This window comes from Chlorocebus sabaeus, chromosome 13 (assembly GCF_047675955.1).
Source record: "Chlorocebus sabaeus isolate Y175 chromosome 13, mChlSab1.0.hap1, whole genome shotgun sequence".
NCBI classification, from domain to species: domain Eukaryota; kingdom Metazoa; phylum Chordata; class Mammalia; order Primates; family Cercopithecidae; genus Chlorocebus; species Chlorocebus sabaeus.
The window spans coordinates 35,727,313-35,838,470 of record NC_132916.1 but is presented as its reverse complement, the minus strand read 5'-3'; the positions used below and the strand labels follow the sequence as shown (position 1 = coordinate 35,838,470).

General features: G+C 44.4%; 1 protein-coding gene, 1 long non-coding RNA gene and 1 other non-coding gene across 5 annotated transcripts; 2 read left to right on the top strand and 1 right to left on the bottom strand.

Moving 5' to 3' along the window:
- Window positions 1-8,750: 8,750 nt before the first annotated feature.
- LOC119625555 (small nucleolar RNA U13) lies at window positions 8,751-8,851 on the top strand. Its single transcript, XR_005241745.2, has one exon. It is a non-coding gene; the product is annotated as a small nucleolar RNA U13 (small nucleolar RNA).
- Window positions 8,852-26,284: 17,433 nt separating this feature from the next.
- On the bottom strand, window positions 26,285-46,158 carry LOC119625210 (uncharacterized). Of its 2 annotated transcripts, none has more exons than XR_005241310.2 (4): window positions 46,048-46,158; window positions 34,765-34,977; window positions 28,129-28,295; window positions 26,285-27,678 (listed from the first exon to the last, which is right to left on the bottom strand). It is a non-coding gene; the product is annotated as an uncharacterized lncRNA (long non-coding RNA). The 2 variants fall into 2 exon arrangements; XR_005241311.2 differs by having other exon boundaries at window positions 34,811-34,977.
- TRAF3IP2 (TRAF3 interacting protein 2) lies at window positions 46,055-93,566 on the top strand. Of its 2 annotated transcripts, XM_008007331.3 has the most exons (9): window positions 46,055-46,163; window positions 58,811-59,641; window positions 71,701-71,893; window positions 76,289-76,467; window positions 78,859-78,947; window positions 84,414-84,482; window positions 85,578-85,694; window positions 89,124-89,198; window positions 92,955-93,566. In XM_008007331.3, the coding sequence occupies exons 2-9, from the start codon at window positions 58,819-58,821 to the stop codon at window positions 93,099-93,101; spliced, it is 1,692 nt and encodes a 563-aa protein (XP_008005522.1). In that variant the 5' UTR covers window positions 46,055-46,163; window positions 58,811-58,818; the 3' UTR covers window positions 93,102-93,566. The 2 variants fall into 2 exon arrangements, with proteins under 2 accessions (XP_008005522.1, XP_008005523.2); XM_008007332.3 differs by lacking the exons at window positions 46,055-46,163; window positions 58,811-59,641; window positions 71,701-71,893; window positions 76,289-76,467 and adding an exon at window positions 77,384-78,282.
- The last annotated feature ends 17,592 nt before the right edge of the window (window positions 93,567-111,158 follow it).

Here is a 111,158-nt window from a genome sequence, read left to right as displayed (position 1 = left end):
CCCCAGAAATTCAAAAAGAGACAATATCCATTGTCTAGTAATCCACTTACTAGACAATATCCACAGTCTAGTAAGTGAAGACCCATAAAAATAGTTGCAATAAGCTCTCTTAGAAGCACAGTTGTTAGCAAAGTAGTAACATCTAGCTCAGAATGGGGGCGTGCAGGGGAGGCTTCCTGGAAGAGGTGCTGCCTGACTCTCTTAAAGACAAATGAAAGTAGATTACATAGTGCTTAGTAAGGGCCTGCCGCTCCTTGCCTTTGGATTTGTTTCCTTCTGATTTCTAGCCCCTGTTGGGGTTACCTCATGCTTTCAATACAGAAGACATAAACAAATGGGTCTCAATGAAGAAAAACCAAGAGTACACACACAAGAATCTCAGTCGCTCTCTGTCTCTCTGTTTCTCTCCTCTCTCTCTCTCCCTCTCTCTCCTCTCCCCCGACCCCATTAACAGTGTATATAGGTACACCATTTATTCTGATTAGTGGCCACTAAATAGAGGAGATGGTAGATAATAGCATTCAGGGACGGAGGAGGGTTTCAGCAGGTTGTTGGCTCCAGTGTCTCGATTAGGATATGGTCTGAAATATATTCATATTCATATTCTCATAAAGTATGAGAATAAAAGAATTGCTAGGAAGAAGCTTGGAATAACAATAACTCCTTACTACCTCTCAGTAACAGCTAGTGGGAGGTTTTCTCCTATTTACAAATCCATTGTCATTTTTCCACTTACTAGCCAGGCTGTTTCGCTTGAATCATCATGCAATACGTACATTCATGATGGAAGGTATATACTAGCAGTTGCCTGGTGTTCTGGTTGTTTTGTTCTGGATAGTTTTCCTTTAGTTAATTATCAAATGCTTACTATGTAATAATCAATGAGTAGCTAATTGGAAGCGAGAGAGAATGAAGTGGGTATTATTCAGATAGTGTTTTTAATGAAAAGCATAGACATAGTCCTGTGGGGAAATATCACTAAATAGCAAGAGATTTCATCTTTTTTTTTTCTTTGGTGTGTGTTTACAAAGGATTCATTTAAGCCACTCATAAACTAAATCCAGGTATGTGAATCCTTTCATTTTTTTTTAGACTCCTCCCAAGGGGTAAACATTGGAAGACACCAGGAGGGAAGCCAAGCCTCTAGAGATTGCTCAGGAACCCCAACCACCCCAATGGAGCCGGAAGGTCTGTCAATTCCCAGAGAGGGAGGAAATGGTAAGCAAATGGCAGCAGTTGCCTAGAGAATTCGGGAATGAATAACAATGCTTTCTGGTAAATTAACCATATTACATTGTGCAGAGGAAAGTGATAGGAAAACCCTGTTAAAAATCGAATAATAATTTGCCCACCTCATTTATGCAAAATGCATAATTTTCCTACTTCAGTGGACTTTAGTTTGATTTAAAAGATGAGCAGCTCTAGGACTATTCACCAAAGCATAATTTGTAAGATAATTGGGAAGGGGAAGAGAAATCAGACAGTAATCAGCACAATCTTTCCTAAGCCACTTCACCTTCCTCCTCTCACCTGCAAATTTGGGAAAATATTTGTTTACCCTTTCCTGAAGTTCTCTAAATGAAAGTGCAAAGCATTAATCATTGTCATTGCTACCACTAAACCATGACCTCACCATGAGAGGGGGGAAAGCAATGCTTCATTCTATTCAGTATTTTTCTGCTCTGATTCAAGTAAGTACTTGTTTTGAATAGTGGGGGAAAAAATGGAAATGTAGCAAAGCTATAGTTAAAACAGCAAGCCGAGAACAAAAGCAACACGCATGCAGGCAAAGGAGACCTTGGAAGACACACAGATAAAACAAAAAGCTGTGCTTGGCTGGGATTCTGTTTCAGAATCAAATGCAAAATGGAGAATATTGTTCCAATTGTAAAGGTTTTGCAATCTACAATCAGTCGGAATGAAAAGATATCACGTAATCCACCTTGACAGTCAGAAGCTGCTCTGTTGCTGTGAATTGTGATATTTGTTCATGACTAATGTAGATTTTCAGACCCAGAATGGTTGAAGGTGGGCAGGAATTTGTAGGTGTACCAGATACCCTTCATTTCAACAGGGCACAGCCATGTCAGCTGAGGTTCATATCTCTTCCTCTCCTCCTTTTCCCTACTCCTCTCCCCTTGCTCCCCAATCTCATTAGAAGCATGACATTTTTACTTATATATTCATTAATTCTCTTCATCCCCATCTCTCCACAAAAGATCATTATCTACTTATTAAACTCAGCCCTTACACAGTGTCTCGTGCCTGTAATCTCAGCTATTTGGAAGGCTGAGGCGGGAGGATGGCTTGAGGTCAGGGGTTCGAGAACAGCCTGGGTGACATAGCCAGATGTCTCTAAAAAAAATTAAAATCAAAAATGTAGTAGGGCATGTTGGCACACAACTATAGTTCCAGCTGCTCAGGAGACTGAGGTGAGAGGGGATCACTTGAGCCCTGGAGGTCAAGGCTGCTGCAGCAGTGAGCTGTGATTATGCCACTGCACTCCAGCCTGGGCAAGAAAGCAAGATGCTGTCTCTGGAAAAAAAAAAAAAAAATTTTTTTAAAATAAATTCAGCCCTTAGAGTTCTACCTTTCAGGACAAACCTGTTTCCTTTGTTGGACTAATTCCTGTCTCTTCTACAAACTTGCTGGTCCCACGACACTGAACTTTGAACCCCACAAATCTCAACACTTCTTATCTGTTGGTTGCCCATTCTGGTTAAGCAAAAGGACCTTCCCTAATCCTAATACTCCTCCCCACTCCTTCCATCTCTACCCCCAACCACTGCTACTGGCTGAAGATTTATTAGATACTAGTTTTGTACCTATGCCTCCTGCCACTTGCTATAAATCGCCTTTATGCAAATCGAAAGGCTACCCTGCCTCAAGACACTTTGCTGCCATCTGCCAGGAAATTGTTGTAATAAATATGCAAAAGGATAATGACTAGAATGTGAATGTTGCCCCCTAGAATTGTGCAGTACGCAACTGGCACAACCAAATGTGACAACCCTGTTTGAAATCACCTGAACTCTCCTGGAACCCTGTGTAAAAATCACAACCACCATAGGTCAGTCTTGCCTTTTCATGACAGTTTGCCATTTCAAAATCTAAATCTTCCACCACGGTCAGAAATTGCTGAGGGGCAGTTTCCAGGAGAGACAGAGTCCCCACACAGCAGCCAGTACCTATGAGATTATAGGGCTCTTCCAGCATTCCGCCCAAGCTTTGACCTGCTACCTGGCAGATACAACCCACACCACACTTGGTTGATTTTCAGGAAGCATCCAAGTTAGAAAGCTGGTAAGGCTGAATGTTGGGGTGCAGGGGGAGGTGGACCTAGCTTACATTCAGGTCAGCCATTACCCCTCTCTGGCTTTGGCGGCTTCATTTCTTGTTGATTGCCCCATCTGTTCCCCTCCCTCCTTCCCATTCAGCACAACCTGCATGTACTGGTGATCCCTCACTACATAACAAACCACTCCAAAACTTAGTAGCAGAAATAGAAACAGTCATTTATTTTGATCACGAATCTGCAATCTGAGCAGGACTCATTGAGGCCAGCCCACCCCTGTTCCATGCGGCCTCAGCTAGGGCAGCTGGGGTGTGGCTGGAGGAGCTGCTGTCACGATGGCTCTCGCATTTCACAATGGCTCTTCATCAACACGCTGCTACGCTGATGCCCGCTGTTGACCTCAGGAGTTCAGCTGCGGCTACGGATAGGGGCTTTGGTTCCTCTCCACTTGGGCTCCCATGTGTGCGTGGACTTGCTCACACGGTGGTGCCTATGTTGAACTACCCCAGCTGACTCATCATTAAGTAGAGACAAGCTGGACCCACCCAGCTCTGCCCAAATTTCAAATTTCTGAACAAAACAGATGACTGTGGCTTTAAGCCATTAAGGCTTAGGATAGTTTACTTTGTAGCAATCAATCACTAGAATGTATACTCCATGCTAAATGTTGCATGAATCCATTCCCACATCTTTCTAGGGTGCCTCCTGGTGCTGCAGAGTCTAGGAAGCTAAAAACTACACTGCCCAGAGTCTCTTTTCATTAGGATCATGATTGTGAGTTAAGCTACACCAATTAGACATATTTGCCCAAAGCTTGGAAGGCAGAGGCCAATGTCTTGCAGCTTTTGGCTACTTTCTGCCGCAAAGCAAGATCATGGAGCTACTGGTAGCCACTCTCCAGCTTCATGGGCATCAAGAATCTTGTGGACGTGGCAGTGGCTAGGTTCTTCTGCCTAGCAAATGCGGTGGTGGCAGTAATTCATGCTGTTCCTGGCTTTCTGACCACTTTCTGGCCTTGTCTTGCAGCCATGATGTTCTTGCAGTCAACAGTCCCAATGGCAGCTTCCTGAGTCCTCCTTCTTGATTGTGGCAGAGGTGACAGCTCCCCTGGCAGATTGATTTTACCACATTATGGGAGCCATCCTTGGAGGCCCAGCCTAGAGCCCTCTCTTCCAGCCCTTCCAACAAGTTTGCAATTCTTCATGTTATATTCTTTTTTGCTTAAAACCCCTAGCGTGGTTTCTATTTTCCTACACAGAACCCTGTAACAGATATCCACGTGATCCCAAAGTTTTGTCTCTTCTCAGTCTTTCTTTTGTTCTTGCTTGTTTGTTTTCTCTCATTTAATCATTCCTTTAATAAATATTTATGGAATGTCTACTATGTGCCAGGCACTGCACTGGACCCTGGAGAAAAATCGATGAACTAAACAGACATGGCCTCGCTCTCATAAGACGAGGCAGGGCAAAGACCATGAGGTAGCAAAAGACAACCCCTGGGTCCAGTCGGCCCCTGCTTGTTTTTGTATATAACGTTTCCTTGGAACACAGCACACTCATTCATTTATGTCTTTCCATGGCTGGTTTTGCCCAACAATGGTAAAGTTGAGTAGTTGCAACAGAGACTGTGTGACCTACAACGCCGAAAATACTTACTGGCCCTTTTCAGAAAAAGGTTGCCAGCCCCTGTATTAGATAAATAAAACGCCAAGTCATACTCCTGGAGTTCCCCACAGCCAATCAATTGCTCTTTCTGTCAATTCTGCAGACACCAGGGGTCCCCAACCCTTGGGCCATGGACTGGTACCAGTCCGTGTCCTGTTAGGAACCGGGCTGCACAGCAGGAGGTGAGCAGCGGGTGGGTGAGCATTACCACCTGAACTCCACCTCCTGTCAGATCAGCAGTGACATTAGATTCTCACAGGAGCCCGAACCCTATTGTGAACTGTGCATGTGAGGGATCTAGGTTGCGGACTCCTTATGAGAATCTAATGCCTGATGATCTGAGGTGGAATGGTTTCATCCTGAAACCCTCCCTCCACCCCCATGCCCACCCCCAGGCCATGGAAAAATTGTCTTCCATGAAACTGGTGCTGGTGCCAAAAAGGTTGGGGACAGCTGGCAACACCATAGCACCATGCACGGTGCTAAGCACTTCATGAGAATCCTCTAAGTTAATTCTCACAACAACCTTTGTGATTCATTATTATTATCTCTGTTCTACAGACAAAGAGACTGAGATTTAGAGAGATTTGGGCTTAGGTGACTAAGAGGATGATGATACGGAAGAGGAATAGAAAAGAGGCAGAAGATGACAAGCTCAGTCCGAACTCACACCTCCTGCAGACAGGCACACGGGGCCATCCCGGCAGATTTCCTGCTTGGTGTGGATTTCAAGTCTGGACAGCTTCTAAGTTCAAATCACAATTCTACCATTGACTAACTAGCTGTGTGACTTTGGGCAAGTTATTTCACTTGCCCTCCTGGCCTCTTTTATTTTTAATTTATTATTATTATTATTATTTTGAGATGGAGTTTCGCTCTTGTTGCCCAGGCTGGAGTGCAATGGCGTGTTCTCAGCTCACTGCAACCTCTGTCTCCCCGGTTCGAGTGATTCTCCTGCCTCAGCCTCCTGAGTAGCTGGGATTACAGGCACACACCACCACACCAGGCTAATTTTTTGTATTTTTAGTAAAGATGGTGTTTCACTTATGTTGGCCAGGTTGGTCTCGAACTCCTGACCTCAGGCGATCCACCCACCTCGGCCTCTCAAAGTGCTGGGATTACAGGCTTGAGCCACCACACCTGGGCTATTTATTAATTTTTTAAAGAGACAGGGTTGCTATGTCACCCAGGGTGGAATAAAGTGGTACAATCATAGCTCATCACTGTAACCTCTAACTCCTGGGCTCAAGCCGCCCTTCAACCTCAGCCTCTCTGGGGCTAGAACTACAGGCAGGCACCATCACACCCAGTGAACTCTGTGTGTGTGTGTCTGTGTGTGTGTGTGTGTGTTTTCTTTGGTCCAGGCAGGTCTGAAACTTCTGGACTCAAGTAATCCTCCCACCCGAACCTCCCAAAGCACTGAGATTACAGTTTTCTCATAAATCAAATGGCCTTTTGTGAAAACTAGGAAAAATAATATGCAAACAGTATCTAGCATCATAGGGGCTAGGTATACAGTAGATACATGTGCCAAGTATATGGTACATGGTAGATGTTTTGATACGTGTTGGCAACTTCCCCTTCCCCTTCAGTCTTATCCTTCACATGGTAGAAAGTAATCTTCCAGAATTATAGCCTTAATTATGTTATTTTCCTCCTCAAAAAAAATGATAGTTCCCACTGACTATCTGTAGTGGAAGGAGACCTGTTTGGAGGACCTGCCCAGCCATGCCTCTTTCTTTCAACTTCCACACACACTATCCCTTCTATTGAAGGGTGAGCCCAGTAGGTTATGTTTTCACTGTATAACACCCCTACCCTGCCCCCCAGCCAGAACAGCTGATATTCGAGGGGTAGACACCTGACCAGGGGACAGACAGCCCATTGGCCACTGGCTAATCAAATTGTCTCTGTCGAGTTGGAACCAAGAATCAAGAGACTGTGGTGACAGATAATTGGCCTACAGGTTGGCTTGAGTCAGAGCCAGAGTTGTCCTATGGGGGATCAGAGGACACAGCGTGCAGAGAGAAGCAGTGGCAAGAAACCGTGGGGCACCAGAGAGAGTGACTGGGAATAGCTACTGTCCACGTTCTAGCATCTGGAGGTCCAATCACACTGCCCCGCACTACTTCTGTGAGATTCCTCTGAAGCATTGTGTACATCAGCTCTTTACTTGAGCAAATCCGAGGGAGTCTGGCCCACTACAGTCTGGCTCCCACTGTCTGGCCAGGCTCATCTGTCCCATCACCTCTACCATCACCCGTGCCTTATCTCCTGGCTACGCTGAGTTACCCGCAACTCTGCAAGCATGCTCTGCACTACTCCATTGTTTCCTCCTGCGTAGATTGTTCTTTTTCCCTCTCTCCTCTTAAAAGCTTATCCACTCTTTGAGACCCAACTCATACATCTAGTGATGGCCACCCTCGGAGAACTCCCCGCTCCTGGCTCTGGTCTTTTGAAGGCGGTCCCTGCACAGCACTGCTGGCTGTGGCTGTTAGTATATATACGTCCTTGAGTTTTGCTTCTTGCCACTAAGCTCACTGAGGGTAGGAACCTGGCACACATTAGGGCCGATATATGACACTGAATTTAATCCAAGGATTGGAATCCTGAAACACAAGCTGAGTTTCTTCCATAAAGAGTATTGTGCCAGTAGAAGGCAGTGCTCGTTAAAATGGAAATGCATTTAGAGAATACTTCAGATTAAAGGGATGAGATCAAAGGGCACATTTTTGGCCAGGAGTTCTGAGTCTTAGAGACCCAAATAAATTGTAGACTTTTTATTTCCTGAATTGACTGGAACCATAACACTGGATTTGGTGCTGTAATATAAAACTTTCTGGAACTTTTAGCCTGATGGGAAGGCTCTTTGCTGTGAGTGTTAGGATTGCTCCTGTCTCAAATTAAAGCACTCACGCCTATTGCTGAAACTGGCTAGTGCACCCAGAAGGCCTGATTTAGACTTCCACGGTTGATCAGGGAACCGGCAGAGCCCTACCTTAGCTGGAGTTACAGACATACCCTGCTTCAGACTTATCAGGAGAGGGAGTGTCTGTATTACATGTGGACACAGGTCCACTCCAGTTCGAGATCCTATGGCCCACGTCAAGAATAGAAAGCAGCTGCTCATGCAGACCATGCGTGAAATATTAGCTGCGTTTTGCAAACATGTAAGAATTTCCCAGTAAGAATCTTGACTGCAGATGTGGGCCTGGCAGCCCCTCCTGGGCCTCATGCCTGGGGCTCAGCCCTGGGGATGCTGTTCAAGCTGCACTTCCAGCCTGGCTCTGTACCAGGGGCTGGTTTCGAGGTTCTAGGTCACAAGGTGAATCAAGCCCTTGCCCCTTATCCCAGGGAGGGCAACTCCTAACAGCTGAAACAAAGTCTGCTTTGTCACACTGACCTCTGACCCTTCTCAAGCTTTCTGAACAAACCCCAACCAGGTTAACCTAAAATCACCATTCTCAAATCTGCCTGTGCATGATCTAAGAGAATCTTTCAGCCCAGGCTGGACTGCAATGGCATGATCTCAGCTCACTGCAACCTCCGCCTCCCATGTTCAAGCGATTCTCCTGCTTTAGCCTCCCGACTAGCTGGGATTACAGGCAAATGCCACCATGCCCAGCTAATTTTTGTATTTTTAGTAGAGATGGGGTTTTGCCATGTTGGCCAGGCTGGTCTCGAACTTCTGACCTCAGGTGATCCTCCCGTCTCAGCCTCCCAAAGTGCTGGGATTACAGGCACGAGCCACCACACCTGGACTAAGATAATCTTTTAAAATGCAGGTTTTGATCCTTCAGTTCTTAAACATGACAATTGGATGTTTATGCATATGTGTGAGATGTGTCACCCTTGAACCTTGTTACCATGTCTGCACATTACCTGTCTGACATGAAAAAAAACAGAAGAAAAATGCAGGTTTCTCAGCCCCTCCCAGACTTACTGAATAAGCTTTCTCAGGCAGAAGGTCATGAATTTGTCATTGAACATGTCTTAGTCCATTTGGCTGCTATAACAAAAATACCATAGACTGGGTGGCTTATAAACAACAGAATTTTTTGTTGTTGTTTTTTTTTAAACTTTTTTTTTTTTTTTTTTTTTTTTTTTTTTTTTTTTTTTTGAGACGGAGTCTTGCTCTGTAGCCCGGGCTGGACTGCAGTGGCCGGATCTCAGCTCACTGCAAGCTCCGCCTCCCGGGTTTACGCCATTCTCCTGCCTCAGCCTCCCAAGTAGCTGGGACTACAGGCGCCCGCCACCTCGCCCGGCTAGTTTTTTGTATTTTTAGTAGAGACGGGGTTTCACCGTGTTAGCCAGGATGGTCTCGATCTCCTGACCTCGTGATCCGCCCGTCTCGGCCTCCCAAAGTGCTGGGATTACAGGCTTGAGCCACCGCGCCCGGCCTGTTGTTGTTTTTATCTTTGTTTTGTTTTGTTTTTTTGAAGCAGAGTCTCACTTTGTCGCCCAGGCTAGAGTGCAGTGGAGCAATCTCAGCTCACTGCAACCTCCGTCTCCCAGGTTCAAGCAATTCTCCTGCCTCAGCCTCCCCAGTAGCTGGGATTACAGGCATGTGCCACCACACCTGGCTAATTTTTTGTATTTTTAGTAGAGACGGGGTTTCACCATATTGGCCTGGCTGGTCTTGAACTGCTAACCTCAGATGATCCACCCACCTCAGCCTCCCAAAGTGCTGGGATTACAGGTGTGAGCCATCACGCCTGGCCTGTTTTTACCTTTTTAGAGATGGGGTCTCTCCGTGTTGCCCAGGCTGGTCTCAAACTCCTGGCTTAAAGTGATCCCCCTGCCTCAGCCTCACAAGTAGCTGGGATTATAGGTGTGAGCCATCATACCCAGCTAGAAATTTATTTCTTACAGCTCTGGAGGCTGGGCAGTCCAAGATCAAGGCACCAGCAGGTTTGGTGTCTGGTGTGGGCCTGCTTCCTGGTTCAGAGATGGTGGCTTCTTTCTGTGTCCTCACTTGGTGGAGGGGAACAGGGAGCTCTCTGGGGTCTCTTTCATAGGGGCTCTGCTCCCATTCGCAAGGGCTCTGCTCTCATGACCTAATCACCTCCCAAAGTCCCCACCTCCTAATACCGTCACATGGGGGGTTAGGATTCCAACTATGAATTTGGGGGAATAGAGCATTCAGTCATGTATGCCCTTTTCTCCTCTCCTTTGCCTCCTGCTGGAAACTTCTGGCCACAGAACAATTGCATGGCATACTTCGGGTTCCTTTTCTGTCCCTCTTGCCCCAGCCCCAGCAGCCCAGCCATAGAAGGCTCCTGCCCTCAACTCTGATCTGGACATCCCTGTCAACCGTCTCATAGTCTGCCCCTGCTGGCGAGGAGGGACACAGAAGGGGGCTGGTGAGCAGACACTCCAGGGCACAGCTGCAGATCCTCCCCTCTAGGCAGGGCAGCAGGGCAGCCTCGGCATGGGGCCTTCAGCTGCTGGAGAAGCAACCAGGCAGGTCAGGCGGACTTGGCATGACTCAATTGTTGTGAAAGCCAAGTCCCTGATCCAACAGGGACTTGTGATCTGTGAGGAGTGTCCTGGGAACAGCCATGAAGCTGGGCTGGGGATCTGGGGACCTGACTTCCATCACACTGGGTGAGTGTGCCCAGCTCACAGCTCTTCTCCTACTTGATTTGAGGCTGCAGGGCCTGGGCCTTCACACCAGCGTTTCAAGGAGGTGCCACGCTGTTGGGTTTGATGAGCCTGGCCTCCAGCAGAGAGTCTCAGCAGATCACAGACTTACAGGGCACAAGGGACTGTTTTTCAGGGCAAGCCCCTGGTTTTATAGATGAAGCTGTTCAGAAAATATACTGAAAACTTCCACTAGCTTTATTCCTGTCCCCTACCTCATCCTTGTCAGAATGTCTCCACGTGGAATGGTGGCCAGTGCCCTCTCCCTGGGCTGGCCACACTTCAGGATGCCCCACCTCGATTCTCATGCCCTCTTTTGATAAATGCAACTATCTCAAGTACCTCCTCTTACCCTTCCAAGATTCAGATAAACTCCCCCAGGGGTGGGATCGGACCAGGGTGAGATGGCGATGCCCTGTAGAAGGCATCCTAGACATTAACAGGAACTTTCTCCAGCCGCTGAATGGAGTCTTGCTCTGTCACCCAGGCTGGAGTGCAGTGGTACGATCTCAGCTCACTGCAACCTCCGCCTCCTGGATTCAAGCAATTCTCCTGCCTCAGCCTCCCAAGTAGCTGGGACCACAGGCACCCGCCACCATGCCCAGCTAATTTTTTGTATTTTTAGTAAAGTTGGGGTTTCACCCTGTCAGCCAGGATGGTCTCCATCCCCTGACTTCGTGATCTGCCTGCCTCGGCCTCCCAAAGTGCTGGGATTACAGGCATGAGCCACCGCGCCCGGCCTTGTTTGGCTTTCTTAAAACCGAAAACCCTCAGGCAGAATTCTCCACTGCCTCCCCCACACAGGGGAATTCCTGCAGTGTGCCTTTTGCCCAGGCCACATCATGTTTCCAGCTCTTCCCCTGGCTGGCTGCTTCCTCCTGAGCTTGCTGCTGACTCAGGCAACTGAGAGGACAGGGACTGAAAATTTAGTTAAATGTCGATTCCTAGACTCTCCTGATTTGGGGTGAAACCTAAAAATCTACATTTAAATTTTTAAAAAAAATTTTTTAGAGACAGGGTCTCGCTCTGTCACCTAGGTTGGAGTGCAGTGGCACAATCACAGTTCACTGCAGCCTCAATCACCCGGGCTCAAGTGATCCTCCCACCTCAGCCTCCCTAGTAGCCGAGAATACAGGCGCACACAACCATGCCTGGCTAATTTTAATTTTTTCAATTTTTTGTAGAGACAGGGTCTCACTATGTTGCCCAGGTTCGTCAAGCAATCTTCCCACCTCAGCCTCCCAAAGTGCTGGGATTACAGGCATGAGCCACCATGTTCAGCTGCATTTAAAAATACATAATATTTTTCTTCTTAATGGCACAAATAATATATGTGTACAGCCTAGTCAGTGTAAAAACAATAAACACTACAGATAAAGCAATGACGCCCTAACACACTTCTCAACATCATACCTTCCCAAAGGTAATCACTTCTCAACTTGGTTTGTATCATTACAATCTTTTTTTAATACATTCACGTAGACATGTTTTTTCTTTACATAAATGAAATCTTACTGCACATATTGTTCTGCACCTTGACTTTTCACCAAAGAGTATGACCCAGAGAATTTTTCTCGCTTCTTTTTAACAAATAATATTTAGTAGTATGCCATAAGGCGGAAATGGCATCATTGAACGATTCTTCTGTTGATGGATATTTAGGTTATTTCCAGATTTTCAGTGTTACAAACGAAGTTACATCCTTGCCCTTTTTATGGACATCTGTAAGGATTTCCCTTGGATAAATATCTAGAAGTGGGATTGCTTCAATATTAATTTTAATATATTCTTAAATTTAGTATCTCCTGCTAACTTGTTCCATTAAACTCCTTAGTGTAAATAAGTAATCATCTTCCTATAATCTTCATTTTTAATAAGTGCCAGATGATTTTGATACCAGTGTCCAAGAACCACATTTTGAATATGTCAAGTAGTGGTATACCAGTTGACTACTGCTACAATAATGCTAGGCTTACAGAAATTATTCCAAAACTTAATGGCTTAAAATGACAAGTTGGATTTTTTTTTTTTTTTTTCTCATGGGTCTGCAGGTAGAACAGGACCCTGCTATACTTGACTGGACTCTAGGTTCAGAGTTCTAATTTGCCCACTGCAGAACTTGGCTGTAGGCTTCAGGTCAAGTTCAGATCTGTTTCACAGTGTTTATTCTGGGCCCAGGCTGAAGGGGGCAGTGGCTTCCTGGGAAATTCGTGTCTTACGACTATCACAGAAGCCCTCAGAGCTAAGTCAAGACTTTCAAACTTTTAAGACCTCAGAGTGTATCGTGATGTCTTAAATTCCACTGGCCAGTCAAATCATGTGGCCAAGCACACATCAATAGGTCAGGACATATTCCCTGTACTTGAAGGGTGGGCTCTGCAATGTTATGACGAAGGGGACTGAAGAGTCACAACCAAGTCTTTCAGTCCCATCTACTGTAGTGGTGAAGGGCACAGGGTTTGGTGCCAGAAAGAAGAGTTGGTTTGAACCCCTGCTTCTTTGACATTGGGGAAATTACCAAATACAGAGTTACTCTTCCTCAGTGTTGTGTTGAGATGATCCTCACCAAAAATGATTTTTAGGAGTCAACTTTCATATTTGATTTAGAGGAAACCAATAGAAGTCAAATGTCTTTTTTTTTGGGGGGGGGGGGCACAGTTTCTCACTCTGTCACCCAAGCTGGAGTGTGGCAGTATGATCTCAACTCACTGCAACCTCCGCCTACTGAGTACAAGGGATTCTCCTGCCTCAGCCTCCTGAGTAGCTGGGATTACAGGCAAGCACCACCATGCCCAGCTAATTTTTGTATTTTTAGTAGAGATGGAGTTTCTCCATGTTGGCCAGGCTGGTCTCAAACTCCTGACCTCAAGTAATCCTCCCGCCTTGGCCTCCCAAAGTGCTGGGATTACAGGCGTGGGTCACTGTGCTCCACCAGAAATCAAATGTCTATTTATAATATGGAGTTTATTAAGCAGATTTCAAAACTGCTTTGCAGCAGCACAGCTCTTCATTTTTCCTGTGAAACACATTACCCTAAGTTAGAAAACCAAGTCATGACTTCCTCACATGCTCTTGTTAATATGCCATTCACACCTTCCTTTGTGTTCATTCATAATTGGAATTTAAAGAGATTCACTTCTTTCTCAGTGTTTTATTCCAAAAGAAAAAAAAATACAGTAATTACCATAGTTCCTTAAAAGATTCAGATTTTTAAAAGTACAACCTAAAAATAGATTCATGGTGTCTTCCAGTAATTTTTATCTATTTTAATGTTATTTTTCAACTTTGTATTAAACTATAAAGCATTAATATACATAGAAACATGTTTTTTAATTAAACATAATCAAAGATTTTTATCATAATTACTTTATGAGATTTAGCTTGATAATTTTTATCTTGAGAATTACTGACAATATTGAGTATTTAAATCTTTTATTTTCTCAGTAATTATCCTTAACACCACCCCCACCCCCACCCCCACCAAATTTAGAGAATCTCATTTGTCTAGAATTTTTTTAAAGAAAAAGAGAAACAACCTCAGGAATTCCGAAGTGCTGCTTACCATCAAAATGTTTTCAAAAAAGACGACTAGGCCAGGTACGGTGGCTCACGTCTGTAATCTCAGCACTTTGGGAGGCCGAGCCAGGCAGATCACCTGACGTCAGGAGTTCGAGACCAGCCTGACCAATATGATGAAACCCCGTCTCTACTAAAAATACAAAAATTAACTAGGCGTAGTGGCATGCACCTGTAATCCCAGCTACTTGGAAGGCTGAGAGAGGAGAATCACTTGAACCCTGGAGGCGGAGGTTGCGGTTAGCCAAGATCATGCTATTGCACTCCAGCATGGGCAACAAGAGCAAAACTCCATCTCAAAAGAAAGAAAAAAAAAAGACAACTCTTCATGTGCTGAAATGACAACTCTTCATAGCGTGGTCAGACTTCTCTGTAGACATGGGAAGTTTCTATACTGTTAGAGTTTTAGACTAAATGTGGCATTGAAGAATATAAAAATCAACATAAATGTATTAGTTTGCTGGGACTGCCATAACAAAGTACCACAGACTGGGTGGCTTAAACAACAGAAATTTCTCACAGTTCTGGAGGCTACAGGTCCAAGGTCAAAGTATCAGGTCTGGTTTCTCCTAAGGCCTCTCCTCCAGATTTGAAGATTCACCATAAAACTATAAGACAAAGTACTATTGGCCAGGCGCAGTGGCTCATGCCTTATAATCCCAGCACTTTGGGAGGTCAAGGCGGATGGATCACCTGAGGTCAGGAGTTTGATACCAGCCTGGCCAATATGGCGAAACCCCATCTCTACTAAAAATACAAAAAATTAGCCCGGTGTGGTGATGCATGCCTGTAATCCCAGCTACTGGGGAGGCTGAGGCAGGGAGAATTGCTTGAACTGGGAGGCCGAGGTTGCAGTGAGTTGAGATTGTGCCACTGCGCTTCAGCCTGGGTGACAGAGCGAGACTCCATTAAAAAAAAAGAAAGAAAGAAAGAAAAAGAATTATTGAGACAAGGATAAACACATAGACCAATGGAACAGAATAAAGGCTCCAGAAATAGACCCACACATATATATAGTCGTTTGATTTACAACAAAGGGACCACGGCACTCCAACAGAAAAACAGTCTTTTCAATATATAGTGTCAAGTCATTTACATACCATGTTGAACAAAAATCTTTCACACTTATTTTACACCATACACAAAAATTAATTTGAGCTTAAGTCATATTTTTAAATGCAAAAGGTAAAACAATTGGCCTCTAGCGAAAAACAGTGGAATATCTTCATGTCCTTGGAGTAGGCAGAGATTTATTTAAAATATTTCACAATAAAAGTAAAACATGGTAAATTGGACCTTTTAAAAAATAAGAATGTATGTTAATCATTTTTTTTTTTTTTTTTGTCATGTCTCTGCCAGGCTTTGCTATCAGGATGATGCTGGCCTCATATAGGGAGGATTCCCTCTTTTTCTATTGATTGGAATAGTTTCCGAAGGAATGGTACCAGCTCCTCTTTGTACCTCTGGTAGAATTCCACTGTGAATCCATCTGGTCCTGGACTTCTTTTGGTTGGTAGGCTATTAATTACTGCCTCAATTTCAGAGCCTGTTATTGGTCTATTCAGGGATTCAACTTCTTCCTGGTTTACTCCTGGGAGGGTATATGTGTCCAGGAATTTATCCATTTCTTCTAGATTTTCTAGTTTACTTGGGTAGAGGTGCTTATAGTATTCTCTGATGGTAGTTTGTATTTCTGTGGGATCGGTAGTGATATCCCCTTTATCATTTTTTATTGCGTCTAATTTGATTTTTCTCTTTTCTTCTTTATTAATCTTGCTAGCAGTCAATCAATTTTGTTGATCTTTTCAAAAACCCAGCTCCTGGATTCATTGATTTTTTGAAGGGTTTTTTTGTGTCTCTGTCTCCTTCAGTTCTGCTCTGATCTTAGTTATTTCTTGCCTTCTCCTAGATTTTGAATGTATTTGCTCTTGCTTCTCTAGTTCTTTTAATTGTGATGTTAGGGTGTCAATTTTAGATCTTTCTTGCTTTCTCTTGTGGGCATTTAGTGCTATAAATTTCCCACTACACACTGCTTTAAATGTGTTCCAGAGATTCTGATATGTTGTGTCTTTGTTCTCATTGGTTTCAAAGAACATCTTTATTTCTGCCTTCTTTTCGTTATGTACCCAGTAGTCATTCAGGAGCAGGTTTGTTCAGTTTCCATGTAGTCGAGCAGTTTTGAATGAGTTTCTTAATCCTGAGTTCTAGTTTGATTACACTGTGGTCTGAGAGACAGTTATAATTTCTGTTCTTTTACATTTGCTGAGGAGTGCTTCACTTACATAGAGAATTTTAGACCAATATCCCTGATGAACATCAATGCAAAAATCCTCAATATAATACTGGCAAACCGAGTCCAGCAGCACATCGAAAAGCTTATCCACCGCGATCAAGTTGGCTTCATCCCTGGGATGCAAGGCTGGTTCAACATATGCAAATCAATAAATGTAGTCCATCACATAAACACAACCAAAGACAAAAACCACATGATTATCTCAATAGATGCAGAAAAGGCCTTTGACAAAATTCAACAGCCCTTCATGCTAAAAACTCTCAATAAATTAGGTATTGATGGGACGTACCTCAAAATAGTAAGAGCTATTTATGACAAACCCACAGCAAATATCATACTGAAAGGGGCAAAAACTGGAAGCATTCCCTTTGAAAACTGGCACAAGATAGGGATGCCCTCTCTTACCACTCCTATTCAACACAGTGTTGGAAATTCTGGCCAGGGCAATCAGCCATGAGAAAGAAATAAAGGGTATTCAGTTAGGGAAAGGGGAAGTCAAATTGTCCCTGTTTGCAGATGACATGATTGTATATTTAGAAAACCCCATCGTCTCAGCCCAAAACCTCCTTAAGCTGATAAGCAACTTCAGCAAAATCTCAGGATACAAAATCAATGTGCAAAAATCACAAGCATTCTTATACACCAATAACAGACAGAAAGCCAAATCATGAGTGAACTCCCATTCACAATTGCTTCAAAGAGAATAAAATAGCTAGGAATCCAACTTACAAGGGATGTGACGGAACTCTTCAAGGAGAACTACAAACCACTGCTCAATGAAATAAAGAGGACACAAACAAATGGAAGAACATTCCATGCTCATGGATAGGAAGAATCAATATCATGAAAATGGTCATACTGCCCAAGATAATTTATAGATTCAATGCCATCCCCATCAAGCTACCAATGAGTTTCTTCACAGAATTGGAAAAAACTACTTTAAAGTTCATATGGAACCAAAAAAGAGCCCACATTGCTAAGTCAAAAGAACAAAGCTGGAGGCATCACGCTACCTCACTTCAAACTATACTACAAGGCTACAGTAACCAAAACAGCATGGTACTGGTACCAAAACAGAGATATAGACCAATGGAACAGAACAGAGCCCTCAGAAATAATACCACACATCTACAACCATCTGATATTTGACAAACCTGACAAAAACAAGAAATGGGGAAAGGATTCCCTATTTAATAAATGGTGCTGGGAAAACTGGCTAGCCATAAGTAGAAAGCTGAAACTGGATCCCTTCCTTACACCTTATACAAACATTAATTCAAGATGGATTAAAGACTTACATGTTAGACCTAAAACCATAAAAACCCCAGAAGAAAACCTAGGCAATATCATTCAGGACATAGGCATGGGCAAGGACTTCATGATTAAAACACCAAAAGCAATGGCAACAAAAGCCAAAATTGACAAATGGTATCTAATTAAACTAAAGAGCTTCTGCACAGCAAAAGAAACTACCATCAGAGTGAACAGGCAACCTACAGAATGGGAGAAAATTTTTACAATCTACCCATCTGACAAAGGGCTAATATCCAGAATCTACAAAGAACTTAAACAAATTTACAAGAAAAAGTCAAACCCCATCAAACCCCATCAAAAAGTAAGTAAAGGATATGAACAGACACTTCTCTAAAGAAGACATTTATGCAGCCAAGAGACACATGAAAAAATGCTCATCATCACTGGCCATCAGAGAAAAGCAAATCAAAACCACAATGAGATACCATCTCACACCAGTTAGAATGGCAGTCATTAAAAAGTCAGGAAACAACAGGTACTGGAGAGGATGTGGAGAAATAAGAACACCTTTACACCGTTGGTGGGGCTGTAAACTAGTTCAACCATTGTGGAAGACAGTGTGGCGATTCCTCAAGTATCTAGAACTGAAAATACCATTTTACCCAGCCATCCCATTACTGGGTATACACCCAAAGATTATAAATCATGCTGCTATAAAGACACATGCATATGTAACAAACATGCACATTGTGCACATGTACCCTAGAACTTAAAGTATAATTTAAAAAAAGAAGAAGAATATATGTTAATCAAAAATATCATTAAGCAAGTGAATAGGTAAGTCACAGGCTTGGCAAGATATTTGCAATATATATTTCTTACAAAATACTCCTACCCAGAGTATATTAAGAGCTATAAATCTATAAGAAAAGGACAATTCATTTAAAAATTGGCAAAAGATGGGCTGGGCACGGTGGCTCATGCCTGTAATCACAGTACTTTGGGAGGCTGAGGCGGGTGGATCACGATGTCAGGAGATTAAGACCATCCTGGCTAACACGGTGAAACCCCGTCTCTACTAAAAATACAAAAAAATTAGCCGGGTATGGTGGCAGGCACCTGTAGTCCCAGCTACTGGGGAGGCTGAGGCAGGAGAATGGTGTGAACTTGGGAGGTGGAGCTTGCAGTGAGCCGAGATCACACCACTGCACTCCAGCCTGGGCAGCAGAGTGAGACTCCGTCTCAAACAAACAAACAAAAAACTTTGGCAAAAGACTTGAAGAGACCCTTCACAAAAGAGGATCTCTTCATGGCCAATAAACATAGAAAAAGATGCTCAACAACGTTACTCACAGGGAAATGCAAATTAAAATTACATCGGGATAGCACTGAACGGCTCAGCAAAAGGAATGACCTTGCTTGGACAAGGATGTGGAGCAACTAAAAGGTCATTCATTTTCAATGACAGTACAAATTTCTCTCACCACTTTGGAAAACTGGCAGTAAAGTTAAGCATATACTTACTACCCTATATCCCATCAACTCCACTCCTAGGTATATATCCAAGAGAAAATAGTACATATGCTTACAAAAAGACTTGTACGTGAATATTCAGAACAAGTATATTCATTACAGTCAAAAACTGGAAACAATCCAAATGTTCGTCAACAGAAGAATGAGTCAATGAATTGCGCATAAATTCATACTGTGGAATATATTACACAGCAATAAAAAGGAACAAACTATTGATACAAGTCATAACATGGATGAAATCTCAGAATTATAATTTGAGACACAGAAAGAAGGAGACACAGAAGAGTACATTCCGTCTGATTCCATTTGTATGAAGTCCAAAAACAAACAATGTCACAATGGTGACAGAAGTCAAGCTAGTGATTATCTTAGGTAGGCACTGGGAGGGGACACAGGGGAACTTTCTAGAGTGAAGAAAATGTTCTAAATCTTGATCAGATTAGTGGTCACATTGGTACATATGTAAGTGAAATTCCACTGAGCTATACATCTAAGACTAGTGTATAACTGGCCGGGCGAGGTGGCTCATGCCTGTAATCCCAGCACTGTGGGAGGCCGAGGCGGGCAGATCATGAGGCAGGAGTTTGAGACCAGCCTGGCCAACATAGTGGAACCCTGTCTCTACTAAAAATACAAAAAATTAGCTGGGGGTGGTGGCGGGTGCCTGTAGTCCCAGCTACTCGGGAGGCTGAGGCAGGAGAATCGCTTGCAGCCGGGAGGCAGGGGTTGCAGTGAGCCAAGACGGTGCCACTGCACTCTAGCTTGGGTGACACTGCGAGACTCCATCTCAAAAAAAAAAAAGAAAAAAAGACTAGTGCACAATATTGATTATAAATTATTTCTCAACAAAAAATAAAATAGAGACTACTCATATTAACAGAAAATGTATACAAACTTAAATGTAAGTCTCCTCCCTCTTTAAGGGTCTGGTAGAATGTTTAACTTCTCTGAGCCTCAGTTTTTCATCTGTAAATCAAAATACCTGTCTCATGTGTACTAATTTGATGAGATAATGTGTATAAAATTTGGCATTTAACTTCTCTCTTCCTCAGTTTTCCCATCTGTAAAATGGCTGTAAGAGTACTAACTCATATCAGAAGGTAACATTGAGCCACTTCTCATAAGGCACTTATAACACAGGTCTAGTGTCTGACACAAGAAACTCTTAATCAATGCTGACACAGCAGTTGTTACTGCTATTATCCACATAATGAATATGCACTAGATTATCTTCAAGATCTCACTCCGCTGCTGCAGGAGTCTATGCATAAATGGAAAGCTGGAAGATTGGGTGTGTGTGGTCTGTGGTCCCTGTGACAGGGCTGAGATAAAAGGCAAGTCCTTTGACTCCCTGCCCAGAGTTCTTCCCAGCATGAAAGGGAGGAATCCAGGGAAGTCTGGATTCTGCATTTCTGTCTATGTGCCTGGCCCTTGTGCCTGGCCTTAGCGTTTCTCTGTTTAGGAAGCATCAGGTAGCCACAAGCATGGGGGAGCAGAGGGACTTTCATCTGTTTTGTCCTCCTCTGTGTAGTGCTTAGACTACTAAGTTCCCCTGTATATGCCAGGTTCTGTTCTAACCAGTTACTCCCATTAAGGCCTATTATCTTCATTTCATAGTTGGGAGAACTGGGACAGGTGTCTGAGTGAGTTGCCTAAGGTCACACAGCTAATAAGTGGAGAAGCCAGAAATTAAGCACAGCCAGCCCAGTGGCAGAACCCACCTTCCTCACCTCTGCCCTGTGCTGCCTCCACTAACAGGGTGCGGTTTCTGCAGAAACCTTTCTTGGCCATAAATCACTCCTCGAAGCACTTTGCCCGCTCTGTTCTCAAGATTGAAGGAGCCAAAGCAACATTAGTATTCCAGGGCTTCACAAGAGCAGGGGGTCATTGCCCCGGTGGCCCTTGGCTTTCTCTGAGGCCGCATTGGGTCCACAGCACTCCCTTTATTGTGCTGGCTTCCCTGGGAACCCCTGCTGCCCTGGCTTTTTGAGAGATGTTCCAGGTCGAACCCAGAAGTATCACTTTACGTTTCTTCGAGATGACACTCCCTTCCTCCACACTCCACCCACCACCACCCCCACGCAGCCTCACCTTCAGGCTTCCAAGGCCAACATCCACTCTTTCCTGGAAAGGAATGATTTTTAACATGGTCAGCCTGGCAGGTGCCACAAGGAAACCTGTCAAGGCTCCTGTGGTTTGGGACTTCAGTGTGTGAGAAGTCCTTAACCCTGTAGGCTTCAGGGTCCCTTTCGTGCGCACACATCAGTATGTGCAATCTCACTAAGACAAAGACGAAGCTGTAGGTGTGGAGCCTGTGGTACATCCTGGGGCACATAGAGAGTGGGGGCGCTGATATTGATTTCACTGTAAAAAGCCCCTAAAAACGTTTGATTTAGTGAGCTATTTTGGAGATTCTCCATCCCAAAACAGAATTTTAAAGTAGAACCATGTACTCATGTGTCAATAGACAGGAGAATAAAATTCTCTCTCTTTCTCTCTCTTGCTTCCCCCTCCAGCCTCCTTCTTTCTAACCCTGGTTTCTCTGAAATTCACTAAAACCTCCAAAAAGGTGTCTGCTTGGAGTTAGAGGGTGCTGCCTTCAGTGTAATAGATTTCCTATGCTGAGCATAGTAGGAAAAGCAGCTCCAAGTTTGGATTTGGGATGCTAGGTGCTAGCATGGGACTGGCTCTCTCTCTCTCAGATCCTTGTTTTGTGTGTTCTGTTAGGGGCTAGTAAGGCCTCCAGCTGATATCATTTGTGATCTAATAAAGGGGGTGTTTGAGCACACCACCCCAGCTGCCTGTCACCACAGGGAACCGTGCTTTTTCCAGGCCCAAATTTACGTCCATCCTCCATAAACTTTATACTGTGCCACGCTGCTGTTAAAAGTGATTTACTCACGAGGTGTTGGATCACAGGATGCAGACCTTCAGGAGATCCATGCTAACTCCATGGGTGTCACATAAAGAAACCATCTGAGGGTCAGGGCAGTTCTCCAGAGGGTCTTGAATCTCAGAGGTCAGGGGAGAGCTTCTCCCCAGCTGAGGTCTCAGAGGCATTCTCCAGCTGGCTTTATAGCCTGACAGCCATGAAATTAGAGGAGGCCACAGAAGTATCTCACTTGGTTTGACCTGGAATGATACCTACTACGTGCAATCTCTTTCCTTTTTCATCCATACATACCCCAAAAAAGTCCATATATACTGGGGGGTTATCTGAAGGGGAAAATGGAGGGAAATGTGTGTATATAGTCATTTAATATACATATTTAATATAAATATACATTTAATATAATTTAAATATGAAAAATAAGGCACTTTAAAAATATTTGTGCATTATATGTGACCAAGGCTATTTCTGCTCATCAGTGAACAACAGAGAGAAGAGTTGAGCCCAGACCTTGAAAGCTCCTCCAGTGGGCAAACGGTGTGCACCGGGGTGGAGCTACCTGAAAGAGCAGGGGCTGGGCTTTGGCAGGGAAAGTGGTCCCTTCTGTCACTTATGCATTCTATTCTGTGCCTCCATGTCAATCCTCTTTATACAAATAACTAATTCCCAGAAGCGAGAGAAGAACATGTCCTGATGTTTTATTTTCATAGCATCTTTGTCTATTCAGTGCAGTGACTGGTTTGCCATACTTTGCCCTCCACACTGGACCATGGTAAATTACTTTGGGACTCAGACATCCCACACTTAAGAGACATAGAACCAAAGAGAACATATGATCTAGCTTCCTCATTCTGACAAGCTCAAACTAAAGGAATAATGAGTCCTATCTCTCTGCTATGTAAGCTTAAGAATGAGACTGTCCTAGCACTCTTAATTTGCACAGTGTATCAGTCAGGGTAATTAACACTAGCTGCAGTAACAAAAATTCCAGTAGTATCAGAGGCTTAACAATTCAGTCAGACTCCAGTGCAGTGTGGTTTGGCAGCTCTCCAGAGCATCTCTCCTCTAAGCTATCACTTGGGCTTTTTTCACCTTAGGGCACCACCATCCCCGAGAGCTCCTTTGGAGCCTTCTGCTGGATCCCCTACCTTCATCTGGCCATCAGTGAACTGATGGTCTAATGGGATGTTTTAGGGGCCAGATCTGGAAATGACATTTATTACTTCTGCTCCAATTCAATTGACCAGAACTTGTTGCATGCCCCACCTAGAAGCAAGTCTGGGGAATATTTTCTCTTCATGTGCTTGAAAGCGGAAATGGAATTGGTGGCAAGTAGTCAGTCCTAGACACACCTAGGAATGGAAGTGAACTTGAACTAAGAGCTCAAGGCCTGACAGCATCCCTTTCCTGCCTTGAAGCAGCATTTAATAATCCCATCAGTTGTGATATACATTTATGTCATCTACATAGTGTGATTTGTGGACCATTAGAAAGCTGTTCTTCTCCAAAATACCTTCACTAGCCTGCTTATTCTGGAACTTTACCATTAGAAATTCATCCCATTGGGTTCAGCATTGCCTTGATCTTTTCTTTCTCTTTTACAGTGTGTGCTGGTTATAAATTTGTAGCCTCTTGACTTTAAATTCACCATTCATTGCATGATCTTCAATTCACCATTCATTGCATGATCTTCAAAAATGGAGCTGTGCCCTTCAAACATTTTTCTCTTGCAGTTGGCACAATGTTAAGCTGTGTGTATATATGTTTAGTCATTTAAATATATACTGTGGTTTGGGGCTTCAGTAGAGGGGTCTGGGCAGACACTGCAGGAGGAAGGGGTTTCTGTCCTGGCTCCCTTATGCTTGCTTGACAGATACCTGAAGCTTAGAAGACTCCTGTGGCACAAGCAACTTCTCCTATGTCTGGCTCCTATAATGCATAGTGACCAGAGGCACCCAGTGGCCAGCAGCTTCCTGGGCACTTCCCTCACTTTGGGTGGTTTTGTAGCAGAATGCATCTGGTACAATATCTTCCTGTGATCAGCTTTTCCTGACACCCTAGAGGATGGATTTCCAGGAAGTTTCACCTCTCTGTCCTCTCTGTCATCCCCTGTGCCACAGCTGAGCCTTCTTCAACAAAGTCTGGATCTCAGCCCTAGGGGGCCTCTTCCTTGGCCTGTATCTCAGCTCTAAAGGTAGTGGGTGCTCCTTATAGCTGCCATTCTGATATTCTTTAGAGTTCTTTTTACATCTTACCAATCAGTTCTTTGTTACTTTAGTCTCCTGTTATAATGAGTAATTCTTTAAGTTATATTTTCCCTGTTCAAACTACTGTATAGTTTCTCTCTCTTGATTGCATACAGACTGATATGGAACACAAATGTCCTTGGGGTAGAACTCACACGGAGTCGATGACACTTTACTGTAAAATAGTTTGTTTTGTTTTCCTGGCACCTAGAGAGCAATAGTTGTCCTAGAGCTGAGTGAGGAGAAACACCCAGCCAGGGATGATGGGAAAATCCTAGTAAAAAAACTTTGCCTATTTCACAATTTTGTCATGAGCCTGACTATAGCTGTTAAGTGTTATTCTTTATTTCAGTGCAAAATGTCTTTGGTTCCCTAGGGTTAGCCTAACAGCGCTAGAAATAGAATGAAAGCACTAGTTTTTCTGGTGAAGCAGCAACTATTGTACTTTGATAAGCTTATTACGTTCCTTACTTTGTTGTTTTGTTTTTTAATCACACATAAAAATGTGTTGCCATATAAAACACAAAGAGGACAGCTCTGGACGTTTCATTTCATGGAACACAGCTGGGCTACTCCTGGGTGTACATGATCACCTTCAGGCTGCAAGGAAAATGTGAATCAAAACCATGAGGATCATCAGACAGTGAAACAGCTCAGTCCAGGAGAGAATTGTGTTGCCTTTCTCTGGGGGTTGTTAAAAATAGGACCTCAGATCATCTCTTTAGAATGGTGGAAATGTGGTCTTAATTAAAAGCTGGAGGAGGAAGAAGACAACAAAGGTCCCTTCCCACTTAAAAATCTTTTATATCAAAGTGATATATCTACATGATTAAACAAACCAATGGTACAGGAGGACTTATTTGGAAAATCAACTGTCCTCTCTCTTATCTTCCTTCTCTCACAGTCTACTGATTCCTGTTCCTCAATTCTCTTCACATTATAGGGCTATACCCTTTTAAAATGCGTTTATTATCATTTTAATGGGTCCTTGGGAGGGAGTGGCAGAAACCCATGTGCCCAGTCCACCATCTTGAAAAATAAGCTTTCCTATTAAAATTGATTTTTTTTCTTAGGCAAGAACATAAGAAACAGAACCCAGTATTCTGAAAATACCCTGCTTACTAAGTCAAATGCACATATCTGTGCCATTTAAGCCTGTAAAGGAAACATTCTTCTTCTAGCTAGTCCAGTCCTTTTTTTCTGAGACAGAGTCTCACTCTGTCGCCCAGGCTGGAGTGCAGTGGCACAATCTCGGCTCACTGCAGCCTCTGCCTCCTGGGTTCAAGTGATTCTCCTGCCTCAGCCTCCCAAGTAGCTGGGATTGCAGGCGCCCACCACCATGCCTGGCTAATTTTTGTATCTTTAGTAGAGATGGGATTTTACCATGTTGGCCAGGCTGGTCTCAAACTCCTGACCTCAGGTGATCCACCTACCTCGGCCTCCCAAAGTGCTAGGATTATAGGCATGAGCCACTGTGCTCAGCCAGTCCATTCCTTTTGACCTTTTGGATAAGTTTCTCTGTCCTACTGGCCACTTGGTGTTCTTCTCCTCACCCATCTGGTACTCTTTGGACAAACATTACCTTGAACATCTACATTTTTCTTTTTCTTTTTTTGAGACAGAGTCTCCCTCTGTGACTCAGGCTGGAGTGCAGTGCCATGATCTCGGCTCACTGCAACCTCCGCCTCCCAGGTCCAAGTGATTCTCCGGCTTCAGCTCCCAAGTAGCTGGGATTACAGGCATGCACCACCACACCCAGCTGAGTTTTGTATTTTTAGTAAAGACGAGGTTTTGCCATGTTGTCCAGGCTGGTCTCGAACTCCTGGCCTTTAAGTGATCCACCTGCTTCAGCCTCTCAAAGTGTTGAGACTACAAGCATGAACACTTGCACCCTGTTGAACATCTACATTTTAATTAAAACGTTCAATAGAAGTCAACCATTATAATAAGCAGCTTGTATTATTATTACCAAAATTAAAATAGCAATATTGCAGATAGTGTAATAGCTACAACCCCAAAGTGCTATGTCCTACAAAAAGAGTCACAGCAACAAAGCAGCTAGGGCCCAAGGGGAGTAAGTGTGGAGTCGTCACACTGTGTCTTCCCACCCTCTTGAGTGAGGGTGGTTATCACGTTTCACAATCACTGACTTTTCTACTAGGACGGCTTGTTGTAATCCCCCTACCTCTGCCCTTTGTGACAAAAAAAAATGGAGGGCTGCGTGGTACATAAAAGAGAGAAATGAGGCTAAATTGTTCTTCAATCTACTGCTGGTTAATCCATCTACACTTCATCCCAATTTCTACTTTTCTCCCCAACTGCTGCAACACCACAGAAGGCCCTGCCCAGCAGCCCTGAATGAGCCAAAGCTGTGCTTTAATTAGCCGGCAGCACTTCACTTAAGCTCATGTAATCTCACGGCCATTATTCTATCATGTTTGTTATTAAGAATTGTTTTCAAGAAGGCCACGTAGAAAACACTCATAGAATGAACGTTTTTCTGGGCTGAAGCGCTGGTGTTAGTGACAGGGAAAGCGCGGGGACATCTACTTCTCCAAAAAATACCATCAAAGCTCCTTAGCACATAATACATTTTAGCAATCAGAGCCAGAATCCAAAAGCATAATTAAAAAAAGGCAAGTGAAAATGCTTATAATCGTCATATTTTAAATGCCTTATTTCCTGCCAATCTTAGATCCGTTCCCAGAGAAGCGTAAGTTACCCGCTCTGCCAGCGCCTTTGTCAGCTGCCAGCTGTTACTTCCCTGGAAAAAGGGTCAGAAGGCTGCTGGTAGCTAATAGCCAGTCAGAAGCTGCAAGTCAGAGCCGTCCCTCGTGGGTTTTAGCTACTGGCTGATTGTCAGCCGAGAGCTACAAGTTCTGATTTGATAAAAGCCAGCTATAGATTTCAAACCTCCTTTTTTTTCTTTTTCCATTTGTGCTCTGAAATTGTTGTGCACTCCAAATGGAACTCCATGAGCACGCGGGCCTTTGTTCTGCCTTGTTAGACGCCAACAGTTGGAGTCCTCACTAAACAGTCCCTTTGCAGGGCGGGGGAGCAGGGCGGGGTGGAGCGAGGTGAGGTAGGAGGAGAGGGTTTGGGGTGGGATGAGCCGCACAATGCCCGGTAGCACACGTGCAACCCCGAATGTGGCTGAACGCAGCTGAGAGTGTTTCATGCTCAATCTGAGAGACGCTCAGCCTCTCTGGTTGTTTCCGTGGCAGGCGGCGAGTGGGGGTGGATGTGCTTGTAAGTTCCAGTCAGGTTTCATTGACTGAAGCCCCCTGAAATGAAATGAGTCATCAGTTCCATGAGTCAGGCATGAAACCAAAATCTTAAACTGGCTCTTGGATCCCAACTGTTCCTAGAGACTAGCAGTCAAGAATTGGTTTTTCTGAGTGAGACATGGTGTGGAACTTAGAGAGCTCTCTAGATTTCAGGGGGTCAGGTAAGAGGAACAGGAGGTCGGAGCAGGACCTCTGTAGCATGGTGTGCTTTCGACTCAGATGCTTAGGGGCTGTCATCTGCAATGCATCAACAGTGAAAAATAAACACCCAGCAGAATTGGGCTTTGAGTTAAGGCGAAGGCACAATACATTTCAACTGGTTAAATTAATCGCTTGCTGCTTGTTGTGAATATTAATCCCAGGGAGGGAACTGGCTTCTACTCCATCAAAAGACAGGTGAAAACTGAAAACAGCAAAACATTTGGGATCTTCAGAGGGAGGGCTTACCTGTGAGCCAAGTGTTGATGCTGAATCCCAAAGAGAAGCAGAATCTTCAAAACAACCTCTCCTGCTTTATAGGCACAGCTGCGCTGCAGTCATCAGCTCTCCCTGCCCTCAGCCCTCACCTGTCCCCTCTAGGTCTCTCCAGGGACATGTACATGGAAGGGTGTTGCCTGGGGGTACAGAAGATGAAAGAGCCAAGGCTCCTAATTTGTGGAATTTTTTTCATTGTGATAAAATGCACGTAACATAAAATTTACCATTTTAACCATTTCTAAATGTACAATTCAGTGGCATTAAGTACATTCACATTGTTATGCAACCTTCACTACTACCCATCTCCAGAGCATTTTCATCCAGAACAGTGCTGCATATGCATTAAACAAAGAACTCCCCATTTCTCTTCTCCCAGCCCCTGGTAGCCTCTATTCTACTTTCTGTCTCTAGGAGTTTGACTACTCCTGGTATTGCCTATAACTGGAATCATGCAATATCAGCCCTTTTGTGTCTGGCTTATTTACTTAGCATAGTGTCTGCAAGGTTCATCCTTGTTGCAGCATGTGTCAAGACTAACTTCCTTTTTAAGGCTGAGTGACGGTCCACTGTATGTATAGATCACATTCTGTTTAGCCACCCATCCTCTGATGGATATTTGGGTATTGCAAACAATGCTGCTATAAATACACTGCAAAAATATCTGTTCAAGTCCCTGCTTTTAATTCTTTGGGGGACATACCCAGAGGTTGAATTGCTGAATCATGCTGTAATCCTATGTTTAACTTTCTGAGAAACTACCAAACTGTTTCCTAATTGTTTAATATTCCTGAAATGTATGCTGTAACAAAGAAAAATATCACTACAAAAACATAAAATGATGGCTTATTTTGGCATTTAGGGAATAGTATTGATCTCAGTGGTAGATGGCTGCTTATGGAATTACCTTGATGGAACATGATCAGTTGAGATCACCAGCAATGGTCAGGAAGGAGAGAATTGCTACCAAGGAAAGGAATTCGGTGGTACTGTCTGATAAAGCTGCAAGAATCTTGTCTCCTCTGGGTGGTACTAAGACATGGTCTAGAGCTATGAAAGGAGGGAGAGAAGTTTCTGGACAGAGGTGGCATCCAGGGACCCTAAGATGACTGTGAGATATTTGCCATGGCAAGGATGGTCAATGAAGCTTTGAACATCTCATAGTCCATTTAATATTTTTAGTAGAGATGGGTTTTCACCATGTTGGCTAGGCTGGTCTCGAACTCCTGACCTCAGGTGATCCATCTGCCTCAGCCTCCCAAAGTGCTGGGATTACAGGCGTGAGCCACGTGCCCGGCCTCATAGTCCTTTTTAAATATTTACTTGGTGTGCCCGGAACTGTAATTCCCCTCCATTGTTCCTGTTATGTGGAACAGAATTGTGATGGTGACCCTTTGGGCAAATAGGAAGAATGGGAGCAACAGGGAGGTGGGGGAGGGGCTCTCCAAATGGCGGGGAGGGAAGCAGCACCCATATTCAGTGAGAGCAGTAGTCAGAATGTGCGGTGGCTGTGAGGCACTTCAAAAATCCTGCCAGAAATGAGGCGGGACTTGGAGTGGCTGTGAAAGGAAAAGGCAATTCCAGACAGTGGGAGGACTCGGGGCTTTCCAGATTATCCTGAGAGTACTGTGCCTCTGCACAGGAACACGGGAGCCACTGGCTGACTTGAAGTGAAGCCCCAGGACCATGTGCCAGGCAGGAAATCCCTGCTGAGTAAATGTTCCAACAGGTCCATAACCAAAACTCACCCCCTCACCCCTCTGAGACAAGTTCTAGCAAAACACATGGCCCGTGAAATAGAAGGCTGTGAGTTGCAGGGAGCTGGGAGACACCGGGACGGCTTAGATTAGATCTAACTTCCCATCACTATGAGCAACACCCCAAACGAGTCTCTCCTGAGGCAGGTCAGCCCTGAGCCACGCAGAGCAGAGACTGGGCTTGGAGTATGGCCTTAAGACACAACTACCCCTCACTGCAACAGCAGCATGCCAATGGGCTGCCAGCCTCCGTAAGGCCATGTGGGCATCAGAACCTTGATTCGGAGAGCAGGTAGGGTCACCTCTATCCAGGTATCCATCTGTATCAACAGAGGAGGTTTCTTTAACTCAAGACTTTGAGCAACAAAAGATTTGTTAGCCAGGTGTGGTGGCTCATGCCTATAATCCCAGCAGTTTGGGAGGCCAAGGCGGGAGAATTGCTTGAACCCAAGAGTTCCAGGCTAGCCTGGGCAACACAGCAAGACCCTGCCTCTAAAAAATAGAAAATGAATAAATAAAAACCAAAAGATTTGTTGATGGTGACTGATCCCAATACTCTGTAGGAAGAATTGGGTATGATTTTATTAGTCTCTAGTTAGGCTTTTACACAACAATGAGAGGTTCACTATTGTTTTAGTTCTGAGGTGTCTTCTGCTTCTTTTGCCAACAGTCTGGTGGTAACTCTCAGCCTGTGTGACTGAGGGATTCACCACTAGGCTGCTTGGGTCTGGCGCCTCATTGCAGGTCCTCCCTCCTTGTCCCCACCCCACAGGGGCCACTCTATGGAGCTGCAGGTCATTCACACTCGCCTCAGGGCCCTCAGCACTAAGCCCCAGTCTTTACCAATGTAAGAGGAAACGAAAACAATCAACACAAAAAAGAAATTATTGTAGTTGTGCATCTAAATTCTAGAGGCGTAGGATGGATGGGCAGAGGGAGTAGAAGGAAAGGGGCTTGATTGTTGAAGAAAACACCTGTTTGGTTATGAAAGCTGAGCCTCCTTTCCACCCTACCCACAGCCTGGCATTGTCTGGAAGGAGAATGGATCTACACAATGAGATGGCAAGAATTTGGGAATTTTCTTCAGGCTTCAAAGGAGACTGGTTTGCCATGACCTAGAATAGGGTAAAAGGGGCCAGACTCTGCTCCAAAAAAATTGCTGAGGCCAGGGTTTAAGAAAAAAGATAACTCTGGCCAGGTGCCGCGGCTCATGCCTGTAATCCCAACACTTTGGGAGGCTGAGGTGGGCAGATCACTTGAGGTCAGGAGTTCAAGACCAGCCTGACCAACATGGTGAAACCCCATCTCTACTAAAATACAGTAAAGCCAGGCATGGTGGCACATGCCTGTAATCCCTGCTACTCGTGAGGCTGAAGCAGGAGAGAGAATCCCTTGAGCCCTGGAGGCGGATGTTGGAGTGAGCCGAGATTTTGTCACTGCACTCCAGCCCGGGTGACAAAGCGAGATTCTGTCTCAAAAAAAAAAAGAAGAAAGATAACTCCAGAAATTCCCCATAAGCTGCAAAGCTGAGGTTCCTCAGAATAGCAGTACCACCCTTAGGCCCTGTGCTTTAGACCCTTGTTACTCAGATTATGACCCAGAGACCAGCAGCATCAGTAGCATATGAGAGCTTGTTAGCAATGCAGACTCGCAGGCCCCACCCAGACTTACAGAACTAGAACCTGTCATTTAAAAGACCCCCTGGAAATTTATATGTATGCTAAATTTTTTGTTTGTTTGTTTGTTTTGTTTAAGATGGAGTCTCACTCTGTTCCCCAGGCTGGAGTGCAGTGGTGCAATCTCGGCTCACTGCAACCTCCGCCTTTAGGATTCAAGCGATTCTCCTGCCTCAGCCTTCAGAGTAGCTGGCATTATAGGCACCTACCACAATGCCTGGCTAATTTTTGTATTCTAGTAGAGATGGGGTTTCACCATGTTGGCCAGGCTGGTCTCAAACTCCTGACCTCAAGCAATCCATCTGCCTCGGCCTCCTAAAGTGCTGGGATTACAGGCGTGCGCCACCACACCCGGCCTTTATGCTAAATTTTGCTAAGAAATGTTTTAGAGCATTGGTCTGCAATTTGGCTGTGCATTGTGATTTCCTGGGAAGCTCGTTACAACACTGATTTCTCAACTGCCAGAACTCTCAGGTGATTCTATTATGCAGCAAAATCTGAGAACCACTGCCTTGGAGAACTTTGAACTGGCCTTTCTCGGGCTGTGCCCGTGTGCATGGGGTGAGGCATCCATGACACAGTGGTGTGCTGGCAAAATAGCTCCCCAGGAAAACAAAAATCTGATTTACAGTGTTTGTTAATTTCCATAATCTAAATATTCCCACCATCACTGATTTCAAGCTACCACCATGATGTGACTGAAAGTGAAGTTAGAAGATGTGCAGAGTTGGTTCCCAAGGGCCTGTCCTAGCCAACACCACTGTGTGGGGCCAATGAGGTACGTCCACTGGAGCCTCTCCCACTCCATGAGGACCAGGGAATGACCTGATCCCAAAGTGGGCAGTAGAGAGTTCACATGTGAGGTCCCTCGTGTGCAGGGTGGAGCTGTTGTTGGGAAGAGAATGGGGGAGAAGGTGAGGGTTGAGGTCTCCTTTTGTGCTCCTGTCCATCCCTGTGGATGTAGGGGTGGGCCTGCCGGACAGTGAGACCTCATTTGGAATTTTCAGCCCTTTCCTGATCACTGCTATGAATAGTGACCCTCTATTATTACGAAACCTCCTCAGTCCTTAAGAACACGTTTCCAGGGATTGGCTTGGTTGAGGTATGCTTGGGGGAATGAAGGAAGATGGAGAATGCTCATGCCTTGGGTGAGGGAAGGGGAGAGAGGACAGCAGATGCTGGCAGCAACAAGACTTGAAGGGATGAAGAATTCGGACAGCAGTAACCAGGAGAATATAACCAACCCCCACCTCGAGCATGCCTTAGAAAGGCTGCTGACTTCCCACAGGATGCAGGAGATGGACTTGAGACATTTTATCTGTTTGTGAAAGGAAGGGTGAGCCCTGAAGGCTGGAGGATTCAGGCCAAAGAGCCCAGACGCTGGAGTCAGGCTGCCTGGGTTAAAGTCCCAGCTCCCCGCCTGTAGCCTTGTGGCCTTAAGTAAGTCACATAAGCTTCCATTTCCTACTCTGTATCTACCTCCTGAGCCTGGGGAGGGTGTGGGGCACCCAGTGTGCACTTGGAAGGCAGAGAGTTGGCCAGATCTGGGGCAGGAAAGGGCAAGAAGGGCAAAGGGCCTGGTGGCAGAGGCCTGGAGGAGGCTGGACAGAGCAGGAAGCCCCTCTGCAAGAGTGTGTCTTGGGAGGATGGTGTCCTACAGGAAGGGAGCCTGGAACTGCTAAAGGGAATCGATGAATGAAAAGGAGCCTGCCCAGGCGCATTGGCTCACACCTGTAATCCCAGTGTTTTGGGAGGTTGAGGTGGGTGGTCATCAGAGGTCAGGAGTTCAAGACCAGCCTGGCCAACATGGTGAAACCCTGTCTCTACTAAAAATGCAAAATAATTAGCCAGGTGTGGTGGTGGGTGCCTATAATCCCAGCTACTCAGGAGGCTGAGGCAGGAGAATCACTTGAACCCAGGAGGTGGAGGTTGCAGTGAGCTGAGATTGCGCCATTGCACTCCAGCCTGGGTTACAGAGCAAGACTCTGTCTCCACACAAAAAAAAAAAGAAAAAAAAGAAAGAAAGAAAAGAAAAGGAGCCTGAGACAAACACCACGTACTTCCCAGGGGTTAGTAACACAGCTTTGCCTCCCATCCAAATGCCAGGTAGTATTTCCTGTAAAATATTCAAAGTGTATTAGCTGGGCGTGGTGGTGGGTGTTGTAATCCCAGCTACTCAGGAGGCTAAGGCAGGAGAATCACTTGAACCCGGGAGGTGGAGGTTGCAGTAAGTCGAGATCGTGCTACTGCACTTCAACCTGGGCAACGGAGCGAGACTCTACCTCAAAAAAAAAAAAATATATATATATATATTCAGAGTGTGAGGGCTTGAGCTGCACCAATGATTGTCAGAAATTAAGCATTCTCAAAGGGCCTGAGAGCTCCCCAGATACTGACATTTTCCACTATTTGTGCATGTGTGCGTGTGTGTGTGTGTGTGTGTGAGAGAGAGAGAGAGAGAGAGTTCCATGGCATCAGGGTCTCGGCCTCAGTTTCCTCATCAGCCCCGGATGCCAGTCGGAAGCAGGCTCCCCTGGGTCTGTCTACTCCCGAATTAGAAACAGCCCATCTTCAGGGAGTCCCAGTCTGTGACTTCCTTTACTCTCCCATTCTGGTCCAAAGCCTGTTTTTTGTCTTCAAATCTTTTCTGTAGTTAAGCTCTTCCCAAAATTACTAATAAGAAAAATGCCCACAATCTTCAAGAAAAACCTATTTCCCACCTATAGTGGGAGGTAGTGGAGGCGGATGAGATGTCGTCTTAGTGGGAAAATCCCAATAAGACAAGCAAGTCAGAGTCAAATAGGAGTTTTGTGTGATATTATATACCTAGGATGTGGGTTTTGGTGTTTTCAGGGACCCAGGCTTCTATCCTGTTGCTCCATCATTTCTGGGGTATAACAGTATTATTTGCAATAACCAAGAGGTAGAAAAAATCCAAGTGTTTATCAACAGATGAATAGATACACAAAATGTGGTCCATACATACAATGGAATATTATTCCCAAACACGTGATCCTGACAGCTCACCAGCACCATTATGTCTACATTGGCGCCAACAAGAAAGGGGAAGGAGAAGAGGAAGGCATGCCCCTTTGCTTGAAGGGCATGACTTGAAAGTTGCACACATCACTTCTCATGTCTCATTGATCAGAACTTGGCCACGTGGCCATACTTACCCTACAGGGAAGGCTGGGTCATGGAGCCTTCATTCTAGGTAGCCACTTAACTAAAAATGCTATTAGTATGGCAGGAGAGAATAAATATGAAGGTTCAACTCTCAGCCTCTGCTATAGATACCCACAACCGCAACTGGGCTGAACTGCAACAAACTCGGTCCGGTTCCTTGAGATTCTCTGGGGAAGGTGAAGAACCTTACCCTGCCAGGACAGCTAAAGAGAAAAGGTAGAATTGTTATGGAAAAGAGGGTCGTGGGGTTTGGGAGTTTTTTGTTTTAGTTTTTGTGTTGCGTAATCTACAAGTAAAATCAATCTCTCTCCTCTCTTTCTCACACACACACACACACACACACACGCGCGCACACGAGTAAACTTCCTGGCTTTATTGTTGTTGTTGTTATTTTTTGAGACAGAGTCTCACTCTGTCACCCAGGCTGGAGTGCAGCGGCATGATCTTGGCTCACTACAACCGCTACCTCCTGGGCTCAAGTGATTCTTATGCCTCAGCCTCCTGAGTAGCTGGGATTACAAACACGCGCCACCACGCCTGGCTAATTTTTGTATTTTTTTGTGGGGTTTCACCACGTTGGCCAGGCTGGTCTCAAACTCCTGGGCTCAAGTGATCCACCTGTCTCAGCCTCCCAAAGTGTTAGGATTACAGGCATGAGCCACCGTGCCCAGTCTGCTGTTGTTTTGAGACAGGGTCTCACTCTGTTACCCAGGCTGAAGTGCAGTGTGCACTCATGGCTCACTGTAACCCCAAACTCCCAGACTCAGGTGATCCTCCCACCTCAGCCTGTTGAGTAGCTGGGACTACAGGCGTGTGTCACCACACCCAGCTAATTTTTTGTATTTTTTGTATTTTTTTTTTTTTTTTGAGATGGAGTCTTGCTCTGTTGCCCAGGCTGGAGTGCAGTGGTGTGATCTCGGCTCACTGCAAGCTCTACTTCCTGGGTTCACACCATTCTTCTGCCTCAGCCTCCCGAGTAGCTGGGACTACAGGCACTTGCCACCACGCGTGGCTAATTTTTTTGTATTTTTAATAGAGACGGGGTTTCACCGTATTAACCAGGATGGTCTTGATCTCCTGACCTCATGATTCACCCGCCTCGGCCTCCCAAAGTGCTGGGATTACAGGCGTGAGCCACCGTGCCCGGCTGATTTTTTGTAGACAAGAGGTTTTGCCATGTTGGCCAGGCTGGTCTTGAACTCCTGGGCTCAAGCAATCCACCTGCCTCAGCTCCCAAAGTGCTGGGATTACAGGTGCAAGCCACCTCACCCGGCCAACTTGTTTTTAAGATGCAATTCTAAGAACATATTTTCTATAGACAGAATTGCTATCCCCGTTTACTCTTACTTCTATATGCATTCTGCCAACCAGGCAGAGCTGAAAGGGAAAATATTTTAAATTAATAGAATACATAATTTTTGCCAGGAAGGTGTGCGTATCCAGGCAGCAGGCTTCGAGAACAAGGACAGCTCTACTTATCCTGGAGCTTTCATGTGGTGGGAGAGGCGCAGTGCTGTGTCTGTCCCAGAGCAGAGCACAGAGCAGGGCAGGCAGCCCCTCTGGAGGTACGTGCTGCTGCCTTTGTTTTCTTCTCAACTGGATCCTCGTGTGTGATTGGGGTCTCTGATTTGTAGTACACTCTCTACCGTACAACAATACTCCCTTATTTGATTGTCAGCATAAAAATTCATCTCATTACTACATATGAGTCTCTCTCTCTCTCTCTCTCTCTCTCTCTCTTTCTTTCTTTCTTTTTGACAGAATCTTCCTCTGTCACCCAGGCTGGAGTGCAGTGGTGTGATATGGGCTCACTGTAACCACCACCTCCTGGGTTCAAGCGATTCTCCTACCTCAGCCTCCTGAGTAGCTGGGATTACAGGCACCCATCACCTCACATGGCTAATTTTTGTATTTTTAGTAGAGACGGGGTTTCACCATGTTGGCCAGGCTGGTCTCAAACTACTGACCTCAGGTGATCCGCCTGCCTTGGCCTCCCAAAGCACTGGGATTACAGGCGTGAGCCACCATGCCCGGCCCACACGAGTATTTTCATATTCTCTACTATTTTGTTGAGGTTTTTTCCCCTACAGTATTGACTGATAACTGATTCTTGGTATACTAATTGAGTTATGCATTTATTTAATATTGATTATAATAATAGCTGGTATTTATTGAGCCAAATGCTGGACGGAGCACGGAGGTCATTTTATCTAATCTTCATGACTATCCCACAGGCTGCTGTGTACAGCTGTGCAGTTTGTGCCTGGCTGAGGGAGGTACAGGAGACTTGGTGGGGCTAAAATCTACTCTGGTCCCCACTCACGATGCTGTGTGCTGGGGGAGAGGATACACCGCCCTGGTGGGAAGGAGACGTTTTCTTCTCATAAAGGAGGCATCCAGAAGTGGTCCATTCGGAGCCTTGGTTACCCATGAAATAGACATATTACTATCCCCATTAGGCAGATTAAGAAACTGAGATACAAAGAAATTAAGAAACTTCCCTGGGTCACACAGCTGGCAGTAGATAGAAGGAGGAACTCAGACCAGGAAGCCTGATTCAGATACAGGCGCTTAGCCTCAATGCTGTTGGGATGGTGTCTTTTCTACTCCCTGGGAACATTCAGTCTTATTCTGTAAGCACCTGGAAGACTGGCATCAACATCCACAGGATTCGCCTTAGGTTCTGTATAGCACAATCTGCCAGTGAGTGTGTGGAATGCATTCTTGACGCTAAAGGAATCATTGTTCAGATTCTATGGACAGAGAGCTCCAGCTACCACACCCAGCTGCTTGGGACTGGGATTTCACAGCGCAGAGAGGTGGCATTGAGAACGGTCAGAGAAGTGATCCGCTGAAAAAATCAAGCCCTGGATTCTCTTTTCTAGGATGCACATGGTTCTGGAGTCTGGAAATCAGGCAGCTACGCTTGCTCAGAGGAAGGATTTGAGCATCAACTGTCCATCCTCCCATCTCCCACACACCCACCCCTCACATCTTTGTGGAGCTCTGAAAGATCAGCATGTCCATAAAATCTATCTCCCTTCTAAATGTGTGACCAAAGTTTCACCATTTAATGCCTTTCCTTGGGTTATCATTGCCCCACCTGCCACCATCACCCTCCCATTTCTCCCCACTTTTTCCTTGATGCCTGAAATTCCTTTAATATGAAACAAAGCCTTTCATTTCATAAAGGGTGATGAGGCTTAACATGGAAGCACCCCTCAGAAAGGCAGTGCATTGATTTAAATTCACACCATGTAACTTAGGTATAAATGAGTGATCAGGTTTTTCTCTGAGAATGTTTTGATGGGGAAAGGCAGAGAAGGGAATAAGGACACTAGAAAATGCAGGGTTGGAGGAAGTGCAGTCTAGAGAGAGAAATGCGCAGAAAGGACAGGCTAGGCCCGCCCAAGATGAATCTCTGTGGCATCAGCTGACACCTAGCACCTCTGTCTCCACTGCTCCCTGAGTGGCTCCTGTGACGCTCCTGTGGTGCGGGAGAGAGGCGTGGCCTTCACAGGGAGTCAGATCCTGATTTGATGCCCAGCTGTGTAGCCCTAGCAAGGCACCTAACTTCTCTGTGCCTGGATTTCCTCACCTGGGGAATAAGAGTAATTAAATGTATCTTGCACAGCTGCTTTGGGATTGTTTTTTAAATGTGATAAAATACATAGAAAATTTACCATCTTAACCATTTTAAGTTGTACAATTCAGTGGGATTAAGCACATTCCCATTGTTGCATAACTATCACCACAATCCATCTCTAGAACTCTTTTTGTCTTGCAAACTGAAACTCCATACCTGCTGAACAATAACTCCCCATTTTCCTCCTCCCTAGCCCCTGGCAACCACCGTTGACTTTCTGTCTGTGAATGTGACTACTCTAGGTACCTTATATAAGCAGATCATGCAGTATTTGTCCCTCGTCACTTATTTCACTTAGCATAATGTCAAGGTTCATCTGTGTTGTAGCATGCATCAGAACTTCCTTCCTTTTTAAGGCTGAATAATATTCCATTGTATGTTGGGACCACATTTTGTGTATCCATTCATCTGATGATAAACACTGGATTGTTTCTACCTCTTGGTTGTTACAAATAATGCTTTATGAACATAGGTGTACAGAGAGCTGTTTGAGCCTCTGCTTTCATTTCTTTGGGGTGCATATATACATGTATATTCAGAAGCAAAATTGTTGGATCCTATGGTAATTCTGGTTTTAATTTCTGAGGAACTGTCATTGTGTTTTCCATAGCAGCTGGAGCATTTTCCATTCCCACCAACGGTGCACAAGTGTGCCAGTTTCTCCATATCCTTTCCAACACTTGATATTTTCTGGGATTTTTTATACTAAACATCCTAATTTTAAAATGAGAGCTAAATAAAGCTGTCCATGGACACATCCAAAAGTCATACTGGGTAAATCCAACTAGCGAAAACTTGGAAGAAGAATGTCGAACTTTATGATAGATTGTCCTGAAGGGCACAAGGATTAATGTAACGGGTCACATAGCAAACATGTTAAAGTTCCTCCCTGTCCTTTCTACTGTTGCTGCCACCCTGTTCCACAAAGTCTGTCACCGCCACACTGCTGTGTCTCCTCCCCCTCCTCTGCTGGCCCCATGCTACGCTGTCATTGCCCCTGTATCCCTTTCCAAACACCCCCTCTCATCTGACCCGCCTATTCACCTGATTTTTGAAGAGAAATTCTGGAATTCTGGTGAGCAAATTTCTCCACTTCATTATACAGATGGTGAAAATCACCTTGCACATATTAGATGCTCAGTGAAAGGTAGCTGATCTCATAGTACCTGCTTCATGGAGGTGTTGTCAACAGTAAACGAGTGACTGCATGCAAAGTGCTCAGAACCCTGTGGGCGCTCACTAAGTGCTCTCTCGAGCTTAACTACTTCTACTGTGGTGGAAGTCACAGGGAGCCTAGTGAAGAGAACCTAATCACTTTTTAACAAGAAAAGTTGCCAAAACCTTTGAGTCCAGGTGACCACGGAGAGTCAGTCGTCTCAGAACAGATCATCTTGAACTTTTCCCGAAACTTGAGAGTGCTCCCCGAGTAAGTATGCAAGTGTCAGGTGAACAGGCATCCATTGCTTAACAGGACCTTTTGTGAGTTGACAAAGCCTGTTGTCCTCAGTATTCCCCTTAGTAGGGGAAGGAGGTTAATAAATTTGTACTGGGGGCTGGGCACAGTGGCTCACATCTGTACTCCCAGCACTTTGGGAGGCTAAGGCAGGTGAATCACCTGAGGTCAGGAGTTCAAGACCAGCCATGGCAAAACACCATCTCTACTAAAAATACAAAAATTAGCCAGGCATGGTAGCGGGTGCCTGTATCTCAGCTACTCGGGAGGCTGAGGCAGGAGAATCTCTTGAACCCGGGAGGTGGTGGTTGCAGTGGGCCAAGATCATGCCACTGCACTCCAGCCTCGGCTACAGAGCGAGACTCTGTCTCAAAATAGATAGATAGATAGATAGATAGATAGATAGATAGATAGATAGATAAATTTGTACTGGAGTCAAGGAACCTCTCGGACAGAAAAAACAAATTGAGAGCTAACTCTTCCATTTTGAGACTCCATGCTATCAGGACTTCTATTCAGAAAGTCCCCTGACTGAATCTGATGACAGAACAAGACCCCGTTCCAGAGAGGAGCTCACCCAAAGGGAAGGGTCACTAGGAAAGCAGAGCAGGGTCCAGGGGTTCAGCAGGCGATGAAGGAGGAGGGTGGCGGTCAGTTCTGGTATCTTCCAGGGCCCTGCAGGGCAGCCTCTCCAGACTGGAAGCAGCCCACAAAAGCAGTGGAACAGAAGCAACTGGTGGATTCTCTAGCTTTGTCTAGCAGCCAGTTTGGAACTGCTCGCATCACCAGTTTTTGCTTCTGAAAGAGACATGTTGAGAATCTTTCCATTTACATGCCTAACACTAAGCACATGCTTGGAATAAGGCAGGTATTCACTGCAGTCTGTGGGACAAGAGTGGGTCTGGTGTGGAGGACCTGACACTGGGAGCCTGAGCATTTCTTCTCTTCCTGTCTCTGCCCTAGCAGCAACTCCTTTGTGGCTATCTGAGTCTGTTCTGGTTGCTATAACAAAATACTTTATAAACAAGTAATTTATAAACAAAAGAAATGTAGTGCTCACTGTTCTGGAGGTTGGGAAGTCCAAGATCAAGGTGCTAGCAGATCTGGTGTCTGGTGAGGGCCTGTTCCTTACAAATGGTGCCTTCTATATGTCCTCACATGGTAGAAAAGGCCAGGAGGCTCCCTTGGGACTATTTTAAAGGGCACTAATCCCATGCCTGAGGACTCCACCCTCATGACCTAATCACCTCCTACAGGCCCCATGTCTTAATACCATCATATTGCAGATAGGATTTTCAACATAGATTTTGGGGGGTCACAGACATTTGGACCCTAGCAGTGACTGTCCACTGAAGGGCTGTGGGGAGAGTTAGCCTGTTGGTATTTGAGCACACCGGACCCTTTGGACAAGGGCCCTTCTCAGGGAAGAACATGATGGTAATTGTCTTCTCTTCCACATGAAATATCATAGTTTCACTCTGCCTTTTTAGTGCTTGAAATCATAGTTTTTAAAAATGTAAAATCAAGGTTTGTCCAAGGAATGAATCCTTTCCCTTTTCATTTCTTTCCATATATGAATGCTATAGAATAGAGAGTTTCTAAGCATTAGATCCAAATGGTTTGGTCGGTTTTGTTTATGGGAGTGGGATAAGATATTCTCTATCTTCTTATGCCTTTTTAAAAAATACTAAGTGATATGGTTTGGCTGTGTCCCCACTCAAATCTCATCTTGAATTTTCACGTGTTGTGGAAGGGACCTGGTGGGAGATTATTGAATCATGGAGGCAGGTTTTTCCCATGCCGTTCTCATGACAGTGAATAAGTCTCATGAGATCTGATGGTTTTAAAAAGGGGAGTTTCCTTGCACAAGCCCTCTCTTTGCCAGTTGCCATCCATGTAAGATGTGATTTGCTCCTCGCCTTCTGCCATGATTGTGAGGCCTCCCCAGCCTCACGGAACTATAAGTTCATTAAACCCTTTTCACTCTATAAATTACCCGATGCTGGGTATATCTTTATCAGCAGTGTGAAAATGGACTAATACACTAAGTATTATAGACTGAATGTTTTATCCCCCCAAAATTCATATATTGAAAACCCAACCCCCAATATAATGGTATCAGGAGGTAGGGCTTTTGGGAGGTAATTAAGTCATGAGGTGGAGACCTCATGAATGAGATCAGTGTCCTTGTAAAAGAGACCTCAGAGAACTCTTCAGCCTCTTTTCTACCATGTGAGGACACAATGAGAAGATGGCCACTATGAACCAGGAGGTGACACTTCACCAGACACCAGATTTTCCAGTGCCTTGATCTTAGACTTTCCAGCCTCCTGAACTATGAGAAATAAATGTGCGCTGTTTAAGCCACCCAGTCTATGTTCTGTTACAGCAGCTGGAATGGACAATGACACTGAGTGTGATGGTTAGGTATTAACTTGGCTGGATTAAGGAATGTTTGGAAACCTGGTAAAGCATTCATTTTGGGTGTGCCTGTGAGGGTATTTCCAGAGGAGATTAGCATGCGAGTCTGAGTGGACTAAGTGGGGAAGAGCCACACTGAATGTGAGTGGGTACTATTCAATCTGCTGGGGGTCCAGAGAGAACAAAATCAGAGAAAAGGTGAATGGGTCAATCTGTCTGCTGGAACTGAGTTATACTCTTCCTCTCCTGTTATTGGACAAGGACTCCAGGCTCTCAAGCCTTTGGACTCCAGCATTTACACCAGTGGCCTCTGGGTTTTCAGGCCTTTGGCCTTGCCTGAGAGTTACACCATCAACTCCCCTGGTCCTGAGGCCTTCAGACTGGGAATAAGCCACGCTACCAGCATCCTGGGGTATCTGGCTCACAGACAGCCTGTCACAGTACTTCTCGGCCTCCATAATCACGGAGGTAATCCTATTGATTCTGTGCAGAACCCTGACGAATTCACTGAGCAAACTCTAGGACCTGCCAAACACACATGCTCCCCTTCTAGATTTCTAACAGCATGGAGAAGGCTGACCCACATCTTGACTATTCTATTTATGATCTGTACAGCAACCCTTACCATATAAACACAGCACCAGGCTGTGGCACAGTCACAACCCCATCCTTTTATTGTCTACACCTTTTTTTCCCTTCTTGAGAGTTGTCAAGAGTTGTGCAAAGAAAGCAAGTTACCTGTGTTCCACCCAAGCATGTAAGAAGAACAGACGGCAACAGGGCAAAGGAGGGTAGGGGTTGGGGGGCTGTGGCGGGGCGCAGGGAGGGGGCAGTAGTAACATCCACCTAGAAGGGAGACTGCTCTGGGCTTGACTCGTCCACAGATGAGCTGTGTGAGCTTGCAGAAGTTACTCAGTATCTCTGAGCTTCAGAGTCCTCAAAGGTAAAGTGGGAATGACAGAAACACACTTCACAGGACTGTTTGGAGGATGAGATGTGCTCAGAGGGAGTGTAGGGTAGGTCCTTAGTGAAGAGTTGCTCTCCTGTGACGGCAACTCAAAAGCTGTATGCGTTCACCCGGGCCACCTGTATTTCACCGTAACTGCCTCAGGCAGGTTCAGAGGAGGTTTCTCCTGTCCAGGACACCTTCTCTAAACAGTGTCCATCCTCAGGCTGCTTTTCAGCCTGGGGCCCCAGCAGAGGCTTCTAGGAGGGAGCCATGAACTCATTCCCTGAAGTGCCTGCCTTTCTGCTCATGATAAATTTAGACAGGAGGCGAGTGGATCACCTGAGGTCAGGAGTTAGAGATCAGCCTGGCTAACATGGTGAAACCCTGTCTCTACTTAAAATACAGAAAATTAGTTGGGTGTGGTGGCGGGTACCTGTAATCCCAGCTATTTGGGAGGCTGAGGTGGGACAATTGCTTGAACCTAGGAGGCAGAGGTTGCAGTGATCGTGCCACTGCACTCCAGCCTGGGTGACAAAGTAAGACTGTCTCAAAAAAAAAAAAAAGGTAGACAAGAGGAAGGCCCAGCCAACAGCAATGAAAAGCAGCACTTCGGCACCTGGTGTTCTTCCTACAGGGCCCTCAGGTCGCACACCCAGGAAAATAGTTGGTGGAGAACTGGAGACAAGTTTCCCTTCGTTCTCCCTGGCAGGCTGTATTTCAGAGGTGGTACTCGGCAGAGCATCTTCAGGCCTTTCCCAATCCATTTAAGGACAACAAAGAGAAATGAAAAATATTTCCGCTCCCGCTCCCCTTGCTCTCCCTCCTAGCTCCTCCCCTTGCCATTCTTCTTTGTTTTTCTGTTCCCATTTCCTAACTCCAGTAGCTCTTTCAAAGTATCCTGGTACCAACTAGACCACAGAAAATGTTATTTTTTCCTATTCTCCAAAAGATGACTCTAATAATAATTTTGAAGCAGAAACTTCAAAGCCAAGGTAATACATTTTTTAAAAAAGCTTCATTCTTTTAAATGAAAAAGTCCTATATGTTATTGTGAAAAAAGGAATCAAATAGTCCATATGTATATATCATAAAGCCCTCCATCCTCACTTATTTTCCTCAATTGCATTCCCTTGAAGTGAGCACCACTAAACAGTTTGGCGTACATCTTTCCAGATATTTCTAACTTGGTCACTGAACAGATACACAGTGATTGCCTACAATGTTCTAGGCAGGGCAGTGTGCTAGGTCCCCTGGGGCCCAGTGGTGAGCAAACACAAATCTATATGTTGGGCTGGGTGCAATGATGCACACCTGTAATCCCAGCACTTTGGGAGGCTGAGGTGGGAGGATCCCTTGAGACCAGGAGTTCAAGACCAACCTCAGCAACACAGGGAGATCCTGTCTCTAGAAAAAATAAAAAAATTAGCCAGGTGTGGTGGTGTGCACCTGTAGTCCCAGCTACCCAGGAGACTGAGGCAAGAGGATTGTTTGGGCTCAGGAGGTCAAGGCTGCAGTGAACTATAATTGCACCACTGCAGTCCAGCCTGGGCAACAGACTGAGACCCTGTCTCTTAAAAAAATCGATATACATATCTATGTGTGTGTGTGTATGTCACATATATTAGCAAAAAATAAGATAATACTTTTCATTAAATAATATATCTGAGTCACTTTTTCATGTTAGTGGCTCAGATAATACATATTGATGATTTTTAATAGCTGCATCATATTCTGTTGTAAGGATACACCAAAATGCAAACCTGTGTATACCGTGTTAACAACGAGCTGCATTTTCTCCGCTTGTGGAATGTTGAGCAACCTGCTTCCTGTATCCTGTTTGAGCAGAACCTGGTACAGTCTGAACAGGGATGCTCTGGGGCCTGTCCCCAGAGTAGAGAGATAGCCGGCTGAGTGGACTGACATTTGGACCCCTTCAACAGGCAGACAAGTCCAGCACCAGGAGCATGGTGTGCCTGCCCAGGGCGCCCAGTGGCCAGTGACATGGCTGAGTTCGTACCCAGGTCCTCCTGACTCCAAAGCTCCAGCTAACACCGCTCCCATCACCCTCTGCTGCCCGGAAAGGCAGTTATGTCTTCTCTCTCTCTTTCTCTCTCTCTGTCTCTTCACATCACTGGGTATCATCCTGCCTGCAGCGCTCCTTCATGCAATACATTCTGCAGGCTACTGATTAAACAATGGCAAGGGAAGGGGAGAAAATAAACTGGAGGTCAGGAAAATGCAGCCAGAGGTTAGAGTGCATGTGTGCATGTGTATGTATGTGTGTGTGTGTTCTTAAAATTAACCACATTTTTTGTGCCTGACAATAGGGTGGCCTGTGCACACACGTGTGTCCAGGGGCATGGTCAGTGAGCCCCCCCGCTCAGTGGTTATAGGCAGCAAATACTGATGTTTTAAGCAGTTAGAGAAGATGCAAGAAGCTCCGCTCCCTCTTCCTCCCCATTATCTGCCCCCAATCCCCTCTTTGATGCTGCTAATGATTAGTCATTCTTAACCCTCAAGTTCAATATCCTCCCGGAGATACCCTCCCAGGCGAGGGCACTGCGACTACACTGAGGTTCGGCCCACTCCTGGGCAGCTTCTTAGCTGGGTGGCGAAAAAAAAATGCCGCCTAATTGGTCACTGGCCCTTTCTCATGAATGAAGGAGGTTTCTGTTTTAAGAAATAGTGACTCCTCAGCCGTTGATTCACTGCCCACAGGGAGATTTTGAGCAGAGCTTCCTAGGCTCCGTAGAAATTTGCATACAGCTTCCACTTCCTGCTTCAGAGCCTGTTCTTCTACTTACCTGGGCCGGGAGAGGGGGGAGGAAGGCCCAGGGCGACCCAAGGTGGAGAGAGACGAGAAGCCGCCGAGAGCCGACCACTCTCCGGGACCGGTCTGTCTGTCCGTGGTGGTTCTAAGGTAAGTTACTCGGAGTTACCACTTGCCTGGTCTTATTTCGTCACCTCTGACCTACTTTCCAAAGCACGCTGTTTCTCCTTTACTGAAACGTTCTGCCTCTACTTTCCTCTGTCTTCCTCTCCCCTCCTTTAACTTGTTCGCACAGAGACCATCTTAGCTGAGAAAATGACAGTGGAGTTTGTGCTGCAAGGATGCGTTGCTGGTATAGTATTTCAGGCCGGCGAGCCCCGCCGAGTTAACCCTTTGAGGAGAGGAGGCTCGCACACGGGGACAGCTCGGAGCTGCCTGGGAACCATTCGTTTGGGTACTTTGTGTCCCCACACGTTTCTATCAAGAATTCAAGCCCCACTTCCCAAGGAGAGAGCCAGGGATGGCAAAGATTAAGTAACTGGCTTTCAGCCCCAGAACACGTCAGTGGCAGAGTTTTCTCGAGCCCTGTTTCGTGCAGGGGAAAAAAAAAATCAACAGCACATTCTTGGGCCAGGAAGTTCTGCTGAGCTCTGTGCTGGCTCTGAGCCGCCTCCCGGCCCCTCTCCGCAGCCGCCCTCCAGTCCTCCCAGGCTGGCGCTGGACGGAGCCTTTGGGAAAAGGGGAAGAAATGCCAGAACTTGATCTTAGAAGCTAATCAAGCTTCTTGTGAATTTCAAGTTCAAGATGCTATCTTAGAATAGGGGCCTTTTTTTTTTTTTTTTTTTTTTTTAAGGAACAGGAGAACAAGAGGCCAATTTTTTTTTTTAAAAGGACAAGAAACTTGGTTTCAAGTTCTTCACTTCTTGTGGTTCCATGACTTAGGCAACTCACTCTGACTCCACTAAGCCTGGATTTCTTCATCAGTAAATTGATGGGGGGTGGTGATCTAACACGAGTGTGTCAAATTCCCTCATAAAACAAAGCCAGGAGAGTCCCAGAGGGGTAGTGGTAATGGGTGGTCTTCAAGACTTGTTTTGTTTACCGATTATTCACATATTTTAATTTTACCTCCCACTACCAGTTGGTTACCCCCTTGAGGAAAGGACTTTTGTTTCCTGATATTTTTCTACCCCCCAGAATTCAGCATGCTACCAAATGCCTAGTAGCACCCCGCTTCCATGTCAACTGCTTTGATTTCTGTTTCACTCGTCTGCTCTCAAGGCAAAAGGTAAAGCAGCAGTCAGGGTGAAAGTCCGGGAGAGGCTGGGGGACACGTGTCTCTGCCAGAGGGCTGCCTGGAATTGAGGCCTTATTATTGGCTCTAGCCAAATAGGAGAAAACAGGGAGTTTCTCGAATTAGTTCATGTCCCATTTGGGCTACCCAGGAAGGATAGTCCGTGCTATTCCCAACAGAGTCAAGGCAGGCCAGAGAACTGGCAGACAAGCCCAGCTCCAGAAGCCAGAGTTACTGCTGTAGCTGGACCTGGAAACCACTCCTCAGTTGGACCAGTCACTGTGTGTGGGGCCTTTAATGGGAGGGGAAGGGAAACTGTGAAACACATCCTAATACCATGTAAGGGTGATGACTGTGATTAGAGACATTATTAGATGGCGGATACACAGAATCCTTAACTTTTTCCAGACCGTGACTTAAAAAAAAAAGTTATTGTTTCTTTTTGGCAATTACTTGCCATCAATACAGTTCAAATAGGCCCTAGCTGACCGGGATGGGCTGGTGCAGAGCTTTTGGTATTGCTAATCTGTTTTTGTGGGATGTCCTGGTGTAGTCCATGTCATGTTTTTAGGCATTTCTCTCTATTCCCCTGGGATGAAAGGACAGGAATTTCAAGATAGTTCACCTGCAATGAGTTCCTGATTTTATTTTCAAACAATGATGCACCATTATCTGAAAGCAGGCTAACTGTTGTGCACTTGCCAGCCTTGCTCTCATGCTTAAAGGCCACACACCACAGTCATTCTTAATCTGCTGCTGCAGCTACCAGTCACTCCATGACGGAGCATCAAAAGATGGATAATGTAGTTACTCTGCTCTGTTCTTTGCGTGGGGTGGGCTAAACAGGAGTGAGGTCTGGGTAATGTACCAACATGTCGGATAGAAAGATTCTTAACTCAGGGTTACTCATTTTTGGAGGGTGTAGAGACAGGAAATGTTAAAGCCTGCTTCTCCCGGGATTAAGGAGTTAGTGACTTTCAAATGCTCTGAAAATAAAAAGAAGAGGAGAAGACAGTCATATTTGCAGGCATTCTTCCAACAGGCATTCAGAAAGATTATGGTGGGGTAGTTTGTCTAAATTAAATCTATGTTTTACACATTGCAGAATGGAAATCTCAGGAATATCCTGAATTCAAATCATTTTTCTGCTGCAGGCAATTTTAGATTAGCTTCTAAAAACATATATGAATTGCAGGCAACTGCTGCAGGAAAAAAAGAGAACACAGATGAGGCACATTCAACTTTACATTCCTTTCAGATCCAATGAAATGACCCCTAATGTTTGATCACATTTCCTTATCAAAACAATCCTGCAGTCTGAAGGATTTTTCCGTGAGAAAGTGTCTGAGGATTGGAATCAAGAAGCTGCCCCCTGGGCCTCTCCTGTTTCTTCCGAATGCGTTGTCACCAAGATATTTTTAGTTCATGAAACCCAGGCTGTCCTTTCTCCCACTGACAGTCTTTGCCGCCCGTGTCCAGCAGGCCTCCTAGGAGCACACACGTGCTTGGCCGTGACTAAGCTCACTCTGTAGCTGTGTGCGCGCACCTTGTGTGTGCACAGACTTTCCCGGATACCAGAAGTTGTAGACTGGCTGAAGAAGGGTGGGCTTCCATCCATGGGGTGATCCTTAGGTCTGTGCTGGTTTGGCTTGGCTCCCTGATAAGGCATCTGAACTCAAGTGGAGGGCCAGGACTGACCGAAGTTCCCAGCCTGTGCCCCTCTCCTCGCACCCCTCAGACCGAGGCTGCCTGGGTCTTGGCAGCTCCCTCAGCAATGAGGGATACTTGTCTCCGCTGCCTCATTGTTTCCCTGCAGTCAGGATGCCAATGTTTTTTCCCTTTCCCCTTCCCAGAGCCAACAGGTCTCCCTCCCAGCTCTGAACTCTCTTCCTACTCTGAGCTGTCTGTCCAAACTCTTCCTGGCCTCCCAGCTTACCCTATGAGCCTCTTGCCTTTTACCTATATTCATGCTTTCCCTTCCAACTGCCCCTTCTCATACCCAGCACTACATACAAATTACAAGTTCATTAAGTGTCTCTCCTACACCAATAAAAGGCAAATACAAAAAAATCCTTCAGCATTTCCCCACTTTCCTTACTTCTCTTCCATTCTCCTTCCTTCCTTTCTCTCCCTTCCTCTTCCTCTCTTGATTCTTCCTTTCTGCCCCTTCCTCTCCTTCACTCCGTGGCTGGGGCTGAATTTGGATCACACGTGTGCTTAGAGAAACCATCTTATCTGAAGAAACAAAAACACAAAAACCAAAACAATGACAATGACAAAACAAAACAAAGAACAAACAAAAAACATGGACTGGTTTGAGGTTGTTCTGTAAATGTTTATTATAACTTCTGATGTGATGGAGTCAGTGTGTTCCCATTAGTCCTTCTCCTCCTCATTTAGTAACTCAGAGGAGTCCCAGAGCAAACTTCCTCAAATCAGGTCGGTTCACACTGCACTGCCTTCAGCCTGATGTGAGTCTTACTGTGCTGGGTTATGTCCAAGGGCCAGTAAATGTTCCCTTCCTTCCAGGGCTCACCACTGTTTCAAGTCCTCCGGCAAGCCCAGTGGAAGAACTTCTCTGTCTGGGAAATTCTGCAAGTAAACTTGGAAGTATTTGTTCATTTGAGTTTGAATCTGAGCCAAACAGTTCACTCAAAACCAACCTTCCACTCAACAAAACAGTGTTATGAAAGTTTGCATGCATTTGGGCAGTAAACAAAGGACATTAATGAGTTTAAATATATATTTTTTTAAATCCATGACTTTTGGACATTTATTAAAAAGATTACTCTCTGGGGAATGAAGTAAGGCCTTGGGAACCTTGTAATTGAAAGTTTCTGATCCAAAGTAGATCTCAGGATCCTCCCAGCTGTAAATGTATAGATTTCTTTTTAATGTCCACCTGAAATATTCATGCTGTGTGTCTCCAGGACTCTTCAAACCTATTCCTGACTCAAAAAAACCTTAAGAAAAAATCCAAGCAGTTGTGATCACCAAGGCCTGATTATGGAGGAGCTGTTAATACGGTTTATTAATTACTCAGGCTGCTCACTCCTGCCCTTCCTCTGTTCCTTGCTGCGCTATTTGTCTTCTTCTGGGGACATAACACCTTCATTAAATCCCATCCGTCCTTGCCTTAGAGTTGTCCCCTGGAAGATAACTCCCCTCTAGATGCATCACCATTTATCATCACCCTTTGTTGGTGCTCTGTCAACCAGTTTTCAATTTATTTTGAATTCAGTTTATGATTAAAATTTAATGAGATCCAATCAAATGCTTTTCTCAAATCAAGATGCCTCTGCAGCCTCATCTGTATCCTCTATTGTAATGGCATGAAGGAAAGCCACGGCAGATTTCCAGCCTGGTGATGCTGTACAGAACACAGGTGGCCTGCTTCCATGCCTCCTCAGCTTCAAGGCGAATGGCTCTGAAGCATATTTATTCCAGAATCTGCTAGGGGTTATGCAGGTGGCTTCCCCATCCCCTTTTTTCCCTCCCAATAGCTGAACCAGTCAGTGCTCCCAACCGAGATGCAAGCAGTTAAGTGCACAGGCTCTGGTGCCAAACCGCTTAGATTTGAATCACAGCTCTGCTACGGAATAGCCATGTGACCTTGGAAAAGTTACTTACCTTCTCTATACCTCGCTTTTCCCTTTTCCCGTCTGTAAAATAAGTCTGACAATAGTACCTAGGAAATTAGAGTGGGTGTGAGGATTAAGTAAATTAATACATCTATCACACTTGGAACAGCATTTCCCACATAGTAACCGTTCAATAAATATTAGCAATGATTGCTAACAAAGAGTAAAGTTTCTTAAGTATGTCAGTTTCATTAGGTTTGTATTTTGGCTTATCAGCATACAATCTATATCAACAGTAAACTACAACCCTAGAGCCAATGGTTACCATGACCTGTTTTTAGCACCAGCCTGTTGCTCAGAATGGTTTTTATATATTTAAAGGGTGTTTTTTCTTAAAAAATAAAAATAAAAAAAGGAGCAGAATATGAAACAGACACAGCATGTGGCCCATAAGGCGTAAGCTATTTACTATCTGTCCCCTTTGCAGAAAAAGTTTGCCAACCCCTGATTTATATGGCTTAATGGAAAGAACTTGGAGATCTAAAGGCTTGATTTGGCTTCACCCATCACTTGTTAAGTGACTATGGAAAAGCTTCTCAATGTGTCTAAGCCTCTGTAAAACAGGAATGGCAAAGTGGTAACACTTACCCTGCTTATGGCCTAGGCTTGTTTTAAGGACCAAAGGAGATGATGTGTATCATATGTGCTGGAAATGACTCATATATACACATGTTTGTTAAAAAGATATGGTCTCTATACATTAGCTTCAAAGAATAGTATTAGCACCTGGGTGTATTAGCACCAGGGAATACTGTCTTTAAAAAGAGAGCTCCAAAGCCAGATAATAACTGCAGTTGTAGCTGCATTAAAAATAACAAAATGGCCATTGCTTTTTGAAAGCTTGATATGGGCCAGGCTCTACATTCAACACTTCTTTTACATCTACTCTTTATCCTCACCACACCCCTAAGGAGAAGTGTTGCTCTTTTCCCTATTTTGCAGATGAGAAAAGTGAGGCCCAGAGATGTCAGATAACTTTGTCAGGATCACAAATCTAACCATGCAGCTAGCTGGCACAGGGAGAATTTAACCCTAGGGAGTCTGAACCCAGAGCCTTTGCATTTAAGTATTGCATATTTTCCCACATCCTAGGAATATGTGTCAATTTAGGGTAAGCCCATCTGGAAGGCAGAAGCCACAGTTCACTGGATGTGGGCATGAAGCCTGTTCATGTGTGCCCTGGGAGAGACTTGCTTCCCACACAGGCCACGGTGGAGTCTAATGGACCTGAAGAAAGGGAGGCAGGCATGGTGGGCGAAAAGCTTTTTGATGAACTGTGAGGTCAGAAAGGCAGCGTTGTGAAGACTAATAGGCTCTGTTTCAAAAAACTAGTAAGTTAAGGAAGACTGTGCTAGAAGAGGAAAAGATTGCTAGAAACAGACATGAGCAAAGAGTTGGAGGCAGCTCAGGGGGGTTGACTGAGAGCTGTGTACAGAAAAATAAAAAAAGAGAGAAGGTGAAGCATGGGAAAATCTGTCACTGGGACGCCAAGGGAGCATTGTCACATGGATGTCAGGCTGCTGACATCTGGATGTGATATTATTCGCAAAACTAGGCAGCTCGGGGCAGAGTAGAGGAGCCCAGAGAAAGGTCTCAGGCCCGAGGAGGCAAAAAGGAAGACAAAGCGAGGGACCTGGAGAGAGAAACTGACAGATTTGAGGAAAGATGCCTGTCCGATCCAAAAGTTAGAACCACAGCTCACAGTCCAAATGGTGATGAGAGTCCAGAGATGAAAAGCTCCTGTCAGGGTGGGTGCAGTGGCTCACGCCTGTAATCTCAGCACTTTGGAAGCCCAAGGCAGAAGGATTGCTTGAGTCCAGGAGTTCGAGACTAGCCTGGGCAACATGGCGAGACTCCGTCTCTACAAAAATAAAAAAAAAAAATTAACCAGGCGTGGTGGTGCATGCCTGTGGTCCCAGCAACATGGGAGGCTAAGGTGGGAGGAATACCTGATCCCAGGGGGGCAATGTGGCAGTGAACTGTGATTGCGCCACTGGGCAACAAAACCTTGTCTCAAAAAAGAAAAAAAAAGAAGCCAGAAAGAAAAGCTACTGTCGTCTTTGGGGTTTAGTTGTGTGTCCCTGGGAATCACCTCTGTCCCCAGCTCATGCGCACCCATGCTTACCCCAGGCACGTGTTCTCAGCCTCTGCTGAATGGTTTTTGATATTTGAAGAGACATGTTCACTCTCTCCTGGGTGGTCTCATGAGTTCCTCATTCGCATTGGTTCTTAATGTTTGTGAGCATCAGAATCACCAGCAGAGCCTTTCCTTTTCATTTTTTATCTTTTAAGTCAATATAGGCGCCCTTGTGACAAAACTTAAATGGTATAAAATGTTCTGAAAAGCAAACCTCTTTCCTACCGCATTCCTAGCCATCTGGTTCCCTTCCCAGAGGCAACCACTGTTCCTCATTTGAGATGGGCAGATATACGACCTTTTATCATACAAAGGAGGGCATACCCTATACACTGTGCTACTCTTGGATTTTTTTAACTTAATACATTTTAGAGATAGTTCCATTTCAGTTCACACAGCCCTTCCTCATTCTTAAAGGATGTGGAGTGCTCATTGTGCAGATATACTACAGTTTTAAACATCAGAACCTTTAGACATGTGGGTTGTGTCCGGTCTTTGCTATTATGAACACTGCGGCGTTGGCTGTTTTCATAGCCTCTTCATTTCATACAAGATATACATACCTCTGCAGGGGAAATTCTTAGAAGTGAAATTACTAGGTCAAAGGGCATACGCTTTTAAAATTCTGATAGTTACTGCCAAATTGCACAGATTACATTTCCCTTGACAAAGTATGAAAGAACTTGTTTACCTGTGAGACTTAAAAATACACTAGTCTTTTACATATGATAAACAAAAATACTCAGAGTCTCTGGGTGTGGGGCCTGGGCATCTGTATCGGGAGCCTCAGAGAGGGATTCTGAGCCAGGAACTCTTCTGGGTTTCCTCGCCCTCCAGCCCTGCTTTCCCCCGAGGATTTGCTGGTGAGCCCGAGACGACACAGGGCACTGCCAACATGGAGGCTCCCAGGGTCCTAGTTGGCAGGTCTCCTGTTCCCCTGAGGAGTCGGTGCTTGCTTCCTGGGTCATGGCTGGAAAACAGGGCTTTTCCACTTCAATCCAGGTGCCGCCCTCTGGTAGAGACTGGAGCAAAGGTCATGCCAGAGTTACAAGCACCTAAATATGGAGAAAGCCTGGAAAAAAAAAATGGAAAAACAGAAAAATGGGTCAGGTCAGAACAAGCAAGAACCAGGCTCACATGCACAGCTGTTCCATCCAGTTGTATGTCCTCAGGACTCACCTCTGTCCCCAGTTCATGCCCACCTGTGCGTACCCGGAGTACACGCTCTTACCCTCTGCTGAATGGTTTTTTGTATTTTAAAAACACAGTGGTGAGATACTGAGTGGTTTTTTTTTAAATGTTTAGTATTTTTACACTATTGTCATTAAAGACAAAACAGATAAAACTGCCATCCCTGACATAACCCATTAATCTGTCTGTGGCCCCCTGACGTGGCACTTGTAATTGTTCTCTATGACTGCCTAAGGAGAGTTGGCAGGGTTGCCCATTTTCTGCCAGTTCAGGCAGGGGTCTGAGGCCGGAAGGGGGCCGTGTGGTAGCGGCAGGCGTGCCCCACCCTTTTCTGTTCTGGGTGGAGCTCTGCAGAGGCACAAAGACCAGCACCTCCCTGCCTGCAATCTAAGAGTAGATGCTTCCATCATGACTGATGGTATCACCTTTATTCTGCAAGTAAGGATTGTGGCCAATCCTGCCCATGGGCAGGACCTTTGGGCATGGCCCAGACCTAACTTGGGTGCTTGACACATAGTGGGCACTTAACCAATGTTCTTGAGAGGAAAATAAAAGGAGAGGGAAGGGTAACCCATGTGGCATAATTTTAAGAACTCTGAGGACCAGGCCCACCAGATACTCCTTGCTCCCCAACATTGTTGTTGACAACATTCTCATTGTCACTGATCCAGCTACACGAACCTGTCTGTCCTCTCTCTGAAATAGGCATCAATTATTTATTCATTCAATGAATCTTTATTGAGCACCTACTACGTGCCAGGTGCAGTTGTAGGTGCTGAAAATATAGCTGTAAATAGAACAGTCAAAAATCATGCTCCCAGGCCAGATGCGGTGGCTTACTTACAATCCCAGCACTTTGGGAGGCTGAGGTAGGAGGACTGCTTGAGGTAAAGAGTTCAATACCAGTTGGGGTAGCATAGTGAGACTTCATCTCTACAAAAAAATTTTAAAAGTCAGGCACGCAGACCAGCACAGTGGCTCACGCCTGTAATCCCAGCACTTTGGGAGGCCGAGGCAGGCGGATCACCTGAGATCAGGAGTTTGAGAGCAGCCTGGCCAACATGGTGAAACTGTTTCTACTAAAAATACAAAAATTAGCTGGACGCAGTGGCGCACACCTGTAATCACAGCTACTCAGGAGGCTGAGGCACAAGAATCGCTTGAACCTGGGAGGCAGAGGTTGCAGTGAGCCGAGATTGTGCCACTGCACTCCAGCCTGGGCGACAGAGCAAGACTCCATCTCAAAAAAAAAAAAAAAAATTAGGCACAATGGCGTGCACCTGTAGTCCTAGCTACTTGTGAGGCTGACGTGGGAGGATCCTTGAGCTCAGGAGTTTGAGGCTGCAGTGAACCATGATCTAGGTACTGCACTCCAGCTTGGGTGACAGAGCAAGATCCCCATATCACAAAGAAAAAGAAAAGAGAAAACTGCACCCTTAGGAAGTGTATATTCTGGGAGAAGGGAGAGGTGATGAGCAAACAAGAGATTATTAGATATTTGTGTGTATCATATACATTTGGGTGACAGTGGTAACTGCTGGAGAATAAGGTAAAGCAGGGAAGGGAGATGGGAATGAGAGAGCACGACCAGCAAGACCTCCTTGAGGTGACAGCCAAGGAAAGACCTCATGGAGAAAGGAAGCCAGCCATGCAGCTGTGTGGGGGAAGGGTGCTCAGCCCAGTTTTTTAAAAAATTACTTTTATCTTTTGAGACAGGGTCTCGCTCTGTCACTCAGGCTGGAGTGCCGCGGCACGATCTCGTCTCACTGCAGGCTGGACCTCCAGGGCTCAAGTGACCGCTCACCTCAGCCTCTCAAGTAGCTGGGGCTACAGGCGCATGCCACCGCACCTGGCTAATTTGTTTAATTTTTTTGTAGAGACAGGGCCTCATTATGTTGCCAAGGCTGGTCTTGAACTCTTGGGCTTAAGTAATCCTCCTGCCTCAGCCTCCAAAGTGCTGGAGTTACAGGCGTGAGCCACCACGCCCAGCCCCAGACCAGTTTTCACTGCAGAATTCCCACCAGAGGATGACCTCAGATTTCCAGTTCTGTGAGATGACTGCCCTCATCACTTTTTTTTTAAAGCCTCCTCCAAGCCCCCTGATGGCTCCTCAGCTAGAAGAGTGGAATATGCAACTTTTTTTAATGTGGGTGGAAAAGCACTTCTAAGGTATTCACATGGGAAAACCCAGGGAGAATGTAAATAGTTGTACCTGAATGGGATTGAAAGTGAATCCCATGACAATAGAGTACAGGAATTAGTCCTGCTAGTCAGCTCACTTTTTGCATCTCTTTGCCTCCCGTTCAGCTGTGGGCCCACAAGTGCATGCAGAAGATGACACAACACTCAGCTAGGCCTTGAAAAAATACTTTTGTTTTCCGACCAGCTGAAGAGCATGTTGTGTGGCACATCCAATTTCGTAACTGTGGAAAAATTGCAAGAAAGAATGGGAAAAAATGGTGAACTTTTTTTTTTTTTTTTTTTTTTGAGATAGAGTCTCGCTCTTGTTGCCCAGGCTGGAGTGCAGTGGCGCAATCTCAGCTCACTGCAACCTCCACCTCCCGGGTTCAAGCAATTCTCCTGCCTCAGCCTCAGTATGGGATTACAGGCACGTCCCACCACGCCCAGCTAATTTTTGTACTTTTAGTAGAGACAGGGTTTTGCCATGTTGGCCAGGCTGGTCTCGAATACCTGACCTCAGGTGATCCACCCGCCTTAGCCTCCCAAAGTGCTGGGATTACAGGCCTGAGCCACTGCGCTCAGCCGAACATTTTAAAAATAATAAACAGTTGCGATATTTACTGGTGTTTTTGGTAGGCTCTTGTTCATTTTTATAAGGTCCGCTCACTTTAGCTGATGAGGTCCCCTTTTCTGCAGAACCCATGAGCAGAGGACATACACAGCCTGAAAAGGACAAGGACAGGGAAAGGGAGAGATGGAGGGAAGGAGGGAAGGCCAGCCTGAAATTAGAAGTTGAGTTTTCTGTTGTGTCGGAAAATGGAGCAAGGGTCATCATGCGGCAGGTGGGTAAGTTTGATACCAGATACCAAGTGGGAGAAGAGTGTCAAAGAGCATTCATTTGGCAGGGAGTGAAGAGGTATCTTTCTGGAGGCCGTTAAGTACATTTGGTGGCAAACTGCTGGCCCCATCTGTGTGAAAGGGGAGCATTTCAAGATGCATGCTGTCATGATCGCATTGGATTAGGTACAAGGTCCAAGAGAAAGTGAATTCATGCCCTCCGAAACTTGTCTTAGAACCATAATTTGTGTAACCTGACTTTAGGCACAGTGAGTCCTCAGTGAATGTTTGTGGTTGAAATGCGACATGGATCCAAAGTAGGAATTTTTAAATCCAGACACAATCCCTTTTCTCCCTCTGGTATTTGAAGTATGCTATATACTAGCCTTGCATAGAATAACCCTCTGGGATTTCTTCTTTTTCACTTGCTTGCTCTTTTACAACACCTGCTCTGCAGCCTCCTGCAAACCCCCAGTTGCTCCTGTGCAGTCCTGTGGACTGCCTTCTTCCTCCCCCTCCAGTCAAGGCATCACCTCAACCAGTTTAATGATGAGAGAGGGCTGGTTTTCTTTCTCATTGTGTTAGGGTAATTAAGAGTTCTTCTTCTTACAGCTAAAAGCAGTATTGCCTGGACTGTGGGCTAAATGCTCTGCAGGCTAAGGTCTAGTTTAGCGAGCCTTGCTGGTTCAACTACATCACAAACCAGATGGTCATGGCTACCTTTGTTGCAGGCATAGTGCCCAGAGGGAATTAAGTCCTCCAAATGACCTAAAATTAGGTAGAAAATGTCACTCTGACCTTTTTTCGATATGTTTTAAACTTGGGCTTTCTTTCTTTGCTTAAAAGAAAACACTTTTCTTTTTAAAAATTAGGCAATAGTCAAATGGAACAAAATTATAAAAGTTCAAAAGGTGAAAACTTCCTCCCACTGCTCTCCCCCAGCTTCATTCCATCCTCAAAGGCAACCAGTGTAGCAATGTCTGTGATTCCTCCACACGTTTTATACATATCCAAGCAGATATGCACACACACACACACATTCTCCTCTTATTTTTTACACAAAATAGCAGCATAGTATGCACACTGCTCTGCGCGTGGCTTTTAGAAAAAACTCACTTAATACATCTTAGCCATCATTCCATATCAGTTACTAAGATTTATTTCATCATGTATTCCAAGCACACACGAAGCAGCCCACATTATGATAATTTCTCTTTCCTCAATACTTGGCAGTTGATTTTCATCTGTGTTTTCCCCTTGCTGGTGAATGATTTCTACCACAGGATGGTCCAATCATATTCTTTGAATTGCCTTCCAGATAAAATATCTTAATAAGCATTAGTGCTTTTGCCTGGAGGATAAGTAAACAATTTTATGGATTAGGGCTCTGCAGGCACATTGGTGTCTCAATGTTAATTTAAACCACATCCTGAATGAGGTCCCTTAAGGTCATAAAGTGAGGACTCCAAGAATTGATCTGTCTTCTAAGGCTATGGCATGTTTTCTCTTGTTCCAGAAACTAGAATGAACCGAAGCATTCCTGTGGAGGTCGATGAATCAGAACCATACCCAAGTCAGTTGCTGAAACTAATCCCAGAATATTCCCTGGAAGAGGAATCAGAACCACCTGCTTCAAATATAAGGAACATGGCACCCAACAGCTTGTCTGTACCCACAACGCCTCACAATTCCTCCAGAGACTTTTCTCAAGCTCACACAACCCTGAAACTTGCAAATCACCAGCGGCCTGTATCCCAGCAGGTCACCTGCCTGCGCACTCAAGTTCTGGAGGACAGTGAAGACAGCTTCTGCAGGAGACACCCAGGCCCAGGCAAAGCTTTCCCCTCTGGGTGCTCTGCAGTCAGCAAGCCCGAGTCTGAGTCTGTGGTTGGAATCCTCCCTGCAGAGCATCAGTTTTCATTTATGGAAAAACGTAATCAATGGCTGGGATCTCAGCTTTCAGCAGCTTCTCCTGACACTGGCCATGACTCAGACAAATCAGACCAAAGTTTACCTAATGCCTCAGCAGACTCCTCGGGCAGTAGCCAGGTGATGGTACAACGGCCCCAGCCTCACAGGAACCGAGCAGGCCTGGATCTGCCAACCATAGACACGGGATATGATTCCCAGCCCCAGGATGTCCTGGGCATCAGGCAGCTGGAAAGGCCCCTGCCCCTCACCTCCGTGTGTTACCCCCAGGACCTCCCCAGACCTCTCAGGTCCAGGGAGTTCCCTCAGTTTGAACCTCAGAGGTATCCAGCATGTGCACTGCCTCCCAATCTTTCCCCACATGCTCCATGGAACTATCATTACCATTGTCCTGGAAGTCCCGATCACCAGGTGCCATGTAAGTGATCTTTACCTCCTCTGGGCATTCTGGGCTGGGTGACTGAAGAAATAAGGGCCTCACATCAATGCTTTGTGTCACTAGACTGGGATGAACAGGTCAGAGTGCAGGGAGGGCATTCTGCTTCACCTAGGGGCTTTCCATGTGTGGTTGGATTTGCAAAGGGCCTTCAGAGAATGCCTTTTCTCTTTTTTTTTTTTTTGAGACAGTGTCTCACTGTCACCCAGGCTGGAGTGCAGTGGTACAATCTTGGCTCACTGCAGGCTCTGCCTCCTGGGTTCACGCCATTCTCCTGCCTCAGCCTCCTGAGTAGCTGGGACTACAGGCACCTGCCACCACGCCCGGCTAATTTTTTGGTATTTTTAGTAGAGACGGGGTTTCACCATGTTAGCCAGGATGGTCTCGATCTCCTGACCTCGTGATCTGCCCTCCTTCGCCTCCCAAAGTGTTGGGATTACAGGCATGAGCTACCGCGCCTGGCCGAGAATGCTTTTTTTTAGCCTAAAGCCTGTCCCACTGGAGTCTTCTTCTCTAGGGACCTTTAAGGACAAAACAGGTTCCTCTGTCTGGATTAGTTTAACAAACCTGCCTAGAAGCAGAGAGATGACTCAAGTGAGTTCTAGAAAATGTATTTTTTGTTCTGATCTTTGGGCATGTGGGTTCTTCCTTCTCTTCATGTTTCTTCCCCATCTTAGATTTGGCAGAGAAAGGGCTTTTAGTGAAAAACAAAGCAAAACAAAACAAAAAACCAGAAGGTGCCCAGAATGTCATTGAGACTCTGGGATTCGGGCCATTACATGAAAATGTTGCGTCTGTGATTTTGCTGCTTAAACCCTTTTGGATACTTGAGCCATCTACAGCTACCCTACATTCCAGCCACTCTAAGACTGGTAGTCCCCCTACTTGTCGTGATGGTTCACATCTCCATGCATTTGCCAGGCTCTTCTCTCTATCCGGGATGTTCTTCTCCCTCTGGTGTGTCTGACCCAGTTTCGTTACACCTTTTAAAAAAACTGCTTTATCGAGATCCAATTTACATACTGTAAGGTTTATCCTTAACCCATTTTAAATACAAAATTCAATAAATTTTAGTATTTTCACAGAGTTATGCAACCACCATCATACACATTTTTTTTTTTTTTTTTTTTTTTTGAGATGGAGTCTCGCTTTGTTGCCCAGGCTGGAGTGCAGTGGCCGGATCTCAGCTCACTGCAAGCTCCGCCTCCCGGGTTTACGCCATTCTCCTGCCTCAGCCTCCCGAGTAGCTGGGACTACAGGCGCCCGCCACCTCGCCCGGCTAGTTTTTTGTATTTTTTAGTAGAGACGGGGTTTCACCATATTAGCCAGGATGGTCTCGATCTCCTGACCTCGTGATCCACCCGTCTCGGCCTCCCAAAGTGCTGGGATTACAGGCTTGAGCCACCGTGCCCGGCCTCATACACATTTTTTGAGACTTAGCTCAAGTGTCCCTCTGAAAACCTCCCCAGATCACGTTCTCCTTCAGGTCCTCTCTCTCCCTCCTGCTCTGGTCCTGTTGGGACACCTAACACCAGCATGGCATCTGATTATGTACTTGTCTCCTCCCCTTCCAGACTGCAAGCTTTTGTGCATCTGCAAATGCAAACATGTACTTTCAATTTGTAATTCCCCAGCATTTAAGCACAGTGTCTGGCACATACTAGACTCTCAATAAACTACTTCTGAAATAATAATATGTACCAGTGCAGTAAGGATCTCTCAAAGTGATGAAGTCTTAGATTGAGATAAAGGATTCTATCACCTTTTTTTTTCCCTACCACCATTCCTGATGCTGAGGCCCCTGGAAAATAACAACAGGGCTTTACAGATGAAACACAGGGCTGTGAGATGTGATAATTTTTCTTAGCAAATAAACACTGGACATAAAGTAGGTCAAAGAGTGTAAGAAGTGCCTGACCAAAGGCCTGATGCACAGCTTTAAAATAAATTATAGAAATAATTACAAATGCTGTAATCAACCATAATTTACATATTAGTACATGTATACTAAGTATAAAGCTTCCTAAAGTGAAGAGAGCAACACAGTAATTCATAACTCAAAAAAGAAAAAAACAACAAAGAGGAGATAGAGAAATGTAACTTAAAGAAATAGGTAAGAATGAGTGTGAGATCAGGAATGAGGGTGGGGACTGGGGAAGCAGGAGGGTGTGAGGAGAATGGGGCCTTGGGCTGGAGAGGGAGAAAGAACCCCGATGCCTAAAACTGGGACGCGGTGTATAAATGTTGGGAAGTCAACAGGGTGGGAGCGCATGGATGCCACCGCCTGCTCTAAGCGCCCAGTCATAGGGTGGGTGTGGTGGTGGATTCCCTTAAGTATGAATCACTGAGAACTGAATGTTGGCAAGGTCAAGGCTGTATTTCTCAGTGATTGCCAGGTTTAAAAGGAATAATTTGTGAGAATAATACCATAAACTACTTTTTCACATTCTGTTAATCTGCATTTAAAGGTAAGTTTTCACCAGGCACGGTGGCTCACGCCTGTAATCCCAGTGCTTTGGGAGGCTGAGGTGGGTGGATCACTTGAGGTCAGGAGTTCAAGACTAGCCTGGCCAACATGGTGAAACCCTGTCTCTGCTAAAAATACAAAAAAAATTAGCCAGGTGTTGTGGCAGGTGCCTGTAATCCCAGCTACTCGGGAGACTGAGGCACGAGAATTGCCTGAACCTGGGAGGCAGAGGTTGCAGTGAGCCAAGATTGCGCCTGGGCAATGACAGAGTGAGACTTCATCTCAAAAAAAAAATTTTTTTTCTGATCATTATAATATTTGGTCACACCTAAAATTGAAATAATGCCCAGAAGTTCAAAAAAGAAAATAAAAAGTTTTCATATTTCTGCCACCCAAATAAAATTCCCTATTAGGGTTTTGACATATTAATTTTCAGTGTTTTTTTCTTTGCATATATTTTTAATCTGAAATTAAAATAATTTTCAGTGACATTGAGTGTACTTATTCCAGAATCATTTAAAACTGCTTCATCGTATTTCATCAGATGAATCTACCAAATTATTATTAACCTATTCTTTATTGTCAGACGTTTAAAGTAGTTTCCAGTTTTCTGATCCAGTAAGCAATGATGTGGCCAACATTGCATACATACGTTTTTAACTGCACTTCCGATTAACCCCTTAGATTAATGCAAAGAAGTGTGAATACTTAAGTCAAGGCTTTGTGATACAGTCCCAAGCAGCTGACTTTGACTACTAGCAAGGGAAAGCCTCATTGTGATAGACAAAAACAGCACTGACTCATTGTTATAATGGACTCTATGGAAAATACTTCCCACTGGAAAATACTTTTCCTGTTGTTGGAGCTGAAACGGCGCCATTGGCAATCCAGTCTTTGGAGGTGAGCGTTGTCCCATTGGGGCAGGTTCCTTTAAAAGGCAAACACTCCTGACTGGGAACACTTTTTGTCTCTATTGCCCCAGGACCCGCTTTCTTTCAACATTTCACCATCCCCTTGCTGTCTGTATTATTTCCTTCTGTTAAGGGGTTGGGGAGAGACATGTAGGATCCTGGGGGCAAAAAGAGGTGTTGAAAGGCAGAGGGAAGAGAATGGGGATAGGAGAGGGGAATAATTCACAGAAGATATACAGATAGCCAATATGAGAATTAAACCAAGCTCGGCATCATTAGATTTAAGAAGTGCAAAATTCTTAAAGATACCTTTTCCCTGATTCGTTGTGCAAAAATTAAAAACTCTGGACAACATCCAGTGTTGGTGGAGTTACAGAGAAATGAATATTCCCAGTCACTCTTGATAGGAGTGTAAATTGGTGCAATCTCCTAGAAGGCAATTTCACTATCAAAATTTTATATGTGCTTCCTCTTTGGCCCAGCAGTTTCACTTATAGGAATCTATCCTATAGAAACATTAAACAAGCATATGCAAATACAAGAACAAGAATGTTTATGAAAGCATTGTTGCATTAGAGTAAAAACAAAAACAGCTACAATGCCTAGCAATAAGGGAACAGATAAGTCATTTGTGATTTATGTATACAATGGACTACTAGGCCCATGTTGCACTGAATACACCTTCTGACATCAAAAAGATTAAGTTTAAAGGCAATAGCTGCAGTGATGATCCCATCCATATATATATTTTTTAAACTATATATGTTTATATATACATATTAAGTCTAGCAGGATCTAGTGGTGATCTTGGTGGGGAGGGGAGCAGGGAATTAAGAGGAGATAGGTATATTTTCCTTCTAATTTCATATACTTTTGTTGATTTTTAAAAATAGCAAATGGCTGGGTGCAGTGCCTCACACCTGTAATCCCGACACCTTGGGAGGCAGAGGAGGGCAGATCACTTGAGGTCAGGAGTTCAAGACCAGCCTAGCCAATATGATGAAATGTTGTCTACTAAAAATACAAAAATTAGCTGGGCATGGTGGCATGCGCCTGTAATCTCAGCTACTCAGGGAGGCTGAGGCATGAGAATCACTTGAACCCAGAAGGTGGAGGTTGCAGTGAGCTGAGATCGTGCCACTGTACTCCAGCCTGGGCAACAGAATGAGAGTCAGTTTTAAAAACAAAAACAAAACCACATAAAAAATATAAAAATAAAAATAGCAAACAGGTATTACTTCTATAATTAAGAAATGAGTCAAGACTGAAAAGAACAAAGGAAAACTGAGCACATACAGAAGGCAAGCTTGTACCAATTCACCTTGCATGTCCCTTGGCCCTGGCTCCCATCTAACCACAGAGAAGAGGGTCAGGGTTGCCTGTGCTGATGGCTTTTTTGCAGGGCATTGCAACCCTAGAATATTTATGAGGCCTCCAGCAGCAATGACTCCCATGAAGGGTGCTGTGGGGATTAAATGAGATAATGTATTAAAGGCACTAGGAAAGTGGCTGGCTGGTGGTAAGCCCTCAATACTAACAGCTTTTAGTTATTATTGTTATTATTTAAATGCATCCTGCAGCCCAGTTCTGCAGGGTGCTCCTTTACTTCCAGATCCCACTCACTGGCACAGATTTTAAGCATTCAGGGCAGGTGTACAAATGCTTAGTTTCATGTCAGGGCTATAGCTGCACTTAATTGCCAACAAAACCACTTCAAAAGAGCTGTTCACCTAAGGGATGCTTGTGCAGTTGGAAACCATGGCTACGTGGCTCTACTCGGCTTTAGAAGAGCATTACTTCCTTACCCATTAATGAATATATAAATAAATAATAATCACCATGCAAATGGCATATCTAAGCTTTTTGCAAGGTAAAGCAAAAATGGTTATTGGTCACCTCTTTCATGTAAAAAAAAAAAAAAGGTTTTCAAAGTAGGTGAAAATAAGAAAGAGAATAAGCCTGTGTTTTCTCCTCACCCCACCCCCTGGAAAAGTCGGCCTCCTGCTGCCTCCGAATCCTTCCACTGAAGGTCACCAGCATGGAGTTCATGGCTGTGCAATCAAATGAAACTCACGATGCAAATATTTGGGAAAAGAGAGGGAATTAAGTCTAGAGAGCCCTCATTTTATTATAAAATTATTGCTTTCTCTACCAAGGAGACTGAATAGAATAAAATTATGGGTACATGGGTACAATTGTACCTGTGGACCAAAAAAAAAAAAGGGATGATTTGTATGCTAGAATGCATGCACAATTAAAGTGAGGGAAAAAAAGAAACCAGATGGAAGAAATGATAAAGAAGGAGTTGCCTTTCAGGAACCACAGCTGCTTACAGCTGTGGGAGTTCCTGCAACAGTTTATATTGGCCATTTTGTTTCCTGGCTAAACTGATTGCATTATATCACGATGTTTTTTTGACAACTTGAAAATCAGATTTTATTTCTCTCTCATAAACTCTTTTAATACCATTCTTAATAAGGAAGAAAAATGTTGCATGTTGCGACTGATAAATGGAAAACCTCATTTAGGATTTGGTTTACACATTCCAAGTGGTAAAAGCTCAGTAACACGAGGATCGTGTGTACTCAGGCCAAGAAGATCACAGGATTGACAAATAACATACAGTCCTGGGCGCCCATTCGTGATTGTGCAAGATTTTCATTTCTGCTTTGTGATTAACACTGCCTCTGAACTGAGGAGTTACCATGCTAGCAAATCATTTGTCTGTCACATCACCCACCTTCCCGCTCCTACAGAATAAACTCTCTTGATGGAATTGTAGGCACTGGGGACAAGTCCGCAGGAAAGCTATTTTTGAACAGGGATTCTCAAGTAGGTGGCTGTCGACTCATATGTCTCCCCTTCTCACGCACTAACTAGTGTGGGTTTGTGTTTAAAAACAGACACCCACAGACAGGCAGATTTTCTTTCTCTCTCCATTTATTTTGAGGTACTCCCAAGGGAACTGTATCCTATTTATCTTTGTTCACCAAGTGCCTGGCCATCGAGGTTCAATAAATATTTGTTGAATGAATAAAAAGAAATCTGTTCTCTACTTCCTGGGGAAAGGAGTGAGCCTTAATCATGAGTAGAGTCTTTGTGATATGAAGCCTTGGAAAAGCCATTTTTTTTTTTTTTTTTTTTTTTTGGTCTGGGAGGGAAGCAAAGAAGGGAGTCAGTGAAATTTGGAAACAGAACCTGTCCATCCGCTTATCACTTTATTCAGCAAATAGTCATACACGGTCCTTGTTTTCATGGAATTCACAGTCTACTGGAGAGATGGATAAGAAATAGAAGTCAAAAACAGAATGACAAATTATAAGTGCTATAAGGGAAGTAACTGTTGGAATAGACATTAATAGACAGGTTGGCCAGAGAATGTCTCTTTAAGCAGACATCTGAGCTGAAACCTAAAGGATGAGAAGGTCAAGGAAGCAAGGAGCTAAAGAAGCAAGGAGCTTGATGTCATTAAGATATCAAAAGCAAGCCAGTGCGGCCTAGCAGAGTGAGCAAGGAGAGAATGGTGTACTAGAAGATGAAGGCTACACAGGCCGTGGTGAGGAATCTGGATTTTTATTCTGAGTTAAACTTCTTTACGGAAATGGAAAATTGAACTCTATAATTCTCAGTACGGAACTTAGAACAGTACTTGACATGTAGCAAGTGATCAATAAATGTTAGCCCTTATTTTATATGTATAGTATCCAAGTAAATTAGCAAGCCTTCGTCATAGTAATTGGAAAAAAATGATTAAAGCTTGAGCAATGAAAAAGATGATCATTTACCTGATAAACATAGTTTTTATTTAGCAACTTTTCTTTTGTGTGTGTGTGTGTATTTCTTTTTTGTAGAGATGGGATTTCACCTTGTTGCTCAGGCTAGTCTTAAACTCCTGGGCTCAACAGATCCAACCACCTAGGCCTCCCAAAGTGCTAGGATTACAGGCATGTCCAGCCTATTTAGGAACCTTTTCCATACAACCAGTCAAATTCCAGACAAAGCTGGTGAGATTCCACTTACAAAAGGGAATGCTCATTTTTTCTTGATCCATTGATATCCAGTTTTCCTTTGTTTTCAACAATAAAAGGACAGCATGGAGGACTATATTGTCAGTACCCTAATTTTAGAAATTGATGAGGTGTATCATTTTCATCTGCTCACATAAACTGGCATAACTTTTTACCACAGGTGGCCGTTTCTGAAATGAAAGTTACAGCTAATCAAACACTTAGCCCCACATGCCTTGGTGATTTTAATGATATGATTTGTTGCTATGAGACAAAAACATGTTGTGCGGGAAATAATCTGTTAGAAATCATATGACCTTGATTCAAAGGCTTTTGATTAACAGCACTAACATCCGCTTTCTGGAAAAGAAATAAACCCTGTGATTAGAGCTTGGTAGTCCTTTTAAAGCAAATAAAACAGTATTAGCCATTCATTAATGGATATAGGAAGCAAAAATGGCTTCAAACCTTAAAAACTTCCCAAGATACTTTCAGCTCTTTCCTCTTAAAGGCTTTTAAGGCCACTGGCAAAGTTTCTCCTCTTTTACTTTGTCTTTCTCCTTCCTACTTCTGGAGGGAGACACCAATTAAACCAAAAAACCCCCAAAACAGATGGACAGCAGAAGAGAATTAAGATAGTCTAGAGCAGTGGTCCCCAACCTTTTTGGCACCAGGGACCAGTTTCATGGAAGACAATTTTTCCACGGACTGGGGAGGGGGATGGTTTGGGGACGATTCAAGTGCATTACATTTGTTGTGTACTTTACTTCTATTATTGTTACATTGTAATATATAATGAAATAATTATACAACTCATCATAATGTAGAATCATTGGGCGCCCTCAGCTTGTTTTCCAGCAGCTAGATCTGGGGGCGATGGAAGACAGTGACAGATCATCAGGCCTTGGATTCTCATAAGGAGCATGCAGCCTAGATCCCTCATGTGCGCAGTTCACAATAGGGTCTGCGCTCCTATGAGAATCTAATGCCGCTGCCAATCTGACAGGAGGCGGAACTCAGGTGGTAATGCAAGTGGTGGGGAGCGGCTGTAAATACAGACAGAGCTTCACTTGCTCACCCATTGCTCACCTCCTACTGTGTGGCCTGGTTCCTAACAGGCGACAGACTGATACCAGCCTGTGGCCTGGGAGTTGGGGGCTCCTAGTATAGGAGACCTGTGCCCTACAAAGTATTAATAGATTGTGCAGTCCTAAATGGCTTCTCTTTTTCTGTAAGTCGGCTTTGTAACTATTGAGCCTTCATTCATTCATCTATTGAGCGTCCCCTGGGTGCCGGTGCTATCCTTGGAGACATGGTAGCAAGAGGACACAGTCTATGTTTTCACAGAGCTTATGTTCTAGTATGGAAGGCAGGCAAGAAGTTGACAGGTAAAAGTCATGCTTACTTATGCAAACCCATGATAGGAACTATGAAGGAAGCAAAATAGGGAATGGGATAAAGTAACTGGGTGGAGGCAGGCCTCTTTGGACAGGTGATATTTGGGCTGAGTTCTGAATGGCAAGAAGTCAGTCTGAAAATCTAGGGCAAAAACATTCTGGACAAAGAGGGTGGCAAACTCAGGATCCCAAAGGAGAGGACAAGTTTGGGATATTCAAGATGAAGCCAGAGCTTTCTGGGCCAGTGAGAGTGTCATGGGAGGCAAGATCTATAGGGGCTGGAACCTGATCAAGCAGGGTAGATTGTAAGTGCAGTCCACCAAGACAGTTCTATCTACACCTGGGTTTGTAAAGGGTCTGCTCACACAAGGCTCATCGAAAAGCAGGGCTGGCCCCTACCTGGGGACCTGATAGCAGTGGCGTTTTTTGCTTTTTTTTTTTTTTTTTGAGATGGAATCTCGTCCTGTTGCCCAGGCTGGAGTGCCGTGGTGCCATCTCGGCTCACTGCAAGCTCTGCCTCCGGGGTTCATGCCATTCTCCTGCCTCAGCCTCCTGAGTAGCTGGGACTACAGGCGCCCACCATCACGCCCGGCTAATTTTTTGTATTTTTAGTAGAGACAGGGTTTCACCGTGTTAGCCAGAATGGTCTTGATCTCCTGACCTCGTGATCCGCCCGCCTCAGCCTCCCAAAGTGCTGGAATTACAGGCGTGAGCCACCGCGCCTGGCCATTTTTTGCTACTTTTTAAACTGAGGGAAAGGAGCAGTGGTGACCTGCCCTGTTGCCCTGAAACTGCAACTGGTCATCTGGACCCCCTGGAATATATCCGCCCTGCCCTAAGAAGGCTGCCAAGGTGAAGCCTGTGCAGTAGACCTTGTCCTAGACCATAGGAGTCTCTGTGGGCCTGTCTTCCATTCTGAGAGCAGTCCCTTCAAGTCCCGGTCTCCTTTGTCATCCAGGTGCAGGGATAGACCTACGTGGATTCGTTTCTCCTCCTCCCCCTCTTTAAACCCCTACTACTTGTCATGACTAGGCCTAAGCAATATCAGGGCAAGGGTCACAGGGTCCTGCCAGGAGACAGTCTGGGTTGGAGGGGCATGGTCACTTTTGCCAGAAGCAGCATGATCGGAAGGACCCAGGTGGTGTCATGGGTCAAAGAAGACAATAATAGATTGAGTCCAGGGAATCTGACCACACTGGAGAGACTAGCTTGGGCACGTCGCCAGGTCACCCAAACAGTTTCCTGAGTCTAGGCAATGAGAACCTGGAGGAGGCCACACTAGTGAACGTACACGTTATTTGTCTTTTGTTCTGTACTTGAGGCCATCATTCCTCTGAATGTCCCTTTGAAAATGTAGATGGCTCCTGACTGCTTTACCAAACTAAGAATACAGTTCTTTTTTCTTTGTTTTTGAGACGGAGTCTTGCCCTTTTGCCCAGGTCGGAATGCAATGGCACAATCTCAGCTCACTGCAGCCTGCATCTCCCAAGTTCAAGGGATTCTCCTGCCTCAGCCTCCCAAGTAGCTGGGGTTACAGGTGTGTGCCATGACACCCAGCTAATTTTTGTATTTTTAGTAGAGATGGGGTTTCACCATGATGGCCAGGCTGGTCTCGAACTCCTGAACTCAGGTGATCCGTCCGCCTCGGCCACCCGAAGTGCTGGGATTACAGGTGTGAGCCACCGTGCCTGGCCTTAAGAATCAATTCTTAGCCACATTCTCACCCTTCCCATTTTGGTTTCAACCTACCAGTCACTTTTTTGTTTACTTGCCAGTTTTATTTTGCTGTACATCCCTATATGTATCCTATCTACATGGCAGGCAAACTTGATTATTACTTTTATAATCAGCAAAAGAATTTTAAGATCAATGAGGGTTAATCTTAAAAGAATCAAAAGAATTTTAAGATCAATGAGGGTTTTTTAAAAAAATAAACAAAACAACTTCCTTCTTGTCCTAACTAGTTATGCCTCCTCCTGGATCGTCTTATGCTTATGTGGGTAGCAGGGGCAGTGCTTGGATCACTAGGAGGTGCTCATTGTTCATCTTGCAGGGCTACCATTTGGCTCTTTTCAGTCCTCTTGCGTCTCTCACATTTCCCAACACCTTACCCCCTTTGGGCCTGGGCCATTCCCTCAGAGCTCTTCCCTCTCACCCTTACTTGGTTCCCTGCATCTCTCCTCTGAGCTTTTAGTTCTATTCTTTTGCCTGGTCAGGCAGGCTGCCCTTCCCTGGGGACCCTGCTGCTCCTGGTCCTGGCTGGGACCCACTTTTTCCCAGGTTGCACATTCACATAAGTCACTGCCAGCTCTGGCTTTGCTCTGAGCCCAGCCCTCTTCAAACAGCCCTGGCTCCAATTGCAGGTAGGCTCTAGCAAGAGAGGACCAAGGAAGTTGGAGGGTGTTGCCAATGGGTTGGCTAGTTCCCAGGAGGATGAGCGAAGTTTTCATTCATTTACCTCTTCTTAAGAGGGAGTGGGGGCCGGGCGTGGTGGCTCAAGCCTGTAATCCCAGCACTTTGGGAGGCCGAGACGGGCGGATCATGAGGTCAGGAAATCGAGACCATCCTGGCTAACACCGTGAAACCCCATCGCTACTAAAAAATACAAAAAACTAGCCGGGCGAGGTGCCGGGCGCCTGTAGTCCCAACTACTCAGGAGGCTGAGGCAGGAGAATGGCGTGAACCCGGGAGGCGGAGCTTGCAGTGAGCTGAGATCTGGCCACTGCACTCCAGCCTGGGTGACAGAGCGAGACTCCGTCTCAAAAAAAAAAAAGAGGGAGTGGGGTGTGTGTGTGTGTGCACATGCACGTGTGTGTCCACTTGGGGGAGGAAAGGGCAGAGCAGTGATTCTATATCTATCATACAGATAATTTTTCCTAGCCTTGGGTTTGGGACATGAAGGAAATTATGGTAGGAATGGTGGTGTGAAAGAGGTTCTTCATGGTTGGATTTTCCTAAGAATCTTACGAAAAGAGGAGCCTGTGTAGAGTTTTTTGAAAAGTTTTTTGAGCTTTCCAGTTAGAATACCAAACTGGTGATTTCACATATGTTTTTATTTAGGACAAAAAAAAAGTGAATTTTGTGAAAACAGTCAAGTAATCAACAATAGAGAAATATGGCAAACATCACAGAGGTGGTAACAGATGTCTGGACCCCTCAGCTGGTATCAAGACACAAATGAGCATTGAGCTTACGACTCCTTTCACACGAAGGAGCTAGAGTTGATGTTCCCTGTTCTCTTTGTCGTCTTCATCTACAGATGGCCATGACTACCCTCGAGCAGCCTACCAGCAAGTGATCCAGCCGGCTCTGCCTGGGCAGCCGCTGCCTGGAGCCAGTGTGAGAGGCCTGCACCCTGTGCAGAAGGTTTTCCTGAATTATCCCAGCCCCTGGGACCAAGAAGAGAGGCCCGCACAGAGAGACTGCTCCTTTCTGAGGCTTCCAAGGCACCAGTAAGTATGACAGGCCCAATCTTCAGGCATTTTTAACATGGAAAGGAATTATACCAATGCAAGGAAGATGCAATAGAATTCTCTATAGGTTTGCTAATCCACGTTAGTGAGCAAGTCACACAGTGGAACGCCCAATATAGACTTTTCAGGTCAGGAGGAAATGGAAGCTGATTGACAAGGATCTCTATCAGACACAGAGAGCTACTAGTGACTAGTCGAAATTCTGTTGAAGGAAAGGTTCTTCAGATGTTCTCCAAGTCACACCCCTTTCTTTTATTTTCAGATCATCTGAATTTTTAGTCCACAAAATAGATTTTTGTTTTTACTATGACTGACTTCCACTGTAGCCAATTCTTTATATATCTAGTGTCTATTCCTGTTTAAGCTTACTTTAAAATGTTAAATTCAATTAATTTTTGGTCAAAATTTAAAATGACCTGTTCTTTTCTTTTTTTAAGACAGCGTCTTGCTCTGTTACCCAGGCTGGAGTGCAGTGGTGCAAACTTGACTCACTGCAACCTCTACCTTACAGGTTCAAGCGATCCTCCCACCTCAGCTTCCTAAGTAGCTGGGACTAGAAGCACGCGTCACCATGCCCAGCTAACTTTTGTATATTTTGTAGTGATGGGATCTCCTTATGTTGCCCAGCTGGACTTGAACTCCTGGGCTCAAGTGATCCACCCACCTTGGCCTTCCAAAGTGCTGGTATTACAGGCATGAGCCACTGTGCCTGGCTTATTATTTTCTTTTGTAATAAAAACATTCATACATGTTGAGTACCATTATTAGGTCTCTCCTGTGCTTCTTTAGAAAAACAACTCTGTATTCTCATGATTTCAGTTGTCTAACTCTTCAATCTTTTTTTTTTTTTTTTTTTTTTTGAGACAGAGCCTTGCTCTGTCGCCCAGGCTGGAGTGCAGTGGCATGATCTTGGCTCACTGCAACCTCTGCCTCCCGGGTTCAAGCTATTCTCCTGCCTCAGCCTCCCAGGTAGCTGCATGCCACCACATCTGGCTAATTTTTGTATTTTTAGTAGAGATGGGATTTCACCATATTGGCCAGGCTAGTCTCGAACTCCTGACCTTGTGATCTGCCCGCCTAGGCCTCCCAAAGTGCTGGGATTGCAGGCGTGAGCCACCATGCCCTGCCTCTTTCATCATTTTTTCCCCTTATTCTCTTTGGATTTTCCTTTTATCTTAATTTATGGATCTAAAATATACAGATAAAACTCATGTAAATGGAGCGTCCTGATTTATGACAATATTTGGAAGAAAGTAGATTAAATGTTTACTTTTGCTCAAAAACAACTTTTATATACTACTGTAAAACTAGATTCTGTTTTTACTGCATAGACTAAAATATGAAGTTACTATTAGAGTGGATTTTTCAGAAATACAGAAAGTGGTAATTAGTTTGAAAATTTCATTGAAAGAAAAAAAGTCCACTTTATTAACAATGGTGAAGAGGCACATGCCTGCTTTCTCTTTTGCTCAGAAGCCCACAAACCTTCATATTTTCTTTCAAGACAGATCCCTTTTTTCTCTTTTTCTTTTGAGACAGGATCTGGCCCTATCACTCAGGGTGGAGTGCAGTGGTGCGATCTTGACTCATTGAAACCTCTGCCTCCGGTGCTCAAGTCATCTTTCAACCTCAACCTCCCAAGAGTAGCTGGAACTACAGGTGTCCGCTACCATACCAGCTAATTTTTTTTATTTTTTGTAGAGAAGGGGTCTCACTTTGTTGCCCAGGCTGGTTTCAAACTCCTGGCCTCAAGTGATCCACCCACATCAGCCTCCCAAAGTGCTGGAATTACGGGTGTGAGCCACCGTGCCGGGCCAGATCCCTTATTTTTCTAAACCATAAATACATGGAGTTTAAACAATGGAATTAGGTAAAATGTGATTTTACAGCAGGATAGGCACTCTTACAGAAGAAATATCTAAAATTCCAGGGAAATAAATAAAATGTTAGCATCTTTATGAAATAAGTTTGGTGTTGAATAGGAAAGAGAATAGTAATTTTTAAAATAAACTTTTATTTTGAAACAATTTTAGACTTACAAAAGAGTTGCAAAGATAATACAGAGTAATTGGTTTTGTAGCATCAATTTAAGCCTGCTCTGGTCTTCTTGATCTACATTTTAGGATAATGAAAAATAAGTTCAGGTAAAGGAGCTTGGCTGGGCATGGTGGCTCACACCTGTAATCCCAGCACTTTGGGAGGCAGAGGTGGGTGGATTGTTTGAGCCCAGGAATTTGAGACCAGCCTGGGCAACATAGCGAAAACCCATCTCTACAAAAAAATGCAAAAATTAGCCTGGTGTGGTGGCACATACCTGTGGTTCTAGCTCCTCAGGAAGCTGAGGCAGAAGAATTGCCTGAACCCAAGAGATCAAGGCTGCAGTGAGCTGTGATTGTGCCACTGCACTCCAGCCTAGGTGACAGAGTGAGACTCTGTCTCAAAAACTAACAAACAAACAAAACATACATACACATACACATAAACCCATCCAACTGAGGCTAGGCATGGTGGCTCATGCCTGTAATCCCAGTACTTTGGGAGGCCAAGGCAGGAAGATCGCTTGAGGCCAGGAGTTCGTGACCAGCTTGGGCAACATGGTGAAACCCCATCTCTACCAAAATAATACAAAAATTAGCCAGGCGTGGTAGCTCATGCCTGTGGTCCCAGCTACTCAGGAGGCTGAGGTGGGAAAATCACCCAAGCCCAGGAGGTCAAGGCTGCAGTGAGCTGTGATTGAGCCTGGGTGACAGAGCAAGACCCTGTCCCCAAAAAAAAAAAAAAAAAAAAGAAGAAGCAGCAGCTAGCTAAGTCTCCTCTTACTGATAGTTTGAAACAGAACTTTAATTCGGAAAGTTTACTCTGTCATTAATTTCCATGGTGTTGTTTTTATACAGAAGTTTTTGAATATTATCAAGGCTTTAACATTTCTTTATCATATAAGCAGTCATCTTCTATAACAACTAAGCAACTTTTGAAACAGTTTTTTTGGTATAAAAGAATTTAATGCAAAATAACTGGAATGGGTTTTTCTTGGAGAAATAAAAAAAAGAAAAAGAGAAAAATATATGGAATGGGATCCCCCCATTAGATGAAAGCTTATGTTATAGAAATTATTTTCTCTATATTAATAAAAATATAAAATAAAAATAATCTTAAGCATTCATATTTTCAAAATATAGTACAGTTGAGATTCTGTGTAATTTTATTTCAAATCCTGTAACATAAGACTTTTAGAATTCCCGATTACTCTTTGGGTAAAAATATGAAAAGCATAAGCAACAATCTATAAAAACTGGGCATAGAGATTTTGTAGTCAAAACATTTTTTTTTAATTTATAATATGACACAATTTCAAACACACAACAAATAACAACATCCATGTTCCCACTACCCAGATTTTAAGAATGTTAACATATTGTCACATTTGCTTCAGAATTTTTTTAAAGAAATAAAACATTATAGAGACAGTTTTAGTCCTACCACCGGTTCGCGCAACACCACAGAACAGGGCCACTAAAGAGGCTGCCTCCTCTGGCAGCCAGGAAGGTGGAGAATCAGAAAGCCAACACTGCTGGGACCACTGCAATGGTTGGATCAGTTCTGTGCCAGATAGATCTCCACTGGCGAAATGGATACCCATGCCCTGCCCTCGATGCTTGTGAAGCTGGTAACAGGACACTGGGAGGCTTTCTGGGGAAAACCCAGCACCTCATCACCGTGCTTACCAACAAAAACCACAGAAGCAGCAGAAGCATGCTCTCCATTTCCTTCTGCCCTGCAAATCTCACACGAGGGCATCTGATTGTTCATCTCAGCAGAATGCTCGTGGGAAGACTGGCAACCAAAATAATAAAGATGCTATCTAATATGGTAACAACTTCTTTAAAGGGTCTTCCAAATCAGATTTCCATTTATATGTCAACAGTACAAACACTTCTAAATCTACATGGCCCTCTTTACCTTTTGATACATAATTGAATGTTTCCTATTATGAACTAAAAGTCATGTCTTTTTATCTGAATGCCTATAACATCAACCATCTGTGTCACCTGTCATACTACTTTGTTTTGTTGGTGACCTTGTCTGCCCTGTGCATGAGACTTGTTTTTCCAATTAAACAAATCTTGAATAGAGAAATCAAATCCTGCTTCCCTCTTTGGAGTCAGAGCACAGGCCTTCACATGTGGCAGCCAGCTGAATTGCTTATTGACTAAAACTCCATGGAGCTCCCTTCTTCCTTCTGTCTCAGATAAGAAATAGAGGCAGAGGAGAGATAGCCCACTGGGATCTTCCCATAGTTCTAAAAGGCTTTCTGTCCCTGAAGGTTTGCCTTTGTAAAGAATGAAAATTGACTGTAAATGTATTCCTTTCTAGGGAACAGCCACATCACCAGCCACCTAATAGAGCTGGCACTCCTGGGGAGTCCTTGGAGTGCCCTGCAGAGCTGAGACCACAGGTTCCCCAGCCTCCATCCCCAGCTGCTGTGCCTAGACCTCCTAGCAACCCTCCAGCCAGAGGAACTCTAAAAACAAGCAATTTGCCAGAAGAATTGCGTAAGTTGTTTGCAACATTGTTCTCTCCTTCTTCTTGTGAGGTCTTGTACTGTGTGATGGCTGGATGATCACTCGTGCCTAATCTCAGATTTTTTTTTTTTTAAGACAGCGTCTCACTCCTGTCGCCTAGGCTGGAGTGCAGTGGTGTGATCATGGCTAACTGCAGCCTCAACCTCCTGGGCTCAGGTGATTCTCCCACCTCAGCCTCCTGAATAGCTGGGGTTACAGGTGCACACCACCACACCCAGCTAATTTGCTTATACTTTTACTAGAGACGGGGTTTTGCCATGTTGCCCAGGCTGGTCTCGAACTGCTGGACTCAAGCGATCCACCCGCCTTGGCCTCCCAAAGTGCTAGGATTACAGGTGTGAGCTACTGTACCTGGCCTCATAACCTCAGCTATTTCTTATATACACAGTAAAATAAAATGTACTTTTTTTGCTTTTTGCTTAAAAAGTAACCAGCATTTTGTATGAATGTTTTTAGTGATTCTGACACCACTAGTAACGCTCAAAAACTGCTTACCTCTAGATTTCCTTAAGCACATACTCCAAAAACAAATAACCCCAATGCCTTTTCCCTCTTCTAAATGATGCTTTTGAGTGGACTTGTCCCTGGGTAAATTGATTGGATGTCCATGTGGTATTGGACAGGGACCCAGCGTCTCACCATAAGTTAGCAGCAGCCATCAAGAACGAGGTCATTTCCTGTAGGAATGAGCAATCTTGTTTGGAAAAAACCGTCTCACATTCTCCATACTGCATCACAACCAAATGCAAAGTAAGCCTTTTATTTAAAGAAACATTCGACTAAGCGTAAGGTGATGATTCTTTTTCCATATTTTGCTGCCAGAACCAGAAATGTTGAAATATCACCAAAATGTTCTCATATTAAGGTCAATCAGGACAGTAATTTCCAGAAATCTTAAGAAAATAGCCACTATTTGTGAGATTATTATATGATGTGCTTGCTAGAGAACCTCAGGTAATTCTAATACGCATTTTCCAAATCTGGGAACCTCTTTGAACCAAACCTGAAACAAAGCCTTTTGCATCTGCTAATTCCTTTTGGGGGATCTGTGCTGTTTAGTCATTGACAACTCTGAAAGATTTCTATGACAATGATTCATTGCTGTTTTCATTCAAAACATTTTATTTCTGAACATTTTCTTAAGATCGTAATCATTTTAATTTTGAGCATTTCTGGAGAACAGATGCTGCCCCGCATACGTTATAGTCCTGATATCAGTCTATAGATCATATATATCTTACCACAATCTATAAAGGAAGTCCTAAAATACGTAAGAATTGGGTGAATGTTAGGTGTTCAGAAGAAAATTGAGTGCCATCAATATATCTAGCTGCTTAAATGTATAATATGACCATTATACACACTTCCATTTGGAAGGTGTGTTTCAAAAAACCTCAGAGTAGATACAGACTTTTATTTTCTCTCCGGCCCCCCTTTCTTCTCCATCTCTGCCCCAAGGGCTTCCTGAGATTTAACTGGTCCATTCCAGACTAAAAGCCAACACACAGAGATTATTCAGCTTTCACATTAAAATGCTAGTCAGACAATTTCCCTAAGACTTTAGCCTGAGAAAACATTGGTTCATCCTGACTGGGTTAAGCTTGTCCAAACGGTACTGTCTGCTGCTCTAAGCTGACCCAGGGATGAGTGACGGAGTCTGTGATGTTGGACTGCCCAGAGGCAGTGTCTCTCCTTCAAGCTGCTGAAGTCTTTTTTTTTTTTTTTTTACTAACATTTCTGAGCTGTGCTTTGGTCTACTACAAACTTCCTGGCCTTTCTCCAAAAGTGAGTGGATTGCGGGGAAGAAGGGAGCGGGGAAACCACTTTCTCACTCTCCTCCCACTTGCTCTTGTCAGAAGAGCGAGCTTTCAGGGCAGCGGAGAGCATCAGGAGATCAAAAGGAGACACTGCTGGGTGGCCCGTTAGCAAGTTTTAGCTTCCTTGCCTGCTGCGAGAGTATTCCTTGGGCACAGTGCCAAGTGTCTCTAAGAAACTAGGCGGTGCCTGATCTTAAGGACTCGGGGATTCTGGGTGGTAGATTTCTTGTTAACGCCTCGCGGGTTTTCAGAAGCCCCCTTAGGCTTGTCTGAGCCTGCCAGTGCTCTCCTCTGTCGCTCTGATTTCCATTCACGCTGAGCAGTCTGCACTCCCTTGGACAGACCTGCTGGCATTTTGGGCCTGAGGAGCTGTGCCCTGAGGACAGCAACCCATACAATGCAGGCATAAGCTCTTAGAGCACCCCCAGCCCAAGGTTTCCCCTTATTATTCCAGAAGGACAAAAGATATTACATATAATTTAGAAGTTTGTTTAGAATAGAATAATTTGACCAGTTTCTAATAAATGTAAACATTTTCTCTTAGGGAAAGTCTTTATCACTTATTCGATGGACACAGCTATGGAGGTGGTGAAATTCGTGAACTTTTTGTTGGTAAATGGCTTCCAAACTGCAGTAAGTATTTTGTCCAAATAGATAACTGAACAGAGTGAGTACAATGGAGAGAAAAGCAGCAGAAGAAAAAGTGTAATAGCTTTTGGTGTTTTAAATGATATTATTTGATGTATGTGATTATGCATTGAATGCTTATAGATTTAGGTAATAATTATTTTCTAGATTTTAAACTATCTGAAGTCTCCAGCATTTTTTCCCTGTATGCTGTTTGAGTGACCCCACGTACCTCTGAACAGCAAGATCAGCGCTAATGCTGACCATATATGCAGCTAGCCCCTGGCCTGAAGGAAACGCCGGGCTCTTGCTGCACTTTGTACCTTTGTCCTTTCTCACCAATCATACCCACTTTGGTTGAGCTTCCCATAATGCAGGAAGCTATAGGCTTCACCATGGTCACCTGCTTATTTAACAAAGTCCTTTTGTTCTGCACTGGGTTATGAAGTTTGAAGTAGAACCCTGCAGCCTGAATCCCCCACTGCACACAGCTGCTGTTTCCACACCTTTACACAGTGATGCTTCTGGATGGGCGATACTGGCCAGGTTTGGGGCTGGTCTAATCCAGTTCCAGGGGAGGCTGACCTAACCCAGCCCTGCAGGTCCACTGTGATCCTGGTCCCAGAAATCTCAGGAAACAGACACTGCGCCTGTCGCCCTGTGGTCCCTTGACACAGTACAGCTTAAAGCCATGTAAATTTTTCTCTATGATAAATAAAATACCACACGATGCCACTCAGGGGACTGGCTTTCCTCAAACACTGAGATAACTTCTTTTCCTTTCCAGAGCCCTCTTCTAGGCCTCTTCTAGTGAATTCTAGAGAGTGGTGAAAAATTAACGGAAATATGAATATAAATGTCTATGAGTAAAGAGGGATACTTAGTAACTAAATATCCACTTTTAAAGTTATTTAGTATTGTTTAACAGGAGTTTTTATTTGAAGTTTTCTTTATTCTATAAGATAATTTTTTTTTTTTCTTTTTGAGACAGAGTCTCGAACTGTTGCCCGGGCTGGTGTGCAGTGGCGCAATCTTGGCTCACTGCAACCTCCGCCTCCCAGGTTCAGCCTCCCAAGTAGCTAGGATTACAGGTGCCCACCACCATGCCTAGTTAATTTAAAAAAAAATTTTTTTAATTTTTATTTTTAGTAGAGATGGGGTTTCACTATCTTGGCCAGGCTGATCTCAAACTCCTGACCTCATGATCTGCCCAGCTCGGCCTCCCAAAGTGCTGGGAATACAGGTGTGAGCCACCACACTCGGCCAAGACAATTTTTAAAAAAAATGAAAATGAAAGTTCTTTTTTAAAAAAAGCATACAACTTATACAATCCAACTCCATAATTATATAGAGACTAATATTTCCCTTACTCATTTCTGGTATAAGAAAGCACTGTAGTGGCCAGGTGTGGCTCATGCCTGTTATCCTAGCACTTTGGGAGGCCAAGGCGGGCAAATTGCCTGAGCTCAGGAGTTCAAGATGAGCCTAGGCAACATGGAGAAACCCCATCTCTACTAAAATACAAAATATGGCCAGGTACAGTGGCTCACACCTGTAATACTAGCACTCAGTAAGACTGAGGCAGGCAGATCACCTGAGGTCAGGAGTTCAAGACCAGCCTGGACAACATAGTGAAACCCTGTGTCTACAAAAAATACAAAAAAATTAGCTGAGTGTGGTGGCACACGCCTGTAGTCCCAGCTACTTGGGAGGCTGAGGCAGGAGAATTGCTTGAATCCTGGAGGTGAAGGTTGTAGTGAGCTGAGATCTTGTCACTGCATTCCAGCCTGGGTGACAGAGCAAGGCTCTGTCTCAAAAAAAAAAAAAAAAAGCTGGCATGCTGGTGTGCACCTGTAGTCCCAGCTACTTGGGAGGCTGAGGCACAAGAATTGCTTGAATCTGGGCAGGTGGAAGTTGCAGTGAGCCGGGATCACACCACTGCACTCCAATCCAGCCTGGGTGATAGAGCAAGACTCTGTCTCCAAAAAAAATAGAAAAAAAGAAAGCACTGTGGCAACTGTGACATAAAATCAAATTACACTGGGTGTGGTGGTATGCGCCTGTAGTCCTAGCTACTTGGGAGGCAGAGGTGGGAGGATCACTTGAGTCCAGGAGTTGGAGGCTGGCCTGGGCCATATAGCAAGACCAGGTCTGTGATATAAATAAATAATAAGACATAAGGCCAACATTTCAGAAAAGATATTACTTTTTGTCATTTCCAAAGACACATACTGATTGCCCCTGGAGAAGAGCTTAGGTTTTGTTTGTTTGTTTATCTTAGCAACCAGGGGCTGTTTAGGCAGAATTTAAATCTGTCCCTGACCCTCATCTCTATGTAGACTTGTGGTAGAAATCACAGAGCCCAGTCCTGGACAGCTAAGCTATTATGGAAACATCCAGATCCCCTTAGTGGAAAGAAACACTTAATGAGTAATTTAAGGAGAGTGTAATAAAGGGCCTATTACAAAGCTTTGGGTAGGTTTTAGAGAATCCAGTTTTATTGGGGATAGTGCAGTATGCTGGCACTAGCAAAAGCAGGGAGTTGTTACTGCCCCTAGTTCTAAAGAGGCAAAGGAGGAATTCTTACTGGGACATGAAGAGGTTGGCTACAGTAGTTTGCTAGGATTCCCATAAAGTACTACGGACTGGATGGCTTAAGCGTAGAAATTTATTTTCGCACAGTTCTGGAGGCTGGAAGTCCAAGATCAAAGTTTCAGCAGGGTTGATTTCATCCTGAGGCATTTCTCCTTGACTGGTATCTGGCTGTCTTCTCCTTCTGTCCTCACATGGTCTGTCCTCTGTGTGGACACGTGTCTGTGTTCTAACCCTCGACACCAGTCCTACTGGATTAGGGCCCACACATATCACCTCTTTTTACCCTAATTACTTGTCTAAAGGTCCTATCTCCAAATACAGTCACATTCTGAGGTACTGGGAGATAGGGCTTCAACATAGGAATTTTGGGAGCACAATTCAGCCCCTAATAGTAGCTGTGTGGAGGAATGATCATGACAGGAGCTATGAACTTTGGGAGAGACTTGGAGAAACAAATGGAAGATATCCAGCTCATTGCACTACCCAGGATGTCCACCTCAGTAGCTGGGAATAATTTAGAGTGCTTGAATAATAACAATAATCACCATTTTTTATTTATTTAATTTTTTGAGACGGGGTCTTGCTCTGTCACCCAGGGTGGGGTGCAGTGGCATGATCTCAGCTCACTGCAACCTCCGCCTCCCAGGCTCAAGCAATTCTTCTGCCCCAGCCTCCTGGCGTAACTGGGATTACAGGCGCCTGCCACCAAGCTCAGCTAATTTTTTTTTTTTTTTTTGTATTTTTAGTAGAGACAGGGTTTCACCATATTGGCCAGGCTGGTCTCATACTCCTAACCTCAAGTGATCTGCCCACCTCAGCCTCCCAAAGTACTGGGATTACAGGCGTGAGCCATCATGCCCGGCCAATTATCACCGTTTATTGAGTGCTTATTTCCTGCCTGGCATTATGATAGGCCTTTTCCATGTTAACTCATTTAAGTCCTCACAACCACCCTAGGAAGTCAGTTTATTAACCACATATTACAAGTGAAGATAAAATTTAGCAAGTTCTAGTAACATTTCCAAAGTCATGCAGGTGGGAAGTGGCAAAGCCAAGATAGAACCCAAGCTGTCCATTTCTTCTCAACCCTAACACTATATTGCTTCTCTCCCATATAATATCAATGGATTGGCGACACAGTCACAGAAAGCTACAAGAGCGTTCTCAAGAGTAGTCACTGGCCATCACACATTTGAAAACAGGAGTCATCTAAACCAAAATAACAGCCATTCCATTTTTCATGTAAAGACACATATTCTGAACTCTGTACTCTACGTATGTGATAGTTTGGCGTACACAGGGCATGGTCTCTTTCCGTAGGAAGCTTAGCATCAGGTTGAAAAGACATAGCAGACATAAATGAAACATGTCCTGAATAAAAGAATGTTATCATATGTGTTAATTGTCCAGTATCATTAGTGGTCACAATGGGGTAGAGTTAGGTAAAGTGAGGAAGAGGAGGAGATTGGCGTGTGGGAAGGATTCACAGAGCAGGGGGGCTTGTGCTCTGCTTTTAGGATACAGGGGACACCAATGTGGGGAGTAAAGTAGACAGGATATATGGGGAAAAGAGAGATGAGGCTGGATCATGGATGGCACGGAAAGCCTGCTGAAGGGCTGGGACTTGATCAGTCCTAAACAATGGAGTGACATTTATTTTTTAATTTTTATTTTTGAGACAGGGTCTTGTTCTTTTGCTCAGGCTGGAATGCAGTGGCATGGCCACAGCTCACTGCAGCCTCTACCTCCCATGCTTAACCCATCTTCCTGCCTCACCCGCCCGGGTAGCTGGGACTACAAGTTCATGTCACCATGTCCGGCTAATTTTTTGTATTTTTTGTAGAGATGGAGCCTCACCATATTTCCCAGGCTGGTCTTGAACTCTTGGGTTCAAGTGATCTGCCTGCCACAGCCTCCCAAGTGCTGGGAATACAGGCATGAGCCACCGTGCCTGGCCTGGAGTGACATTTAGGACAAGTAATCTGGGAGCAGTGCAGCTGAATCACATAACCCCTCCCCAGGGACACTCTCCCTGAGTCACCCATTCCAGTATATAATCCTTCCCATCAAGAGCACCTTGTAAATACACATGTGCACGCGCGTGCGCGCGGCGCGCACACACACACACACACACACACGCTGCAGTATAAGCCTGAGCCCAAGAAGGGCCTTCTTATTTGGTTTCTTATAAAATAAAAAAGAACTGATCTTTCTCCTTTTAAAATATCCCTTCAAAAACTTGAACACTGATAGTAAATATCAGTCTTTTCAAGGCCTAAGAGTTCTACTTCTGACTTTTATCATAAACCTCTTCCCTACCATTTCAGTAATTGTTTTTGTGACTGTTCCTTGGCTCTGCTCCAAGTTTCATACAATCCTTTTGAAACATATAGATCGAAACTGGACATAATACCATAATAATGACCTCACTAATGCAAGTAAAGCACCACAATTGTATCTCAGTTACTTGTATGCCACACATCCATTAAAATGTTCCAGAATTATGTTTGCCTTTCAAATTTCTAAATTACAGATGTATAATGTATGTATATTGCTGGCTTATATCCAACTTAGTGGTATACTGTGTCACTCAGATTTTTAAAAACCTGATTATTGTGTAGCCATAGATATATTTTGATGTGTATCAGAATATCCTAATTATGGACATAATATTAACTACTTAAATGCCTACTAATGTTGAAATAGGGAATATTTTCAGAAAATTATATTTTGTTTTTTAGACCCATGTGCTCCTCCTTGCAAAAAGCATTAGTTAAGTTTTGGAGCTTGAAATGTATCTAGTATCGTGTTTTCTTCTGCTCTGCATCTTGAGAGAACCTCTCAGTAAGGGCCAGCTCCCTCATCTTTTTCTTGCAGATTGACATATTTGAGGATAGAATCCGAGGCATTGATATCATTAAATGGATGGAGCGCTACCTTAGGGATGTAAGTACATTCCAAAAATCAGAAGTTGTTTTCTGGTGAGAAAGACAATGAGCTTACGAAGTTGTTTTATGAAAGAAACCCTGGCATACCCACCTAAGTCTGAAGCTGAGAAAACCCCAACAAAGCCTCCCTTGTTGGAAGCTGTGCAAAGACTTGGAAAGGAAGGATGGGGTCGCCCTCTTGGACATGCACAGGCAGGAAATAACGGTCAAACCAGACACAGGTGGTTGATAACAATCAGAGGAAACAATCTTTTGACGAGAATAGGAAAGAAGGAAATGAAGGCGGAGAGTGGGGAGAGAGCAGCAGAATTCAATTTAATCTGAGGCCACCCCAAGTGTTTTGTAGAACTGGGCGGAAGAGGTTTCCCAGGCAGCCTCGCAGGCTGCACAGCACACCACCCCCGAGGTGCCCACGCGCAGCCCCGTGATTTGTTCTCCACTGACAGAATCTATACCGGCCACTGGGACACGTTGTGCTTTAACAAGATCGAAATTGATTGCTGCCAGCGTGTCCGTGTCAGCTGCTTCTTTCGGAGGGAGCTGGTGGGGGACGGGAGTCTCAGCAGGCTGGGGTTTTGCACTTTTCCTTTTGTCTGCAGCCTGATGTTTGCTTTGTGCTGAAGGGTCTGTTCCTACCGACTGTGCTAATGTGTACACGCAGAAGACAGGGCAGTCAAGAGTGCAGTGACTGGCAGCTCAGAACCAGCTGGGGGGAGGAAGGGTGCTTCTCACCGTTGGTGTTGCAGTGCCTTTTTGCCACTCCCTCGGTGATTCGGGCTTTCATTAGAGGTTCATTAATGATGGTTGTGGACAATGGTAGGCAAAAGCACATCTCTTTGGGAGAGCCTCTCTCTGAACCATTTGCTCTGCATGTTCGAGGTGGGGCTGGGCTGGAGACGGAGGGAGAAGCAGAGACAAGAATCTGCCTGAGTGGGGGCCAGTGCTTCTCTTTCTACGGAGGATGAGCCTGGCCCTCTATCCCCAGTGTGTCAGAGAATGCCCACAGTCCTGCTGGCCAGTTTCCAGCCCACCTTCACCAAACGGACCACACTTTACACTCCCATAAACATGCCTTTCTCCCTCTCATTAACAGAAGACCGTGATGATAATCGTAGCAATCAGCCCCAAATACAAACAGGATGTGGAAGGCGCTGAGTCGCAGTTGGACGAGGATGAGCATGGCTTACATACTAAGTACATTCATCGAATGGTGAGTGGGGAGGAGATCACAGCACCTCACTGTCCCCTGGGGATGGATACCTTGTCCAGGGAAGTCCCATTCTTCCCCAGAGACCAACTGAAGGCAGCATGATGCTGGGTGAAGAGCACCAGGCCTGCAGTGTCAGGAGAGGGGCTGTTGTTTCTGGCTCCATCTATGTTAGGGACTGTGGGCAAGGCACTGCATCTCTGGGACTCAGTTGTTCCTATCAGTGCAAGGGGAGAGCAATCTGTGATCTCTAGGATCCAAGATTCTGGAAAGACATGATCTGCTGGCTTAGCTGTTTACCAGCAACTATGAAGTCCTAGGAGGCGGGAGACAGGGCAGTAAGGAGGACTGGCTCCTGCAGCTGTATCATGTTCTGTGCCCCACCTTTTCAGAAAGGCAGGTGGCATAGTGAAAGGGACACCTGCTGTTGCATCACGTGGGCCTGGTTAAAGTTGGCTTCCTCATGTACAAGCTGTGTGGTCATGGCTCCGCTGCTTAAACTCTTTGTGCCTCAATGTCCCTATTCACAAAATGGGTTGCTAATACTTACAGGGTTGTCGTGAAGATGAAATGAGATCATGTTTTCAAAATATCTGGTGCATATCAGATGCTCAAACAAGGGAAGGGAGTGTTCTTAGCTCATGACAGGTGGGGAACTATGGGGCCTGGTTATACTCAAATCAGTGGGAGACATTGATGATATTCAACTTGCTCAGCATGGGATCAAACTAGAACATTTGACCGAAACAATCACCCAGCTTTGGAACTGGCTGTCTTATGGGCTACCACTCCTCCTGCTCCCCGCGATCATAGAGACGCTGTGGAGACAGTTTCTGCTTGACGAGGATACACTGCTACACTTGTGATTTTCAGGCTGTCCTGTGGAGTTCCCAATGGGTGTCCATACGTGCTGGAGGAGGGGCTGGGTCTGTGCCTCCCACCCCCACCTCAGCCAGAGCTGGTTCGTACTTCTCAGGCTTGTTAGTTGACCGAGGATTCTGAGATTTTAAAAGGCTTGGAAAATCACTGGACTAGAACTGATAAGCTCCATTTCAGCTCTAACACTCCATGAGGCAGAAGGCACCTGGAATGGGCATAGAGTGTCACTAAGACGGGAAGATGGGGAGGACACAGTCAGGCTGTCTCGGGGCACACAGCTTTATCTCAGGGGAAGCAGACATAGGTCCCAGGTCTATCCTGTGGGTCAGCAGCGTGGGAAAGGAGCAGGGTGGGTATTCCCATCTGAGTTTTCACGGTCTCTGTCTTCCTTTCCACCAAGTGCAGACCACTCGTGTGAGCTCATACCCAAGCCGAAGGAAGAGCCGAGGCAAGGGGATGAGGTTAAAAAATGAGGCCAGGGAGTCAGGAGATAAGGCTCCCTCCTCTTCTGGTCTCAACCAGTCTCACAGCCCTTGTACAGTGCTCTGGAAAGGTATCATTTCTGGGAGTAAACTGCCTTAAAAGGTCATGGCTGGCTCTGGGTGCTGCCGGCCCCTGGTTGTCTGATGCATGACTGCATGGCCTCAGAGCACCCTATGTCCTGTCTGCATCTCTAGCAACCTGCCAGTCCCAGAAGCTGACAGCTGGTGCGTGGGAAGGGCTCGAGTCCTCAGCCAGTTCCTAAGGAAACCTGTCTAGCTCTGTGGGTGTGTGGTGTAGCCAGGCAGTAATACACAGCTTGGCCTCAGAGCTTGTCTGACTGTACCAACTGGAACCAGACTGTCTCTAAACTTGGTTTCTTGGGCCACAATGTCTTGGGCCCTTACTCATCACAGAAGGGTCGAAGAGGTCAGATACAGAAGTGCCTTCCTGCCTGCCTGGCTGACTTCCTGGACCCCTCTAGGCAACAGAAAACCCTGGAACAATAAGAACTTGGCCATGACAGAGGTAGTGCAGAGGTACTGGTGAGTAACTGCATCATAGAGTGAATTAGTTTACAGAAACTCAGTATCTGGAAGGATGAGAGAAAATAAAAATGCACTGCTGCTGGCTGGCCCCTCCACAGGCTGGGCAGCCTAGTGCACAAGCCAAACTTCACAGTATACAGAGTCCTTCACAGTATACGGAGTCCTAGAAGTCAGACAAAACTCAGCGCTTCACTTGTAACTAACTTATGTACCTCATCCCCTTCCTTTCATGTGTACTTGGTGCTGGAGTGGTGGGTGCTTCTAGCTGCACAGTACTTGGGTCATTTTAAAATATGTTCTTGGTGTTATCTTCTGGTTTTTGGAGAGAGGTGATTCCGAGAACACACCCTGTGGAGGATTTGTGTGTGTTGTGTGATCGTGTATGTGTGTTTGTGTATGCAAGTATGTGAGAGTGTGTGTTTATGAGGGGTTTCTATGGTGATTTCAATAACGGCCATCACCACTGTCACTTTCTTCTCTGTTCTGTTATTTCCATGCACAATGAAAACTTCTCAGTTATAAAAATGAATTGGAAGATGAAATGGTTGGAAACACATAATTCCTCGTCTCCTTCTCATCAGATGACCGAAAGCTTTGTGCTGGTCACAGGATTTGGAAGACTCTAACTCCTATTGAAAATTCTGATTTTTGAGAGAGCTCTTGGTAGCTAAATCCTCTTGGGCTACCGCAGTGTCAGAGCATATTGGAACTGGTGTGAGGAACCTAAAGCCTGGCCGACGGAGCTCTTCACAGTTGACAGCCCCTCTATGCCAAGCCCATCTTGTGCTCCAGCCACAGTGCATTAGTAGCTGGTCCCAACCACATCAACACACTTTCACACCTCCAGACATTTGCTCATGCTGTTGCTTCTGCTATGAAGGTCCTTCTCCTTGCCTCTATTCTCCCTACCTGACCAAAATATTTTCTTTCAGTGCCCAAATGAACCCTCTTTTGTAACTGTCCTTCCAGTCTCCGATGTAGAATGGATGGCCCCCACTCTGGGCTTCCGGAGCAGTTGTTCAGACTTCTCACCCTGCACTTTGGTTGCTAATTTCCCTTTCTGCCTGCCCACTAGACTGCTGGCTTTGTGAAGATAGGGACTGTATCTGTGGTGTTCTGCTAAGCTGGCTCTCCTGATTTGTAGCACTTACCTATTTCCATGGTATAAATACTCTCCAATATCATCGCCAGTTTCAAGCTATCAGGTAAAGTCACTGAACACAGAATTAGGAAGAGGTGCACACAACCAGCTTTTGTGAGCTGCTGCAAGCCAGTTCCAGCATACCCTGGAAGGTGTATCCTAATCCTTAAAACCCAAAGTCTGACATAGAATGTGACTTCTAATAGGCCACCAATAATCAACTGATGAGTGAATGGAATAGATGTGTAATGGGGAGGCCTTAAAATGCTAAGTGGGGAAGTATGGAATCAGAAGAAAAATGCCATGGGACGTGCATGATTATGGGTACCATTAACTCCTCATCCTCATTCCTGAAATTAAACCTTCACATTTGTTTGGTTTCAGATGCAGATTGAGTTCATAAAACAAGGAAGCATGAATTTCAGATTCATCCCTGTGCTCTTCCCAAATGCTAAGAAGGTAAACAAACAAAGAAAGAAAATCCTCATAATTCAATCTTTGGTTTGCTTTGCCATCTGGGATTTTAAGTGGAAAACCTTGTCCATTCTTTTTTTCTTTCTTTTCTTTTTTCTCTTTTTGATATGGAGTCTCGCTGCGTTGCCCAGCCTGGAATGCAATGATGCGACCTTGGCTCACTGCAACCTCTGCCTCCTGGGTTCAAGTGATTCTCCTGCTTCAGCTTCCCAAGTAGCTGGGATTACAGGTCCCCGCCATCACGCCTGGCTGATTTTTGTATTTTTAGTAGAGATGGGGTCTCTTCATGTTAGCCAGGCTGGTCTTGAACTCCTGACCTCAGGTGATCTGCCTGCCTCAGCCTCCCAAAGTGCTGGGATTACAGGCGTGAACCACCGTGTCTGCCCTCAATTCTTTATCAATCCTTAAAGATAACAATGTTACCAGAAAGCTCAACAAGTTGTACCACTCAGTTCAGCAGCATGAATCTGAAAGGTTTTAAAGCTATCTGATAGGATCACTGCTGTCCTAATTGTTCAAAGAACCATTGCACACAAAGTTTCTGTTTTAACTCAAGAGAGAAAAAGAGAAGGTTCATGTGATACTTCTTATCTCTTGTACATAAAAGTTGAGATGTGTATGGTTTTCGCTGGCTGTTCCAGGGAGGCATTTCACTGCACATAGTTCAGCTCTCAAAGCTAATGATTACAGGAATTAAATCTACAGTTACCAGAGTGAACTTTGCTGTGATTCATATGAGGCTTTTCACACCAGAAGGGTCTGCCAGTAAGTTTGGAGAATGGGGGCAAAACCATCTGAGGCCACATTCCAGGTGTGGCAAAGGGAAGGCGGCAGTGGAGTAAACATGCTGAGAATCAGACCACAGCATCCTCAACTCAGACCCTGTTTCACCCTGGAGGGATCCTCAGATATCAAGACTGCACTGAGACCTCTGCCCTGGATGAGGGAGGCTCCAGTTTATGGGAATGGGACACTCAGACTGCATGATGCACAGCCTGTACAATGGCATACCTTTCTATCCTCCCTGCGCTGCCTTTGCCCAGAGTTTCACTGCTCTCACTTACCTTTGAGTCTCCTTACTGGTCTCATCTCCACTTTGACCTTGTGCTAGCCATCCTCTGCTCTGCCATCAAAGACAAACATCCAAAATGTAGGTCTGATCTGTTTCTTGGTAGCTTAAAAATTGTGTGCTGTTTTCCCATTGACTACAAGATCATATCTACCTTTCTTAGCATGAGCTATGAGACCTCTCAGAAGAGGACAGTGTCCCCTTGTGTAGATTTCTCTCATCATTCTCTGTAGATGCTCTGTGCTCTGATCACCCTGGACCACTTCAGCATGCTCTCACACATGCTGTGTTCTTTTGTATCTCTGTGCCTTTGCCTTTTCTGTTCCATCTGCTTGCGATGCCCTTCCCTAACTCGCCTGCCTAGTGAATTCTTACTTACCCTTATATCACCCAATCTCTCTAGCCTCCCCAACACCTCTTTTGCTTGTTTGTTTGTTTGTTTTGAGACGGGGTCTTGCTCTGTCCTCAGGCTGGAGTGCAGTGGTGTGATCTTGGCTCACTGCAACCTCCGCCTCCCGGATTCAAGTGATTCTCCTCTCACAGCCTCTCAAGTAGCTGGGACTACAGGGACATGCCACTATGCCCAGCTAATTTTTGTGTTTTTCGTGGAGACAGGGTTTCACCATGTTGGATAGGATGGTCTCGTTCTCTTGACCTTGTGATCCACCCGCCTAGGCCTCCCAAAGTGTGTGTGTGTTTCTTTCTTTCTTTCTTTCTCTTTCTTTCTTTCTTTCTTTCTTTCTTTCTTTCTTTCTTTCTTTCTTTCTTTCTTTCTTTCTTTCTTTCTTTCTTTCTTTCTTTCTTTCTTTCTTCCTTCCTTCCTTCCTTCCTTCCTTCCTTCCTTCCTTCCTTCCTTTCTTCCTTCCTTTCTTCCTTTCTTCCTTTCTTCCTTTCTTCCTTTCTTCCTTTCTTCCTTTCTTCCTTTCTCCTTCCTTCCTTCCTTCCTTCCTTCCTTCCTTCCTTCCTTCCTTCCTTTCCTTCCTTTTCTTCCTTTCTTTCCTTTCTTTCCTTTCTTTCCTTTCTTTCCTTTCTTTTTTTTTTGAGAAAGGGTCTTCCTCTGTCACCCAGGCAGGAGTGCAATGGTGCAATCTTGGCTCACTGCAACCTCCACTTCCCAGGTTCAAGCAATTCTCCTGCCTCAGCCTCCCAAGTAGCTGGGGTTATAGGCGCTCGCCACCATGCCTGGCTAATTTTTGTATGTTTAGTAGAGACAGGGTTTCACCATGTTGGCCAGGCTGGTCTTGAACTCCTGATCTCAGGTAATCCGCTTTCCTTAGCCTCCCAAGTGCTGGGATTACAGGCGTGAGCCACTGTGCCCTGCCCTGACACCTCTTTACCTCCATGCTGATATATTTCATTGTCCTTTTCTTAAGAGCGCTTAATTCTAGCACCTTGGATCAATGGTATGTGTTTGGTTGAGGGTACTGGGAATAATTGTTTAGAATTATTGGAGCATGGTGGTATAAAAAATAGACCAAATTTTCATTGGTTTTGTTATTATTTTTAAATGTCCTTCAGAGAATGCCCATATTGCCTGAGCTCAGCACAGGCCGCTCTCCACCACCTGTCCCCTTGGTACACTATTGACTAGAAAATCGTTTGTTGACATTTTGCTTTCATCCTAAGATTTGAAGTCCTTAAGGCAGTCCCTGCGTCCTTTTCATTTGGGCATCCTCAGTACTCAGCATGATGCCTGCCATGCAGCAGGTGCTGCTTCTAAGCACATCCTACAGTACCTAGAGGAGTCCCGCCCTATAGTCCCTGGGAGTTAGACTCAAAAGCAAAGGCCTTACCGAGGCCTACAGGGTGCTATCCGATACAGCCCCTTCTACTTCCTCCGCACGTACTCACTCTGCTCTACTCACTGTAGCCTTGTTGCTTGTGACCAGGCCCAACATACTCCCTCTACAGGGCCTTCGCGCTGGCTTTTCTAGCTGCCTGGACCCAGACAACCACAGAGCTTGCTGCTTCCACTCTTTTAGGTCTTTGCTCGTTTTCTCAGTGAGACCTCTCCTAAGCACCCTATTTAAAACTGCAAATCTTTCACCCTTGCCCCAGCACTCCGTCCCCTTTCTTGTTTAATTCTTCTCCACAGCATGCGTCACCGTTGAACACACTATCCATTTTACTTATGATCTGCCTCTCCCCACCAGAATATCGGCTCCATGAGGGCAATCTGACACTGCACCCCCAGGATCCCTGGCTAACAGTTTCTGCCTCTGCCTGATCACTGAGGTCTGATGGGCTCCCTCTACTGCAGGCCAGACCTGGGGCTGGAGTGAAAGGGCAATTCATTGATTTAAGCCTACAGCCCTGGCATACTTCTTCTGAAGTCACAGGGGAATTCACATCACTCTGTGTGACCTCTGTCCTACCCCTTTTATGTGAGGGTGGTGAAAAGCACGTTGAAATGCAAAGGGTAGGTAGCCTGGGAGACTGACAGAAAATGCTGTGCACATGTGGTTTTTATAATGAGATATACAGCTTGTACCCGGAGCCAAGAACATTTCACATGCTAAACCTTTCCAAAAGCAAAACAGCACAACTCCCAGGATAGTTTGGTAGGAAACGCCCATGTAGGGAAAGCCAGAAATATTTGGGAACGGAGCCTGGGATCTGGAATCCAGGTTTTTCTCTAATGACCTTTGCTCCTGTCATTCTGTCTCCCATAGGAGCATGTGCCCACCTGGCTTCAGAACACTCACGTCTACAGCTGGCCCAAGAATAAAAAAAACATCCTGCTGCGGCTGCTGAGAGAGGAAGAGTATGTGGCTCCTCCACGGGGGCCTCTGCCCACCCTTCAGGTGGTTCCCTTGTGACACTGTTCATCCCCAGATCACTGAGGCTAGGCCATGTTTGGGGCCCTGTTCTGACAGCATTCTAGCTGAGGCTGGTCGGTAGCACTCCTGGCTGGTGTTTTCTCTGTTCCTCCCCGAGAGGCCCTCTGGCCCCCAGGAAACCTGTTGTGCAGAGTTCTTCCCCGGAGACCTCCACACACCCTGGCTTTGAAGTAGAGTCTGCGGCTGCTCTGCATTCTCTGCTTTTAAAAAACCCATTGCAGGTGCCAGGGTCCCACATGTTCCTCCTGACAGTTTGATGTGTCCATTCTGGGCCGCTCAGTGCTTAGCAAGTAGATAATGCAAGGGATGTGGCAGCAAATGGAAATGACTACGAACACTCTCCTATCACTTCAGGCTACTTTTATGAGTTAGCCAGATGCTTGTGTATGCTCAGACCAAACTGATTCATGTACAAATAATAAAATGTTTACTCTTTTGTAAGAATATGTTTTACTTATCTCAAAGGAGATAGATACATATAATTTATAATGATATGGTTGCTTCCAGGGACATCAACAAAACTGCTTAGATATAATATTAGATAAATATAACAGACCACTCTGTATTAAAGGATTAAAGCCAGCTAGTTAAACAACCCTTTTTAACCATAATCATAGAAGGTTTATTCTTGCAATAAAGATTTTTAGGCTGGGCGCAGTGGCTCACACCTGTAATCCCAGCACTTTCGGAAGCTGAGGCAGACGGATCATTTGAGGTCAGGAGTTTGAGACCAGCCTGGCCACCATGTTGAAACCCCATCTCTGCTAAAAATACAAAAAAGTTAGCTGGGCATGATGGTGTGCACCTGTAATCCCAGCTACTTGGGAGGCGGAGGCAGGAGAATAGCTTGAACCTGGGAGGCAGAGGTTGCAGTGAGCCGAGATCATGCCACTGCACTCTAGCTTGGGAGACACAGCGAGACTCCGTCTCAAACAAACAAACAAACAAAAACACCCATTTTTAACAAAACAACTTTATATAGCATATAACCATGATTCTAAATAGTATGATTACGGTTCTCAGGATCTGACTACATAGGTAAAAATATTTGCATATGTATATGAAGTGACGGGGAATGTAGGCTAGAATTATAGTCTGTGTTCTAATTTTGGTTCTACCACCAATTAGCTGTGTGACCTTTAGCAAGTCCTTTCACTTTTCTTAGATTCCAGGGACTTATTTATAAAATGACATGGACAAAAGCATCTCTAATCACTCTAAAAGATTTGAAGTCTAAATTCTAAATATTCTTTTGAGGAGTGACTGAGTTTTCATTTTCATAATTATGTCTTTCAGAGGATAAATTTACATTTTCTTAACAGAGACATTTTCTTCTTCTTCTTTTTTTTTTTGAGACAGTCTCACTCTGTAGTCCAAGCTGGAGTGCAGTGGTGCAATCTCGGCTCACTGCAACCTGCGCCTCCTGGGTTCAAGTGATTCTTCTGCCTCAACCTCCTGAGTAGCTGGGCCTACAGGCGCCTGCCACCATGCCCGGCTAAGTTTTGTATTTTTAGTAGAGACGGGGTTTCATATTGGCCAGACTGGTCTCAAACTCCTGACCTTGTGATCCGCCCGCCTCAGCCTCCCAAAGTGCTGGGATTACAGGTGTGAGCCACCATGCCCAGCCAACATATTCCTCTTTTAAAAAATATCTTCTCACACCTGTAATCCTAGCACTTTGGGAGGCCGAGGCAGGTGGATCACAAGGTCAGGAGATCAAGACCATCCTGGCTAACACGGTGAAACCCCGTCTCTACTAAAAATACAAAAATATTAGCTGGGCATGGTGGCAGGCACCTGTAGTCCCAGATACTGGGGAGGCTGAGGCAGGAGAATGGTGTGAACCCGGGAGGCCGAGCTTGCAGTGAGCCAAGATCGTGCTGCTGCACTCCAACCTGGGCGACAGAGTGAGACTCTGTCTCAAAATAAATAAATAAATAAATAAATAAATAAATCTTCAACAGTACCCTCGGGTTGATAATTTTGGATATCTATCTGTATCTATATATCTTGTTTATCTGGTCTCCAGAAAAAGAACACATACACATATCCATATATAAAGTATGTATACATGTATCAAATCTACATAAACTGTAAAGGTGGGATGGCTTTAATTATGGCCAAAGCTACTAAGCCAGTGAAGACTTTTTGGGGCTGAAAGCTGCTGCTTCCCCTTCTTTATCAACTAGCCTCTTAAACAAGGCTCACTTGTGCTACAAGACAGTCCACCTTTTCTTTTTCTTTTTTTGAGACACGGTCTCACTCTTTCCCAGGCTGCAGTGCAGTGACACAGTCTCAGCTCACTGAAGCTTTGACCTTGCCGGGCTCAGGTGATCTTCCTACTTCAGCCTCCCAAGTAGCTGGGACTATAGGTGTGCACCAACATGCTTGGTTAAGTTTTGTATTTTTTGTAGAGACAGGGTTTTACCATGTTGTCCAGGCTAGTCTCGAACTCCTGGGCTAGAGTGATTCATCTGTTTCGGCCTCCCAGAGTGCTGCGATTACAGACGGGAGCCGCCACGCCCAGCCCAGTCCAACTCTTATATGTCAGCACAGGGAAAGGACAAATACTTGTCGACTCTAAATAAGAAACATTGCTAATGCATTGCAAAGAACAATAGTTCCATTTACTTTATGACTTAGATGTCTGCTGGGCGAGACGAATGTCTTTGTTCTTTAAAAAATAGGAAAAGAGAAGAAAAACTAGCATAACATAAGTACTCATTTGTAAGACTTTATGACATGTAACATAAGTTCCGTAGTTTTGAGACCGGGTAGAACTGACTTTCTTATTTGGATAACCTGGAAAACATCCCAAACACAAATTTCAAGTCTTCTTTCTCTTTTTTCATTATCTCTTGTAGTCTGAGATGACACCATCATTAAGGATTCGACACACATTTGTAAATAAAATGACATCAGCAATTACTCTAAAATGTTTCTAGTTTGCAAAGATTTAGTAATGTGATGTTATTAACCCTTCCTCCCTTCAGAGACCTGTCCTAAGCTCTGAGCCACTCATTCCTTCCACTCTTCCTACCCCAGGAGGTTGATGAACAGTGGTCCCTGGTGTTCCACAAAGAGTCATTAAAGTGTTACAGCTGGTAGCACCGGTAGCAAAAAAACAAACCAAACAAAAAGTACACACAGACACACACACATACACATACACACACACACGCACTTGGCCAGGTGATGAAAGCTTGGCCCCTGAAATTTCTATGAGATCCAATGACCACCAACATCAAAGCACTTTTTTTTTTTTTTTTTTTTTTTTGAGATGGAGTCTCAGTGTGTCACCCAGGCTGGGGTGCAGTGGCACAATCACAGCTCACTGCAACCTCCGCCTCCCGGATTCAAGTGATTCTCCTGCCTCAGCGTCTCGAGTAGCTGGGACTACAGGCGCCCGCCACCACGCCCAGCTAATTTTTCTGTATTTTTAGTAGAGACGGGGTTTCACCGTGTTAGCCAGGATGGTCTCCATCTCCTGAGCTTGTGATCCGCCCGCCTCGGCCTCCCAACGTGCTGGGATTACAGGCGTGAGCCACCGCGCCCGGCCCATCAAAGGAATTGTAACAACTATTTGAGAGCACTGACAGTAAGATTAACACTTGGTTGATTTAGATGTTATGCTGGTCCTCAGGCATTCATCTTTAGATACTTTTTGGGGTGGAAGTGGGGTAGGGCTGACTTAGTAAAAATAACCTCTTAGCCCCAAGGCTTTATTCAGACCTACACTGATAGGAGGGGTGGGTTTGTGGAATGAAAGGTTAGGTTCTTATTTAATATTTAATGACTAATTTAGAATTTTAAATGTAATTTTTAATTTTAGTGACTGGTTTCAAATCTATTTTGACTTCTAGATTGTTCAAAGAGGTCTCAGTACATGGCTACAATCATAGCTACGAATAGCTATTAGACTAGCTATTTCTCAGCTCAGTGCTCAGAAAAATTATTGCTATTGATACCGTTTTCTTTGTTTCCTGGTAAATAAATCACCTCTTTAAAGACAGAATTTTTCTCGGAGTCATCTGAGCAAGGGATGCAAGTTCTCCATTTTGAACATTCCACCCTAGTTTCGTGATGTTTTGCCAAGAGCATTTTTCTTTACCCCAGCTGCTTCGTCAACTACCTCATCCACTTTGCCAAACACCCCATTGTCACCACCACCTTTGCCAAGTGGATTGCAAAGTCCTATGATCATGGGCAATGATCCAGAAAGAGTCTCTGAAAACACAGGATCTTTCTGTTTCTTCTTAATGAACCAGGAAGAATCAGTGAGACCCACCTCCTAGTGGCAAATGAAAAGAGAAGGAAGGTTACACTGTGGGAAAATACCACAGAGAAGAAATGCCTCTCATCCCAGAGAATTATGCACTATTTTTCAAGATAAATAGTTCTACTTTAGCCTACTAACCAAATAAACAACAACCACCAAAGGGGTAAAAAAAGGAAGAAAGCACAAAAATCAATTAAATTATCAGATCATTTATTTCTGTTATGGAACTTTCAGTCTAGAAAGAGACGCTAGAAAACATACCCCTGCAGCTTTGTTTTATACACAAGGAAAGCAGGGCCCAGAGCAGCCGTGGCTTGTCTAAGTTCATCCTAGGACTAGAACCCGGATGTTCTGATTTCCAGACTGCAGACATTTATTTGATGAATCTAGAAAGCTTTCTGGTTTTTCACAGTAGATGTGTTCAACAAATGACCTGCCTCCTGAGGAGATACTTCCCTCTCCGAGGGAAGAAGTACCTCCTTTCTCTAGTGACTGGAGGATTAAATGATCATGTTGCAACTTGTTCTGTTGGAAATTCTTTGGGGAATTAATTATTGCTGTGATTATATGAAGTATGACTTTTCTTGAAGTGGCTTGGCATATTTATCTTATACTGGTATTATATGAAACGGAGGCACAATATAAAGGTCTTGACACATGCCTGATGCTTACAGGCAAAGTCTGCTATTGGTCAGATCAACTTATTTATTTAGAGACATGGTCTTGCTCTGCCACGCAGGCTGGAGTGCAGTGGCATGATCACGGCTTACTGAAGCTTCAACCTCCCGGGCTCAAGTGATCCCCCTGCCTCAGCCTCTTGAGTGGGCAGGTTGCCTGAGGTCAGGAGTTCGAGACCAGTGAAACCCTGTCTCTACTGAAAATATGAAAAAAATTAGCTGGGCATGGTGGCACATGCCTGTAATCCCAGCTACTTGGGAGGCTGAGGCAGGGGAATTGCTTGAACCAGGGAGGTGGAGGTTGCAGTGAGCAGAGATCATGCTACTGCACTCCAGCCTGGGCAACAGAGCAAGACTTCGTCTCAAGAAAAAAAAAAAAATTATTTTGTAGAGACGGGGTCTCATTGTATTGCCCAGGCTTGTCTTGACCTCCTAGCTCAAACAATCCTCCCACCTTGGTCTCCCAAAGTGCTAGGATTATAGGTGTGAGCCACCTCACCTGGCCCAGATCAGTTTCTTTTACTTGTATCTGGCCAATCTCCAAAACATCAACAATGAAAAAGGTTTCTAAATACTGTGATATTCATCTTCCTGTCACCATTCTTTTTTTTTTTTTTTTAAGACAGTCTCACTCTGTCACCCAGGCTGGAGTACAATAGTGCGGTGATCTCAACTTACTGCAGCCTCTGCCTCCCAGGTTTAAACGATTCTCCTGCCTCAGCCTCCCTAGTAGCTGGGACTACAGGCACCCACCACAAGCCCAGCTAAGTTTTGTACTTTTAGTATAGACTGCATTTCACCATATTGGCCAGGCTAGTCTCGGAATCCTAACTCTTGACCTCAAGTGATCTGCCTGCCTCAGCCTCCCAAAGTACTGGGATTACAGGTATGAGCCACCATGTCCAGCCCTTCCTATCACAATTCTGATTCCACAAAAATGGCACTTCTTGGAATAATACTTAGCTGTTTGGAACATCTGCATTACCTTTCGGATATAGACATGAGAAATGTATGGTCATGCTGGCTCGCCTTTGCGGGGAGGCTGCACGAGGCACTGTAGCACACAAAGGAGCCTTGCTCAGTCAACACAGCTGGCATGCTGGGAGGTCATGTGCCCAGGCAGGATAGCATGTTCCTAACTGCATATGACTTCTTCCATTTTCTATTGGAAAATGCTTTAGGACAGGATCACTTTCGAATAGGGTACTTGGTGGCAGGTGGGTGGTTTTTGCAGACCCTGGCAGTCATGTGTTGCCAACTCACTGTGCATTTGCTCCCAAATTCTTAGCCTCAAGCAAGCAGGTGGGATCTGTAAGAGGGACACTCAGTTTACTTTAGTTTTCTACTTAACTTTTCAAGGAACATACGAGCATGGGTCCAGGTTATAGGTAGTGGGTGATTAGGAAGTGATATTTGAGGCTTTGCTAAACAAAGAAAGTCTTGGACCAAAGTGTACCTGAGCAGAGGTGACCATGTTCTGGGCCTGCCTGCTTTTTTTCTAGAAACTCTCTTATGGAAGGAGTAACTGCAGCCCCCAGATCTCCCAGGGCTTGTAAACGAAAACCATAAGGGCACACATTTCTTGTCCCTTGCCTGACCTCCCTTTGCTCCCTTCACCAGGAAGGCGCTGATGGAAATCGGCAGCTGGGGAGAAAGGGGAGAGGGAGGGAGCTAGTGGGAGAGAACTCATGCCTGATGGATCCCATTAGGCTTAGTGTGCAAAGCAAGTTGAGATGAAGTAGCTGCTCTGGTATGTATCCAAAACTGCTGTTCTATTTTTAGTCCCTCCCGCGTGCTTCTTAGCCTCGCATTGTATGTGCCTGGGCACCTGGATCAGCAGCAAAACATGGAACTGAGCCACTCATTTGTAAAAGTGGAAGGCAGGAGGCCATTGATGCAGGGCTTGTTTATTGCTGACAGGGAAGAGGGATCTGGAATGTTAATGAGGATGGCTCTCTGAAGCATGCCTTCATGCTTAGCAAGGAGTTCAAAGCAGAAGGCAGACTCAGTCCTGTGCCGAATAAATGTGAACCGTTGATAGAGGGAAGGAGAAATCAATTATGCTGTCGCAGGCTTCCATGTCATTGTGTTGGAGTTGTTAGAAAAGGTAGGACAAGGACCAGATCCCAAAAGGAAACAAAGCCACATGGCCTTGAAGTATAACGAGTTTGCCATGGCAACTGATGGAAATGAGCCTCCCGGCACCGAGCAGGTGTGTTATCTTACAGAATAAACATACTTCCCTCACTCCCTGGTTTTTATAATAAAACCTGTGTTTGGATTACTTTCCCCTCCTCTTTGTTACCCAGAGAAGTTGGCTGTTGCTCAATTAGCCCAAGGCTCCGGTGAGGGAAATGTAATCAGTGTTATCAAAAGGGCTGCTTTTGAAAAGGCTGGTGCTAGACTTGGCTGCCAGCCTCATCACCGAGCAGCAGCTGGGCCACAGGTACCTGCCTGGCCTTTACCACCTTCCAGGCGATGCCCTCCACTGCAAGTCACTTGTTCTTGCCTTCATTGAGGCGTCACAGTGAGGCCGGCTCTCACACTGGGCAGTGGTCAAAAGCTGCATTCTTCTCAGGAGAGGAGAAACAGGTTTACGTGAGGCGGGGACCAGACCGATTTTCAGCATCCTGTATTGTCTGGGCTATGGGCCAAGGGTTCCTTGAGTTCAGGGATTAACTGATTCTATCTTCCAATCTGTTGTTATCTACAAGGTTCGGTTACTCAGAAACTTGAAGAGAGCTGCTACTTTCCTGAGCTTTAAATTCCTCTCAAATGGGTTCTGGGGTGGTAGAGTCTCATTTCTGAAATGTACACAAAATGGGGAGATTTTATAAAATCCTCTCGAGTTAAAAAAGTTTACTTTTAATTTTTACAAGGCCAAAATAACAACAATAAAGTTCAATAGCTATATTTTCATTGCTCTCATTTATAATTAAAAAGTCCACTTTAGCTTCAAATTGATTTTAAAAATAAGATGCCCGTTCTCCATGGGCTCCTAGAACACAGATGGTTTCCAAACAAGGCTGTGGTAAAACCAATGACCTGCGGAGAAATTCTCCAGCCAGGGCCAGCCAGCTGAGGGCCACACGTCAAGCCGGGGCCTGTGCTCGGCAGCACTAAGAGCCCTCCTCTGCTTCTGCCTATGTTCCTACTTCCCTCCAACCAGATGCCCGGCACCACCCCCCTTATCCCTTCCATCGAGCCCTAGCCTCCTGATGAGGCCTCAGCTGCCCCTTCACACATCACCTTACCTTTGACCCTAAGAAGAAAAAAAATGTCTGCCTGAAGAACTAATTCCACCTACGGCGTCAGTGGTGAAAAGTGTTTCATGGGATAATCCTCCAAGCCAAAATAGTATCCCAAGGCTTAGGCACTAAGCCTCCCCACTCTTATTCCTAACACAACCATCAGACCCTCACCCAGATCACACTTGCTCTTACTTTATATACATGGTTCTAACAAGTGCACTTTTCTGTTTTTCTAACGCTTGATAGGTTAGAAGTTGCCAGTTTAGCAGGACAATACGGAAGAAGGGTTAGAGGACCAGCATCTTGATGGAAATGACAGCTGACATTTTGACAAAGTGGTTTTGTCATGAAAATATTAATATTTTAAAGCACCCTGAAAAGCACTAGTAAATATTCAGCTTCTAAAAAAATCACTAAGTAATGTTTGTAAAAGCAACCTTACATCTAATTTTCACCCAGGTCAAATCAAAACAGCCACATTAAAATATCCAGCTTCACTGGTTCAGATCATGTACTATAGCAATAAACACCCCTCAGAAGTCACTGATAACATCACAGCTTTCACAGCAAGTGACTGGTTTTAAAAACAATGTCTTTAATCATCTGGAAAAGGTTACATCATGTTTTCTCTATTTTGTTTAAGAAGGTAATTGTTCATCTCATTTACAAGGTTTCCTTAAGGTGAAGCCATTTGCTCATTCCATTCCTGGATGATACCCCTAATCCAAGCCAGGGCTTGGCTCAGCCTGCCCTACACAGGCCTTGTCAGGCCCTCAGTTCAAAGGAGAAGCTTAAGACTGAGGTCCTCCAGGCACCAAGTAAGGGGAGTATTTAGGGCATTTCATATTGGATCTAATAGGTGGCTGCTGAGTTCACTTCTGATGCTGTAAGGTGAGCTTAACAGGGGCATTCCAAAGTGGGTGGGCAGGTTCTTTCCATATTCAGGTTTTTAAAATTCAAGACTCTAAACTGGTACCATATACTTCGGGTACCAGCATATTGTTATTATTTCAAAAGACACATGAGGCAGAAGTCCCTGACACCACAGTGTGAGCATGGGAGGTCTGGTTCCATCATGCCTAATAAAACTGTCATTCAAAAGCTAATCCCAGAAAGGCCGCAAGGTGAGAGTTCAGTAGCACCCACAGCAACTAACACATAGCAACCAGACTCCAACTACTCATTAAATGCCTACTGTGTGCAAGGAAATATGCTTGGCACAAAGATGAGTGACACACGCTCTTGCTCTCTAATTGCTTAAAATCTAGCTGGGGTGATATAACATCAACATGTGAAAAGGCCATTAACAACCCAAGGCAGCATACAGTAAATGATAAGGAAGTGGGTCAGCTGGTCCCTTTTCTCTGACCCTCACTGAGCTCACATTGATGCGGCTTCAAGGTCAGATCTTTAAAGAAGCAGGGACTGCTGAATTTTCCTAATAAACAAACCTGCGCACTTCCTTCTTCCCACACATACCCTTTAGATTATAATATTCAAAATCTCCATAAATCACCATGTAAATGCAATCAGAGATTAAGAGACAGAACGTAAAAATTTGGAAAAGTATGTAAAAGCACCACAGAACGTGCATATTAAACCAACAGATGATAACGCAGCCCACAGGGAACACATCACATCTTTCTAAAGAGCAGCCTAGAACCATTTCTCAAGAACGGCCAGACAACACTGCAGCAAGTGGAGTGGTAAGGATGTGTGTTTTACATTGCAGACCGCACATCTGGAAAGGCAGATGTGGTCAGTGTTAGAACCAGCTGGGAGACAGCAAATGGATTTCTGTACTCTGCCAAGTAGGGTGTGGGAAATGTGTGAAGTTGAGTCCATCAGCTAAATACACAAATAACTGAGTAAGAAATCAGAAAATGATAATTTGCTGGAATAGGCAAAGAAACTCTATGAATGAATATTGGCATTGTCCAAGTTCCCCAGACAAAATCTATGGCAGGAAACACTGCTAGTCTGTGAGGTGTTTTCACGTTTCTCACTCACGTAGTGTAGCTACGGAACCAGACAAAGGTGGGTTTGAACCTCAGTTTACTTATTACAAGTTGGGTGACCTTACGCAAATTACTTCTCAGAATTTCAGCCAATGAAATGGGGACGACAGAACTGACTCCCATGGAGATAGTTAGAATAAGTTAAGATGAAGAATAGAAAGCTTCTAGAATAGTGTCTGGCATCTAGTAAATACTCGGTAAATGTTCCTTTCTTTCGTGCTCTTTCCTTCTTGTTTTCTATCCCACAGTTAACGATCATGGGAACTTTGACTATTACCTTATTTCCAAAAAGTTAAATAGCAAATCCTAACAACAACAAAAAAACTTTCATTTTAAAAAGAAAGCCTAGGAGAGGTCAACAATATCAGTGTTAAGCTTAAAACTTCCATTCAGGTTTCAGGGGAGCTCATCAGCATGGTTTATTTTCTTAATAAGGCCTGGGAGAGGCCACAGCTGACTCAAGAACATTCAGAGCACCTGGAGATGTCTTGCCTCTAACATCTTGCTAAGGAGCAAAGCTCCTAGCAGCACTGGCTAGAATAATTAAAGGTATAACATCAAAATCTGCCAATGATGTTTGACTTTAAAGGAAACTTACTTAAGAGATTCGCAATGGGGCTTCAAAAATAGGATAATGGATTTGAAAGTATTTTAAAAAGTAACTTGACAGTATTGTGTTCATATTATACTTATGATTAAAAAGGAAGATTTGAATTCAGGTGGAACACTGCTATCCTCTCCTCTGGTTCTGCTTTTCCAAGAAATGCGGTATCACTGTCATCTCCAACACAGCCCACTCTGTGAGCTAGCCAAGAAGGAAAAGCCAAGAGGGTTGGCTGAGCCAACACTGAGACTGAAAGAGAGCCACCATATTGATTAGTGTGTCTCACATCTCTCTTTCTTTAAAGGAAAAAAGTTCTCTTGAAACCCCTCCCCATGTTGACTTAAATTATTTTCATTATATGGTTCCTTAAATATGTACACATATGTAGTAATTAGGTATAACTGTTTTATGCTTGTAGCTAACTAAAAACTATACAAACACAAAAGGAAACCATTCTAGAGATCTGTTGAACAACTATGTGAATATACTTAACACTACTGAACTACATACTTAAATTATCTTAATAATTTACCATCTTAATGGTAAATTTTGTTATATGTCTTTTTACCAAAATTTAAAAAACCACAAGAACAAATTAAATTTATAGATTAACAAATCATCAGTTAAATTCAAATAAAAAAACATTAATTCAGTGTGAAAGTGGTAACATTTGCTGAAACTAAATAACTAATATTGGGTTTAATTATGATTTATACATACAATTATAAAAATATAATATGATGCTTTTATAGATTTTATTTCAATTGTTTACTTATATATTTGACATTTATCAAGCATGATAGTCATTTGACTCATAATCATTATCATTATAATTTTTTCCCTCCTACAAGGTTATTCATTGGAAACCATCAGTTCATTGTTTTAATTGGCCCACTTAATTTAAAAATGACATTCTCCAAAATATAATATTGATAAATAATTTTGTTTTATTTTATTTTAATTAATTAATTTTTTTTTTTCGAGATGGAGTTTTGCTCTTTTTGCCCAGGTTGGAGTGCAATGGTGGGGTCTAGGCTCACTGCAACCTCCGCCTCCAGGCTTTAAGCAGTTCTCCTCCCTCAGCCTCCCAAGTAGCTGGGATTACAGGCACCCGCTACCATGCCCAGCTAATTTTAGTAGAGACAGGGTTTTTAGTAGAGACAGGGTTTCACCATGTTGGCCAGGCTGTTCTCGAACTCCTGACCTCAGATGATCCGCCTGCCTCAGCCTCCCAGAGTGCTGGGATTACAGGCATGAGCCACTGCGCCTGGCCTGATCAATAATTTTAAAAGAACTTTTAACAAAAGTTCTTCATGGAGGATATTTGTAAGTTGGTGTGTCACATAAACACAGAATCAAACCCAATATCCTGCTTATAATCTGAATAAAGTGACTGCTTTGCCTGGCTTCTTTTGAGTTCAGCCTGTGCTACCATGAGCCCTGTAATATTTCAATTTTCTCACTATGCTTCTCTGTTTGAACTACTGTATTGGTGCTGGGTACCATGACTCACCTGGCCTTCACTTTACATGAATGCATCATTTGTGTACTAAATCAGTCCTGTTTTTTTCTCATTAGTCTATGACAGATTAGCATGTTTATTTTTATAATGGAAAGTCAAAATCAATTTATTAAATAAATTAAGAGACTAAACTCAGTTGCATCTTATCACTGAAAAAGAACAGTTTTAACTTTAAAACTGGTAAGGTAACTCAATGATTCTCTTTAAACAAAAAGCAAGATAGTTATTGTTATTTTGATGACAGGACATGCCAACATAATGACTACTGGACACATTCAAAGTTGAATATTCCAAAAAGTGATCACATGGTACCAATCCAATTTTAAACACAAAGCACCAATTCTAAAAGTATGCAGTTTTCAAATGAACATCTCAGGTAAGCCAGATAAGTTTATACATTTTTATATAAGTTTTTAAAACGTTATTGAAATGAAAACACAATGATGTTGCTTATAGCCAGTCTCCTCCAGTTTAAGGAAAAATTGGTATTATATACATAGATAGTAGATAGTACTTTTTGTTTGTTTTTTTTTTTGAGACAGGGTCTCACTCTGTCACCCAGGATGGAGCTGCAAACTCCTGGGCTCCAGCAATCGTCCTGCCTCAGCCTCCTGGGTAGCTGGGACTATAGGTGTGTGCCACCATGCCTGGCTTTTTTTCCTTTTTTTTTTGGAGACAGGATCTCACTCTGTTGCCCAGGCTGAGTACAGTGGCACGATCATGGCCCACTGCAGCCTCAACTTCTTGGGCTCAAGGGATCCTCCCATTGGAACCTTCTGAGTAGCTGGGACAACAGACGTGCACCACCACACCCTGCTAATTTTTTATTACTTCTGTAGAGACTAAGTGTATTAGTCTGTTCTTGCACTGCTATGAAGAACTACCTGAGACTGGGTAATTTGTAAAGAAAAGAGGTGTAATTGACTCACAGTTCCACAGGCTGCACAGGAAGCATGGGTGGGGAGGCCTTGGAAAACTTACAATCATGGCAGAAGGCAAAGAGGAATCAAGCATGTCTTACCTGGCTGGAGAAGGAGGAAAAGAGTGAAGGGTGACGTGCCATACACTTTTAAACAACCAGATCTCATAAGAACTCACTATCATGAGAACAGCAAGGGGGAAATCTGCCCCTATGATCCAATCACTTCCCATCAGGCTCCTCCTCCAACATTGGGGATTACAATTCAATATGAGATTTGGGTGGGGACACAAATACAAACCATATCACTGGGTCTCATTATGTTGCTCAGGCTGGTCTCTAACTCCTGGACGTAAGGGATCCTCCTGTCTTATTAACCCAAAGTGTTGAGATTACATGCATGAGCCACCACACCTGGCCATAATTTTTTTGTATTTTTTTTTTGTAGAAACAGGACCTTGCTCTGTTGTCCAGGCTGGTCTTGAACTCTGAGCCTCAAGCAACCCTCCTGCCTCAATCTCCCAAAGTGCTGAGATTACAGGCATGAGCCACTGTGCCCAAGAAGGATGAAAGGGGTGTCCCTGAAGAGGGTCAGCTTGGCTCAGAGTGCCAGAACAAAAGAGGACTGAGAGGATGGCTCACTGCAGAGTACTGGGGCCAGATGGGTTGAAGGTGGGAGTGCAGGCCGGCATGGGGTTTCAGGGTCCACATGGGGTGAGGAGAGTGGTTCTTGCAAAGCAATAACCAAGTGTGGGTTGAAGAGGGGTGGCTTGATGTGGAATGTTAGAGCCTAGGTGGGGCGAGGTGGGTGTCTGTATAGGAAAATGGCACAGCACAGGCTGTTACAGCCAAAGCAGATGTTCCATCTAACGATACAATAAGAACCCACAGTGTCAATTTTGTGTAGTCTTGATAAGGACATATAACTTAATCATGAGAATACATCAGGCAAAAGTAAATGGAGGGATAGTCTACAAAATGACTGATCCATATTCTTGAAGTGTTAAGGATATGAAAGTAAAGGAAAGACTGAGGAACTATTTCAGACTAAAGGCGACTAAGGAAAGATGACAAATAATTGCAATGTGTGGTTCTGAACTGGAATCCTTCGCTATAAATTATACATTATTGAGCAATGGAGAAACTTGACTGTGGTATGAAGATTAGACCACAATGTATCAATGTTAATTTTCCAATTTTGCTGTTTGTACTGGAGTTATGTAGGGGAATGTCTCTGTTGAAGAAATACTAAGATATTTGGGGATGATGGGGAAATCAAATTGACATCTTCCTTTCAAATGGTTCAGGGGAAAAGAAGGTCTTTGTACTTCACTTGCAACTTTTCTGAAAAATTGAGATTGTCTCAAAATGGACATTTTTTAAGTTTAATAAGAAGGGAGTATCATTAAGAGAACTGTAGTATAGTCACATGAATAAACGTTATGCAGATATTAAAAATGTTTTGGGAAAATATTAATGATGGAATGCGTTTTTTTTTAAGAGGATAAAAATGTATGTATAAAGTATGATCAACTTATGCAGAAATATCTTGCAAAATAGTGAGAGTTCCCATATTGAGTACTTAGTATGGGTCAGATACTGGACAAAGCAATTTGTATATTTTATCTCATTTAAACTTCACCACAATCTTACCAGGCAAGCATTATTAGTTTCATGTTACAGATAAGGAATTTGAGGCACAGAGAGGGTAAGCAGCTTGGCCAGATTCTTAACTAGCCTGTTGTACTGCTAAGAATAAAGACTGGAAAAAAATGCCCAGGCCGGGCGCGGTGGCTCAAGCCTGTAATCCCAGCACTTTGGGAGGCCGAGACGGGCGGATCACGAGGTCAGGAGATCGAGACCATCCTGGCTAACCCGGTGAAACCCCGTCTCTACTAAAAAATACAAAAAACTAGCCGGGCGAGGTGGCGGGCGCCTGTAGTCCCAGCTACTCGGGAGGCTGAGGCAGGAGAATGGCGTAAACCTGGGAGGCGGAGCTTGCAGTGAGCTGGGATCCGGCCACTGCACTCTACCTGGGCGACAGAGCGAGACTCCGTCTCAAAAAAAAAAAAAAAAAAAAAAAAAAAAAAATGCCCAAAATGTTAATAGCAGTAGTTTCTGGGCAGTGGGACTACAAATGACTTTTAGATTCCCCTTTTGTAGTTTTCAGTATTTTCCAAAATATCCACATGGTATGTTGCTTTTGTAATTTGGGAAAAGAGAAAGTTGTTATTTTTCAAGGAAATCATTTGTTGTGGAACAAAGTTGTAAAAATATTCCAATTATTCAAAACCATACTGAGCAACCCAAAGTACTAACAGCAATGTTATCTCTTAATAGTGATACTAGTGGTTATTTCCATTTAAAATTTTTTCCTTCTAATGTAATCAAGTTCCTATAATTCATTCATTCATTCAATAAATAGTGAGCATCTGCTTTTTTTTATAAGAAGAAAAATATTTTAAAGCAAAAAATGTGTAAGTCCAGAGTTGTAAATTTTATTCAGAAAAGCAGGGAGGAAGGATATTATGCTTAGAAAAGTCTAGGCACTAAAATGTTACTAGCTGCTATGCGTCAGTGGTGAGTTAGTAGAAATTTTATCTTTTCTTTATACTTTTCCATGCTTCTCCAGTCTTCGGCAATATGTATTACATATATATTCTATTCATAGCTGTGACTCCGTTGCCAAGAAGACTATCTGGCACATCGTAGGAACTCAAGAATATTTATTGCATAGATGAATGCTTTCGAGTACAAATAGCCTCAAAACACAGTTTTTAAAAACAGCATTGACCTTTATTCATTCCTTTATGATAGTTGGCAAACTTTACATTCAACCTATGATCTGCTATGCTAGAGAAGATGTAAGAGAAGGTCTAAGTGTGGTAGGGAGTTCTAGTTACTATTTACTGGCTAATGGTGATGGGGAAAGCCATGTTACAGGAAGGCAGGGTAAGCAGAAAGAGGGACATGCTATTCAGACAAACACCACAGTGTTGTTTTATTGTATGTATTAAGATTTCTATTCAACCTCTTTCCAGGAGAACTGGAGGTGATACATTACTATATGATACATTACTGAGGACAGATCTCACGCTGGAGGAGCTGGGTTTCCTGGTACTGATGTCTGAGTTTCACAGAGAAATAGAAGGGTGGAGTGAAGTTGGGATGACCCAGGCATAAGCTCCTACTTTGCTTATAATTATGAGGCTAATTTCTCTGGTTTTATAAATTAACTTGAATCATAAACCCTGAGAGAGATTAGATATGAGGCCAATATGGGGGTAGAAGTTCCTTAGCTGGTGGATGAATCAAGTCAACTGCCCAGAATCCACATCTGCACTTGGCTATTCAACTCTACTTATTTACAGGGCAGTTTACATGCTATAGCGATACTGCCAAATTTGAAGATTCCCCAAGACCACACGAGGTAGTCCTTACATATATTCAAGGATTACTAGAAAAAATAAACCTTTGAAGTCATCCCTGAATCCTCCCTTTCTCTTACATCCTGCCATCTAATACATTGGCAAATTCTGTTGCTCTACCTTCAAACTATGTCCAGAATCTGACCACTACTTTCCTCTCACCTAACTTGGGTTATTGAAAAGCCTCTTACTACCCCTTGTTTCACCCCTTCACCCTCTAGTATGCTTCCCACTCAGCAGCCACAAGTTCCTTTTAAAAACTAACTCATATCATGTCTTTACACAAAAACCTACAATGGCCACAGCCCTTACAAAAAAGCTGTCTTGTGTTCCACAACACTCTGAGCTCATTTTCTATAGCCTTCCCCTTGCTCACTTCTGCTCACTGCACTCTAGGCACTTTGACTTCCTTGCTGTTCCTCAAATATGCCAGGTACACTTTGCTCTTGCAGTTTCCTTTGCAGGAAGTTGCCCCCACCTCCATCCAAATGGCTCTCTCTCTCTCTTAGAATCTCTCTTCAAATATCACCTTATCAGAGAGAACTTTCCTGACCATCTACATCAAATAGAAACCTCCTACCCAGACACAGTCTCCTTTACCTTGCTTTTTTTTCTTCATAGAACTCATCACTGGGGACAGTTCTGTCCACCAAGTCTGTCTGATTTTCTTGAGCGCATGATATGATTGCACTACCTCACCTTTTGAAGTTGGGTGTAGTTGTGTGACCTGCTTTGGCCAGTGAAATGTTATAGAAGTGCCATGTGTCACTTTCAGGCATAAGCTTTAAGAGGTGGTGTATAATTTATCACTCTGTCTTCTCCATCTCCCACAAAGACAAGCCATACACTAGATGGGGGTTCTCTAGGTGGGTTGGGTCCCAGAGGCAAGGTGCTCCCAGTGCAGAGCCCCCAGCTGACTGGCAATGAACATGCAGTGTAAGTGAGAAATAAACTTGGTTGTTTGAAGCCACTGAGATATTGAGTTGTTTATTGCCACAAAATAACCTAGCCTATCCTGACTGACACACTGTCTGACATATTACCTATTTGTTGACCATCTCCCCTTACCCACCTCTAGATTGTAATCTCTATGATGGTAGGACTCTGTATGTTCACGGCTATGTCTTCAGCGCCTGGAACAGTGCCTGGCACAAGGTAGGCATCCAGTCATGTTTGTTGGTTAACTGAATGAAATAGGAAGATTTAACAATGGCAGGTGAATCTAATTCTGGGCTTAGCTAAAAAACGTGTATTCCACCTGATCTGAATGTGAACAAAATGGGTCCTGATTCAAGATCAGAAGTGTGTCCGCTTATCTCACTAGACACAGTTTGAAAG

What these genes read in the sequence shown, in the direction of transcription:
- TRAF3IP2 (XM_008007331.3), top strand. Translation starts at nt 58,819, where the DNA reads ATGAACCGAAGCATTCCTGTGGAGGTCGATGAATCAGAACCATACCCA. An exon ending in CTGAGGCTTCCAAGGCACCA is followed by an intron (nt 71,894 to 76,288) that starts GTAAGTATGACA and finishes ATTCCTTTCTAG; the next exon opens with GGAACAGCCACATCACCAGC. An exon ending in TGGAGCGCTACCTTAGGGAT is followed by an intron (nt 84,483 to 85,577) that starts GTAAGTACATTC and finishes TCTCATTAACAG; the next exon opens with AAGACCGTGATGATAATCGT.